Below are 129,156 nucleotides of genomic sequence, written 5' to 3'. Positions count from 1 at the left end.
TTGTTAGTTAAGTTAAGTTGAGTTAAGTTAAGTTAAGTTAAGTTAAGTAAGTTAAAGTAAGTTAAGTTCAGTTACGTTCAAGTAGTAAGTTAAGTTAAGTTAAGTTAAGTTAAGTTAAGTTAAGTTCCGTTAAGTTAAGTTAGACCTAACCTAACCTAACCTAACCTAACCTAACCAACCTAACCTAACCTAACCTAACCTAACCTAACCTAACCTAACCTAACCTAACCTAACCTAACCTAACCTAACCTAACCTAACCTAACCTAACCTAACCTAACCTAACCTAACCTAACCTAACCTAACCTAACCTAACCTAACCTAACCTAACCTAACCTAACCTAACCTAACCTAACCTAACCTAACCTAACCTAACCTAACCTAACCTAACCTAACCTAACCTAACCTAACCTAACCTAACCTAACCTAACCTAACCTAACCTAACCTAACCTAACCTAACCTAACCTAACCTAACCTAACCTAACCTAACCTAACCTAACCTAACCTAACCTAACCTAACCTAACCTAACCTAACCTAACCTAACCTAACCTAACCTAACCTAACCTAACCTAACCTAACCTAACCTAACCTAACCTAACCTAACCTAACCTAACCTAACCTAACCTAACCTAACCTAACCTAACCTAACCTAACCTAACCTAACCTAACCTAACCTAACCTAACCTAACCTAACCTAACCTAACCTAACCTAACCTAACCTAACCTAACCTAACCTAACCTAACCTAACCTAACCTAACCTAACCTAACCTAACCTAACCTAACCTAACCTAACCTAACCTAACCTAACCTAACCTAACCTAACCTAACCTAACCTAACCTAACCTAACCTAACCTAACCTAACCTAACCTAACCTAACCTAACCTAACCTAACCTAACCTAACCTAACCTAACCTAACCTAACCTAACCTAACCTAACCTAACCTAACCTAACCTAACCTAACCTAACCTAACCTAACCTAACCTAACCTAACCTAACCTAACCTAACCTAACCTAACCTAACCTAACCTAACCTAACCTAACCTAACCTAACCTAACCTAACCTAACCTAACCTAACCTAACCTAACCTAACCTAACCTAACCTAACCTAACCTAACCTAACCTAACCTAACCTAACCTAACCTAACCTAACCTAACCTAACCTAACCTAACCTAACCTAACCAGTGGCGACTCAACCGCGGTCCGAAACAGCTGCTTTTCCGCACCGCTCCGCAGTTAAAAATTCGAAAACCCGGTTTTTTCTAACCGTACGGTATCGAGCTATACACCAAAAGTTCGGGCTTCGCGAGACCTACAAGCCAGTGAAAACCGTATCAACCGGACTCATCGGAGTGAGGAGTTATTAGTGAAAAACTGTTTTATAACCTCAAAAGTGCACAGAAAAACGCTTATAACTCCGAAAAGCGATCGAGGACATATTGTTTTTATTGTGCCAAAAGTTGTGCCTAGTGACCCCCCAAGTGCGTGCGAAGTTCCAGAATTTTCCCGTGAAAAACCATCGAGTTATAGCGGGAAAACCGGAAAACCACGTGGCACGTGGTCGGTGATCCAGAGGAGTCCGAGAGGAGCCCGATACGCCGATCGACGGGGACCGCCAAGAGCAGCCAGGGGACACTTCGACCATCGAGATAAGTGGAAAACTTCAGGAGCTATTGACATTTGAATTTTCCCAAATTTGTATCACCTTTATCTCGTAAACAAGATCTGTGACCCCCTAATTTTAAGTTAGTTTTAGATAGCTTTAAGGCCCTAGACCGTAAGTTCCGACTTTCAGAATTTTCCGAGTGAAACTCGCGATTTCGCGCAATTTCCAAGAATTTTCCTCAGGGTGAAAATTTTCGACCCTAATTTGACACGCTCGCGGACTAGAGCTCGCCGAGACGATTCTGGGGATACCAAGCACGACGAAATTGCGTCACGGGGAGCCCGAGAAATCGCGGTTTGAAAATTGCGAGTCCGCCATTTTGAAAAATTCAAACCGCCATAACTCCGGTGATCCTTGACCAAAAGTACTCGTGATTGGTATCTCTGGAGAGCGCTCGGGGAGAGCTAGCGAGTGCTTGCGCCAGATTTGACAAATTTCCCCGGAAAATTTTTGGAAATTCGGGAAATTGTTTCCCGGAAAATTCCAACTTGAATGCAAGCGGCTCACACCGCACATCACAACAGTGAAAGTCCCGCGTTTCTGCGGTGCCTGGGGACGGAGATAATCAATTTTCAAAATTGACTGACAACTTTGACAGCTAAGTGGCAGCCATATTGGCAGCCATCTTGGAATACTTCAAGCTGCGATAACTCCGGCCCTAGTGGTCGTAGAGACGTGGGATTTTCACTGGGAAATTGAGCAGGAGCAGGCGGTACTAACGAGCATTGCACATGGTGGCGGCCATTTTGACCGCCATCTTGAATTTCTAAAAAGTACCGTAACTTCGGCCTGAATAGTCCGATTTCAACGGAACTTTCTTTAAACACGTTGACAGAGCTCTAGGTATCGTTTCCCCCTGGTCAGTTTAGAATCCCGCCATCCCGGGACATCACGGGAACAAAATCCCGGACCAAAATTCGACAGAGTCGGTCAGTGCCTGCTGGACGTGCCTACCTACCCCACCTCCTCTCTGTGTAACAGTACCCCTCCTACCTAAACCTACCCGTGACCCCCCTGACCCCCCCCTGTCCCCCCTCTTGACGTTCCACGCCCTTTACACGTGGAACAAACTCCCACCGGAGACACGCTGTATACACATACAGTAACACATACACATACACACACCAACACACACACACACAAACACACACACATACACACTCACGTACATACTCACAAAACACGCATACTTACACAATACTCACCTCGGAAGCCTATTGCGCCGATACACGGAGACAGCTGCTGGGCAGTACCTGAAAAGGACAAAGTTTTATATTACTAAACGTAAACTAGTATAAGTTAGTTAAGTTAGGACAAGGTAGGAAAAATGGAGAGGACACCTGCCAATAAGACAGGTAACAGGGTTACCAGCCCCACCAGAAGGAGCCCCCGCCCGGGGGTGTCCCCGTCTCCCCCACCGACACTACACCTCCGGCAACAAACAGTTGCCAAAAAAGCCAAGCGAGTGATCGAACCCAGCGAGGGAGGCTTTCACCCCAAGCTGGCTATCTCGCCTCAGAGCCCCCCTAAGACCAGGAGAGAGCAGGCGAACTCCTGGTTCGCCAAGGGTCACGCGGCCCTCTCTGAGTCGCGAAACTTAAGGGGCGACATAAAAGAGAAGCTGAAGGCGGTCCTCAATAATATGATGAGGCTCTACAAGGAGGCGGAGGCGGAGACATCAGCGGGTGTAGGACAGAAAACGGAGAGAGAGGAAACTAGGGGGGTGGAGCAGGCGAGTGGGGACCCTTCCCCGCCCGCCTGTCCCACCTCGATGGAGATTAGGGACCTTCTGACGAAAGTAGAGGAAAATAATAAGATCCTGAAAGAAAATAGAGAGAGGTTGGACCAGCTGGTGGAGAGACCGCAGCAAACCTACGCCAACGTCTTACAAGCGGAAAGCAGCAGGGAACCTGCGACTCTCCATTCGCTGATCGTGACCTCGAAGGACGAAGAGGATACTGGGGAAGAAGTACTGGAGAAAGTCAGAAAAATAGTAGACGCAAAGAATGGATGGGTCAAGATTGAAAGAGTAAGGAAAGCAAGAGACAGGAAAGTAGTGATGGGATGCAAGACGATGGAAGAGCGGCAAAAAATAGTAGATAGGTTTAAGGAAAAGGGCGGTCACCTCGTCGTCGAGGAAGCCAAAAACAAGGATCCGCTCCTGGTGCTGAGGGACGTCCTGACCATCCACAGTGATGAGGAGGTCATGGGCGCCCTTCGGAACCAGAACGCTGGCGTTTTCGGTAACCTCGCCGGCGGGGACGACCGCATGGAAGTTAAGTTTAGGAAAAAGGCGCGAAATCCACACAATGCCCATATTGTGATGCGAGTCTCGCCTGCAATATGGACACGAGCAGTGGCTGCAGGGAGACTGAGAGTCGACTTGCAGAACGTGCGCGTGGAGGACCAGTCGCCGCTGGTGCAGTGCACCCGGTGTCTGGCCTACGGCCATAGCAAGCGCCTCTGCAAGGAGCCCTCCGACCTCTGCAGCCACTGCGGTGGCCCGCACCTGCAGGTTGACTGCCCAGACAAGACAGCCGGGGAACCACCATCCTGCAGGAACTGCACTCGGGCCGGCGCGGCCAACGTCCAGCACAACGCATTCAGCAATGAATGTCCGGTAAGGCGGAAGTGGGACGCGCTAGCTCGAGCAGCTGTAGCATACTGCTAAGGTGGAAACGGGGAACTGGAGAATAAAACTAGGGCAACTAAAGCCACCAGAAAATCGGGGGGGCACAAAAACACTAAACAAAGACACACTACATAACACAGACGAGCACACAAACACACAACCTCAGTGGGCAGTGACTTTCGAGAGACGGGGCGACTTGCCCGAGTACTTAAGTAACCCTAAATGCGAGGGCAAGAAACCCCGCATCCACCGACAAAGCCACACAGACACAAACACACGAAACAACACAGAGTGTCTTCGGTTCATTGTAGGTATGAACCTGAAAACCCATCCCATCCTTAGCACGTGCGTAAGTGTCTGGCCGACGCTGAAGAACGATGTCCATAACATTTGTAAGCCCTGTGTCAACGTAAACATAAAATGTAAAAACAAACTAAGTAGAAATAAGAAAATATGTTTATTAAATATATTGTCAAACATATATTTTAATAGCATAGATGTTAATGTAAGTTAAGATAATTGATAAGAACTGTAAATAAAGAAAAATAGTGTGTAAGTGTGCAAATAGTATTAAGTATAAACAAACCTGTAAATAAATAAAAACCAACCCCCCCCCTCCCACAACCACCTTCCTCCCCCCTCCCCCCACCACCCCAACCTGTGTTGTGTATTGATTAGTATTAAAAGTAGACTAGGTATGAAAGTATGAAAGCGATGAATGAAAGTACGAGAGGCATAAATGATAGAACTGGAATGACAAAGAGGCTCGGAATGTAAGAGAAGAGTAGGCCCATTTTAGGGTAGTCCTATATATTAACATAGAAGTAAGGAATTAGATAGGATAGAATAACAAGGTCCCTGACCTCCATGTTAGGGGTAGCTAGGCGAAAAAAAAAAAAAAAAAAAAAAAAAAAAAAAAAAAAAAAAAAAAACCTAACCTAACCTAACCTAACCTAACCTAACCTAACCTAACCTAACCTAACCTAACCTAACCTTTTTTTTTTTTTTTTTTAACTCGGTTAATGCATGAAATTGCATCCCCAGCGCCCGGGGGAGCGCTGGGGTATGTGGGGCTCTCCGAACCAGAAGGGCTAGGCCTACCCACTAAACCACCGAGGTGTTGCCTCCTCCTCGCCGCATAGTGCCGAGGCCACGGGAACGCTTTTAAGCACACATCCGCGACCCCGACGCGGCCGTCCACGCGTGGACTCCTCCACAGTGTGGGACGACACCCCAACACACGGATGCCGTCCCCCCACTATGCCCCCTTGTGCAATGGCCAGCAAACTCCCCCGAGTTCACCAGCCAGGGGGCCTTCGGAAGCCGGGACAGGCCACGCGCAGATGCGCAGCATGTCCCGGCCGCCGGCGGCGGAAGATGTGTAGGCCGCCGCCACCTCCTCTCCGGCCACTGAGCCCAAGAGCAGCGGTCCGCCCACTCCAGCTGCCCAGCAGCCAAGGCCACTGACCCAAGAGCGGAGCGTCCCACGCTCCGACTCCAGCTGCCCCGTGACCCTAGCCACCGAACCCAAGAGCGGCAGTCCGCCCGCTACTACTCCAGCTGCCCAGCGGCCCCACCACCAGCCGCCATGGGTTAAGAGCCGGGTCCGACCGCCCGACCCCCGGCTCCCCACGGCAGCCCCCCTGTTGCCGCATCACGCGGTGCGGCCCCGCCCAGTCGCGGAGGATAGGGTTTAGCGACCTCCCTTCCCCCGCGACTAGCCTCTCCTAAACCGGCCAGGCTTACGTCGCCTAGGCCCAGCCGGCCGGCCGCTTTGGTCCCCCGGGTTGGTGCGGTACCACCCAGACAGGGAAGCGGCCTCTCCACTGGGTCCCTCTTGGTTCACCGCAACCGAATCCTCGGACTCAAGGTTGCGGCTACTAAGCCCCCCCACCACAGCAAGGTGGAGACCCGTCGGGGGGGAACCTAACCTAACCTAACCTAACCTAACCTAACCTAACCTAACCTAACCTAACCTAACCTAACCTAACCTAACCTAACCTAACCTAACCTAACCTAACCTAACCTAACCTAACCTAACCTAACCTAACCTAACCTAACCTAACCTAACCTAACCTAACCTAACCTAACCTAACCTAACCTAACCTAACCTAACCTAACCTAACCTAACCTAACCTAACCTAACCTAACCTAACCTAACCTAACCTAACCTAACCTAACCTAACCTAACCTAACCTAACCTAACCTAACCTAACCTAACCTAACCTAACCTAACCTAACCTAACCTAACCTAACCTAACCTAACCTAACCTAACCTAACCTAACCTAACCTAACCTAACCTAACCTAACCTAACCTAACCTAACCTAACCTAACCTAACCTAACCTAACCTAACCTAACCTAACCTAACCTAACCTAACCTAACCTAACCTAACCTAACCTAACCTAACCTAACCTAACCTAACCTAACCTAACCTAACCTAACCTAACCTAACCTAACCTAACCTAACCTAACCTAACCTAACCTAACCTAACCTAACCTAACCTAACCTAACCTAACCTAACCTAACCTAACCTAACCTAACCTAACCTAACCTAACCTAACCTAACCTAACCTAACCTAACCTAACCTAACCTAACCTAACCTAACCTAACCTAACCTAACCTAACCTAACCTAACCTAACCTAACCTAACCTAACCTAACCTAACCTAACCTAACCTAACCTAACCTAACCTAACCTAACCTAACCTAACCTAACCAGTGGCGACTCAACCGCGGTCCGAAACAGCTGCTTTTCCGCACCGCTCCGCAGTTAAAAATTCGAAAACCCGGTTTTTTCTCACCGTACGGTATCGAGCTATACACCAAAAGTTCGGGCTTCGCGAGACCTACAAGCCAGTGAAAACCGTTTCAACCGGACACATCGGAGTGAGGAGTTATTAGTGAAAAACTGTTTTATAACCTTAAAAGTGCACAGAAAAACGCTAATAACTCCGAAAAGCGATCGAGGACATATTGTTTTTATTGTGCCAAAAGTTGTGCCTAGTGACCCTCCAAGTGCGTGCGAAGTTCCAGATTTTTCCCGTGAAAAACCATCGAGTTATAGCGGGAAAACCGGAAAACCACGTGGCACGTGGTCGGTGATCCAGAGGAGTCCGAGAGGAGCCCGATACGCCGATCGACGGGGACCGCCGAGAGCAGCCAGGGGACACTTCGAGCATCGAGATAAGTGGAAAACTTCAGGAGATATTGACATTTGAATTTTCCCAAATTTGTATCACCTTTATCTCGTAAACAAGATCTGTGACCCCTTAATTTTAAGTTAGTTTTAGGTAGCTATAAGGCCCTAGACCGTAAGTTCTGAGTTTCAGAATTTTCCGAGTGAAACTCGCGATTTCGCGCAATTTCCAAAAATTTTCCACAGGGTGAAAATTTTCGACCCTGATTTGACACGCTCGCGGACTAGAGCTCGCCGAGACGATTCTAGGGATACCAAGCACGACGAAATTGCGTCACGGGAAGCCCGAGAAATCGCGGTTTGAAAATTGCGAGTCCGCCATCTTGAAAAATTCAGACCGCCATAACTCCGGTGATCCTTGACCAAAAGTAATCGTGATTGGTGTCTCTGGAGAGCGCTCGAGAAGAGCTAGCGAGTGCTTGCGTCAAATTTGACCATTTCCCCCGGAAAATTTTTGGAAATTCGGGAAATTATTTCCCGGAAAATTCCATTTTGAATGCAAGCGGCTTACACCGCACATCACAACAGTGAAAGTCCCGTGTTTCTGCGGTGCCTGGGGACGGAGATAATCAATTTCAAAAATTGACTGACAACTTTGACAGCTAAGTGGCAGCCATATTGGCAGCCATCTTGGAAAACTTCAAGCTACGATAACTCCGGCCTCAGTGGTCGTAGAGACGTGGGATTTTCACTGAAGAACTGAGCAGGAGCAGGCGGTATTAGCGAGCACTACACATGGTGGCGGCCATTTTGACCGCCATCTTGAATTTCTAAAAAGTGCCGTAACTTCGGTCTGGATAGTCCGACTTGAACGGAGCTTTCTTTACAGACCTTGGCGAAGCGCTGGGTACCGTTTTCTTCTGGTCAGCTCAGAATCCCGCCATCCCGGGATAGTACGGGAACAAAATCCCGGACCAAAATTCGACAGAGTCGGTCAGTGCCTGCTGGACGTGCCTACCTACCCCACCTCCTCTCTGTATAACAGTACCCCCCCTACCTAAACCTACCCGTGACCCCCCCGACCCCCCCTGTCCCCCCCCTTGACGTTCCACGCCCTTTACACGTGGAACAAACTCCCACCGGAGACACGCTGTATACACATACAGTAACACATACACATACACACACACCAACACACACACACACACACACACACAAACACACACACATACACACCCACGTACATACACACAAAACACGCATACTTACACAATACTCACCTCGGAAGCCTATTGCGCCGATACACGGAGACAGCTGCTGGGCAGTACCTGAAAAGGACAAAGTTTTATATTACTAAACGTAAACTAGTATAAGTTAGTTAAGTTAGGACAAGGTAGGAAAAATGGAGAGGACACCTGCCAATAAGACAGGTAACAGGGTTACCAGCCCCACCAGAAGGAGCCCCCGCCCGGGGGTGTCCCCGTCTCCCCCACCGACACTACACCTCCGGCAACAAACAGTTGCCAAAAAAGCCAAGCGAGTGATCGAACCCAGCGAGGGAGGCTTTCACCCCAAGCTGGCTATCTCGCCTCAGAGCCCCCCTAAGACCAGGAGAGAGCAGGCGAACTCCTGGTTCGCCAAGGGTCACGCGGCCCTCTCTGAGTCGCGAAACTTAAGGGGCGACATAAAAGAGAAGCTGAAGGCGGTCCTCAATAACATGATGAGGCTCTACAAGGAGGCGGAGGCGGAGACATCAGCGGGTGTAGGACAGAAAACGGAGAGAGAGGAAACTAGGGGGGTGGAGCAGGCGAGTGGGGACCCTTCCCCGCCCGCCTGTCCCACCTCGATGGAGATTAGGGACCTTCTGACGAAAGTAGAGGAAAATAATAAGATCCTGAAAGAAAATAGAGAGAGGTTGGACCAGCTGGTGGAGAGACCGCAGCAAACCTACGCCAACGTCTTACAAGCGGAAAGCAGCAGGGAACCTGCGACTCTCCATTCGCTGATCGTGACCTCGAAGGACGAAGAGGATACTGGGGAAGAAGTACTGGAGAAAGTCAGAAAAATAGTAGATGCAAAGAATGGATGGGTCAAGATTGAAAGAGTAAGGAAAGCAAGAGACAGGAAAGTAGTGATGGGATGCAAGACGATGGAAGAGCGGCAAAAAATAGTAGATAGGTTTAAGGAAAAGGGCGGTCACCTCGTCGTCGAGGAAGCCAAAAACAAGGATCCGCTCCTGGTGCTGAGGGACGTCCTGACCATCCACAGTGATGAGGAGGTCATGGGCGCCCTTCGGAACCAGAACGCTGGCGTTTTCGGTAACCTCGCCGGCGAGGACGACCGCATGGAAGTTAAGTTTAGGAAAAAGGCGCGAAATCCACACAATGCCCATATTGTGATGCGAGTCTCGCCTGCAATATGGACACGAGCAGTGGCTGCAGGGAGACTGAGAGTCGACTTGCAGAACGTGCGCGTGGAGGACCAGTCGCCGCTGGTGCAGTGCACCCGGTGTCTGGCCTACGGCCATAGCAAGCGCCTCTGCAAGGAGCCCTCCGACCTCTGCAGCCACTGCGGTGGCCCGCACCTGAAGATTGACTGCCCAGACAAGACAGCCGGGGAACCACCATCCTGCAGGAACTGCACTCGGGCTGGCGCGGCCAACGTCCAGCACAACGCATTCAGCAATGAATGTCCGGTAAGGCGGAAGTGGGACGCGCTAGCTCGAGCAGCTGTAGCATACTGCTAAGGTGGAAACGGGGAACTGGAGAATAAAACTAGGGCAATTAAAGCCACCAGAAAATCGGGGGGGCACAAAAACACTAAACAAAGACACACTACATAACACAGACGAGCACACAAACACACAATCTCAGTGGGCAGTGACTTTCGTGAGACGGGGCGACTTGCCCGAGTACTTAAGTAACCTTAAATGCAAGGGCAAGAAACCCCGCATCCACCGACAAAGCCACACAGACACAAACACACGAAACAACACAGAATGTCTTCGGTTCATTGTAGGTATGAACCTGAAAACCCATCCCATCCTTAGCACGTGCGTAAGTGTCTGGCCGACGCTGAAGAACGATGTCCATAACATTTGTAAGCCCTGTGTCAACGTAAACATAAAATGTAAAAACAAACGAAGTAGAAATAAGAAAATATGTTTATTAAATATATTGTCAAACATATATTTTAATAGCATAGATGTTAATGTAAGTTAAGATAATTGATAAGAACTGTAAATAAAGAAAAATAGTGTGTAAGTGTGGAAATAGTATTAAGTATAAACAAAACTGTAAATAAATAAAAACCAACCCCCCCCTCCCACCACCACCTTCCTCCCCCCCTCCCCCCACCACCCCAACCTGTGTTGTGTACTGAATAGTATTAAAAGTAGACTAGGTATGAAAGTATGAAAGCGATGAATAAAAGTACGAGAGGCATAAATGATAGAACTGGAATGACAAAGAGGCTCGGAATGTAAGAGAAGAGTAGGCCCATTTAAGGGTAGTCCTATATATTAACATAGAAGTAAGGAATTAGATAGGATAGAATAACAAGGTCCCTGACCTCCATGTTAGGGGTAGCTAGGCGAAAAAAAAAAAAAAAAAAAAAAAAAAAAAAAAAAAAAAAAAAAACCTAACCTAACCTAACCTAACCTAACCTAACCTAACCTAACCTAACCTAACCTAACCTAACCTAACCTAACCTAACCTAACCTTTTTTTTTTTTTTTTTTTTTTTTTTTTTTTGCGTCAGGAAAATGCATTACTGCATGTCCCGCCCCAGGGAGGAAAGCGGGGGTCTGTCGGGCTCTCCCGCCGGCAAGGCGTTCCGGCTAACTTGGGCATACCGACTAAAAACCTGACGGTGTTCCTTCTACAGTCACCATAACGTGGCCAGGACGCGGTACCTCCATTCGGATACTCCGCGTCCCAGCCGGTGACGGCCCGCTTTGGATGCGGGCCCTACTTCGAGCGGGGGCGGACTTGAGGATTGTCCCCCCCTAGCTCTCCACTTCACGGGGGTGCGCCAGGAACACACAGCGCACTCCCCACCTCTCGGACCAACCTAACCTAACCTAACCTAACCTAACCTAACCTAACCTAACCTAACCTAACCTAACCTAACCTAACCTAACCTAACCTAACCTAACCTAACCTAACCTAACCTAACCTAACCTAACCTAACCTAACCTAACCTAACCTAACCTAACCTAACCTAACCTAACCTAACCTAACCTAACCTAACCTAACCTAACCTAACCTAACCTAACCTAACCTAACCTAACCTAACCTAACCTAACCTAACCTAACCTAACCTAACCTAACCTAACCTAACCTAACCTAACCTAACCTAACCGTCCTCACTAGAAACATACAATCATCAGACCTTATCAACACAGACATCTCACAACTACAAACACATGAACTGGACACATACATTCACAAACTCACCACACTCATCCAAAAATCATGCGACCAGGTTCTTCCCCGCCCGGGCAGACGCCCTGACAGACCCCTTTGGTGGAATGAGGAGCTAACCTCTCTAAAAAACGCTGTAATCCGCAACCACCGCCTACTCAGCAAAGCCGCTAAAAACAACCGCCCTGTCGCGGACCTACTTACCGAACGCACTACGCTGAAAGCGGAGTATGCGGAAAAACTGAGCAAAGCTTCCACCGAGAGCTTCAGGGCCTTTTGCTCTGCCCAGGGCAAAGACGACGCGTGGGCCATCACCAACAAAATTATTAAAACCAGACCACCCATACAACCTCCCTCCAACATCGAGATCGCACCAGGTATTTTCACAACCACACCGCTACAAACTGCCAACACATTCCTCAATCAGTTCTACCCTGACGACACCCCCGACTCACCCACTCAACACACCACACGCTCACTCAGCACAAACACCCCCAACACCGCTGATGACCCACCATTCACTACCCAAGAAATCATCGACATACTTAATAACATGAACCCAAACAAATCACCTGGCGAAGATCACCTTACCTCCGACATCTGCCTCCACTTCACGTCCTGTTTCCCTAACATCATTACATCCCTCATGAACCGATGTCTCTCCCTTGGCTTCTTCCCCAAGGCATGGAAACATGCCATTGTTAAGGTCATTCCTAAGCCAGGCAAGGACAACTACTCCACCACCTCATCCTTCAGACCCATAGGCCTCCTCCCCATCTTCGCCAAAACACTTGAAAAACTCATCACTCAGAGACTCACACACCACCTCAACATCACACACGCATCCAATCCACACCAATATGGCTTCAAAACACAGACCTCCACAATACACGCACTTCACAACCTCATCACACGCATACAAAAACACAAAGCAGATGGCGACCACGTTGTCATGGTGTCCTTGGACATCAAGGCCGCCTTCGACAATGCCTGGTGGCCGGCAATTCTCACACGACTCAAAGACACACACTGCCCACGCAACATATTTAACATTCTGAAACACTATCACACAGAGAGATGGGTAACCACACACTATGCAAACATCACTGCCACCAAACAACTCACCCGAGGATGCATCCAAGGTTCAGTTTGCGGCCCTACACTATGGAACCTTTTAATGGACGACCTGTTAAACTCCACACTACCTGAAGGAATTCACCTTCAGGCCTATGCAGATGACGTCACTCTCCTCGCTACACACAAGGACCTCTCTACTCTACAGAATAACATCAACACTGCACTCAATCATATCTCCAAATGGGGGAACTCTGTCAAACTGACGTTCGGACCTCAGAAAACGGAAGCCACAACATTCACTCACAAATCACGGCACATCAACATACACATGGACAACACACAAATACACACCAAAAACACCATCAAACTCTTAGGAGTAATAATCGACAACAAACTCAAATTCACACAACACATCACTCACATCATCACCAAAGCACAAAAAATACACAACAAACTCTCACAATTCATTCGACCCACATGGGGTATTCATTCAGAAAATATCAGCACACTCTACAAAGGGGTCATTGAGCCGATAGTATGTTACGCCGCCTGCATCTGGCAAAACGCCCTCAAATACAAAATGGTGACCAAAAAACTACTGGCTCTACAAAGAGGTTTCGCCCTCAAAATCACACGTGGCTTCCGCACACTAAACACAATTGACGCTATCACACTTGCAGGTCTTACACCACTCCACCTAAAAGCACAAGAGACCGCTACAATAGAACTCACACGCATCACACACATAAGCCCATTCTTACCCACTGACATTACTATGGACACACCCACTCACCCCTCTCAACTCATTCACCCAGCACACAGAATCTCACACACATACCACACAGCCGACAGCCAGGAGGAACTTAACACTACCCTACTATCGCTTTCACACACACACTCACACCACATTTACACAGACGGTAGCAAACATGACAACCGAGTCGGCGCTGCCGTCATCATCCAAACACCAACAAACCGCACCATCACCAAGAAATACTCGCTGCATTCCACCTGCTCAGTGTTCCAGGCTGAGCTACTGGCCCTCTCTAAGGCCTGCCAATGGTTGGCTGACAACCACATTTACACCGCAGCCATAATGTCAGATTCCAGGTCCGCCTTAGATGACATTCGTAACACAGCCAGTACGCACACACTCACCAACCACATACAAACATTTCTCAGCCAAACACACATCAACATCAGCCTTATTTGGGTCAGGGCCCACGGGGACATCCTAGGCAATGAACTGGCTGACATTGCGGCGAAGGAAGCCGCAAATAAACACACCACACCTGCATTTCTCCACTTCCCACTCTCACACACACGTAGACTCGCCAAGGAACACTCACACAGCCAGACCGAAAGCCTGTACACACACAACACCAAGGGCCCCACCCTTAAAACATGGTGCCCAACATTATCACACATCCAAAACATAATTACACACCTAGGACACAACTTCGCACTCACACAAATACTAACAGGACACGGGTATCATAAGGAATACCTCCATAGATTTAAAATAGTAGACAATGACCTCTGCCCTTGCGATAACTCTTCACAACAAAGCATACAACATTTACTCACCACTTGCCCTAAATTCCTCCACACCAGATACACTCACGAACAACTCTCCCAATCATATAACATTGAACCCTATGACCTCTCCGAAGTCCTTAAACAGAAACCCACCATTAGCTCCTTCATGACACACATCACCCGAATCGTCAACAACCTAAAAACATTCAACAACACATAAACACTCACATACACACATACACACACACACACACACATATACACATTACACACTAATATTTTAAATTGTAAAACGTACTCGCCTATGTAACTAATTATAAGCATCTCCAAAATGTTCTTTCTCTACATAAGTACTTATAAGTTTAAATTGTTAATTTTGTCATATTCTGTATCAAATAGCAGAATTGTTTATTCGCGTCTGATCGCAATAAACTCCCTCACGGGGCGGTTTTACCCTCGTGGGGACAACAAAAAAAACCTAACCGTCCTTTACACAGGTCGCTTGTCACACCAACTTGCCGTCGGAATCGCACTTACTTCCTTTTTCAGAAATTATGCTAACATTTCTTTTCATTGTTCAGCTGTCGATGTATTCCGTCTTTTCCATCTATTCCATTCGTTATCATAAGTTACAATACCGATGTGACAAGCGAAAATGAACGACACAAACGAAGTTAATTACATGTTAAACCGACGGCTGGCTGATCACACTTCCTCAGGCTCGTTATCACATCAGCCGAATTACTATCACACCATTGTGGCGTTGTTTGGTCACTCTTAAAAAAAAAAAAAAAAAAAAAAAAAAAAAAAAAAAAAAAAAAAAAAAAATATTAAGAGTGGAATTGTGGTGTACAGTCAATGTAAAGGTGTTATACTTTTGAACGAATGAATGGAACGAATGAATGGAACGAATGAATGAATAGAATGAATAAATGGAATGAATGAATGGAATGAACGAATGGAATGAATGAATGGAATGAATGAATGGAATGAACGAATGGAATGAATGAATGAATGGAATGAACGAATGGAATGAATGAATGGAACGAATGAACGGAACGAATGAATGAATGGAATGAATAAATGGAATGAATGAAAGGAATGAACGAATGAAAGGAATGAACGAATGGAATGAATGAATGAATGGAAAGAATGAAAGAATGAATGAATGAATGGAATGAATGAATGGAATGAACGAATGGTATGAATGAATGGAAGGAATGAATGATCGCGATGAACGGAGTAAATAATAGACTAAAGGAAAAAAAAAAAAAAAAAAAAAAAAAAGAAAAAAAAGGGAGTGTAGATAATTATTATTATTGCACGCATGGATAGTTCGTGATACACGTATGCTAAAATAACATTTAAGGAACATGTGGGACACCCGATTGGAACGAAGTTCCTTTCGTTTGGAGGCATAACAAAATAAAAGACGTTTAGGAGATGAATGATACATGAAATAAGTAAAGGTTATATAAAATTATAATGAACTAGCTGACCCGCGCAACTTCGCTTGCGTCCAATAAGAGAGAATGGGTGAAATTTTTCCCCGTTTTCGTAACATTTTTTACTGGTACTCTGCTCCTTTTGGTCGTAGTAATATAATGTGCGTAGCGTGATGATATAAAATATGTCTTCTTTTCACGAAAAATATATCAAAATTATTTATATCTCCTAATATAACGAAGTCGCGCTAAGGCTTATCCGTCATTAAAACCGTTGCCATGACAACGGAATTTTGTTAATTTAATGTCATTATAATATTGATTACTCGCGACTTATTTCGCCACCTGAATTTTCCCGGGAAATGCGTCATTTTCCCGGGGTAAAAAGTAGCCTATGTCCTTTCTCGGGTATCAAAGTATCTCCATACCAAATTTCATGCAAATTGGTTCAGTAGTTTAGGCGTGATTGAGTAGCAGACAGACAGACAGACAGACAGACAGACAGAGTTACTTTCGCATTTATAATATTAGTATGGATTCTGAAAATAACTAAAACTTCATACACACGACTAAACTTTACGCATACACAGCAGACGCGTGCGTCGCGTGGCTAATCACTGTCGAGGGAGCGAGAGAGAGAGAGAGAAAGAATAAGTCGATTTTTTTACCCTCTCTCCGAGCGATAAGCACTATAGCAAGAGTATCGTGAGGATCTTTCATGACTCTCGCCTTGCCCCCTGAGCCAGCGTGTAACGCGATAATGACACTTGCGAATATAATGAGAGGCGAGTGAGTGAGTGTCGGTCACCACACTCACCATCTTCACCGAGTGACAGTAATTGACAGTATCAAGTTAATGCATTAACATTAAGTGCGTGGTGCAGACGTGTAGACGCCAGAGGCGGTGCAGTACACGCGCACTGACGCGCACTGACGCCGTTAATGTCACGACCACGATTACACGCGCACTGCATCATTAATTTTGTCAATAATCATATTTGCTCTCCCGGTATGATAAAAGAAAAAGGTATAAATTTCATATTTCTCAGTATTTTATTTTTTTATATAAGGACATGTTTCGGAGGCAGCTATTTTTATTATTAATCGTTTGGGGTAAATAAAACATTCCAAACCAATGGGAGCACTTAATCAAATATACTTACGTACCTCTTAGTACGTAATTTATATTTTTCAGGCGCTTCAGGTGAAGAAGGACAAAGCGGTAGTAACGTTACGCAAGTTTATCATGATGCACCATTCGATGAAGAAGTTATAGAGAATCTTGACGATGGAGGTAGGTGACAGTAGGTGTCGGTAACAAACTGGTATTGATGTTGTACGAGATACATTGATTGAGGACGCTGCTTGTTGTATGTTGCATGCTCAGAGCTGCCGGAGGACGTGGAGCGCGCTACCGTGTACGACTACCTGGGCGAGGACTGGCGCCCGCCGCCCCCGGCACACTCCCCTGCCGGTAACAGTATCTACCCGTGATCCCACCCGTCCACCCTGTGCATACCTCCTATACACACGCTACACACACACAATATACACGGTCTGCAACTCTGCACATTATATTACAGTTCTACAACATAGATTGTTAATGACACATTTCGCACACAGATAACATAAAAGCTGGATTATAGCGTGTATATGTGTGCTCGGCAGCGGGCAGCGGCGAGGGCGCAGACGGACGGCGGCGGGTCACCCCTCTCAACTGGCACAGAGCGCCCACGCTGCCTGAACTCATCAATTACCTCAAAGATTTATCTTTTACCTACTATTATTTTCACTTAAAAAGTTACGGCAACTCTTCGAAACGAAATGCGATAATGGTGAGCTTATTTAGTATGCATTGGTGTTTCTCCATGACTGCCAGTGAGAATAGTGGATGGCATCAGTAGAAGGTTGATCGTGCAGGTGGGGTCGATAGTGACGGGCGACAGGAAGCCGCGCATACTGATAGACGGCGGCACCGTGGGCCGGGACCACTCCAGTGTCGTCGCCGTGCTGTTCTTCCTCGAGTCCATCGTGCACAACTTTACACAGCAACCGTTCCACATACAGAACAAGGATTGGTGAGTGCCACTACACGCCGTCACGTGCCACCACCCTCCAGTCCACACCACTCTTTGCACATGTCGCGAGTAATAGCGACTGTAAAAACTAGTTTTGTGTTTTACACTCATGGCATGTGAATCAAGTTGTAGATAGAGACAGAACTGGAAGTGCTCTCACCCGGCCACCGACTAGTAGCGTCGGTAACACTACTAGTACCACTAGCACCGATGAGTGAGGCCGCCTAGTGCCGCTCAGTTGGCAGTCAAGTGAGTCAAGTGAATCTACTGTTGACCAACATTGATACTGGTGGACACTAGTATATACTAGTATCAATGTAGTAGTGGTGTGGCGAGCGGGCCGGCACTACAACAGTAACAACAGTACGCACTACAAGCACTAACGGTAGTCGGTGCGGCAGGTACTTCCTGCCGCTGCTGAACCCCGACGGGTACAACCACAGCCTGCACGTGCAGCGTAACTGGGCCAAGAACAGGCGCAGACTAACTTGGAGATGCTGGGGTATCGATCTCAATAGGAATTTCCCGTAAGTATCAACCGTCGCTAACAGCCGATATTATAGTGCTTTAAATATAGCTTCAATAAAATGCCAGTTCCAAGTACGACTGCTGGCACGACTGTGTCGTGACTAGGGAATGCAATCCCGACTCGAGATCGTCAACTCGAGATCCCTCGCGATCAGAAATATCAATCCCGCGGGATCCCGAGATTTTCGGGATCCCGTCTAGTTAGTAAAAATAATACAATTCGAACGGCTTGTTTAATAATATGTTATATGTGTGTGATAGTGAATGCAATAAATTATTATTTGAAAGAAAATAAAAGCCTTTATTTTTCAATATTACTAACAACGTAACATAATTAACAGGTGTAATAACATGAACATAATCAAAAAAGTAGGTGTAGCTCCAGGAGATCTAAATAAAAAGTAATCAAATGGCATTTTGAAAGTAGCCTCTTAAAATACAAAGTGTATCAATAGTACGAGCTTCTAATCGGCATCTTAAGTCTATTGCAATGTAGCCAGCTGCTGAAAATGCCCTCTCCGACAATCCCGAACGGGATCTCGTCATATTATGCTTCGGGATTGATCCCGAAAAAATACACGGGATCTCGCGAGATCGGGATCCCGCGAGATCGGGATTGCATTCACTAGTCGTGACGTCTAACCAAGTCGACAAATTGTAATGTGTAGTGTGATAACTATTATATTATTTAAATACAGATCCTCACTTAAAATCGAAATAATTTAACACAATCGGCCAACTAGCAATAACTTCTATTTTGATAGAATCTCTTACTTTGCAACCTCTTTACAAGGTGTAAAATTGTAAATCAGATTCATATTTCAAAATTATTATTGAAAGGTAGACTCTCTTTTCCATTGCTTGACTAAATTTCATTGGTAAAAAATAAAGCTCGTCGTGCCCCGTTGATATTAAGATATATTCTATACACTCAAACATCATTTACAACAATAAATTCGTTAAAAATAGATTTAAGAAAAAGGATTAAAAAAACAAAAATCTTCGATCCCATGTGTTTGTATCGATCTTGTACTTAGGTCACTACTTATGTTTTAAGCTTTGACGTATCTGATTGTTTTAGACGCCATTTGGTTTTTTCATCGTAAAGTTTGACATTTTTGACTACTACATTCCAAAGAACGTTTTGAAATCTGCGCTGAAAATATTTTCAATATCGTCGATAGAAAATTGTAAGTGTGCGGAAAATTGGCATTAGGATGTTAACATTTTCGTGCATTGATTTTTTACGACTTTCAACGTGACTTGTAGAACAGTCGTGTCAATATCAACTTATTTCTTATTTTGGCAATGAAGTCAGATCTTTTGAACATTTAAAACGACGATTTGTACAGTTCTATCATGATTATTTTGAAAATCCTGAAGGTCGTCCAAGGTCACCAGTTGTCAAAAATGGATGATGTGCGCAAATTAATAATGAATTTTCGCTTCCTGTGACATCAATAGATGAATACAACCCTATACATTATTTCCACTCTTAGATATAAAATATTAGGTGAGAACATTTCCGTTTAGAAGATTTTTTCTAAACGAACCCAATTTTTTCTACAAGAATTCGCAAAGGTGCTCGCGCTCGTGCTCGATTAGTGCAAACAAATGCTTGAAAAATTCATCGTTTTGCTTCAAAATACACGTATCAATTTGTGATAGAACACAAATCCAGGATCAAGGCCCATGAGCCGAAAAACAAACACCAGTCGACTTTATGGGCGCTTTAAGATGAACCAAATCCAGAAAAAGTTATTCGCGCTTGAAGCACTTCGAAACAAATGGTCCCTTGATTTTTTATAAAAAACTTTGTTACGGCATCGGCACGAAGTGCCTTTAGAAAAATTTAGAATGGTTAATAATTTTTTTAACCAGTTTTTTGGTTGGTTATGCTTTTAAACACCCTGTTTTTGAGGGGTCTTCGGGAAAGGAAAAAAAATATAAAAATAATATTTCGACCGGATATATTTTTTTCTAGATCTTGAATAAGAATACCCGGGAACACGATAAAGTAGTTTTCACTCACATATTTAGCTTCACATATTTTTCATAGTTAGGCTCAAAACATAAGTAGTGGCCCACGTATAATATAATATAATTGTGTTGTTTGTTGCATGACTCCGCTCAACCTGAAGTTCGGGATCCACATTTAATCTGTTGCAGTAAGTCCACTTAATGATAATAAGTATACTACTTAATTATGGTATAACTCACCGTCGTCCAGTGTCGTACGGGGTCGTACGGGGTCGTACGGTGGTATTTGTAAAGGTAATATATTATGTTCTTTTATACAGAGTTACTTGTAAAACACTAAAAACCTCGCAGGACTGGATAGTTAACCTCATAACGAGTGCCTGGATAGAGAACCTCATAAAAGATATATTTTGCAAAACTACTGAACGATTTTCCTTTTTTGTATTTGTCATATTTTTACACCGCCGAACGTATTGACGCAGACGAAGTCGCGGGCAGAAGTTAAGTAAGGACGGTATGACAGCGCTCGCGGGTACTCGCTCTCTTGATAGTAATAATAATACAGCACAATCTGCAGCGCAAGCGTCTGCGTCAATAACATTGAAAATCCGATTGAAAGAATGAATGTGCAGTCGCGAAAACTGTTACCTGGTGTTTCTGTTTCAAGCTACGGAGATTGGTGCAAGGGGAAGTTCTCCATAATGTGTAACCCTCACTACTGCGGCCCTTCACCTTTCTCAGAACCAGAATCCAAAGCGTTCCAAGTGAGTGACTAACAATAACCCACGAGCCTGCCTTCGTGCATCGATTATGCATCGGTCAGATTTTGCTGCATGTATCAAATTTATCAGTTTGATTAAATTGTATTTTCATTAGTAATGCTTCTTTCCGTAATAGATGTCATTAGACCACATTTTTTTAACTGGATAGAGTAAGCCAAGTTCGTTTAATATACAAAAAATATAACTCTCCGCATTTTGTCTTAGAAGGTCCTTAATCTATTAACTTAGTTTGAAATCTGTAAAACGTTTCTTCTGGTGCTAGCCTTATTTAAATCGTAAATAATCGCGAGGAAATGTTCTTGGTGCGGTTTCATTTTCAGTGAGAGTGTAAGACACGAATTATGCTAATAATTAAATACATAACATCCGCGCTATGTATATGTCTGTATAATGTGTATGGTCAGCAATCAGCATAGTAAGTATGTGCTCGTGGTCCGCAGCGCCTCACCGTGGAGTATCATTTCACTGCCTACTTCTGCATACAATCCGGTGGGTTCAAAGTGATCTACCCGACCTCTCCGACCGGCGGCTCCGACCACATGATGCATATGATTTATACACGAACCTTGGCTAACGTAAGTATTACCTATAGCGTGTGCTGTGCGCTGTGTGTGTGCTGTGTGTGTAACGTGCGCGACGTGCGCAGACGCTGTCGATGGTGGGCAACAACAAGTACGGGAACGCGCGCGTGGCGCAGCAGGGCACGGCCATCGGCTACATGTTCCACCACGACGTGCTGCACTCGTACATCATCAAGACGCAGCACACCATCTACCCCGCCGCCGTCGAGGTGCGCGGCTGCCTGCTGCGCTTCGCCTCCATGTTCGCTAGCGTCGATAACAAATGGCATGGATGACCCACGCGGGGCCACGCTCCACTCGTACTATGTACGCTCAATACTCTCACTCGATACACTCATCATAACAAACCATTTTTAACGCACTTCAAAATTGGCGGAGGTTCTCTTTTCGACTTTATTTCTACGAGAGTGAGCCTAACCTATTATCTATTTTATGTCTGCTTCTCAGTGCTCTTAAATAAAAATAGTGTGACAAACAACAAAAGATTTTCCGAGTTTTGAGATGTTTGACGATCGACTTGGACACAAATTCGTCTCGTCATTAAATTTTCAGGAGCATTAACTTCTTTAAGATAGGTAATCACCTCAATCATCATATTCGGAAGGACTCTAGTGAGGAATTCGGTTGCTGGCCCGTCGTGCTGTATAGTGTGATACATACTAATAATCAAATCATGTGAAGGCCAGGTCGATCTATCCATACTAATACTAATATACTAAAACTAATATACGAATACTAATATACTAATACCAATATACTAATACTAATATACTAATTATCCATACTAATATTATAAATGCGAAAGTAACTCTGTCTGTCTGTCTGCCTGTCTGTCTGCTACTCAATCACGCCTAAACTACTGAACCAATTTGCATGAAATTTGATATGGAGATATTTTAAAACCCGAGAAAGGACATAAAAAATGTATTACTTATTTTGATTAATCGACTGGGTATTACGTAGATCTCACAACTTTTTACGGCAGAGAGACTGAGCTGCGAGACTAGGGGTTTTTACAGGATGTTTTTGACGGCATTATCTTAACAGCTAGATAGATATAAATAACTGTGTGAGTATTTAATTTTGATGCTTGGTTTGCTTCACCACGTCGTCCACGCTAAAACTTCAAGTACATAGAAATATGACTAGTTTAGGCAGTGATCTCGACAAATATAATGTACTTAGGTAAAATTATCAATATTATTGTAGGTACTGAGGAGCTGGACATTGGACCCGGTTTATTTTGTTAACTCTGCATCGAATTCGAAATATTTAACAATGGCTTGCCCGCGTGGAATTTCATCTCCTTCGGAGGGAAATTTCCAAAAATCCTCTTTTAGTGCTCCCTCTGTTTACATCCTAAGGAATCTTCACCAACCAAATTTCAACTTTTTACGCTCAGTACTTTCGATTGTGCCTTGTACATCAGTCAGTAAGTCAATGACGGAAGAGTTTTATAATATAACTAGCTGACCCGGCAAACGTTGTTTTGCCATAAAAAATAAAAAAAAGTGTCACTTAGGGCATGAAAAATAGATGTTGGCCGATTCTCAGTCCTACTCAATATGCTTACAAAAATTCATGAGAATCGGTCAAGCCGTTTCGGAGGAGTACGGTAACGAAAACTGTTACGCGAGAATTCATACCCCTAAGTGACAATATATATTTTTTAATTTACATGGCAAAACAACGTTTGCCAGGTCAGCTAGTTAGATATACAAATATGTTTTATTATATAGCATATGGATAAAGCATCTAAGAAAGAGATTTGAGAAGTATTATTTTTGTTGTTGACACAAGCCTTACTTACACGTAATTGTATATAAGGATAAGTTTTATTAACATTATTGACATTTGACAATGGCCGGTGTGGTCGGCATGAAGAGTGCGGACGGCACGCTCGTGGGTGTGATGTGTGGTGAGCAGGCGACCATTAAGGATCTCCTCCTTCTCCGTCATAATAGTCAGGATTATAATTGATTTGCCTTTGGTATTCTAATCTCTTTAAGTACTCCAAGATGTCCATGAAATCAGTCTTGTGTCTCACAGCGGCCTCGTACATCCGCAAGTGCCAGTTGAAGGTGGGTACTGCGTGCCACGACACGCCGTGATCCAGGTACGCATCGTACAACCGGCTGAAGTCACCCACCAGTGTTCTAACCAAGGACATTAAGTAGCCGACGCGGTACTTTATGCTGTTCCTATATTTTTTTCTAAGTAGTTGCACGTAAGGCAGTTTGTATCTAGTTTCATATACAAATTGTTCCATCAGACCCCAAATTCTCTTCTTGGTGCTACCGATCAATGCAGCGTGGCTGACGTACAGCTCGCGCCTGGTGGCGAGCTGGCCCTGGCGGCGCGAGCGGTTGCCCGGCGGCGCGGCGCTGCGCAGCGCGCGCTCGAAGCGGCGCGTCACGGCGGCCAGCTCGTCCTCGGCGCTGTCGAGGCGCGGCACTCTCGTCCTCTGTCTCATTATGTACTCGATGCGGATAAAGTCCCGTTTCCGCTTTATTTGTTCTTCTGTCAGATTTTTCGTTCTGTGCGTCACCGCCCTCAAGGTGTCATATTTGGTGGACGTTTTATCTGTTTCGTAGGGTGTACTGTCGGTACCGTTGAGTGGCTGCGCGCTCGGAGCGAGGGACAGTTGCGCTTCCTTGGAATGTATGCGCTCCATGGTCTGCTTGAGTTTAGCTTTAGCCTGGTAGATGTCAGTGCCTAATATCTGTTCCAGAACGGTGTCTGCGTGTAAGTTGAACAAGCTGTCATAGTGGTGCGTGACGGTCTCGTCGGCCGCCGCTCGCTGCCACGCTGAAACATGCCACTGTGGGTGGGTTACCAGTTCCACGTTTATACTCACATAATGCTTGTTTCCGATGAAGCGTAATACTTACTAAATAATAAAACCCATGTTATGATCTGCCACATCGCACTTAATCGCAAGCAGTTCTAGTTCGTAATTAATTAACAATGTGCGCGGAGTAATAGGACGTTTTATTTCTTTCAATAATTATTTTATTACGTAATAAAAAATATAATTGTTGTCGTCGCCGTGAGTTCCAGCAGATTGTAGAGTGTGATCGTACACGTGTACGAAGCCGCGCGTGTGCCTCTACCCCCACCCTCCCTTGGTTGTTGTAGTGGAAAGTGTAGTAGTGGTCTTGTAGCGCGGCTTCTTCTTGGTCTTCTTAGTTGTAGTTGTTTTGCCGAAGAAGTATTCTCCCCACGATAGTGTAGTGGTCGTGGTGGTCAAAAGCGTGGTTCTGGTACGTTTCGCTTGCGGCACTGCAACATACAACTTCACCTAGTACAACGTTCAGTCGAGATAAACCGTAATTGCGTGAAGTGAAGGTCGACAAGTATCACTTACAGTACATGGGCGGCGGCGTGGGAGTAGTCCTGTTGTCGAACTCAGTGGAGGTCCAGATGTCGTACTCGGGCACCCACATGTTGAGGTCGAGCGGCTCGTAGCCCACGTCCGTCATGTACGAGGGGCCGCGGTACTCCACGTTGCGCATGGTGAAGTCCTCGTAGTCTAGACCTTCGTCCAGCATGTGTCGGTGAGGATCGATCAGTCTCATGTTCAAAATGGTGCCGAACGCCTGCATGTCGAACCCGCACGCGTCCGAGAATATGATGTACACCGTTATGTCGAAAGCCGTCGCTGCCGGTCATAAAACATACGAGCACATAGGTACAATATACATACATAAAATAGTTAATTTGAAAACATAGTAGAGATACAGAAATGAGAGAGAGTAGTGACTCACACTTGTACTTGTAGCAACGCTCGCCGCGCACCACGCGCAGGCAGCGGTGCACGATGCGCATCTCGGAGACGGACGTGGCGTTCGTCAGCTCCATGGTGAGGCACGAGAAACTCGCTTGTTGAAATATTGTCATCTGTCAACAATTGCTTGCACTCATAAACGTGCAGGTCACGTGAGGCGGGCAGGGCGAGGTCGATACAAGTTAGCCTACGTACATTGTAGGTGATCAACTGGAACTGATGGTTGGAGGTGCGCAGGTGGAAGTTCTCTCTGTACAGCAGGTTTTTTCTCTCCGCTCGGTCGCAGTCGCCAAACCTCTGCATGTTCTTTATGCCTCCCGATGCTGAAATATTAACACGTATAGTCTAAGATACACTAATATGAGAGGCAGGAGCCTCACTCATCCAAATTTTGAAAATGAATGTATAAAAAGTATTTAATTTTGAAATTCAATATTAATAGTAAAATCGAGCAATATCGATACAGACTTGGATTAAGTAGGTAGTAAAACCATCATAGTTATGATGTGGGCCACTACGCAGTGATAGTAACTAGCGATTGTTGCAGGTACTTAGGCACTCACAGCGAAGCACATATTTATGTTTGTTTATCCTGGATATGGTGATCCTCTGGAACTTGGCGAGGCTACTCTCAATCCAGGGGTAGTAGGTCATCATGTCCAGGAAGCGCGCCGGAGCTCCGCAGCCCGGGCCGCGCACGCCCAGCCCCAGCTGCCACACAAGTATGTGTATTGTTACGAGCGCGTAGTGTATTGCGTACGTGTGGTGTAGTGATGGGTGGGCACTTGACTCACCAGCTGCCAGCGGCCCCAGAGGTCGCGCACGGCGAGCGCGCTGCCCGCCTCCCACACGCACATGTCTCGTGTGCGCAGCTCCACCACGCACGCCGCATGCGGCGGCCGCATCCTCTTGCTGTACAACTACATTACAACGCAAGTCTGAATCACTGATTGTACGAAGCGTGTATGGAGGGGCAGCGTACTCAGTAAATCGCAATGCAATAATGAACAATTTGGTTCTTGGCATTACTGTCACGAGTCAGGACTTAAAGCTCAGTTCAATGAATAATTGAATTAGAGTAATATTGATTGAAGTACAGTTCGTAAGTGAAGTGGAGCTTACACCTGTAGAGGTGTACTACCTCTCGTACATAATATATGTATTATGTACAATGTACATGTTATTATATGATAAGTATCCGTTATGAGTTATGAGAAACATCAATCTGATGGCAAATTACTCACGTTGGCGTACACGTAAAAATCTCTGCACCACTTCCCTGGTATGTGTGTTACTTTGACCACTTCTTTTTGTAAATTAAATAAATCTGCAAGCAAAATATACGACACAAAACCTTAAGATATTATTATTATTTTAATGTTTGTGATAATAAAGACGAAGGCTCAATTCTCATCTCATCTCAACTATATTTTATTTTTATTATTAGCTTCTGCCCGCGACTTTGTCCGCGTAGAAGTCGAAAATATTCCACGGGATCCCGTACCCGGGATAAATAATATTCTTTGTATTATTTCCAGGGCATATTAAATCTGCGTGCCAAAGGAGAATGGGCACTCCTGGGCGGTCGGCGGCCATTAATGAAAGTAGTGTCAAATTAAAGTAATGATAACTAGGAACAACTTTTACTAAGAACGTTTCGCTGCAATCCTTTCAGGAAACAATATATTGACATGTAAATATAATGGAATTTCATAGAACAAATACAATTATTTCGTGTCTGTAATGCATTTAATGTTGTGTAATAACGTTACATCTTCTTATAACGATTGCAATGCCATCAAAATGAACAATAATCGTAACTCGTATCTATCTATCATATGGTTCACCTAGTTTCAAAGTTGTTCAAGCCGCCCGAATATTATCTTAGTTGACAACAACCGGGACCGACTTTTTAAGTGCCCTCGGAAGCACGGAGAAGCTCAGTTCAAATACCACAATGCGGTCACCCATCTATAGAATGACCGCGCCAACGGTTGCTTAACCAACAGATCGTTTACTGACCAGTGAGCGCAACTGGCTATGAACGCCTCGTTTTTAAGCTGAGCATTCAAGACAGATAAGTCGTCTCAGTGAATATATTATAGAAGAGCAAGATGTTTACTTGTTACGATTATATTTACATGTTATGATTGTTCGAATATTAATAATGTCTACATTTGTATGCAATAATATTAATAGTACTTTTTATTTAATCTCCGAATATAAGCCAAAAATATGTTTTTATACTATTAAAAGTGCTCAAAAACAAAAATGTATTTTGTTCGTCATATAAGTGCGTCGCGGCAATAAAACTTCTACACGGTAATTATAGGACTAAACTACATTATAAAAACAAAAAATCAAGTTTGGCCGCGGATCGCCCAGGCTCCATACTATTTTGCCCATTCTCCTTTAACAGTTTTAGCGTGATTTAATTACCAACATACACCCAAACTTTTGCATTTATAATAATAATACCAAAAATCCGGGACTCCATAGTCCCGAGATGTGGTAAAGACTCACATAATAATAAGTCCGCAGGGCACCTCGAAGCGAGGTGACGGGGAGTAGCGACCCCGCGGTACCTGAGTGCTCCAGGGGGAAGTCACCCTTCCTCATCTCCGGCTTGCCTTAGTTGGCTGGTTGGAGTGAAACTGACGAGGAAGCGGTCCCCCGCCTCTGGCTTGCCTTCATTGGCCGTCCAGAGTGGAGTCGCAAGAGCAGAGCTCCCACTCAGTTCGGAGAACGTAAATGGCTAGTGGGCCAGTGATGCCGGACCCTCAGGGAGCAAGTGATTGGAGTTTAACGTCGAGTGAGGCCTCTCCGTCCTTCAGCCGCTCACGTCCCTGTTGCCCCCTTATCGCTATTAGGGAGGCCCAGTTTGTGAGTTGGCAAGTCTCCGCCTGCCATTTTTACGTGTTATTGACATTGTTATCGGAGGGCGACATAGTCCCCATAGATCCCCCGGTTTCCAGTCCATTAGCATCTCATCCCAATAGCCCAAGTAGTATATACCATTAGTTTTGTCATAGTTCCACTCAATCCGGTGATTGTCCTTCCATTTTATAGTGTGCACAGCGATAATCACCGGATTGTGTAACCATACATTTTTAACCCCCGCGGCCCCGACGCAAAAAGAGGGGTGTTTTAAATTGGACGTGCCTGTGTGTGCGTGTGTGTCCTTTGAGTGAGGTTAGGTGTCAATAATGGCGTCGACTAGGTCACGTTGACAGCGTTTAGTTTCGTTGTCGGGCGGACGAGGGTGTGTGAACGTGTCCGCACGCTTCAACACTCTCGTAGCGAGGTGGGCTATTGAACTCGTCCAGCCCCTCGACCTTGAGGTCACATAACGCGCTGCATCAACTAGCGTTCGATGGGAGACGATCTTTTGGGTTCTTTAGGCGCTTTCTATTTGACGAAGTTGTACCAGGCCGGCGGCGTTGCGTCTGTGTAGGTATGTATACTTATGTAAAAATGTGTTTGTATAAGTTAAATCAAGAGAGTCATCCATTCACGGAGAATCTTAAAACATTTGATAAAAAATGACGTCATTTGAGCAACAAAAGAAAGAAAAAAGAGAACCTCACAAACATGTTTCAGTGTTATCTCGCGTTACAGTAATTTTATGTTATTTGCAAAACTATACAACCAATTGACATACAGTAATTTTTAGGTGTTAGCCTCCTATGTTTGCTAAAATATTAAATATATAGAAATATGGTATTGTTGACTTTTTTGTAGAATTATTTAAGACCAATCAGATTGTCATACATTGTTTTCAGCTTTATACAATTGTACAGACAGTGCATGGAAATAATTATATTTTATGAGGTAAAATTCTCCACATTGCTTGACAGGGATTATAATTCCCGGGCCAATATGCCTTATAGCCTACAACACTCAGGCGTACTACAGCTTCTTAAGTGAAAGAACTTTCAAAATCGGGTCAGTAGTTCCAGAGATTACCTCCTACATACAGACTGATAAACTTACAAATTTTACCTCTTTTTAACATTAGTATAGAGTTTACGTATATATCTTAGTAATTGAAGTCTAGGTGACTGCTCTCCTGCGTTACCGAGTAGCCTGCCGTGTCACATAAACAACGAAAAGCAAACTGAGCACTGAAATAACATAAAATAAAATAAATTTAACCCATTAATGTCCCACTGCTGGGCAAGGGTCTCCTCCCGTAATGAGGGAGGGGTTAGGCCTTGAGTCCACCACGCTGGCCAAGTGCGGGTTGGGGACTTTGCATGCCTTCAATTAATGTATTAAACAAATTTTAGGAATGCAAGGTTTCCTCACGATGTTTTCCTTCACCGTTGGAGCATATGATAATTATTTCTAATACACACATAACTTCGAAAAGTCATTGGTGTGTTGCCTCGGGTTCGAACCTGCGACCACTTGCGTGGGAGGTGTCAATTTATACCACTCGGCTATCACTGCCATTGTTTTTATAAAATAGGCCTCAACTGTTACCGCCTCCACCGACCGTGAGGAGATACTCCCATATTACGAGTATGTTATTAATTTCATTCAACCGACACTGAGCTCGCAGAACACCTGTTATATTATTATCTTTTAGGGGTTCCTCGGCAGGTGCTCCACGCTTCATTTTTGTAATGTCTGTAGAAGTTGCTTGTCATGTTTTTCAACTTTTCCGAGGGTAGTAAATATATATATCACTAATAGTATATAGGGGCTGCTGGGATATATACGGTTTGTCATGTTGATCAACTTTTCCCAGGACAGTTGTGCATATCCATACTAATATTATAAATGCGAAAGTAACTCTGTCTGTCTGTCTGTCTGCTACTCAATCACGCTTAATCTACTGAACCAATTTGCATGAAATTTGGTATGGAGATATTTTGATCACGCTACGACCAAAAGGAGCAGAGTACCAGTAATTAATGTTACAAAAACGGGGAAAATTTTCACCCATTCTCTCTTATTGGACGCAAGCGAAGTTGCGCGGATCAGCTAGTCTCTTATAAGTTAAACTGGCTGCTAGAGTTTCACGTCAACCGTCTTTGATCTGACGACCATGGGGTGGCACCACCAGATCATCATTAAAACAGCGTATAAAGGTCACACGACGTGACGTTAATTAAATACATTACCGGCTCAATACATTGTGATATACTTACCATCCTTTATTTTGATAACATAAAACTCGGGATTCTTTAGTAGGTTCGGTGGCGGACACAACGGTGGAATCTTAACTGGAAGGTGAATGATAAACATAAATGAATGTCAGTCAACAGACTGAATGCAATGTTGTAGAAGACGCGTGCTGGGCGGCGAACGTGACACAGCGGTGTGTGGGTGTTATCACTGCGACATAGTTACCGTCTTTGACGACGTCTCTGAGCTGCACGAGCGCGACGGTGTTGACGGTGTCGTCGTACTCGGGGTGCAGCACGTAGCTGCGCACGCGCCGGCCCGGCCGCGACCAGTCCTCGCCCAGCAGCACGCGCGACTTCGTTCTGCAATGTTCCGCAGTGAGACTGTGCCGTGTGCCTACTGTACAGTGTACAGTGTACTGCCTCACGCCTCGTGCCAACTCGTCTCACCTGAAGTTGATCTTGGGCATCGGCCCGATGTCCGCCGCTGCAGCTAATACGAATTCTTTATGTATGAGAACGACAGTTGTCACTGAGCGCGTGTCGCCGTTCTCGCCCCCTGTCATATATATAATACACAGTAAGTGTCGTCATGTAAGTGTTCATCATGGCGTTATACCGAAGTGTTCACGTACAAAACATACTCGCGGTCTAAGTAGCGGGCAAGCTAGCGATGTCGTGCGCGGCGCGCTCGCGGCAATATCAAACGCGTGAAGATGTTCGTGTGTGTTCACGTCGAACTAGCGGTGGTGGGCGCGATTCACTCGCGACGTCAAGTAAGTTTGAGCTAGTTTGAGCTTGTCGCTAGAAACAAACGCCTGGCGGCCATCGTGAACACAAAATCGCCACGTCCCCGCGCTCGCGACCGCCACCGCGCCCGCGCGTTCCAACGTGAACAAGCACTGATCAGATTTTCATCTATACTTATAATAAATCTGTAGAGAGGTCAATTCTGTGCATTGAATATATTTAAAAAAAAACCAATGGGGGATGTTTAGTAACGGATACTGATACCGAATCTGCAATTTATAATTTTCTTTTCTGTCTGTCTGTCTGTCTGTCTGTCCTCCGTCTGTATGTTACGCTATCACGTAAAAACTACCGGATAGAATGCACTGACATTTGTTATATGCATAGAATAAGTAGTGGAGCAAGTATTGGGATACTTTTTATCGCATAAAATTTCATAGATTTTTAGAAAATTGAATAAAATACGTAGAAATCGTTTGAACCTGCGTTTCCCTAAAGAGACCATAGATGGCATTGCAATTCATTTCATAACATTCGCATATGGTTAACGCGGTGCCTGCCGTATCGATACCTGTTGTTAGCACCAACCAATAGATGGCGTTATGGTCAGCAACACAGCATGTTTTTCCTAATTAATTTATTTTGATTGCTTTATAGTAAAAAAAATACCTTTAAAACAGGCTATACATTTATAAGATTTTCAAACATAAATGTTGTATGATATATTACACAAAAATGTTGGTTTACGTGGTTCCGGTGCGGTCGGGATATCCTAGATGGCAACCGAGTAATTTCGTTTGTTGTCGTTGTTCGCCGCAACTAACAGATGACGTTGTAGTTCGTAACACGTAACCAAATTAATTGGTTGCATTAAGGAAATAAATTGGATAGCTATGAAACAGACTATGTGGTAAGTTTTAAAAAATAAACGACGGATGATATATAAAAAATAATTACGGGTTACGCGGTTTCGGACGTATCAACGCAAGTATACCTACATTATTACGCGTGTGAAGAGCTGCGGCACAGATAGGTCTGTCTGTACCTATAATAATATTCTGAATCCAGACGGGTAAGCAATGGTCAGTCTATAATAAGGTATTATATTTTACACTGTAAATTGGTACGGATACAGACGAGAGCGGAAAAGAAGGTAACCACAGGAAATCAGGCCTGCCTGAGCCTGTGTCACATTGTGTGCTCTTCGGGTCCCTTTCGTAAATAACCATTAGATGACAAAAGAGTTGTTAGCATTTTTATGTGTAGGTGTGTAGGTAGTGCTTCGCAATTCGTGTGCTCAAACGAATAAGCAACAGTACGAAATTCACGCGAGCAGAGCCGCACGGGTCAGCTAGTACAAAATAATTCGATAGGTAGCCGGTTGTCGGTAGTCGAGAGAGGTAGAGAATTGCACTACTGGTCGTTGGATCATATTATTTTAGTCCTACGACATTTGCATACTGCACTTGCACATTTCACATTTCTAGGTAACGCACTTGAAATAGACTAACGTATTAACTTACTTGACTCATTTAAATATGTTGGTTTATGTCAACGTAATAAGTCAATCAATGTTTTTACTATCGTTTCTATACTTCAACTTCTGCCATCTATGTGAAATGAGTGTTTGAGTGTGGTGTGCGCTCACAGTACTGGTAGTAGAGCACGCCGAGCCAGGGGTAGCGCGAGATGCGCACGTCGCCCTCGAGCACCGCCGCCTCGTGGTCCATGCCGCACTCCACCGCCTCCAGCTGCACCGAGCCGCCCGCCAGCACTGCACATCACACGCAACACACGCGTCACACGCATCGCACACGTCGCACACGTCGCACACATGGTCGTCACTACCTCACTACGCATCTACATACCTTTCCATAACATGATGAAGATGAAAAGCATGTCATGTATCGATTACTCCACGCTGGTGATTATTGTAACCATGACACGGCCGCCGTACGCCGCACACTGTAGCACTGTAGGGGTAGTGCAAGTACTCCACGCAGTGCTCGGTGACTCCGTGACTCGGTGCCAAGTGTGCTCACATGCCACCTTCCTGTGTCGCGTGCTGTTTACTTATTTAGAATGTTAGTCATAAACATCCTTGCGACTAATTCATAGCAAACGCCAAATCGTCGGTTCCAAACTTACAAATAGTAAACAAAAATAGCTAAAGACGAAAAAGAAAAGTACACAACATCCTACTCGTATATTTGCTAGTGAGACCAGTGACCACTAGTATATCTAGCTGCTCGTGCAGTGAAATGGGCAACAGCGAAGACTAAACTACTAAACTTGTGTTTAAAACTAACTACGACGTTTAATTATGTATTCAGTTGTTCTAATTAAAAGAGTTCAATAGTCCAAATTATTAGTTTTTTTTATTATTTACACAATATTATCTGCAAGTTCAATTAGTATAAATAGTCGACACACGCATATCTATACTAATATTATGAAGTTGAAGAGTTTGTTTGTTTGTTTGAACGCGCTAATCTCAGGAACTACTGGTCCGATTTGAAAAATTATTTCAGTGTTAGATAGCCCATTTCAAGGAAGGCTATAGGCTATATAACATCACGCTACGGCTATTAGGAGCGGAGTAGCAACGAAAAATGTTACAAAAACGGGGAAAATTATGACCCACTAGCTGACCCGCGCAACGTCGATTGCGTCACATAAGAGAAAATGGGTCATAATTTTCTCAGTTTTTGTAACATTTTTTACTGGTACTCTGCTCCTATTGGTCGAACTGTGTAAGTGGTCCATGCGAGGGCCGCCCGTGCTGGCGCTGGGGCCGGGCGGCGGCGCGGCGTTGCCACCAGCCACCAGTACACTCGCCAGTGTACACACTCACACGTCACACACTGCTCACGTGCTCACCGCAGCTCACCGCAGCTCACCGCAGCTCACCGCAGCTCACCGCAGCTCACCGCAGCTCAGCACAGCTCACCACCGTGCACCGCCGCACTGCTCTCCATGTTGTGAGAAGCTCGGTGGATCATTTTATGTGCTTTTTATTTACTTTGTTCATATTGATGTGATTTTTATTATGTTCCGTTTTCATACTTACAATTTAAATTCAATTATTGTACCTAACTTGTATTTATTTTCAGTGTAAAACGAGTAGTGTACCTATTTCAATGTTCAAGATACGCTCGCGTATCACTAAATTCAGTGCTATGTGAAAATTAGCGATTGACACACATTACAATTAATCGGAATGATATTATCGTTATAAATGTTTTCTTGTTAGCGGTGTGAGTGGTAGCGAACTAACATAATAATATAGAATACAATAAAGATAATGCTAGTACTAGTGTGTATTATGAGTGTGATGTGTGCGACAATATTTGGCGGTTCGTTTCAAATGTCACTGTTGAACCTTTGTTGAGATTTTACAAGTCACCTATCACGTATCTCAACTGACATTTAATTGAAAGCCACTATGCTGTACATTGTTTTCTCTCTTAGAATAGAGTGATTAACACGTTACGTCAAAGCAGCAATGTACTGAATAGTGACCATCAATTTGACACACACTAACTGTGAACTGAGATACGTGATAAGCCCGCTGATGCCACAGCTCATCAAAGCACATCTTAACTCAGTCGCAACAAAACATTTCAAGCATACAAACAAAAAATAAATGAAACGCTTTAATTGCGCACATTGGAGGGCGATGCTGTTTCTTGACTCAGTATTGTTTGTATGATAGTCTCATGAATCGAAATCTAATCATGATTGTCGTAACCTTACCCCACAGTAGGTAGGGTCGGTCCACCGCGTATTACTTGTAAAACCAATTCGACACATTATTATGACTGGCCTCCTGTCTGACGTCACCTCTCTTTGGAAACGTAGGGTACGTTTAATCAATAAAACAGCATCAACAAATCTAGCAATGTTGGAAAATTAGGGCGGCAGCGGCAGTAGAAATGCGGATTTATGGCACAGGAGCGGAAGGGACACTGCAGCCGTGCTTCGAGTAGCTAGAGACTGCAGGGTTCGGATAGGTCGGGATCACACGCCCGCATTCTTCTATTTATGATCGGACCGATTCAAAGGTATAGCACTAACCTTAATCAGATTCAAAACCTGCTAAATGATACAGTCATAGAGCAAAGTAAACGTTGTTGTTTATGATGTGCGTTACATAGAAGCTCGTATAATGGGGTATATTGTTGGCAGGGAGCGGGGGCGAGTCGTCCGAGCGGCGGCAGCGAGCGCTGGAGCACGTCCGCTCGTTCCTCGGCGACGTCCAGCAGCAGCTGCAGCGCGGCCGCCGCCTGCTGCAGCGCGCGCGCGGTGACGCCTCGCTCACTAGTACACACTACTCTCACTGCACTGACACAATATTACTGGAGTTTAAATATTGCTTACGCTGTGTTGATTATCATATTATTGCAGTGGTCGGTGAGCGCGCGCCGCCCGCACTGAACGCTACTCGCAGCGCGGCGACGGCGGCGGCGCGCGACTGGCGCTACTGGCCACAGAGGATGCCGTCCGAAGGTGAGTCGTCCTTATTCACACATGCTCTTATTTTACCTTACATCCATTTCTAGATAGAATAATAATTACCGTTTAGATAAACTGCTATGATAATAAACATTGTGTAAGCTCTGATTACTTTCACAAGTGTTTTACAATAAGTTTGTATCATTGGATAACTCACACGTGGTAATTTGATTTCAAACTGAGCAGAGTTTGAACAAATAACTAATCCATACTTCCATACTTAATATTATAAATGCGAAAGTAACTCTGTCTGTCTGTCTGTCTGTCTGTCTGTCTGCTACTCAATCACGCCTAAACTACTGAACCAATTTGCATGAAATTTGGTGTGGAAATATTTTGATACCCGAGAAAGGACATAGGCTACTTTTTACCCCGGGAAAATGACGCATTTCCCGGGAAAATTCAGGTGGCGAAATAAGTCGCGAGTAATCAATATTATAATGACATTAAATTAACAAAATTCCGTTGTCATGGCAACGGTTTTAATGACGGATAAGCCTTAGCGCGACTTCGTTATATTAGGAGATATAAATAATTTTGATATATTTTTCGTGAAAAGAAGACATATTTTATATCATCACGCTACGACCAATAGGAGCAGAGTAACAGTAAAAAGTGTTATAAAAACGGAAAATTCTGACACATTCTCTCTTATGTGACGCAAGCGAAGTTGCGCGGGTCAGCTAGTAAACCAATATACAACGTGTCCCAAAACTCAACGTCAAAACGAAAACCTGAGCTAGGCCGAGTAGTGTTGGCTCTCAAAAAATAATTTAAAAAAATCTATCTCGTGTAGTTTAAAAATGACAACCATTTTTGTAAAATTGCCACCCTCTGATGAGTTTAGTCTACTGTGGCAACAAATGACTTCTTTTCTAGTTCTTTTTTTATGTGGAGTATTCTTAAGTAACGCTCCTACAAAATTCAATTCATTATTTGCACACAACTTCATTAGAATATCAGAAAATATCCCTTTTATGGCGAATTATGCCGTGTAAATAATTTCATCACTCAACTTTGACAGTCTGTCCTGAAAAATAATTGTACTACGTATTGTCGGCATGTACCTTCAAAAGTTGGCGCATTTAATGAGCTTTCGAAAATGGTATAACACTTACTAAATTACTGCATAGACGATGAGAAAATAAAAAAAATCTTAAGATAGTCGATATTTAACGTATTATTAGTTCGTCATAAAACTTTCTCAAAATTATTCTAATGTCATCTAGGCGTTCTGTGAGGTGTAATTAAAGAGAAGTAATGTTTAATTATTGACGATTAAGAAAAGGTTCATTTAAATAATCATTAGATTTTTAATAATAATTGATCTTTATTTAAACAATCCGAAATACAATAAATGTCACTAACACCATGAATGTAGCGTGACTATCCGTCCCACTCTTAAATTTCTTCGTCGCTTTATGCGACTGCCGCCCATGAGGTTTCGGGTTCGAATCCTGGGACGAGCCAAAAAGTAATTTTAGAGATTTTCTGTTAAAAAAAATCTCAGAGATTGCCCGCAGTTAGGAAGTTGAGGTAAGGGACCTCCGTGCCTCGGAGAGCACGTAAAGCCATCGGTCCTGCGCCTGACCTCTGGTCGTGACGGTTTAGCCGTCCCACCAGACTATGAGAGTGTACCTGTGTATTGTGCACATACTTGGCCACTATAAACAAAAACCTGCACTGTTGGCTGGTTTCAATGAAACTGACCGCCCGCGCCGTATCCGAAATCTACATTAGAATAATTTTGAGAAAGTTTTATGACGAACTAATATTACGTTAAATACCGACTATCTTAAGATTAGTTTTCTTTTCTCATCGTTTATGAAATAATTTAGTAAATGTTATACCATTTTCGAAAGCCTATTAAATGCGCCAACTTTTGAAGGTACATGCCGACAAAGCGTAGTATAATTATTTTTCAGGACAGACTGTCAAAGTTGAGTGATGAAATTATTTACACGGCATAATTTGCCATAAAAGGGATATTTTCTGATATTCTAATGAAGTTGTGTGCAATTAATGAATTGAATTTTGTGGGAGCGTTGCTTAAGAATACTCCACATCAAAAAAAAACTAGAAAAGAAGTCATTTGTTGCCACAGTAGACTAAACTCATCAGAGGGTGGCAATTTTACAAAAATGGTTGTCATTTTTAAATTACACGAGATAGATTTTTTTAAATTATTTTTTGAGAGCCAACACAACTCGGCCTAGCTCAGGTTTTCGTTTTGACGTTGAGTTTTGGGACACGTTGTATAAATAACAACTAGGTTCTGGAATAGGTATAGGAATAATTCAACGAAAACCAAACTACGCATAAAATTTCAGTTAATTCTTACTATTATTTCACGCTTCGTTGCAGTTAAATTTGAATCTTCTACGAAACAAAAATCTATTAGGTACGTGACACATGATAGGTAGTTACCGAACATTTTAATTGTAAAGAAATTTCGAATAAACGAGATATTACGTAGTAACTACTTATTTAGTAATCTGTGATATTACTGATACTAATAAACCAATTTAAATACTCTTGCTCACCTCAGAAACATTTGTCCCGGCTGAGATTTAAACCCACCACACGTGACGCTACGGTTATTGCCCCAAGGCAGGCCCCCGTCACTCGGCCGTACCTACAGCGATAAGTGCCTACAAATTCGCGTGGCGTCGGCGCCACTCCGAGAATCGAGTGTCGACGCTCACGCGTAGAGCTCGTGCGTGCGTTTATTAGAAGTTTTATGAGTAATATTATTATAAAAACGTTTAAAATAGAATGGCAGGTTTAAAGCATTGCACATTTGATTTGATGGATGTTTTTCGAAAAAGAAGGACGAGGGATTGTCATTTTTTTCATTACCTACAGATGAGGAAAGCTAAGTTCAAATTCATTTAAAAACTATAACCTACCTACCACAAAATAATAGTAGGTACTAACTATAATTAGTTATTACCTACCTGTTAGTCCATATTATTGTCGATACTAACAATAATATGGACTCATGTCTGAATTATTAAGGAATTTGATACTTTATAATGGAGAATGTTACTAGGTTTGCCAAATCGCTTTAAATTTTGACACAGTATAGCCTGTGTGTATACATATAAACTAGTTTTTGTTTCAGTCAAAAATACCGAATAGTTTTGATTTTATAAGCATTCAAAGTTTCGAAAAATATCGAGTCCCGCTAACGGCCGCGTGAGTGGTTGTGACGTCATACTACACTTGCGCCGCTCGGGCCGCGTCCCGCTTAGTATTAAGTTGCCAGCCGTTGTTGTTGGTGTAATAACTTGCGCAGTATTTTGTTGTGTTTGCGTCCGCTTATTACATTTATAGTGTAGTAATAGTAAATATTATTCAATTAATAAAGTGGATGAAGGATTTGAAAAAGGGCAATCGGATAATCTACCTAAAATAGATGAAAATAATGGTTGCGCATTATTTATCAACAAATAGAGATTTTGTTGCCTCCGAAATCCTTTTTATTATTAGAAATGCGAAAGTTTGTGAGAATGTATGCATGTATGTATGTACTATTTATTTATTTGTACTATTTACTCCGTACGTTTCGTGCAGTGGTTTAAGCGGTCACCTCGCCGCAATAACCGTAGCGCCGCGTGTGGAGGTTTTGAATCCCATCCGGGACAAATCTTTGTGTGATGAGCACGAGTATCTGTTCTGGTTGTTAATTTATCTATATATTGAGAAGTATATGAGTATGTTTATCAGTCATTTGGTTACCATTGTACAAGCTCTGCTTAGTTTGGAATCAAATGACCGTGTGTGAGTTGTCCAGCAATATTTAATATTTAATTCAATATTTAATGTATGTATATAGGTATGTATGTACATACGTACATATATATATGTACGTATGTATGGATGTTTGTTACTCTTTCACGCAAATGTGATATGTTGATATTTGATATATAGGTAGCTGAAGGCCCAGAATAACACATAGGCTACTTTTTATCCCAGAGTTCCCGAGGGATCGGGATTTACACGGGAAGGGTTTCCATAGAGACGAAATCGCGGGCGGCCTCTAGTATATTATACATATTTGTAATATCTATACTAGAATATTAGAAAGCTGAAGAGTTTGTTTGTTTGAACGTGCTAATCTCAGAAACTATTGGTCCAATTAAAAAAAACTTTCACTGTTAGATAGTCCATTTATCGAGGAAGGCTATAGGCTATATATCATTACGCTACAACCAATAGGAGCAGAGTACCAATAAAAAATGTTACAAAAACGGGGAAAATTTTGACCCATTCTCTCTTATGTGACGCAAGCGAAGTTGCGCGAGTCAGCTAAGTTAGATATTCACGATCACGCATATTATAAAGAAACAATTTTTAATCGAAATAATCGCGTACTTATTGATTTTACATTTTTCCTGCCACTGTAAAATCAATAAATTCGCGATCAATTCGGTGAGAAATGGTTTCATTATAAGATAAAATTAATTATTATTACTTATATACTTACCTACATAAAATTTTATTACATTTAGGCACAACATATGATTTCCTAGTATTTGAATTGAACATTTTTAAAAGTATTTAGGTATAATTTCAACGCACCGAGCGCGCGACCGCAAGCGGACTGTGTGAGCCAGACTGAGCGTAGTGTAGAGTGACGTCACACCGTCCCCGAGAGCAAGCGTCGTGCGGTTACAACTTGTTTTACTTATAAATCGGAAACTAATTGAGATATTGAAGTAATTCTTTCACTAGTATTTTTTATTTTTAACAAAGAATAAGGAATGCTAAAAATCTAAATTTGTTAACATTCTCCATTACGAGAGCAACTTGCAAATGTGACTTTTTGTTTATGGAGATATTTCAACGATTTTGGTATCAAATGAAAGGTCTAAGGCTAAAACTATTTTATCCGTTTGAATGATATAAATCGGTTTACAGGTTTAGGACATATGAAGAATATAAAATAGTAAAAATGTAAACAAACCAAAACAGGTAGCAACGATGCGGTGAGCCGACAACCCTAGCGTCATAGGTAACGCGTTACTCTACGCCAGACAGAGACAGAGTTACGCGTTAAAAGAGAGCGGGAATACTTAGGAGAATATGTCGTCAGGTACGGAGCGCTTAGGTATACGAGCTGAATTAGACTTTATTGCTTAGCAGCAAGAGTCGTTATTTCTATAAATTGTTACGGGAAGTGCGTGTTCTGTACTTTAGTACTTATTATTCTGTGCCCAAGGTGACCATATTAATCAGCGCGCTAATTCAATCAATTTTGAAACTGCGTGTGTGAGTAAAAGACAAGACACTGAATAAATAATCAGAGCTTACATAACATTTATTGTTAAAAACAATTAATAAATAAAAGAGACGCAAGTGAAGCACGCTCAGAAGGCAGCTCAGAACAAATACGTTGCATCAGTAATAAAGTAAACTCATCAATTTGAAAGAGCGATGAATTGATCGTGGATAAAGATCGGGAATGTTGTGTTTGAATATTGAGTAATTGTAACGTTTATATTATGTGTCGTCAGCCGGTGGCGCGACGAGTCCCGCGGCAAGCTCCACGCCGCGCTCGGCGAGCACGAGCTCGCTGGTCACCATCTCAGTGAGCGAGTGGCCCGTCGGCGCCGTGCTCAATTTAAACAGTGAGTGAACTACAGTCTAGCCTAATCCAGACACGTTTTCTTCGCCCTGTGAGTCGGGCTGTGAGCGGCGCGGTGTACTGTACATGGCTGAACTTGGTGTTGTGCAGCCGGCTACACGATCACGGAGTCGACGCCCGCATACCTGGCGCACCTGGAGCGAGAAATGAAGCTGCAGAACGGCGGGCCCTTCACCGTCGGCATCGACGAGCTGCTGGCGCTGGTCATCGACAAGGAAGCCCTCCACCTGCAGTCCGTCGTGGTGGTCACGGAGGACGTCTTTGAGAAGTATCTCTTTTTACTACACGCGTGCACGCGTCATACTTTTCACGACAGTTTCCTTTTAATACATCAGAAGCTATATCGATACTGATCACAAGAAAGCTACTTTCCCCCGAACCTTACAACAAATAAATAATTTTATTATATCATACCTACAGCTTTAATAAATACTCAGACTTATTTTTTAGCGTGAACTCGAGAAACGGCTTGTGGTTTCTGGGCAGTCCTATGTGGGAAATACTGTTTGACATAGTGACATCACTATCAGTAATGACGATGGATTCTATCAAGGGTAACGTTACGCTCTTTGTTTCTAATACTAAACAAACGCTGTGCAAGGAAGACCCTGTCCGACCCGTACATGAGTTATTCTGTATGACGTGCTCAGCGCTACGTGGACATTACACTCGCACTGTGACGATGCGAGCCACATCTAGTGTTTTATTATTATTTTAACAAAATTCAACTTAACTACTCTGCCGTCGTAATCGTAAATGCAGTACTTGCAATTTCGCGGTTTCGAGAAAAACGCGGTTAAATGATTTCTTGTTATCTCTAGTCGTCTGGAAATCAAATGTATTTAAATTTGTAACTAATACGTATATTTTATTACTATGCATTATATATTTTAATTTCAAATATTTAATTTTGGTTTAGGTTATTTATAAAGTTGACTACTGCATTTCAACCTTGTGTTACTAATGGATATTATAGTCTATCACAAAGTGAAATGCAGTATTTGTGCTTATTACTGCATTCATGTCTAGCAAATACTTTTTATTGCATTTTGTGTTAGTAAAAGGAATAGTAAAGTCAAAATAAATACTATTATATACATGCAGTACAAAATATTTTAGACCCTTGAATTTAGGATAGTGTGTAAAAATAAAAAAAAATAAAATTCGAATACTTTTATTTAGAGACCTTCACAAGGTCTAGTAGGCTTTTAATCATATAAACTTATAAAACAATCAACATTCATATAATCAACGTTATGCTTCAAACGGGACTGCTGCTCCCGATTACAAACAAAAACAAATAGGGATCTCAGCTCCCACCTAAAAACTAAAACAATAAAGAACTTAGAGCTAATAATGGCACTTTGTAAGTCTTAAAATGTATTAATTTAAATGCAAGTTCAGTCTTTACTCATCACAATCATCTACATCTAAAATATTAACTAGATCAATTGAATTGTCATTGGTATGCAAGTTTTGCCAAAATGGTAGTCTATTTTCTGGAATAACTCTAGTGAGCGTTGAAATAATTGCAGATTTTCTAGCTTCAGTGATACCCCTAGGACTTGAATTTTGTATGGGATCGGGAATTGAATGAGACTTTATGTGTTTCATTTTTAGGAACCCTATTTCTCGGAGTTCACCATCATGTTCGGTCTTTACAAATAAATTAAAATTATTCCTACGCACCTCGACACTAACAATATCTTTCAAATATATCCGATTTGTGCTCTTTTTCAATTTATGCTGCGATGAATGATCAATATACTTGTAAAAATCAGTAACTTCCATAGGTTTCACTGTTACTTTTCCGGAATTAGCTATTATTTAAATTAGTATTTCGAGTATTATTACTGCATTTTATCCTAGTTCATGTTCATTACTGCATTTATATTAACAAGTAGCGAACAAATTCATGCAAATACTGCATTATTAACTAGTTTTTCATTGATTTCTAAGTATTTTTTTCATTTATTTTTTTACTCAATAGTAAGATACGTGTCTTAAAACGTCATTTCGATAAAAATATCAATTTTGCAAAAATGTCGATTACTGCATTCTTCATTACGACGGCAGTACTGGTAGCTGAATAAGAGGAACTTCCACCTATAAAAATGTTGCATGTTGGACGGTTGGTACAGTTCCGTTGACAATAAATACGTTCTACCGATGAGCTCCGAACGAGTGAACTTCCTAACAATCAGGTAACTGTAGTACTAGTAAGAAGGTACAGTAATACAGTGTCATGTACAGTAATGTACACATTCAGTAAGTGGTGATCGTTGCACGCTAGCCGCGGCGAGGAGCCGCTTGTATCCCCTCGGAGGCAGTTGGCAGGTGTCGCCAGCACGTGGTGGCTGAGCTCGCGGGTGTGACCACTGTCTGACACTGTCAACAGCGTACGCGCGCATACTCCGGCAGCTGGTGCACGGCCGGCACGAGCTGCTGAGCGGCGAGGTCAACCACCTGCTGGACCTGGCGGACAGCCTCGTCACCGACCAAGACGGCGACCGACTGTTCAACGCGCTCACCGAATTCAAAGGATTCCCCACCAACAGTGCGTCAGTCCTTCGACTCGTGCAATTGATCTTACTCAGTCTACTCACCCGACTCGCTCAACTTAACCGCGCACTTTACTTTGAATGATAAAATAAGTACATGAAACTACTACCTACTCAATCATCAAATCAAATATTCTTGAGCCAGGAAGAAGAAATCGCGCGTAACCCTAATAAATAACAATGATTGTGTGTTCAGGCAGCAAAACTAATATAGAAATGTGTCAGGAAGTGTTCGATTCTTTTCGAGTGCCATTCTTCAAAATATCAAAGACGGATCACGGAATAAAGCTCATGTCGCGAGCCAACCGCGCGCTGCACACGCGTTTCCCGCACATCCATCAAATGATCAATGCTGGCAAACGTAGAAGTAAGTATGAATAATGCGAGTACGTATATTGACACATTGCGAATTACTTATTTCATCTTTCTGTTTTCTAATATTATAAATGCGATGGAATGTTTCGATGTTTGCCCAGTTAGTTACTTAATCACACCTCAACTACTCAGCGGATTTTCATTACATTTGGTGCACATCCATACTAATATTATAAATGCGAAAGTAACTCTGTCTGTCTGTCTGTCTGTCTGTCTGTCTGTCTGTCTGTCTGTCTGTCTGTCTGTCTGCTACTCAATCACGTCTAAACTACTGAACCAATTTGCATGAAATTTGGTATGGACATATTTTGATACCCGAGAAAGGACATAGGCTACTTTTTACCCCGGGAAAATGACGCATTTCCCGGGAAAATTCAGAAAATTCAACGAAGTCGCGAAAAGTCAATATTATAATGACATTGAATTAACAAAATTCCGTTGCCATGGCAACTGTTTTAATGGCGGATATGCCTTAGCGCGACTTCGTTATACTAAGAGATGTAACGTGAAAAAAAAGCATATTTTATATCATCACGCTACGACCAATAGGAGCAGAGTAGGTAACAGTAAAAAGTGTTACAAAAACATGGAAAATTCTGACCCATTCTCTCTTATGTGACGCAAGCGAAGTTGCGCGGGTCAGCTAGTAGTTTATAACTTGTTAACGGTTACGACGCTGTTTACGTGGACCAAGTGGTCGCGGTTATAAGCGGTGTGGGGTTACTGAATATGAGGTTTACATCTATCTAAGTGATAGGTAGACTGGATCATAATAACGATACATAACGCGGTACACTCTTTACACTAAAACTAAACGAGCACCAGCTAAGTGAGTGAGACGAGTGAGTCCACTGCCGCAGGCTCGTGCCTCACTGTACATTGTACAACATCATAGTTATTTATACGTTTAAAGCTAAGTTGTCTGCATACGTAGACCGGTTAAAATTAGGTACTATTTACTTATATGTTTTGAGCGAACTAATTAAGGCATTTTCAGGTGCGAACAGACGTACTACAAGTGGTCACGACAACAACGGCAGAAGGTACGACGGGAGCGGTATGACCGCTGATACTGACACTACTGCGGACAGACACGAACACTATGCCGACTACGAACGAGTGTTAAAGAGTCATTTGTATAAGGCTCTCACCATTCAATATTGATATAATAACACGCTGAATACATGACGACTACAATCATTCAATTCATCCCTTTTATTATCATTCACTCTCGCTACAGTCCAACAAGCAGAGCTTAAACTACGGAAGTAGGAAAATTGGACAAAGTGTGCCTTCATGTAGGCCTTCCACTAAGAAAGTATTTTTTTTTATATTCCACCCCTAATGGGGCAAAATAGGGGATGAAAGTTTGTACGGAAGTTCGTCATTTTCGGAAGTTCCTAGAAATTTCCTAGAAGCGTGAAAATTCATATTTGGCTCGTTCATTTGAAATAAATAAATACGTGTTTCAGTGTTTTGAATAATCCTTATTATGGGGTTGAAGTGGAAGGTGGAAGTTTGTTTGAGAGATCGTTTATCTTTGGAGCTGGAAAAGCGAAACGTTAGCCGTGATTAGAACTCGATAACTCGATACGATATTATATCAACGCAGTCATAACTTTCGCAGGTCTTGATTATTTTTTTTTATTTCACTTGTTTATTGGTACTTTACACGAGAACCAATCAAATGTTACATAGATTGGATATTTTTGTAGAGGGTTAACATCAAAGCATTATTTTTTATATTACACAAAAAATAAACATTAATAAAAATTATGACGATTTTTTGGATTTATATTTACATATTATTTTTCAGTTCGGGTAACTTAGCCTTAATATTAATTTATAACATAACATAGGTACTATTGACAACGATATATCATCGATACCTTCTAATTATACTGAGTCATATAACAAAGTATTTTATTATTTTTATATAAGCGTAGGTACATAATAAACCATGAGTAATTATTTTAATTACTATAATGTCAGTTGACTCATTATACTTAGGAAGTAGCAACGTAATATAAGTAAAACAGGTATTTGTGATGTACAGTGGTGGGCGGCGAGCAGGCACACGCACACACCGTCAGAGAGCTCGCACCCTGCTCCAGGCTCGCGCCGCCGCAGCGAGCGCAACCACTCCGTACACTCCGTACAGCTGGTACAGCTCACACGCACGTAACTCACTTCACACCGCTTGAACACTCCACGCAGCCTATGATCAATGATGTCGACTTCATGTTCATCGGCAAGGTGAAACCTGCCAGTGGCACAAATAACAGTTTACGAGTGAACAGCTCTGACACATTTACTGAGTTCATCAAACGACTTATTAATATCCTAAAAAAATATAGCGACACAGATTTACAACAGTTTTTTATTGTTGTTAATAACGAAGTTATAAAATACAACTACGAGGACCGCAAACATAAATTGAAAAGGAATGATAGTCTCGGGAGGTTTCTAGCGAGCAGTCTCAACACCGTACAACGCAAACAGTCAACAACGGTAACAGCGCTAAGACAATGGCTTCAATTAGTAGCTGATGAAATAGAAACAAACACAACGAACAAGCACAATAAACAACAAAGTGGATTATTCGATTACTTTAATACATTGTACAGATATGATTCTAATAGAACATTCGATAAGATCTTACAACACCTCGATAGCTATCGATGGCACACGAGGAACGGAGCAGATCTTACCACCATTGTGACCCAAGGAATAAAAGCTATCATATTTGACCAACACACTAAATTAAATAACAATGCTAGAATAGCTATAGGCTCTAAGGTCAAAGAATATTGGCGATACGTTATAGGATTATTAGAAACGGCGGCTACAAGACATTTGGAGACCGGCAAAATGTCTAATTCAATGCGCAAATCTACTTTGAGAAACTTTAACTTGAAGCCCAGAACAACTCAAGAACGTCAAACGTTGAGGCAAATGTACTCAGAGAGTAATCTTAAATTAAAACACTCAAACATACGATTAACATCGCACGAAATGACTGAAACGAAACATATAAACGTTTATAGTGGAAATGTCCCCGCTCCTATCAGAGACACAAAATATAAGCTCCCCACGCATCGGCACATGTTACTGAACGCTAATGATGCAGCTAACACTCGAGGACACTCGCGACAGGTACTCGTCGATCATCAACAGAGCTCGAAACACTATCCGCGTGCCTACCGACTTGACTCTCATCGAGCTCGAACCACGAAGGTGAAACTGTCACATAAGACTTTGTACCCAAAGTTCGAAAATGAACTTTTAAAGTATCTAACAGCAGGCCAACTTATGTTTAATAGTCGCTACAAAAATAACACACCCGAAACTTATATGAATTTTAAGCCAGAAATCCTAAAAAGCACACATAACAAGTTCATTGAGCTCAAATTGAACAGGCCTTCCGTTCAAAGTATGGTCAAAATAGGTAAGTTTTCAAGAATCACCAAACAGAAGCCTGGCTTGAGAAAACAGACAATAATGTTCCCATCTCTTGTAGAACTTAAAGCAATGCAACAAAACTTACGAAAAAGACTGAAGATATCTGAGAACATAAAGTAAGTAATCCCATATGAACTCTTAATTCACGACATATAAAGTGACGAGAGCCACTAAGAAATCCGACAATGCTAGGGACAGTTCAATGAAAAACATTTAGGATACCGTCCTGATTATTTGCAACTTTAGTGCCGTATTACTTTCTGGAAAGTTAGATAGTTCTTTATGCCTTAGTAGTTAACTTGAACTTTACTTATGTTTCAGAAATTTGGAAAACAATTCAATAGCACAAGACCACGACTCTCAAATATCTAAAATCAATTGTAACAAAACCGTAGATTGGCCTATAAAAAATCCCACATTGAGCCATAGGGAACAGGTTCGTTTAAACACAATAAAGAACACTGACACAATTCCAGCTTTACAACATTACATATCGCTACCTGTAACTATTACAAACAAATATAATAACAGACAAGATATCAAGAACATGTACACTAAGGAACTGCTAACAAAAGAAATTTCAGAAAGAAAAATAACTCCATTTACACAAAGCTCTGATAATATCACACACGGTACACCGGCTGTTAACAAGAGAGTTTTAAAGAGAATTCAGGACTTAGAGAACGATTTGAAACTTGTTAAAAAGCAAATAAAAAATGAAACTGAGATGTTAAAACATTTAGACAGTAAGTTGATACGGGATCTAAAAAACCCGACAAAAACTGCATCCAATACTAATGTTATGAATACATCCATTATTAACACCAATAAAAAGGTCGTAGTACAAAAACATGCATTGAAAGGCAGCACGTTCAGAAATGACATCCGATCATTTAATAGACATACAGGTAAAGAGTACGTAGCAAGTAAGCGCCGTATTGATGCCACTTATGTTCATCAGAAAGTTGTTGTCGAAAACAAGGAATGGAATAAAAAAACGATGCCCAAGTATTTAGAGAATGTACCTCAACACAAAGTAATCTTAAAACGAAGCGAAGATGAAGTGCATAATTTGAGCAGAAGCAGCAATTCATATAAAAATATAAGCTCTAGAAAAAATAATAATATTTCATATAATGCTAGAAGGTACGCTTGGCTCGAAAGTACTTCCACAATACATTTTGAACCAAGTATATTTAAACCGGACAAAGTTGAATATAACAATGACGACATGGAAGCACTTATACAAATTCAGAAACTCAGAGTACCAAATTTTATGTTACGTCATAAAAACTCAGACACTCATATTTACTCGGGCGCGGATTTGATGCCCCCCACAAGAGTCACGCAAAATATTGTCGATCATATTACAGGATACGAACATAAAACGACAGAGAGTAAATCAACAAATACATACACTAAGGTATCTGTTCCTGCTAAACCGTTCAATCCCGGCACACAATCAATTAATTTATACGACCATTATATGGATGGATACGGAAATATAAACGATGCTGGTGATTACGGTTTCGAAACCAAGTCAATTAAAGCTAACGCTAACGACAAAAAGTATATGAAAAGCGATATCAGAGATAGATTTAACAGTGAAGGAGTTCTCATCGATGATGATGACCAACAACAAACGAAAACGACAGGGCAATTCATAACAAATGCGGCTCCGCTAGAGCTAGTCAGTAATGCGACACCAGACCCAAACACAAATACTTATCGCAGACAGAGGTACGACTCACAGGATGACGGAATGTTCTCGGATGTTGATGCTATTCTAAAAGCACCGATTAGTAAAAATAAAACGGATGACAATAACTGAAAGAAAGGCGTGTAGCGTGTATGAGGAAATTGCATATCTAGGTGACATTACGTTGTAGGCTAATAAATTGCGATCAAAATAATAAAATTGTTCCGGTTATCTGTACTACATGTATGTATTTATGTAATTACTAGCTGACCCGCGCAACTTCGCTTGCGTCACATAAGAGAGAATGGGTGAAAAATTTCCCCGTTTTTGTAACATTTTTTACTGGTGCTCTGCTCCTATTGGTCGTAGCGTGATAATATATAGCCTATAACCTTCCTCGATAAATGGAGTATCTAACACTGAAAGAATTTTTCAAATCGGACCAGTAGTTCCTGAGATTAGCGCGTTCAAACAAACAAACATACAAACTCTTCAGCTTTATAATATTAGTATAGATTTACTAGCATATGTAAGTACGTAAACTGGTGATAAACTGTTATAGATGAATGATGTTTAAAACTGGACGTTTTAGACGTGGTTCTGTTACTTACTACTACTACTACTATACATTATACTAACCTGCCTGCCTACTTCTATATAAGCTTAGGACTGATGTGGTTTCAACAGTCTCTGTACTAATACTACTCCGCTACATCGTGAATACAAGTGTCGAGATTTTAATTGTATGCAATGTCCACTGCTTGATGTTGTTAACAAAGTACTTAGTCACCAAACTGCAAAGTGACGTGTATAATAATAACCGTCTGTAATTACAGTAAGTACTAGATACCTCTATATAATGCAAAGTGTGTACAAACTATACAACTACATTACTGACTATGAACATGCAAATTGTTACATACCTAAGTACAATGATAGTTTCGAATCGTTTATATTTCTCGGCTTATACAATACATCTGTGATCACAATGCATTGAAATATTCAGCAGGAGATAGCAGAATATTAACATTTTGCTGTTCATCATGCAGCTGTTCTAGATATCACTTATGTTTTATCTTATCAACTTCTTCGCCCTTGAGATATAATAGAAAAAGGCGTTAAAATGTTCGTTCATCTGTAGGTTAAAAAGAAGTCGTTAAACAGAAGATACTCTTCCTTTTTATCGAAAAAATGTAATATCCTGTTTCTAACGAAACACAATTTGTATAATAATATATATTTTTGATTTGCAATAAAACTTTGAAACAAGATTACTTTACATATGCCTCGCGTGAAACTCAAGTAGGTACATAACTTTCAGTTGCAACTACCTCTTACCGGATATGAAAAGGAAATAAGAAAAATAAATATGTTCTTGACAGTTCAAAATAAAACGCGGCAATGATGTTAGTTATATTATTGATAGTTTGTTTATCAACAGTTGATTGCGTTCACTGCCGCGAGCTAGCGAGGAGAAGTAAGTAGACGCACGCGTCGACAACTATCTCATGTTAGCATTGATTCTGCAAATGCAAATAGTTTCTTTATTTCTAGAACTAGTACAAATCAAAAAAGTTACAGGATAAATGACAGTTGTTCAAACCGTCGTCTCTTATAGTTCGTTTCACGTTTTGAAGTAAGCCGGCGAGTGAATGTTATTTCCAGCATTGCAGAAAGATCCCATAAAGAGTCAGTTGAAACAATCCCTGGACAACATGGACACATTCCTGCGACACGTGCAGCAGAAGCTGGACGACAGCCGCATCCTGCTGAACCACATCGACGACGGCGCCGGCGCCAGCCCGCCCTCCACCCGCGCCTACCCGCGCTCGCTCGACGACCTCATCTCTCCGCACGCGCGTGACACACGTTAGCTACGACTACTTACGACCATCTATCTATCTCTTGCGCTCTGCTCATACTATAACTACTGCGTGTATATTAAAACCCCTTGCAGACGACACCTGTAGAGGGGGGGTTAAGTAATTATTCATAGGTTGGAACCAATCCTCGATCCATTAGGTGCGTTCAATCTACGTAAGTACCATCCGCCAGTGCGTGCAGAATATCGTCATTATAAAATACATAATAATATGCTCTATTCTTTCATTCGTTGTCTAACTCTGATTTGCTGTAGGTACTATGTATGTGTAGAAAGAGCCTTGGCACTTGGCACATACAATGTTATTTTACTATTTCCAGACTCAGGCCCGCCGACGCCAGGCAGGAAATCTGATATAGAAATAAGCAGTGATTTTGTTCGTAGGGATTCCGAAGTACACATGATACACGTGAGCAAGGTTCCCGTTCGTTCTGGTGGAGAACGTAAGTCCTTAGACGTGTAGATATCTAGCGCAGATCCAGATTATTTGTGAATTATTGAATTGTTCTCATGCACGACGTGGTTATTACAGACAGTCTAGTCTCCGCGACCGGCAAGTACTGGTCTAGGAACATGACCACGATTGCTCAGACTGTACAGAGAGCACAGAGCACACGAACTCGTAACAAAGGTACAACACATTTATCCACTACAAGCACTGCTACGTAATTTAGTGTGTATGATATTAATGATATTTAGTATCAAATCCTTCCTCCCGTGTCTGGAGAGTCAGCAATTCTGCATAAAGCTGCGAATTCTATAGAGCAGGTAGTGAAGCTGACATACCGTTAGTTCATGTTTCAGCCGACTAACAGGCCGTGCAGGGGATAGGTACCTACGACATGTTAAAATACTGTCAAATTGGAAACTGTTGTTAAAGTGATACAAACCACACCAGTCCGATGTGGCAGCAGTGACAGTCTAATAGTTCACAAAAAAGTTTAGAAGAACAGTTACGGGGTTTTGACACGGGCCTCTTCATTTATTTAAACACGAAGATACTCGCAATACAAATAATAGCTTTGTCTTGCTTGAGTCCATTTTACAAATTGGATGGGGATCATCATTCTTTTAACTGCGTTCGTGTACAATGACATGTTAGTTCAAGCTGCTCGAACAAAACTAACATGTTGTGGGCGCGACTGCGAGTAAGTGGCTCGGTCGTGTCGACAGTTCGCCATGTGGTGTTTGTATGATCAGATATTAGAAAGGCAACAAGTGCGTGGATGCGGGCGCACGCGACGAGCGCGGCGCAGTGGTCGTGGAGCGAGCCGCGGCTGGAGGACGTGATGCCGGACGCCGCGCCCGACTACCCGCAGGTGTTCCGCCGCGCCCCGAGCCAGGCCCCCACACACCACTGCGACGCCGGCGCAGGTAAGGACGTATGGCGCAGATACAGTAAGCCTTCGTACTGAATGTATCATGTTGCGGTAAGCAGCCTGCGCCTCTTATCGCCAGCCGACGAGGCCTTTCCCTCAGAACTCTGAGGGTGGGCAACACCCGCGCGTCACCGCCACATGTCGAGCCGATGCATGCTCGAGCACATGCACCGCTATATAACTAGTAAGATTGCTTATTTGTATGGATGCCTAGCCTTAGTATATACTCCGTCGTGCCGCTGTTGATGCAAGGCCCAAAGGCTAACTGATAATTGTTCATATTAAGACGAAGCTGATTATTGTTTATACCATAGCAATGCTTTATTCAGCACATAAAGCAGTTGCTGAGATGCACGTTCAAACAAACAAACTCTTCAGTCTTCAGCGTTATTGTTATGCATTAGTCAAAACAAATAAGTACATACATATACATATTATTATAGTATATTGGAGAACAATTCATATACCTACTTAAGTTTTTTTTTTCTACGTTGCAAATGTCTGCACTTTAAAACATTTTTTTACCGACGCGTTATATTAGCAATTAATATAGGTATTGAATCATTATCAATAAATTCATGACAGACTCGAAGCATGCATGTAACGGCAAACGTTTGAACGTGGCCGCGGAGACGACGCTGGCCGGGCAGCGGGCCGGGCAGCGCGGCAGCGAGGCACGAGCGCGACACCTCGCTCACCCACAGACCTTCACCGACTTCCTGCACATGTTATTGAACATATTCAACGACTATGACGACGCTCACTTGATCAAGTTGTTCGCTATCATCAACGACGAGGCCAGGAAGTATCACTACAAAGGGTGCAAATTCCACGAGCTGCTGGACAACTATGATCTCAGAAAATTTATATCTCGTAAACTGACTCAAATGAGAAACTCACGTCCACAGAGTGTCAGGCGTCTACTGTCTCAGATAACAAACAAACTGAACGACACCAGTTACAGTCGTAACGAGAAGAAGATCATCGAGTACCTCAACTCCGTGTACAGGGACGACGCGCGCCACCGCTTCCACGCCGCGCTCACAGACTTCGACAACTACAGACTGAACGCACTGAGCGCCATGAACTCACCCCATGCACTCAACGCTCCGGACAATAATGATCTCCAACAAATCGTGAGGAAGGCGCTGAGATCTATCATTTTCAACTATTACACGCGCTTGAAACATACCGCAAGGTCCGCACTGAAGTCCGTACTTGTTAAATATTGGAGCAATATCGATTTCAAGAACTTAATGGGTCCGATTAAAGCGATTGATGAAGATAAAATAAAATCGTTCCGCCAAATATATAATGCTTCAGTGAAGATGGAACTCGGTAAAGGTGATCAGGAAACTAGTCGTAACGACTTCGTAAACATCGTTAAGAGCGACAAAATGCGACAAAGAACAGTACAATCAAACAGCTCCAAACCATTACACGTGAAAAAACACAAGCGTAACCGTGTAAAGAGTGTTGCTCGTTCTCCTCGCACACGTGGCAGAGGCGGTGGACGTGGCAGACGTGATAGGCATTCACCGATAACATCGACCTGTGCGACTCGGATGCGCCTGAGCTCGACGTCTGCTACAATCGAGCAACCGATGCGAAAGATACGAACAAATAAGCGTGCTGTACTGCGCTCTGGCCTCTCGACACGCACCACGACTAACACCCAGCTGCACAATGTACAAACAATGTGGCCGGAAAAAGAACAAATATTGAGCATGGCGAAGACGCACAAGCCCGGAGACTTGTTCGTGAACGTACAAACCATGGCGCAAGTCACAATAAAAGATGTCAACGCTAAAAAATTGAAGTAAGTAGCTATGTATAGGTAGGTATACCCATACCATAATAACAAAAATATACTGCCGTTGAGCAAGAACATTTAAATATTGCAGATAGGTACCTGGTACCTCTCTAAGCCAATTTTACATCGTAAGAATTCAAAGACCTTATCGTTAAAATGGTTCAATTTTTTTTCACTAATTATAATTAGCTGAACTTGATGAATGAATACGTAGGTATTTAACTGCCATGTAGCTCATGCGTTTATATTCTTGTGTATTTCAGGTACACGATCCATTTTAACAACATTTTTCCAATGCTTGGGTAACAGACACTTGAAAGACCCGAAATGCAGTATAAAACATTCTTGCAGTGACAGTGAACACAGAACACGCACATTGAACACAGCAGTAGAACGTCAGCCTAGAACGTGACGTGTTTCAATTCAGGATACCTATTACTAATGCTATTTGTATAATAGTTTGGTATCTAATAAAAGTTGAAAAACTATGTTGACAAGTATATCTATAATATTACTTTTATGGAACTAACATTCAGGAAAAAACATCCAAAGTTCCTTGTTTCATGCAAATAAAATACTGAAGGTTGTAACATAATCAATATATTGGCAGTACGCGGCACTTGACACAGGGCCGTATCACCAAACTACATAAGGCTAATAAACAGAACTACTCAATGGAAGCCACAGTTGTCACCGGCGGCGGTGGTTAACACACTGCACCCAGTACTTTCATGACGTCACTCTCGCAGCGCAGACATACACTCACTGTTCCACACTTATTTCTCCGCCGAGGGTTGTGGAGTGTCGCGTGTGTCGCGTGTGTCGCGTGTGTCGCGCGTGTCGCCAGCGTCGCCAGCGGCGGCAGAGGCGTCGATGGCGGCGGCGAGCTCGTCGTCGTCGTCGCGCCCGTACAGCTCGGGGTAATGCGACATGCACTCTTGCATCACACTGAACTTCTCGTAACAGTCACTGCCCTTTGGGTCCGCTTCACTGCAATTATTCACATACATGTAGACATCAGTTCGTATGACGCAGTGGTTAACGTGGTCACCTCGCCTCGTCCACAGTTGCGCCGCGTTCGATGGGTTCGAATACCGAATGTTTGCATAAACACAGATTCTCTTAATTAAACAACAAAATTGGTACAGTTAAGAATGTCTGTTCTTAACTGTACCAATTTTGTTTTACACAAGTGGAAGTTAGTGTAGTTTTTAAAGTAAGTAATTTATAAATGTATTTTTAACAGAAAAGTTGATGTATCTGTACTATCTATACTACCTATACATGGATGTTTTTCATCTTGTTAGTAGCATCCCCAAGCCCTATGGCAATAAACTAATCATTTGTGTGACTAGCACAATGCAATGCTACAGTGAAGGAGATTCAAAAGAGCCAAGAAACGCTGGTTCTTAAATCAAACAATACAACTACACTTTCTCTAACAACCATGTGTATAATAATACTGCCATAGAGATATCAAAATCTGATTCTTTCAATATTTAGTATTTTCAAATTGAATCATATTATGTAATTTATCAACATTACTGAAATAATTAATTATTTCACATTCCGTAAGTAAACAGCTAACTGATCAAAAAGACGGCACATCTTGTGTCTAGCAGAGATTGCTCATTATAATAATAATATATGATAGCTGAGCTGAGTTTACCATTCTGTTCAAGTGTACTTTGAATTTACTCCTCTTATAATTCCAAATCTCTCAGGCAAGTGTTGCCTTGCAGTAGTCATATAAACAAGTAAATATTTATAGTGATTTAAATATCATCAGAGTGATATATAATGGTGACAGAAGTTAATACCACTTAAATCCACCATGGATCACTCAGCATACATAGTCATATGATTAGACATTTATTTTTTTTATTGAGAAAGTACATACCTGTAATGAAAACATGAGAAGGCATCTCTGAACTGAGTACCACAGGGTCCAGTGGACATACCCCCGAGGCACGGACAGCCCCAGTTGATGGAGCCATCGGGGAGGATGAGGCCCGGTGCAGGTTCAGGCTCGGGGAGGACTACTTTGCTGGGAGTGGCTAGCTCCTCCTTAGAGGCTACAATAACCACATCTTTGCCGTCAAGGCCAGAGGACAACACTGAACGAGTTTCCATTACTGCAATAATAAATTAATTCTATCAGTGAATCATGAAACAATGTTGAGAGTTGTGACAGTAAGCTACAAATACCATCATAACAGACATTTTTGTAATAATTTAAAAACTGTACTACCTATTAGTATTGTATGTGTGTTTGTCTGTGGATGGATCTAAATTAGCGCGTGCAGCGAGGGCGCGTGCCTGGTGACTCGCAGCTCCGAGGCGCCGAGCGTGAGGGCGGCGCGCAGCTTGCGCAGCTGGGCGGCGGGCACTCGCAGCAGCGCGCGGCGTCCGGCCCTCAGCACGTCCACGGTCAGCTCGCCCGCGCCCGCCTCGCCGAACACTGTCTTAGCCGCCGCCTCGATACTGCGCCGAACTGTCAACCCACTCAACTCCGTACTGCACCTGTAAGGCGACAACAACTCACACATTTTATTTAATTTCTGACTGAACTTTATATTTAAGAAAACAATCTCATGTTCCTTACGTACACCTGCGCTTCAAACCTATGAGAGGTTTTAAGTTCTGCCTCAAAGAAATATAAATATTATGCAATTTATTGCAACGTTCTAGAAGCCAGTTAGAAGATTACACTTACTCGATGTCCAGGTAAAAGTACCGAGAGCTCATTAAAATATATGTAGTACAAGTACAGCAAAAGGTTTGGACTATTGTTATCAGCAATTATCTTTCTGAAGTCTAAGAATGGAAGAAATTGTAAATACTTTACAATATGAGAAATACCAAGTTGAGGTTATTATGTTATGACTTATGACAGCCGACAGGCGTGGTACGTCAATGTCAAATTATAGAAAAGAAAGAATAGGTGAGAATGTTTTTGAACTTACAATAAATTTATTGATTTTCAGTAGTTGTACAATCAAATAATTTATTTGTTTTTTTTTAACACCATAAGGAATAACCATTTAATTTTTTATTAACACACATATCTTCTTTTCGATTTAGCGACACCTAGTGATAAAATGTAGCATTGTCTGTAATATAGGTATGATGATAAGCGGTAGATGGCGTTAGTATGTAGTAATAAACACAAACTGCTTACATTTTAATAATATTACGAACTTCTGGTTTTTGGACTCGATTCGTAATTACAGAATTCAATACTTTTTGTTTACCAAGACAGCTTGATAAATAATTATACCAAATTGTAAAAAGTGATAGCCGAGTGGTATAAGTTGACACCTCCCACGCAAGTGGTCGCAGGTTCGAACCCGAGGCAACACACCAATGACTTTTCGAAGTTATGTGTGTATTAGAAATAATTATCACATGCTCCAACGGTGAAGGAAAACATCGTGAGGAAACCTTGCATGCCTAAAAATTTGTTTAAAACATTTATTGAGGGCATGCAAAGTCCCCAACCCGCACTTGGCCAGCGTGGTGGACTCAAGGCCTAACTCCTCCCTCATTATGGGAGGAGACCCTTGCCCAGCAGTGGGACATTAATGGGTTAAATTTATTTATATATCTGGGGGCACGGCAGTGGCCCCGTAAGTCGAGCACAAAAAAGCGGCACGGCGGCCAGGTCGATCTATTTGTTTTAAACGTAAAATATATTTAATATTGGCATGATAATAACTTATGCAATAACTTAAGACAGAAGGTCCTTTAAGTAGTGATTAAATAGATTAATCGACTTGGTATTATATAGACCTCACAGCTTTTTACGGCAGAGAGACTGAGCTGCGAGACTTGAGGTTTTTTACAGAATGTTTTTGACGGCATTTATTTAAATAGTAAAAAGTTATCCTTCAACTTATAATATATTTTTAATGAATACATAACTAAGTAGGTAGGTACTTACACCGAAAAATTTGTTTTATGTGACTTCAAAACTAGACTAGGTACGCTTCGAAATAGGTAGCCAGGTTTTAATTTACCCGTATTTTTTTGTTTGTTACCCCGTAATCCTTTACACAGGTCTATAAACGTTTCGATGTGATGATTTTTATTCAAAAGGTAGTGCTTCCGATGGTTCCATTTTAATTTGGTTGATTATCGACAGGTAGGTAGAAGTTTTAAGATGCCCTAAAGAATGTGTAATGTATATTTAAGGACAATGATAAAAATATGGTCATGTTTGTTCTGTGATGCTTGCAGTGACATTTTGCTTAGTCGTTTTTTTTGCAAAGATTTTAAGCCGTAACCTATGTAATTGTAATTGGTTCGAAAATAGACCAGTACATGAATGAATATTTTATACGAAATATGATTTTGAACGATTAGCTTGTCGTTATGACTGTGTTAGGTGGTGGTGGATAATCGGTTAGTGTCCATCCGATGCGTCTCTGCGAGGTAAGCCACTGATCGACGGACGAGTAAGACCGCGGTTTTAAATACCGACGAACCTGGCTCGCGGCTCGTTGGTGCTGATCGATTAGCAAGCAAAACAGTCGCAAACATGTCTTGTTCCGAGTCTGAAGCCTTGTGTTATCTCGCCATAGGATATTACGCAGTTATGAAAAAAAAAAGAAAACGCCCTAATGTTTGGGTTAAAAGTTGGATTGAAAAAAGGCAAGCTTTGTCACATACCGATGGCGAGCCGAGTAAAAAATATAGCACGACGACGAGCCGCGAGCCAGGCTCGGCGGTATTTAAAACCGTGATTTTGCAATGATACACCGGCGAGCTTTACCAACGAGCCATAAAACCGCGGTCTTACTCGTCCGTCGATCAGTGGCTGTACACGCCAACACGTTGACGTTGTATAACGAACTGCACTGTGTCAGAGTCGCCTCCAGCTTCGTACACTCGTACAGATATGTCTTCTTTTATTAATTTATTAAAGAAGGTAATTGAGGTGAAAAAAAGCGATAATCATTTAAGGAAATTTCCTATCTGTCGAAAATATCCGAAATCCTAGCGACGTAGATTGTAAAGCAGGCAGGGGTGGAGGGCGGGCACGCAGAGGCGCACTCGGCTCGAGGGCCATTACCAGATGAAAGGGCTCGCCGCTCCTCACGCTACTGCCACTACTGCCACTAGTCGGCACTACTATCACTAGTAGCACTAGTAGCACTAGTAGCCAGCTGTTCCACTTTGTGAGTCGTGACCTATTTATACGCCGCCACCATAACCACGTACCTACAATATCGTCGCGACATTGTGCATTTCAGCTACGGCTAGTGCTTACTATTTTATGGATTCATAAACTTTGAGAACTTACGTAGCTGGAACTTGGCACTCGTGAGGCATGATACGCTGGCACTATATTCCGTAGACAGCCCAACTAGCACACAAGCTGCTTATACAGTCGTTGTACAGCCTGATAGTTGCATAAGAGTCGTTCAAATGCTGTACAATTCTCTATTAGTTGTATACTAGCTATTTAAAAAACCCTTTAACAGCTAGGCGGGACAGTAGCCGTTTAGTAGGAAACTAATGACTTATAGTGATATATGAGCATGTAATTGCATCGCTAGACAGCCTAGGGAAGTATAACTGAGTTAATGGAATCTTCTATAACACCGTTAACTGTATAAGGGGACTTTAGGAGATAAAGGAGTTTAAACAGAGTTATGCGTTGCGCTTATAGCGCTCAAGAGCGTAAATAAGCTTTTTGTAATGCCTTAGGTTCTATAACAGATTTTTTTAGGGCTAGTGTATTACTCATCTATAAAAGAGTTGCGTAGGTATGTAATAGCGCCTTGAGCGTTATATCAGATATTTATATAGCTTCTGTACGGCAAATAGATGTATAAGGTATCATTCTAAACATTTTTACAGCCATGGGGATTACAGAATTATGTTAAGCACCTAAAGCGCTATAACCGAGTAATATACCTTTATACTAAAGCTTAAAATTATTATCATAATATATTTACATAGGTGCAGTGGTGGTTCAGTCTGTCAACTGTTTTTAAAGAATAAATAAAATGAAATAAAATAAAATAAAATAAAATAAAATAAAATAAAATAAAATAAAATAAAATAAAATAAAATAAAATAAAATAAAATAAAATAAAATAAAATAAAATAAAATAAAATAAAATAAAATAAAATAAAATAAAATAAAATAAAATAAAATAAAATAAAATAAAATAAAATAAAATAAAATAAAATAAAATAAAATAAAATAAAATAAAATAAAATAAAATAAAATAAAATAAAATAAAATAAAATAAAATAAAATAAAATAAAATAAAATAAAATAAAATAAAATAAAATAAAATAAAATAAAATAAAATAAAATAAAATAAAATAAAATAAAATAAAATAAAATAAAATAAAATAAAATAAAATAAAATAAAATAAAATAAAATAAAATAAAATAAAATAAAATAAAATAAAATAAAATAAATTTAATATTCAACGACTGACCCCTAAAAGACCCCTAAACGAGTAAAATGCTGGTGTGCGACCAAAACAATTATATTGAAGCACTCCTATGCCACAACTGCAGAAACTTGAGGTCTACAACAGCAAACACTAGAGCCTTTGTACAGCTTAAGGCGATAACCCTAATTAAACTATCTGTAACCCTCAAAGTCTTATTTATGTTCAAAATACAATTTCCAAATCCACATATCTATATAATTTTTGCATTTAAAACTGAATATTTTGTGGGCGCATGAAAATATTGACGATAATATACATATATATTGACAGTAAACTGGAACTCGCACTTTCATATCACGTACACAAAGAAATAAAAGCGATAGACTACTTGTTATTTTCATAATCCAATCCGTAAAAATAAAATGTCTCCTCATTTGTCACTGATGATTCATTTTAATACAATATATTTAGTTTACACCATAATAAACCGACCATATTACTAATTTAGAGCGTTAGCATTTATAACCGTTACACAGTAGCGCTAAAATAAGGTAAAGGTGGTATAATCGCGCTGCAAGAGCTTTTCCGAACGCTCGTGGCGCTAACCACCTCTGTACAACAGCTGGTAAGCGCCACGAAGCTGCGAAAAAGCTCTTGTAGCGCGATTATACCACCTTCATCTTATTTTAGCGCTCCTGTATTACTACTATACTACGTACTATTATAATTACTATTTACGACCACTGTAGATCCAATGTCGAGCTATAAGCTGGATAGTATGGGCCTATTTGACGCTACAAGAGATCTGTAGCCGCTTATAGAACCACTATACTTCTTACTAAGGAGCCTAAGGCGTTATAAAAATCCTTTAACCGGCCATTGTGCAGCTTGTTATAGCGCTTGTGTGCTAGTTGGGAGGTACTTGTTCAAAGTTACTGCCTCAGTGATGTGGTCGGTGGTGTATGCTGTTGTCGCACAAGAGGTCTCGGCACTGGGTCGGGCCAAAAAAATATTTTCTGAGTTCTAAGTCACACACTTCGTCCTGAATGTGCAAAAGAAAATGAAATTTCTCTTACCGTCATTATTTGTTCGGGTGATGTAGTTAGTCCGAAAAGGTTGTTCCTACAAGGAATTGTAGAAATCGCTATTCTCAATCCTTGTTTATAACTCAGCGAACAAAAGAGTTCTGTGTTTATGTAGTGCATTAGTGCTTACTTAGGCTATCTTAGATAGGCTGTCGCGGGCAGCTCCGTCTCGCGCCGGTCATCGCTGCCGCGTGTCGCTCGCAACCCAGTGCCAGCTAATGAAGTATTGAAAACATTCAATAGATCCCGTCCTCGCTCCCTCGGCCGTTTAATGCGGGGCTCCATTGTAATACATAAAGGTGCATCAACATATTTATGAATCCGCCGGTAGTTTGTCTGCGCGCTATTCCCGTCCTCATGTATTCATGTATAGAGCACGACACGACGACGCACGCACCTGTAGTTGTAACTAAATCACTTATTCAATAATTCGTTGAATATAAATCGAGATCGGGCACGCTCCACCCGCCGCCGCCGTCGCCGCGTCGCACACAGCGCTCCTCACGAAAACATCGAACAATCTGGGATGAAGAGAATCAGACAATACGTAGCGAACGTGGCCAGCAGTAACTAACTGAACCTATATTTTAGACTAGAAGAAAAACTATATTACTTATAGTTTCGTGCTGTGGATAATCACAGCATGCAAGAGGCAAGGCAGCTATTTCTATTGAGGACTGAGATGTCTATTGTCTAGTCAGCAGCAGTGAGCACTACGACTCCCGACTTGTAAACTATGGAGTACGCGACAGAGATCCACATTGTACACGCTGAGCCCATGCTCGAGTACTACAGTACAGGGGAGACATATCCCCACCGTGCTAGTGGGAGTTTCGACATATTAATATGATAGTTACAAACTGGGTCATGTCTCTGCGTAATGCGTTGATTAAGTACTAATTGACAATGTGCATGACAATGTAAATAATGAGATAAGTCTACCATTATTACACAGCAGGCGAAACGAATGGAGGGGGCTCGTGACTCAGGGAGGACGTTTCAGCTCTAATTAAAATGTGAATGAAGAATCGCTTCCACTTATAGTTTCGAATGGTCTTAGCGCCACTGTACTTAGCAGTAGACAGTACAGCTATACGACTTATAGCTATACGGATACTCGTCTAGATAGTTATCCACTGTGCTCTTGCCTCCGATGATAATTGTCAGTGTTAGGCAAAACGAGCAATGTATGGGTACGTTTTGGTTAAGCTCGTGTAAGATTGCGTATCGTGGTGCGAAGTCGTACGTGTTCAAGAGTCGGGCAGGCGCTGCGCAAATATTCGTCGTCCGCACGCCGCCGCCGCACGGTGGATCGAAAATCGGCTGTAGAAGACATAGGATCTCGATGTCGTGAATGTTATTTTTTTCGCTGGAAATGACTTCTGCTGATCATTACTGTTATAAAAAATGACATATGAAGTAATTGTATGCACAAATGGAAGAGTTATAATTTTTTTAAGAAAAATTTGTATGGAGCTGACATGAAAAATGAGAATATCTCTGGAATCGCAAGGTTGGCCGTTATATCCTCGCACACTGATATAGTACTATTTATTTGTGAATTTTTGACATACTTTATATCGCGGCATCACTTGCGATTTTTTTTCTAAAAATCGGCAAAATTTTCAAAAAAAAATTTTTGTTTATGATACATTTTAATGCTTAAATGTGACTATAATAAGTGTAATTTACAATATTTTTTATGCTTGGACCAAAACATTCTAAGAAATCACACAATCGTATTACTCCTCCTCGAATGGTGCTCTCTGAACCTCGTATAATCTTTGTTTCGGGCCTCTGAAGCTTCTTCCGAAAGACTTCCAATTGTTACAATAGCATTAACTGCAATTATGTCCCCTCGATTAATCAACAATTTGTGGACGGTTGAAGACATGCAGTAGGTACCCATCGTACAATTCCAAGTATTCTTCAGCGGTTGTTCTAGCGTATTCTTTAAATTTCTGCACGTATTTAAACTCTCCAGATGTGATAGTTCTCAGAATCACAGCAAATCTGCGAATTACGTTTATGACCAGTTTGGTTCCATTAAAGTTGATAGCTGACGGTGATACCGTATGGGTGAATCCAAAACCCTGCTCACCGCCTCTGTATTGCCGTCCAGTCCAGTTTAGTTTTGCGAAATAATCCAAAGAAGTTGTCATAAATGAAAAAACTGTAGTGGATAACAAAATTGAAGCTCTCGTTCCCTCACATTGTCGATGACATGAAATTAGTCCACCAAAAACTCATCCAAGATCGATCAAAGGTTAAGATCATCTTTGAATCAATCTTGGATGAGCTTTTTTCTTGGATGCAATAACTCTTGATGGCCTTCTCCTCTAGCAGACCACTTTTTGAAGTCGAGACGATGCGCTATATGTAGAAGTCATTTCATCACATTAATGCGGACATCACATAAATGTTTATCCGCACACGCCAGAAGAAACGGTTTTTGACGCAATGGCATCTTAGTCATCTAACTTATTCATTTATGTGGGCTTAGCCAAACACAGGTAGCAGGCCGCATTTGACTTCGCTTCAGACAGATATGTACAAATTTTGACACTGTCATCACCAATTGGTGGACTAATTTCATGTCATCGATATATTGAGGGAACGAGAGCTTCAATTTTGTTATCCACTGCAATTTTTTCATTTATGACAACTTCTTTGGATTATTTCGCAAAACTAAACTGGACTGGACTGCAATACAGAGGCGGTGAGCAGGGTTTTGGATTCACCCATAGGGTATCACCGTCAGCTATGAAACTTTAATGGAACCAAACTGGTCATAAATATGCTGGAATCATCTTGACCACTCTTTATGTTTTGCTAATATCTGCTTTGATTAGATGCACCGTCAAATCCCCACTTTGATATTAATATTAATTGTTTATCTTGTCGTTACAAGTTCAGTATTTGGATTATATGAAGACTTAATAACAACCGCTGAAAAATAGTTGGAACTGTACGATGGGTATTGCATATCATCTACCGTCCACAAATTGTTGATAAACGGAGTAAATGCTATTATTGTACCATTTGGAAGTCTTTCGGAAGAAGCTTCAGAGGCCCGAAACAAAGATTATACGAGGTTCAGAGAGCACCATTCGAGGAGGAATAATACGATTGTGTGATTTCTTAGAATGTTTTGGTCTAAGCATAAAAAATATTGTAAATTACACTTATTATAGTCGCATTTAAGCATTAAAATGTATCATAAACAAAAATTTTTTTTTGAAAATTTTGCCGATTTTTAGAAAAAAAATCGCAAGTGATGCCGCCATATAAAGTATGTCCAAAATTCACAAATAAATAGTACTATATCAGTGTGCGAGGATATAACGGCCAACCTTGCGATTCCAGAGATATTCTCATTTTTCATGTCAGCTCCATACAAATTTTTCTTAAAAAAATTATAACTCTTCCATTTGTGCATACAATTACTTCATATGTCATTTTTTATAACAGTAATGATCAGCAGAAGTCATTTCCAGCGAAAAAAATAACATTCACGACATCGAGATCCTATGTCTTCTACAGCCGATTTTCGATCCACAGTGCGCCGCCGCAATTTATTACCAGCGCCGAACACAAGCCCACTGTGCTTACTACTGCATACTGTGCAGTAGTACACATTGTTCTACTCTCAGACCTATATTCGTAAACTACTTACCAAAGTAGCAAACGAGCGAATTCGAGCTAGTTTTGCTCTACTCTAGTCTGCTCACTAGTCACGATCAAACCCATGGATACTTAAAATTCTCACATTGATGAATCAGATTTATATTATCATTAAACCTTATCATGAATACAACCTTCTTCAGCTGACAACTATTTTACTGTCAACATAATCCAGATACGAGTTAGTACACAATACATGCAGCATGAACTCTTCTACCGCTCTGTAATCATTAAAAACGCGAGACATGCGCGTGAGTGAGCCGCGTGTCGATTCGCGGTGAGTCGCGCCGGCTGTAGACGTATTGTAATGCGACGCTCGTAGCGCCGCCAATCGCAGCTACACTCTACGCCGTAGCACTGGCAACGCTTTATCGCGCGGTTCTAATTCAAACGGAAAAAGTATGATTGCCAAACTAAATGGAACCTTATTATTTGAACCAAAAGGTGAAATTGTGATGTAAGTTTAGCTTGCGATAACCAGGTCAGTGGCGTGCGCCCGCATTCTGGTGCGGTGGAAAAGCCTTGAACCACCATGCATAGACAATTAATGAAAATGTCCAAGCGCAGTGACGTCATTTCCTGCGTGGCCTGCCTGCTAGTTAATACAGACACACCTGGGAATCACCGGGTGTTCCTACTACAGTCAACAAACTAGAGCGTGCGAGAGCCTTCAATGTAAAAGAACAGTATGCAGTAAACTAAGTACGCGTCAGTGTAAGCTAATATATCTGTCTGAATGTGTGTGACGTCAGTGACGCGAGTGACGCGAGTGACGCGAGTGACGTGTGCGAGTCTATATTTAATAAGATATAGACGTTAGGTTTTATAGTGACGCCCCACACACTACTAACTAATTCATATCAATCATATCATTTATATATTTTTTTATTACAGGGCTTTGTCGCTGAACGACAATGTCATCATATAAGATCAAGCTAGCATTTATAATAAAAAAAATGTTTATTTCTTTTAGCCTGTCTCCGTGATTTTTCTGGCATTTCTTACATGGAACACAAAGTCGACAATAGTTAACCTTTCCATCGTTATAATCCTTAAAGAAAGTAAAATGTAGAAAAACGGTCAGAAATGATAATAGTCGTCTAATTACAACAAGTCTTCCAAATAAAATACTGTTATTTTAAACTATTCTTGAAACTTGAATGTTTGCTGAGATAGTGGAATCATATCTACGTTTAGATTCAACCGTCATCCTTTGTAATTATATCAATTAGACGGCGCACAAGTTAATGAAGTTATTTATTATATTTATTATCTGTGCCTGTCGGCCCGTCGAGTGTAGAGCACCGGTGACGGTAGAGTGAGGTAGAAGGTAGAGAGCTGTAAAAAGTCGCGCGCAATGAGCGAGGTAATGAATGTACAATCTCTGCGATCTGTACGTTGTAGCGCTAAATATGGAGTAGATGATGAAGCATCATGACTACATGAGCCCCGAGCACACACACACAACAGGCACTCACGCGAACAACCTGACAGTCCTCTGTGTTCTTGTCTTACCCTTAATATTAACAGTATAACTACGTAATGTTTGTAATGTTACATTACATAATATATTATGTAGCTCGATTCTATGATGTGTTTTCTTATAGATCCTACTAATTATAGGCATTTGTATAATATATGTTTATAGATACAGTTAATTAGCGATGTTAACTACAAAATATTTGATCGCAATTCGCAGTGTAATATCGACTTGATTAATAATTCTTAATCAAGGCTTTAGTGAAAAATATTTATGAAAGTACAACAACTTAGAAAGAAAAATTTGACGGACGCGTGCACGACACTGCTCGATCGCGTATGCGAGCACAAGAGGAGGCTCCGGTTACTGTTAGCTCCAGGTATTACGGAAAAAATGGACCTTTCTACGCACCAATAGAGTATATATTACTTTGAGGGTTTGTTGTAATGCGTTTCTTTATCGTAACCACTGATTATCGGGCCATTTTTGAGATGAGTCGTGGAGCGCACGTCTCTCGCTACATTAATCACTTTATCTGTCGTACGCGGAGTGCACTCACACGTACTCACACGTACTCACACGTACTCACACGTACTCACACGCACGCCTTATATTTTTTGTGTGACGTCGTTTTATCTCAGACGTTGAATGCCGCGGTTTACGACGCGACGAATTAGCTATTAGCGTACAGACTATCAATCAAGAAATATTTTTTTCTTACTATTTTTAAGCGTATTAAAGAGGATCGTTGCGCGGATAAGTTGCGCGATCCGAATAAAAATAATAATATATTGTTTAGTTAAGCGGGCATATATGTATTTCTATCTTGGTTCCATAGTTAAAGAGCTGATGACCGATATTTGAAAATCACGAAGAGAACTTAAAGGAAATGTGTGAGTTTTCCTATAAATATAACAAAAATCTAAAAGACCAAATTATAAGGGATTCCAATATGGGAATTATACTAATGCTATTACTTAACAATATGTATGACAAAGCGTAACAACAATTAATTAACAATGTGCCCAAAAAAGAATACGATGTTTTAATTTTTTCAATCATTATTTTATTATGTAATAAAAAATTAAATTGTTTTCCTCTTCGTGAGTTCCAGTAGATTGTTGCGATTGTTGCGAGTGAGTCTGCACGTGTCTGTATGTGTGTTCGTCTACCGCCCTTTCCTCGGGGAGGTAGTGGTGGTAACTGTGGTAGTGGTCTTGTAGCGAGGCTTCTTCTTGGTCTTCTTAGTTGTAGTTGTTTTGCCGAAAAAGAATTCTCCCCACGATAGTGTAGTGGTCGTGGTGGTCAAAAGCGTGGTTCTGGTACGTTTCGCTTGCGGCACTGCAACATACAACTTCACCTAGTACAACGTTCAGTCGAGATAAACCGTAATTGCGTGAAGTGAAGGTCGACAAGTATCACTTACAGTACATGGGCGGCGGCGTGGGAGTAGTCCTGTTGTCGAACTCAGTGGAGGTCCAGATGTCGTACTCGGGCACCCACATGTTGAGGTCGAGCGGCTCGTAGCCCACGTCCGTCATGTACGAGGGGCCGCGGTACTCCACGTTGCGCATGGTGAAGTCCTCGTAGTCTAGACCTTCGTCCAGCATGTGTCGGTGAGGATCGATCAGATTCATGTTGATCTGAGTACCGAACGCCTGCATGTCGAACCCGCATTCGTCCGAAAACATGATGTACACCGTTATGTCGAAAGCCGTCGCTGCCGGTCATAAAACATACAAGCACATACAATATATGTACATACGTGGGAAACTCAGAAAGTTTAGCGAAACTCAAAAAAATTGCTCTACAGTGTAATTTTTTTTTATTTCATCTTTTTAAACATCTCTTTACTTCTGTTAATGCGAAGTTTCGTGCAAGTAAACCATTTTTTGAATTTTTTTTCCTAATACTTCATAGACCCCTTCTCCGCAATCTGTTGGAAGACCACTAGCGTATTTTCAAGCGATGGAAATGTTTTTTTTTAGATGTTTTTTTTTATTTGTGTAGTGAAAACAAGTCACTCGGTACCTTATTAATGCTATCAGAAGAACGAGCACAGATTCCAACTAGTGTGTAGTTCAGGGAGTCACTTGATTCAATGGACAAGCGCGCGGGTAGTAAACCGGCAGTGTGGGGAGTGCCGTACATGATTGTTTGTTGCTGATAGAATTTATTTATTTAGTTCTGGATGGTGTTTGGTACTGTACTCAAGGACTTGAATACTGTTATTATTTTTCTGAACAAACAAATACCATTTACTTTCTTATAGTTAATAAACTAGCGACTAAAGTCTTTCCTTTGCTTCTCGATCGCTTAAACTTTGTGTCATTTGGCTTATTTTGAAACAGTCTAACTATCCACTGGGTTTATGTTTCTAAGCTATATTACTATATTTCAGCCAGTCAACTATCCTAGTGCTTAAAAACGTGCCAAGATGACAATATTGATAATGAATACGAAAGCAAAAATTCCATAGGAAATTAGATATTTACAAAAAAAGCGCAAAAAACCGGTTTTTGTGATCTTGACCTTGAAATTTTATAGTTGCGTACACCCTACCATATGTAGGTTTTGAGACAACTTTAGGGTGTCAATATACAAGTATTTACAGACTTACAGCTGGGTATCTCGAATTCCGAGGTGAACTTACTATAATGACTGGACTATATAACCTGACACTGTCCCATACAAAAAAACTGCTATTCGCAAAACTTTCTGAGTGCCCTAGTACATAATGCCCTAATACAGAAATGAGAGAGAGTAGTGACTCACACTTGTACTTGTAGCAACGCTCGCCGCGCACCACGCGCAGGCAGCGGTGCACGATGCGCATCTCGGAGACGGACGTGGCGTTCGTCAGCTCCATGGTGAGGCACGAGAAACTCGCTTGTTGAAATATTGTCATCTGTCAACAATTGCTTGCACTCATAAACGTGCAGGTCACGTGAGGCGGGCAGGGCGAGGTCGATACAAGTTAGCCTACGTACATTGTAGGTGATCAACTGGAACTGATGGTTGGAGGTGCGCAGGTGGAAGTTCTCTCTGTACAGCAGGTTTTTTCTCTCCGCTCGGTCGCAGTCGCCAAACCTCTGCATGTTCTTTATGCCTCCCGATGCTGAAATATTAACACGTATAGTCTAAGATACACTAATATGAGAGGCAGGAGCCTCACTCATCCAAATTTTGAAAATGAATGTATAAAAAGTATTTAATTTTGAAATTCAATATTAATAGTAAAATCGAGCAATATCGATACAGACTTGGATTAAGTAGGTAGTAAAACCATCATAGTTATGATGTGGGCCACTACGCAGTGATAGTAACTAGCGATTGTTGCAGGTACTTAGGCACTCACAGCGAAGCACATATTTATGTTTGTTTATCCTGGATATGGTGATCCTCTGGAACTTGGCGAGGCTACTCTCAATCCAGGGGTAGTAGGTCATCATGTCCAGGAAGCGCGCCGGAGCTCCGCAGCCCGGGCCGCGCACGCCCAGCCCCAGCTGCCACACAAGTATGTGTATTGTTACGAGCGCGTAGTGTATTGCGTACGTGTGGTGTAGTGATGGGTGGGCACTTGACTCACCAGCTGCCAGCGGCCCCAGAGGTCGCGCACGGCGAGCGCGCTGCCCGCCTCCCACACGCACATGTCTCGTGTGCGCAGCTCCACTACGCACGTCGCATGCGCCGGCCGCATCCTCTTGCTGTACAACTACATTAACATACAGTATTTCAGCAAAGTCTGCTTAAATACCTGCATCCTTTAAGCCAGTGACTCAAACACATTCACGACATTCCACCCATATCGGCATGATAATCGGAATCGCCCATTATGCGGAACATTCAAAGGAGTGAAGAGAACATCCTGCTGCAAACTTCTTGAAGGAATGCAAGGTCGCTAACACACGCATTATTATATAGAAACATATCCGACGATATAATACTCGTAATACGTATAACTCACGTTGGCGTTCACGTAGAAATCTTTGCACAATTTTCCTGGTATATGTGCTACTTTGACCACTTCTTTTTGTAAGTTTAATAAGTCTGGAAGCATAAAATTATTAGACAGTCATTGAAATAATACGACGACTCAACTCGGTTTGTTAGTGTATCATAACTCACTTACAAATATTAATTTACCAACATTTCATCACTTCTTCATAATATAATACTTAAAGGCGCATTCGGTTTAGTCTGAACGACGGTCGGAAGTCGAAAAGTCGGAGAAACAACAATTATTCACAAACACGACGTACTCGACTTAGCGGCGTGTGATTGTGACATTCGTGGGTAAACTTGAACTATATGAGTAGCAATAGGTTCTATATCAATCTTCAGTCTAACCGTATGAATACGAAGAATTATCGCCGCTAGATAACAGAACAGCGCAAATACATTGTGATATACTTACCATCCTTCATTTTGATAACATAAAACTCGGGATTCTTTAGTAGGTTCGGTGGCGGACACAACGGTGGAATCTTAACTGGAAGGTGAATGATAAACATAAATGAATGTCAGTCAACAGTCTGAATGCAATGTTGTAGAAGACGCGTGCTGGGCGACGAATGTGACACAGCGGTGTGTGGGTGTTATCAGTGCGACATAGTTACCGTCTTTGACGACGTCTCTGAGCTGCACGAGCGCGACGGTGTTGACGGTGTCGTCGTACTCGGGGTGCAGCACGTAGCTGCGCACGCGCCGGCCCGGCCGCGACCAGTCCTCGCCCAGCAGCACGCGCGACTTCGTTCTGCAATGTTCCGCAGTGAGACTGTGCCGTGTGCCTACCTGTACAGTGTACAGTGTACAGTGTACTTCCTCACGCCTCGTGCCAACTCGTCTCACCTGAAGTTGATCTTGGGCATCGGCCCGATGTCCGCCGCTGCAGCTAATACGAATTCTTTATGTACGAGAACGACAGTTGTCACTGAGCGCGTGTCGCCTTTCTCGCCCCCTGTTTTACATAATATACACGCAGATTTTACACAGATAGCTACGCGGTTGGACTTTGCATAAGCCCAAATGCGCCGCGCCGCCCTAATCAGCGAGGTGGCTGTACGAAAGAGGAGCCGAGCACGAGCCGAGTGTAAGCCGAGCCGCATACTCGCAGTGGCAATGTGGATGCAGTTCGAGCCCACTGCCATATTATAGCAACGTCCTCGACGTAGTTTTCTGCAGCGTGCTCGCAGCTCGTGATATCAAGACAGGTGCTAATTTGGTCTCAAAAGTTAGGTACTGTGGTCGGCTTAAATTATTTTAAAGGTTTATAGTAATTTTGATCATTTGAGGAGCTCGTGACTTAGTTAAAATCAGCCGTGCTGATCGATCTCTGAAGTTGAGCTATGCGTGCCGAGGTTGTTTTGTGGATGGGTGACCATCTTATATCTACATATCGTGATCCTCCGTGTTTCGGAAGGCACGTTCAATTGTGGGTCCCGGCTGTAATTTTCGAAGATCTTTGACAGTCATTAAGTAGTCAGAAGCTTGAAAGTCTGACAACTAGTCAGATAGGCAGTCGCTCCGTGTAAAACAATGGTATGACTTGTGAGACTGGAAGCCGACTCCAACATAGTTTAGCAAAGACCCAACCTACTAGTAATTTTGACAATACGGTGGTTGTCTACCAGTCAAATCAGCTACTCTTTATGAAATGTCAAAAACACATTTTAGTATACGACATTAGAAATACGACGTAGTGACGTCACTATTTCAGATTTTCGTTGATATCAAATGAATGCCTAATAAAATGTTTCAGTCTGTAATAATTCCAATTTCAACATTATTTACGAAAAAAGCTACATAGCCTGAGCATTTTAGATGAACCTTTTACGAGTACGAGTCTAATAAATGTTCGTTAACCCAGGCCATGCCAGACCAAAATCGGCCAGACCCAACTACCCAATTCGCTAATATGACAGAAGGATGTACCCAAGCTAAGAGGTCGTGAATGCACTTCTTTGTAGGCATATATTATTATATGAGTAATAGCTCTTTGTGCGCTCAAATGAATACACTATGACATGCGAGAGCGCGGCGCCGCTGGGGCCAGCTAGTTCATTCGTAAATTGATTAAATTGTATATAATGCTCTTAATATTTTCATATTTTTATTAAATATGAACAAAGCTATTCGATGGAAATATCATAGTTTGTACGAACAAATGAGTGTTTGAGTGTGGTGTGCGCTCACAGTACTGGTAGTAGAGCACGCCGAGCCAGGGGTAGCGCGAGATGCGCACGTCGCCCTCGAGCACCGCCGCCTCGTGGTCCATGCCGCACTCCACCGCCTCCAGCTGCACCGAGCCGCCCGCCAGCACTGCACATCACACGCAACACACGCGTCACACGCATCGCACACGTCGCACACGTCGCACACATGGTCGTCACTACCTCACTACGCATCTACATACCTTTCCATAACATGATGAAGATGAAAAGCATGTCATGTATCGATTACTCCACGCTGGTGATTATTGTAACCATGACACGGCCGCCGTACGCCGCACACTGTAGCACTGTAGGGGTAGTGCAAGTACTCCACGCAGTGCTCGGTGACTCCGTGACTCGGTGCCAAGTGTGCTCACATGCCACCTTCCTGTGTCGCGTGCTGTTTACTTATTTAGAATGTTAGTCATAAACATCCTTGCGACTAATTCATAGCAAACGCCAAATCGTCGGTTCCAAACTTACAAATAGTAAACAAAAATAGCTAAAGACGAAAAAGAAAAGAACTATATTTGCTAGTGTAATCACTAGTAGCACTAATAGCACTAGTAGATCTAGCAGTAGTAGTAGTACGAACAGTGAAGTCGGCAACAGCGAGGTCTACATTAAACTCGACTAGGCACGATGCATTATTGTGTTAGAACAAACTATATATTAGGTATCTTCTTCGTGTAAAAAAATTAGTATAAAAAGTCGACAAACGCATATAAGAAACAAAAAAGTTTACTTCAGAAAGTTAATGTTGAATGTAGCAAGTAGGACGAATATTCCCGAGAGGTTTTATGATAATGATGTACGAATAATTAGTTTGATTGTCTCAGACACGGCTTAGTATATTAGGTTCGCGCTAGAGGTGTGTGTGCACAGTGACGTCACGGCGACATGTGCGCGACAGATGGCGCGCGCCGGCCGATGGTGGCGTCGCGTCGCGGGAGTCTCGCTCAGGAACTGTGCCTGCCGCTACTGCCGCTACTGCCACTCCTGCCGCTACTGCCGCTACTGCCGATACTGTCACTACTGCCACTGCTGCCACTGCCCGCGTGCGTCTGTACTGTCTGCACGACTACAGCCTGTTACTGTAAGTTCCTAGCTTCCTAGTAACATTGCTCAGAACACTGCACATCTGGTTTAGGTCGCCACGCCGCTACCACTGTATCTAGTTATGCATCCTGCTAGGCCTCTACAAACAATAGCAATAGGTTAGAGAACAATAATCAATGGGTTAGAGTTACGGTGTCAAATGCTAGTTGGTCAATTACTGTAACTTTAACGAGCGCCAAAACTATAACCATTTGATTAACGATTACTTGTTCACTGTTAAGACCATTTATGAATACCATGATTGTATGTATCACGCCATAGCGGATACCACGTGACTAAAACCACATGTATAAAAGCTTTGTCATTTGTACCATAATCCAGTTCTGTTCCTGTAATTGTCTCGGCTTGATGCTCTGCGAGCACACCTTTATTTTAATCAAATAAATATATTTTTTTAAATAAAGTGCTGTCCATTAATTTGACTGGCGCAGTCGGGTCGGATCTTAAGTTCGCGTAAAGTTCGTCGTTCCGTACACAAAAATCGGTACTTCGCGGCAACTAACAGCCTGACTAAGATTCGAAGAACTTACAAATTTCGTCAAATACCGCATCGGGCAGCAGCAGCATCTCGCTAACATCGTTCAAGACAGCAACTCGGCATGGGCAGCAGCAGTTTACTGTGAGTAAATCCTTATTCGCACTGTTTCCATAACCCCGTGTCTATCCTTATATATCTAACTGGACCAAACATCGCTAAGTTGATATATCCACTCGTATTTTCGGTCAAAATCGCGGAATCTACGATTAGTTATAGTTTTCACTTGTATTTTTCGACAAAAATCGCGAAATCTACAATTAGTTATAGTATTTACTTGTATTTTTCGACAAAAATCGCGAAATCTACAATTAGTATAGGAACGTGTCTTTTCGGACAAACATAGCCGAATCTACACTTAGTTTAAGCGTATATATCGGACAAAAATCGCCGAATATACTTTATTAATCTTTTGCCCTAAAAATAATATATATTTGTAAAAATGGCAACAAATGAGCCAACAAATACAATTCAACTTATTCCTAAGGAAATTCAAGCGATTATCCCACGCTTTGATGGCGACGGGAAATTGTTAAACTTATTTATAACTAAATGTGAATATGTAATTAAGTCATTTAGAGGGGAAAACAATCCCGCTCAAGATATCTATTTATATCACTGCATTACCAGCAGATTAATAGGCAAAGCGGCCATATTAATTAGTGAAAGAGAAAATGTGTTCTCATGGGAGGAGTTAAAAAGATTATTTGTACAGCATTTTGGCGATCCACGCACTGAAGCCTGTATTGCCATAGAACTAGAGAATCTTAAGATAAAACAAGGAGAAACGTATATTGAGTTCTGCCATAGAATCCAGAATATAAGATCATCTTTAATATCTAAAGTCAACCTTTTAACTGACGAAGGTATCAAAGCAGCTAAGTATATTATATACAACAATACCGCGTTAAACGTATTCTTATATAACTTACCCGAGGAAATGCTTCGATTCGTAAGATTGAACAAATGCACCTCGCTGGAAAGTGCACTAAGTGTCGTAACAGAAGAGGTCAATTTCCAAACGCAATATCAATCTAAAAATAAATCGAACCATAAACCATTGCAATCTAAACCTATCATACCAACGCCACAAAGTCAATTTAAATTCGGCATAAATAATAATATTCCACAAAACTCTCAGCATAAGACATTCCCTAATCTATTTAATAGAAATAATCCCGTTAATAATCAAATGAGATTCCCTCAGCCTAACAAGTTAGGACAACCTAATCAATTCCGTCACCCGCAACAACAATTGCCTAGAGCAGTTAATAATTATAAACAAAGCGGATTTTTCAAACAAAATCCCAATCATCAATTTAAATTCGGGATACCAAATCAATTAAATCAGAATCGTTTCCCGCAAAATACAACACCTAAGCCTAACACGGACGTCTCCATGCGAACGGCAGTAAAACAAAACAACATAGACGAATATGAGGATTATGAAACATATAATGAATGTATAGATATGGACGATCAGGAAATATACGAAAATTACGTAGAGTCTGAGGAAAATGAGGAAAATTTTACCATAGAAGCCTCACCGGACGATCACCGGAAATAATCAATTTAAACTATTCGCAAGCTCATAGACTACCTCATATCGAAATACCAGAACTAGACGCTATTTTCATGATCGATACTGGCAGTACGCGTTCTTTCATAAATCCGGAAAAAATAAATGAATATTTTCCTTATAATACGTATGAAGAGCCTTTCCAAGTAGTTAGCACACATGGTTGTAGCCAACACACGGAAGTAGCAAATATACCGCTTACGGAAACCTTTCAAACAGATCTTACTCATAAGTTTTTCGTTTATAAAGTTGACAAAGACTATGACGGCCTAATAGGCATAGATTTGCTAAAACAATTAGATGCTAACATTGACATGAAAAACCAAATATTACGAACAAATACCACCGAAATACCAATTCTTTATTATGAACACTTTAAAATAAATATTCCCAGGCGTTCTGAAGTCAAAGTAAAATTACCTACAACAGTAGAGAATGGCGAAGCTATTATCCCATTTACGGAATTCTGTTCAGGCGTTCGAACACCAGACGCAATGATAACATGTAAAGATTTTTATGCAGAAACAATCATACAAAACCTCAATAATAAAGACGTTCTAATAACACTAGAAAAACCATTGTTAGTCCACCCATTAACAGAATCACTTAAAGTAACTACGACAAATCATAACTTGAATTATAGTCAAACAAATTCAATATTAGAAGCTAATTTAAACAAGTTACGTTTAGAACATTTAAATAACGAAGAGAGAACCTGTATTCAAAACCTATGTCTAGAATATAAAGACATATTTTATTGCGAAGAAATCCCCTTGTCTTTTACCAACCAAGTAAAACATAAAATACGCACAAGCAACGAGGACCCTATATACATAAGACCTTATAGACAACCTCCAACAGAAAACGAAGAAATTAGGAAACAAGTACAGAAATTATTAGATAATAATGTAATAACTGAATCTCATTCCCCTTGGAGTGCCCCTGTACATCTTGTCCCTAAAAAATTAGACGCTTCAGGTGAACAAAAATACCGAATGGTAATAGATTACAGACGTTTAAACGAAATTACGGTCGATGATAAGTATCCTCTCCCAAATATTACAGATCTTTTTGACAAATTAGGTAAAGCTACGTATTTTACTACGCTAGATCTTGCTAGTGGCTATCACCAAATAGAAGTAGAGCCTTCTGATAGACAGAAAACAGCCTTTACAACCCAATCTGGTCACTATGAATTTAAAAGAATGCCCTTTGGTTTGAAGACAGCTCCGGCTACATTTCAACGAGCTATGGACAATGTTCTTAAAGGACTACAAGGAATGCATTGTCTAGTCTATTTAGATGACATCCTAGTCTTTTCTAATAGCTTACAAAATCACATAGAAAAGCTCAGAAAAATATTCGACAGACTTAGACAGACAAACTTAAAAGTTACATTAGATAAGTGCGAGTTCTTAAGAAAAGAAGTACTTTACTTAGGACACACTCTTTCTAAAGATGGACTCAAACCAAACCAAGATAAAATTAAAGCAGTTTTAAATTTCCCTATTCCTAAAACTCCCACGGAGATAAAAAGCTTTTTAGGTTTAATAGGCTATTACCGTAAATTCATCAAAGATTTCTCTAAGATCACACAACCTCTCACAAATTGTTTAAAGAAAGGTAGAAAAATCGTACATACTCAGGAATTCGTAAACGCATTCGAAAAATGTAAAGAAATATTAACAAACGCCCCACTTTTACAATTCCCTGATTTTAGTAAACCATTTTTATTGACAACTGACGCATCAAATTACGCAGTAGGAGCAGTATTGTCACAAGGCCCAATTGGTAGCGATAAACCAATAGCATACGCAAGTCGAACATTAAATGACGCCGAAACGCGCTATAGTACTATTGAAAAGGAACTACTTGCAATAGTTTGGGCATGCAAACATTTCAGACCTTATTTATATGGTAAAAAATTCATTATACTTAGTGATCATAGACCTTTAGTTTGGTTACACACGTTTAAAGAACCAGGCAGTCGTTTAACTCGATGGAGATTAAGACTAGATGAGTATGATTATGATATTAAATACAAACCAGGTAAACAAAACGGAAACGCTGACGCACTTTCACGTATTAAAATAAACGCGATTGATAAAGATAATATGTCAACCCAAGTAAATTCCCCCGATACAATAGTTATTTCAGACGATGAGGAAATAAGATCAAGAAAATCGACATATTCTATACCATCTGTTGACAGCCAAACTGTCACAGCATCCGAAAAGGACAACTCAACACTTGCTACAGTACATTCTGAAGAGAATACCGACTCTTCCGACTTACCGATATTAGATGAAGCAATCGATACAAAACCAAACCAAATACTTATATATACATGGAATAGAAATGAACTAACTGTTAAAGATCTATCGCGCGACAAACAGAAAGTATTAGAAGTCCACATGCCAATAGATAATTTAGAGATAATCAAACAATTTCTTAAAGAATACATTAGACCTAAAATCAAACATTTTATTTACTTTGAAGACCATAGACATCGCGAGTCGTTTACAAATATTATAACACAATTGTTTAAAAAGGACTCAATTAAAATATTTGAATGCACTAAGCGTGTAGTTTACGTCGAAGACGAGAATGAACAACGTCAGATTGTATTGAAATACCATAAAGGTAAGACATGTCACAGAGGCATTAAAGAGACAATAGCGCATCTCAAGAGAACTTACTACTGGAATAACCTGCACGAAACAGTCGCAAGCATCATAAATTCATGCGAACCGTGTAAACTCATGAAATACGACAGAAAACCCATTAAACCGGAACTTCAGTTAACTCAAACGCAATCAAAACCTTTCGAAGAGATATTTATAGATATATTTTCAATCGAAAACACTTACTTTTTAACAATTATCGATGCATTCAGTAAATTAGGACAAGCCTTCGAAATCTCAAGCAGAAATACACCGGAAATAATTAGAGCGCTAATTAAATACTTCTCGTTTTACGGAATACCACAACGCATTAGCTCAGATCCCGGAACGGAATTTAATAATAACCTATTGAAGGAAATGTTATCATTCTACAAAATAGACTTACACATAGGAACACCCCATAATCCAAATTCCATGGGTTTAGTTGAAAGATTCCATTCAACAATTACGGAAATATACAGACTAGCTAAATACGAACGGAAGATAACAGACGCAGCATCCGTCATGACTTACGCTATTATCTCATACAACCAATCTATACACTCTTCAACAGGTCTTACACCTTTCGAAATAGTCTTCGGACATACCGAATCATCGGACGCATTTAACGTAGACTTTAATAAACAATATATACAACAATTAGTTCAAGAACACGCGAAACGCACAAAATATTTATATAAATATCTAACTGACAAAATGATCGACTCTAAAACTAAAATAAAGGAAAAACGTGGTGGTGAGACAAAATTCAACATCAAGAAAGGAGATAAAGTTTATGTAAAAGGCGTTAATATTAGGCGCAGTAAAGATAAACCTCGATACCAGAAAGCAACAATTACGGGCGAAATAAATCGCAACACTGTCCCAGTAAAAACTAAAAACAGAGACACTAAGGTCGCTATTAAAGACATAAAACGTCCTTCACAGGTACATCCTGTCAATGATGACACTAATAATCCAAGGCCAGGCCCTTCAACTTCAACCGATTGAAGACAACCCAGGTATACTCCCTGTGAAAGAAGGCCAAGCATCAGTAAGCTTTTATAATTGGGATATAATTAAAATATTAGACTTAGAATTGATTTGCACTAATTTAGACTATAATATTAATAAATATGATGAAATAAAATCATATATGATAGATAAGTTAAATAATATATATAATTTAGATGGTAGTATTATCGACGCCGAGCTCCAAGTTCAATACATTATGAATCTTACGCTAGAAAAGTATAACCAACTTATTCCAAATATTAGAATGAAAAGAGGTTTAATTAACCCGATTGGTTCTATAATTAAAGCAATCACTGGTAACTTAGATAATCAGGATGCCATTAGATATGATCAATTAATAAATAACATCCAAAACAAACAAAATACGATCATAAATAAGGTGACTTTAATATCTAAGATGATTGACACCTTTGTCAATACAACAAATTCCACCAGAAATAATTTCATTATATTAGAAAAAACAATTGAAGAGATTCAGGAAATTCTTAACAGAACACAATATCAAAGGAGCAAGGAACTTATTATAAATACTTTTAATTTACTTATACATAATTTTCAAATTTTATTAATTAGATTAGACGAAGTCGAGACAGCAGTCGCTTTTAGTAAAATAAATATTTTGCATCAATCTTTATTGACTACCAATGAACTGTATAATTTACTAAAGAAAATAGAGAAAACAGATAAAGTTATATTCCCTGTAACTATAGATAATTTAATTAAGATAGAAAATAGTATAGACATTAAAGCATATGTAAAGGGCAAACGATTAACTTTTATCATGTCAGTACCAATGGTTCAGTCGGACACCTATAACTATTTTTCCCTACACCCTTTTCCTATGTATAACCCAAAGCTAAATTTAACTTTCCTTATAACTCCTAAACATTCCTACATCCTTGCGAAGGGATTGAAAACCGTACCATTATCTCAACCTTGTAAGGAGATAGACCAAGGAAAATTCTTATGTCATGAAGATTATATGTCTGTACAAAATGAAGATAAATGCATCGAAGATTTGATGAAATTCTCTACACAAATAACGTCGTGTGCACCAATACCAGTCGAATCTTCCGACGTAAAGATCAAAGCTTTACAACCAGACTCCTGGATAATCTACACCGGAGTTCATACACTGCTAACAGAATATTGTGAAAACGATATAAGCCAACATAACATTATCGGCACATATATCATAACATTGGACAACGATTGTAGAATCGAAGTTGGGAAGATAACGCTGAAGAAACAAACACGTCTTCAGGTAGCATCAGTAATGTTCCGCAGTATGCCGAGCATCCACCTGCCCAACATAGTTCCTCCAAAGGAAACAATGCAGCGCAAGGCGATTAACTTGGATCAAGTAAATATGGAAAACTTGCAGTTTCTTTCCCACGCATTAAAAAGTGAAGTGATAACAAGTGAAAAGCCAATAGACATAGTGAATATACACAGTGTTAGTCTAGGAACTATATTAATCTATGTTATCCTAGTTATAATATTTCTTGTTCTTGTATACCGTTACAGAGGCAAAATTATGTGTAATCAAAATCATCATCCTAAATTTAACAAAAATTTAAATGACGATTTTGAACTTAAGGAGGGAAGAGTTATGCATCCTGCTAGGCCTCTACAAACAATAGCAATAGGTTAGAGAACAATAATCAATGGGTTAGAGTTACGGTGTCAAATGCTAGTTGGTCAATTACTGTAACTTTAACGAGCGCCAAAACTATAACCATTTGATTAACGATTACTTGTTCACTGTTAAGACCATTTATGAATACCATGATTGTATGTATCACGCCATAGCGGATACCACGTGACTAAAACCACATGTATAAAAGCTTTGTCATTTGTACCATAATCCAGTTCTGTTCCTGTAATTGTCTCGGCTTGATGCTCTGCGAGCACACCTTTATTTTAATCAAATAAATATATTTTTTTAAATAAAGTGCTGTCCATTAATTTGACTATCTATAAGTCGTGGATTCGATTCCCACAGAGACCGCGACTCACCGCGTCACAAGAGCAATTCTTAGTGCGGGAGTTGTCTTTTTGAAAAGAAAAAGGAAAGAAGAGTGCTAAGAACTATAATTAACTAACAATGCTGTGGTTTAGTAACAACGTAAGCTCTGCTTGCATACTTAAAGAATAGAGAAACACGATTATATCAATTACACTAATATGTATAGAGGTAGAGCTGTATTCAATAATAATATAATTAGTAAAACCTACTGAATTAACTACCTGACAACCTCTGTGGCGCGGTCGGTAGTGTAAGCGACTGCTGCGCAAGCGGTCACGGGTTCGAATCTTGGGTGAAACCAAAAAACCTTTGCTGAGTTTTTTTGTTAAAGGTCCCTCAGAGATCCCGAAGTTAGGAAGTTGAGGTCGTAGATCTAAGTGCCTCGGAGAGCACTAACCTCATCGCTCTTGCGCCTGATCTCTCACAGGTCGTGTCGGACGTCCCGCTAGGCTATAACATTGAAGGGGTAGCGAGTGTACTTGTGTATTGTACACACACTTGGACACTATAAGTAAAGTCCTCCACCGTTAGCCAGTATAATTTGAAATTGGTAGCAGTTGTAATTCGTCGTCGTAGTTGATAATTGGCTACAACCTTATTATTATTAGTTAGTAAAATCAATAAGACACTTCGTTGATTTGCATGTCACGTGAAAGTGAGGTAGGCGCTGCCGCCGATGTAGCACAGTGTCACAGTGGTCGCCCGCATCGTCAGCCGTCGCCGTGTCCTGCCTCGGTTCGATTCCCGCCTCACTCGTTTACGACCTACATAAAACGTGTCCTCCGAATAGCACTGAATTGTGTTGTGACTTTGTGAGCCAAAATAGCAAAGTTCAAGCGGATAGGTATAAAACAATACGGTCGTATATGATCTGGCCCAAATGCGGAGGTTGTAAAAATTGTCGTAAACGTGAAATTAAAATGAAAGTGAGTGTAATAAAATGTAGCAAACTGATGTATATAAAGGCGAAGGTTCTACCTGTTCCTTCGCTGCCTTCATGGAGTCACATGCACACCTAGGATACACTTAACATATATGTATATAATAATATGTAAGAAGGCTTAAAGGCGAGCGTTAATCGCTACTGCTTGGGGTGCAGACGAACGTAGTAAGTGTTAAGGTAGCGCACGCGTCCACGTCCAGCGCGACGCGCGACGTCGCGTCGCGCTGGACGACGGATCTCTGTGTAGCACGTTAGGTGTAGGAGCCTCACGCGGAGGCGGCAGGCGGCAGGTGGCGCGCCTCCGCGCAATGCGATGAAACCTTGCGATTCTCTCGTGTCCACGCTCACGGTCTCACGGGCCCTATACACTTATGTTTTATACATGTATGAGTGCACTGTGACTGTTACAGTTCCTAAGTACAGTCTAACTCGCACAGTTGTAACACAATTTTAAAGTCACTTTTTTATATTCAAAACAGTTAAGCTTGTTCCAATGAAACTAGCCGCCGCCGCGCCTTGGCCGGATTTCGGTTAGGACATAATATTACAGCCAGCTCGAGGCAGCATTATAATCGCATTAATTCCCTAAAGTAGGCGAAGTCTAAATGAAAACAAACTCCGTACATTAAAAGAGCCACATAGCCCACATATCACACATAGAGTTACAAAGTATCGTAGAAAACTGGGCTACGTCCAACACATACAAAAGTACAGACAGAACCGCGATTAAATAATAGTATAGCGGTGGTATTGCTGGTTATCAGAGATTTATGTAGTTTGGCGGACGCGTGTGAACGGTATCAATGCATATACATACATATAAACTTGCTAGCCTGGCACGCTGGCTGTAAACGTCGAGTAGCGTCATCCCTTGTGTGACACACAGTATTACACATTATGTTACTTTTATCTTACATGACAATTTGAAGTTAGTTTTATTCATATAATCTTAGGACAACGTTGTTCATACTAGCTTATTCTAACTGTACTAACTGAAGCCATATTTATTGAAAATGGTTCAGGTCCTACATTATGTGTTCGATACAATGTCACTGCGGGGTAACACTGACTACTTGCTTCATACTCAAACAAGCTTAAACTTCTTTGTAACATGATTGTCACTTGTTAGGTACCTTATATGCTTGAAGCCTGAAGTTAGAACAAATCTTAAAGGTACCTATGCAAAATCCCCAACTTGCCCTTGGCTGGTGTGGTGGACTCTAATACCTTCGTCTTGCCCAGTAGTGGGACATGTATGGGATGTATCATCATAAGTGACGTTGTTATCGGAAGCAGTTATATCAGATGTATCCATGTATGGAGATGATCGCTTCGTTGTCAGTATGTGATCCATTGCCAAACATTGCACGTGTCACAGCCGGGGCCAATGATTCCGATGCATTACTTCCTAAAATATCCTTGTTGTCTCTACGATCCATCAGGTATGTTCACATATAGTCATATGTGTTTTTTAACGCTTGTTATACCGCGAGGTTTAGGCAGGGGTAAACACATTTTGTCATTGACAATGTTGGTCCATGCTCGTGTCGCCTTCTCGGCTAGACGATATAACCATGCATACATAATATATTATCACGCCTATTATACCCAATGTTGTAGGCAATAGCGTATGAAATATGTTTCGCCTTTAACACTGTCAATGAATCGTAATTTTTTTTAAGTTTAGAATTTTCTATACTTTATAAAGCGAGTGTGTGAGGCTAGTGTGGTGGGGCTGAGCTAGTGTAATAATTTGGTATTGTTAGTATCTGCGAGCGCATTGTGTGCGGTGTGAGTGGTTTGAGTGAGGTCGCGAGATACTGACTGATAGCGTCTCGAGGCTGCAGGCGCGCACTGCGTGGGACGGCACACGACGCGCAGCGCCACTGTAACATATGTATGTAGGTAGCTGTGCACTAATAACAGCCGAATGGCTCTATACCATGTATTGTCGCGACCTATTCTTTATTCTGTAGTATTATTGGTGGCACAAAGTAATACCCGAATCTTTTCTCGCAGTACTTTCGCTCGATCATCTTGACAAGATAAGTTGATTGGCAAATCCTTGTGTTTTTATACAATTCATGAAACATCCCCTAACTATGTTCGTTAACGCGATTGTATGATTTTGATGTGTATGAGTAATCAGATCAATACGATGTGTCGCGCCCCAAGTTCTAGAGCCGATTATTTATTGTCGAATCAGAGGTTTTAAGCGAGTTCAAAGCGATATTGTGATAACAATGGCTTCGGGTACCGGCAGAACTGGTGACCGCGCCTCTCGCCCCCCCCCCTCATCCCCTCGACGCGGCCCGGGGGTGCACACATGTGGAAATGCAATTATATGAATGGGTTTGTGCTGAGAACAGTCGGAATCTTCCGCGCTTATTATAATTGCGCCCCGGGGGCCGGCGGGCGGCGGGCGGCCTGCTCTCCGTACGTGTTGATTGTTTATTGCTCTGTTCCGCACGTGATTTTGCACATTACTGAATGATTTACTTAATTACTTGATGCACATACTTTGGAATCAAACTTGAGCTTGTTTTCAAAGATTTTTATTTCTCTTAATTACACGAAGGCTGAGCCGTGCTGGTCAGCTAGCTATATAAAGAGGTCCCGTGCTAACGCGGCGAGCACGCGGTGCCCGGTGTTCGCCGAGCGAGCGAGCGACGGTAAGTGTTGTGTCAACAACGGTTAAAAGCTTTTGACGAATACTTTTTTGAAAACTAGGCTTTTAGTAAACGTCGCATGTGTGTTTATGCCGTAGTCTGTGTCACGTCGTCGCCACGTCGTCGTCACGTCGTCGTCACGTCGCTCGCACCTAATGTTTGGCGATGACATTAGCGTGCTCGCAACACTGGCCTCACGCTGTCTTGACTCATTCGTAAGTATCGCTCTACACTAAACATGACATCGTACGTAAGGGTCTGTGCACATCAAGTTTTTTCCTATACGGTAGCGCGATTCTGTGCAGTCGGTACTGTCGAGTATCGAAAGTTTGACATTTAGAATGTACTGCCAAAATAATTCCTACGACGGCCGCTAGAGGCGCTGATCAGATTTTCAAACACTATTCTCGATGACATGCCGGTTGACAGTACAGGTTGTGAGGATGCGTCTTCAAACGTTCGTCAGCAAGTTTGTTAAGTCCAACCAAACTACACCACGGCTATGTGTGAAATTGTGTCTACATTTATCTGAATCCTATTTTTTTCAACATTTAGTGATAATGTTTGTCAGTCCGTCAGTGTTTGTCTTAACAAAATGGGTGGCACCGTGCGTTTGAATGTGGAGTAACTATTAGAGCGCTCGTGTTTGCAGTACGCTAAGGAATCGCGAAACTCGCGTTTATCGTCGTTTAGTCGCCAGCCGCTAACACGCCGACACACTTAGCACCCACGAGTACACGACACATACACATTGCATATACACCTCTACTGACACATTGGGATTCAGGCGCGCGATTATTGGTACTTTTACGAGTTGATACACCGTGTATATTAAATAGATACTTTCTCACAAGGCAGGTAACTCCCTGTAGATGTCCATCACCTCCGCAAACTAACAACATTATAAGTAACGGCAACATTGAAATGTTTGAAGTTTACGAGTTTCTGTTTTATCCTGATTGCAGACTGTATTCCATCTCGTGATTCAAATATTGATTTCAACACTGTGCAAGTAGCGCCCGAGGCTAAACCTAGGGTCATTGGAACTTGGGATGTCATTATACATATAAAAGCCAATAATGCCGAGACAATATGAGATGTTTTAACGATTGATGTACAAGGTAGACGTAGTTTCCGTAGTAGTGGTTTGTAACACGATGGCGGCGACGTGGTCGGGTGGTCGGTGTCGAGTCGTGTCGCAGTCGCGCGACGGTCGCCGGTCGCATGTCGCACGCTCTCCTGTCACTGCGCGGTCGCTCCATTATCTCCATTAGCAGATTCTTCTCATGGCTGCAACCTGCTACAATCCCAAGACATACACAAGGAAATTTAGGCCTTATCCGATATAACTACACGGTTTAGTTTTTCGTGGCACAGTTCAGGCGGCACATAGCGTTCCACACGCGGCACTTAAGCGCACACTTTTTGCTCGTCTAATGAAATTCGATACGCTGTTAAGAGACGATTTCTTGATGGGTGTGCGACCATTCTCTCGAGTACTGCGTGACTACTGTTATTAGGCAAATTGTGCCTTATGTCTCTATAAAAAGTAATAGTCTCACTCTAAAGATACTAGATTTAACGTGGGAACATAGACGGTAACCGTAACGACGCAGTTTTATTGATAAACTGCAATCAACGAGAAAAGTTGACCCATGATAGATGTACGCAATACAGCTTATCAATAACGTGTATTTATTCCAGATTTCAACAAATGCAATCGTCACCGACATGAAGTAGCAAGCCGTTGTGAAGGCGTCTTTGAAGTTTGCGAAAAAAGGCGTGAAAACCCACCGAGCCTAGGCGGAAAAACTTGCGCTTCATGGAGACCACGCTCAGCAGTCACATCAGTCCGCCCGCGACGATAACCCAAGTGTCACACTCACACGTTATCAGAATCAGAAGAAGGCATCAATTCAATCAAAAACTCCAAATTTTATCGCGTATAGGTCCCATCAACGCATTAGGCAATGATGTGTACAAGTCATATTAGTTTAAAATTGTTAATCATGATCGGGGTTTAAGTGTTCAAGATACTGCCAGCTGTCGATCCGGGTCAGCGGCCAGAGGCTCACGTCAGCCAGTTTTTCTCCTGCGTGCCTATACTAGGCGGTGGCGGGAGTGTTGAGTGTCTTACACCCACATACCCACATTCGTCAACATACACACAGTGCGTGCTACGACTTCATAATAAAGATGGGTACTGCTCCATCTATACAAGCTCAACGAGTGCCCAGGTACACTTGACTCATGTTAGTTCGCTAAACAGATAGTCAGAGACATGTCACCGTGTTAGCGAAATGGAGTCTTTGGTGTGTAGACACAGATGAATATTTATAATCAGATGGTTTGGATACGGATAATATCCATACTAATATTATAAATGCGAAAGTAACTCTGTCTGTCTGTCTGTCTGTCTGTCTGTCTGTCTGCTACTCAATCACGTCTAAACTACTGAACCAATTTGCATGAAACTTGGTATGGAGATAATTTGATACCCGAGAAAGGACATAGGCTACTTTTTACCCCGGGAAAATGACGCATTTCCCGGGAAAATTCAGAAAATTCAACGAAGTCGCGAAAAATCAATATTATAATGACATTTAATTAACAAAATTCCGTAACCATGGCAACTGTTTTAATGGCGGATATGTTTTAGCGCGACTTCGTTATACTAATGCTGGGGCTACATTAGCGAGCGAAGATTCGTATAGTGTTGGCGCGACAAAAACATCGTGTTCGGGTATGGGCGATGTTCTTGTCTACATTAAGGCGGGCGAAGATTCGTGTCGAGTTGACGCGATGCATCGTGCCTTGTGCTGTTCTTTATTTAACACTTTTTCGTTACTCCACTCCATAGTGTAAAAAATTAAATGCACGTCCGTCTCGCTTCAAAGTCTGGACGACACTGAATTGACGTAGATGTAGCCACCTAAGCGAATATTGGCGCGACAAATCCCTTTGATTCGCGCCAGTTTACCGACAGCTCCTCGATACTACATCGTCTTCGCCCGAATACCACGCGATGACACGATGAACCCGGCCACATTCATCGCGTTAACACGAATATTCGCCATAGCCCGCTAATGTAGCCCCAGCATAAGAGATATAAATAATTTTGAGAATATTTTTGGTGAAAAAAAAGCATATTTTATATCATCACGCTACGACCAATAGGAGCAGAGTAGGTAACAGTAAAAAGTGTTACAAAAACATGGAAAATTCTGACCCATTCTCTCTTAAGTGACGCAAGCGAAGTTGCGCGGGTCAGCTAGTAATTCATATTTGTGCGGCGATACCTGTCCCCTCGGCTTTCGCCATTTTCTGAATAAATATTTTTAGTATTTTCGGACGACGTCTTTAAGATGGTTAGGCCTTCTGATATCTGATGCACGGACTGTCACCGTCACATCGAGCTCGGGGATATTCGTGGTGCCGCCATGCCGTGGACGGAGCATAAGTGAGTAGCGACCACTTAGCAACGTGTGTATCATTCACACCTACAGCGTACAGTCACACTTGACACACGTTACACAAATCAACAAGTTTTCGTTGGCAGATCTTTATTTAGACATCCTAATAGTAATCGTAAACAGTTTTATATTAATGGATGTAAAAATATAAATGTTATTTTAACACATTCCCAAACCGACGATTGCCGAATCTTACCAATTTGATAGTTATCACGTGTACACAGAAATTACGTCGTTTGCCATTAAGTTGTCTATTCCTTGTAGTTGAGGACGATTACCGTGTACTGAATTACTGAGCATGTATCCTAACTACAGGCTACAGGCAGGGACGAAGCGCTTTACCTGACCTGAATAAAACCCGAGACCTCGTGTCCGGCAATCGCACACACAACCGCTGGGAGCGTAAAGCAGTGAGTTTAATAAGAGTTTGAGTAGAGGAGATTATGACATTGTCGTTAATTGAGCGTCGTAGTCGATGAGCCGAAACATTTCACACACATACTACTACATACAATATACACTTAACTAAGTAACATGTCGGATCACTTCACTATCACAGTGAACAATGTCCAGTGAAGCGAGACGCGTGCTCACTGCTCAGTTCGCGACAAGTGACGCCGAGAGATCACCAAACATCACTAACTACACATTAACATAACTAAGCTGAGAGAAATCACTCGGTAACAAACAATTAGTGTTTAAAATTAAACGGAAGCCTAAGAAAGTTTTGTAGCGCGCCATTGAGCCATGCTCATATGGATTAAATAAAATATCATTTGAGTATACTTTTAATCTATACTAATCTATACTAATATTATAAAGCTGAAGAGTTTGTTTGTTTGAACGCGCTAATCTCAGGAACTACTGGTCCAATTTGAAAAATTCTTTCAGTGTTAGATAGTCCACTTATCGAGGAAGGTTATAGGCTATATATCATCACGCTACTACCAATAGGATCAGAGTACCAGTGAAAAATGTTACAAAAACGGGGAACATTTTTAACGCCTATGTAACGCAAGCGAAGTTGCGCGGGTCAGCTAGTATGTTATATTCTCAAAGCAAAGTAAGTTCAGAGTAATAATCGATCAGTTTCAGCGCTAGAGTGGTGTATGTGTGAAACAGTTGGCTCGGCGCGTCATTTGATCCACGATATCGATTGCGCACTATATTCACACACCCAGCACAATACAAAGTACGTATAAAACTAGCATGCCATACTACCGCAACCGTCCATTAGTTAAGAGATTGTAAAGGACATGTATTATTAATATTACAAAGTGGAAGAAAACTAAAGACTATGGTAGGACAATGGAAGAAAAATTAAGGACTATGATTGATATGAAGACCAGAAAGTCATTTTACAGAATGTAAAATATACCTCGATTCAGTAAAAGGAGACACGCTTATTCTGTACACCATCTGATGCAGCGAGCTCTAATCTTTGCGCCATTCATCGCAAAACCATCGGCGCGATCAAGTGTTCATCTAAGTTCCCAGTAGCACACAATAGAGTCGCTGCGAACGCAATAATCCGTCGCAGCTGGGCCGATGCGATTACCGGCGCGACTGGCGGCGCGGCGCGGGCGGGCGGCGTCAGCGGCGCGACCGGCGACTGCGACTAATTTGTCGCGCTGTCGTCAGACACGCGGCCCTATATAGACATCCCCTGGATTCATTCAATAAGCAAATCATAGCCATTATGCAAAAAAAATAATAATAAGTTATAACAGGTTGAAATGCATTAATGCTTCCGAAATAAAAGATTAGAATTTTATAATTGTGTTTATAAAATCGACACAATTTTAAAATCAACTTATAGAAATGACAAATTGACAACTACATATTATTATGTAGCGGAACAGTATTTTTTGTCTAAACGATGAGGCGTTTAGGACGTCAGTTATAATTATATCAAGCTGAACATTACTATAAAGAATACTCAGTAATAAATATTCAACAATAATATTACTTACTGCTATTAAAATGTGCATCACGAAGCTATGCTAGGGCTGCCGCTTTTAAGCTTCAATTTAAGTTCCAACTTGTAACATAGACACATAGACTTGGTGAAGTGGGAAGGTGGCAGCCCTGGCGGTGTGGCAGGAAGCAGGTGCGCTCGTTCTTTGAGTCGAGATTAAAATGTAAACGCAAACATAACTAGCATTGAAACAGAATTAAAAACCTGTAGTGTGTATTAAATACATATCAACGAGGGGCTTTTAAAACATTGTAACGATGGAATGTGCTCTATATTGTTTATTGTTGAAACTTATGACATATATTATCCAATGTTATACAGGAATTGAAAGAAAAACACGTTTGGCGCAGTGGATAACGTTTTCACGCCGTATTAACCATAGCGCCGTGTGTGGTGGGTTCGAATCCCATCAGGGACAAATATTTATAGGACGAGCACGAGTCTGTTCTACGCCTGGAGGGCAATTTATGTATTTAGAAGTGTGTTTTCTAAGTATGTTGGTCAGTTATCTGGTTATATCGTTTCGACATAGGATATACCGGCCTCTGGTAATTCGCTCAGTGGTTTTAGACTATAAAGTGAATAGACAAACAGACAGATCGACTTCATCTTAATATACTTATGTAGTGAAAGAGTAAGATTACTTATTTCATTCTTTCACGATAAAAGTTTTGAACCGAGTTGGAGACATTTTTTCAGAGCCTAATTCAACTACAATATCTGTTTCACAATTGGACGTTATTGTTTAAGAGCTAAACCTTTGTGCTTTGTCTCGTCTAAGAACCTATTAACCATGTTTTACATCACTTAAATTCGTAAGTTTTAAGTGCCTTCCAGCGTGTGTTCGTCGGCAGTGTATAGTTGTAGACAGTGTAGTGAGTGAGTACGAGTTATTGCCTCTACACTGCTCTACAGTGTTGGCAGATAGAGCTCGTTTATTTCGTTACATTTTCTAGATGGAGGCCGAGCGAGCGCGATGGTGGCGCCGCGCGGCGATGCTCGGGGGAAACTAAATCAGTGCAACAAAACCGCAAACTCTATCACTATACAATATACATAGTATGTACATTGCTGTGTCCACATAGGACCAACCAGAACCAAACACGAACTGCTGACAGTGAGTTATAATTAACGAAACATTAAGAGCGTAGTTTATCTCCTTGTACGTTGTTACTGACCATAATAGCTTCTTGCATCTTTTACTGACAGTAATTTATTGTCCCATGCTCTTAACATTTGAGTTATTGAGCAACATCACAGCCTTTTAGCCCAAAACTACTGAACAGAAATTCCACACGCAAGTGTTGTGAAGCCAGTTTGTGTACAAATACTGCAGGACTCGTCTGAACAGCTACAGCATGTAGCTGGACACGACTAGGCGCGGCGGGACGCGGCTGGACGCGGCTGGACGCGGCTGGACACAGTTGCACGTCGCTGCACACTGTCAGACTCAACTAGACACGGCACGTTGAAACTAGACGCGGCTGAACGTCGCTGGCGACGGTTGGACGTGACTGGACACGGCTGAAGGAAAACCGCAACAAATAGGTAGGCAGCATGTTATTGTTTCGACCACAAATACCGCTAATCACCGGCCGCTAATTAACAATACATACAACATACATATACGTTATGTAATGTTCACTCGCATGTGTTTCAATCGATACATTTAAAATATCATGGCATAGTTTTCGTGTTTCATGGCGTGGAGTTATTGGTGTGTTGTCTAAGTTCAAAACCCTTGGCCACTTGCGTGTGAGACAATTGCTTTAACCACTTACCCCCGGTTTTTGAGATATGTTTAACGGTAGTTTATCTATTCAAACTTGTTTTTTTATGTGACTTTAAACGCTATTGAATAGATAAACTACCGCTAAATATACCTCAGAAACCGGGGGTTAGTGGTGGTACTAACAAATACTACTAACATAAGATCCAAGAATAATTCGATATTGCTATGTAAGGTACAGTCACGAGTGTGAATAAATAAAGTATACTTAAATGGTGCGGTCATGTGAATGCTGACGAATTGACGCGAGACACTTACGAACGTAATAATGACTACGAAGATAGATAGAGACCATGCGACCTTATAATGCTGATATAATGAGCGACGTTACGAGTCAAAGCTTAGACATAAAGACCGTAGCACATAGAGGAGAGGTTCACCTATCCCATAGGCCAAAAAGACAGCCACGCGACGTGACGGTGTGAATAAAATTGACAAAATTGTACTTAATAAGCTGTGTAATACTTTTCCAGAACTGATGAATTTGGACGCATGATGTATCCAGAGTACGATCAGCCGAATCAGCCGTAAGTCTACGAAGGCTTTTATATATTACTGACAAATTCACACAAAATATAATTTGCAAATCTCATAATCCTCTTTTGATAAATGTCAGTAATTGCTGTTCGTGCCAATCTTGTTCGGATGCTGGCCGACACTTCTACAATCTCCAAGGTTTAAGACTACTAGACGTTTATATAAATATAACTCACTGTATTAAATGTACTTGCGTAGTGTTCGTAGTCGTAGTTATTCGTAGCGAGGAAATTAAAACATTCTGTGCAAGTCGTTAAACGTGGACCTTCGCTACAGTTCACTTCAGTGCTATCTAAATGTTCAAGTTTGTACCACAATACACGTTTCACTACGATCTATTACTTTCAGATAACTTCCATTGCGTGTTTTCTTGAAACGGTCTCGTACTCGTTACAAGTTGTCTCGTCGATGAAATTGTAAAGGTAATGTTGTGTCGTGATGGGTAAGAGTTGCGTGGATAAGTAAGATTTAGTGGTTAATTGTATCGCGGCAGTTGTAGCCAGTAAACAGACTGATTGTATACAATGTCTGTGCTTTCATACTTAACTAGGGGAAACGTCTGGCGTTCACTGCTTCAGACAACCATTTATAATCACGACAATGGGAATGAATAGGTACACTCGTTGATTCACCAACCTATGTATTTATTGCCATCATATTTTCATCTTAGAGTATACATATAAGGTGGTTTTCCACAGGAAATCAGGGCATCTGATGAAATTATTGTGCGGGAACTACTCACTTTTATGTGTCTTTAAAATACGTTTAAGCAAAGTAATAGTTCTGGGCTTTATATACGAAAACTAATTGTAAGTTCAGTGAATATGTCGTTAACGATCAAATTCTAAGTAGGTCCTCGGTGTATGAGGCAATCAAAGCCGGTAATGAACCGGCGAGCCGTGCGGTGGCGTGCGTGCGAGTGTCGCGCGTCATCTCCCGAACATGTCGTGTTTGTACAGTTGAGCACACTCGCTTCAATACGCCACTGATTGCCGACACTCCCCGCCGCACCCCACCGCACCCCGCCGCTCCCCACTCCCGTTCAACTGTTTATTTTCATTACAATACCTTTCGTTATTTTTATTTGTCAAGTTTGAAATTTCTATTTGAGTGTGCCGTAACTGCGTGGACGGTTGTAGCAGATTAAGTACCGAGGGGGCGATACGTGCTTCATAAGTAGGTACTTACACAGTAAAAAACACACAGCAAATGCGTGATTAGGATACTGTATAGGTCCCTTTATTGTTACATTTGTTACACTTTTAAATAAATACACATTTTGCACTAAATGTAAGTGTAGTACTAATACGTTTATACATTATTGTAATGACTTTTGCTTTCGACTGTACTACCACCTCTACGTGGACAAAATGGGGGCCAATTTGGGGGGACTTTTGTTATCAAGTCGGTTTCAACAAATTGTATTTAGAAATGATCTGTACATCCAGAAATTCCAAAAACGGTAAACGATGTCTTGGTAAAGTAACCCTCGGCTTGGATGTACCATAGATGGGTGGCTGTTTGATGTTATTTGAGCTGAGCGTGTCGTTCTTCGAATGGCAGAGTAAAGTTGGTCCCGGTTGTTGTCACTCAACATAACAGTCGTTAATCCATACGTCTTTGGTGTGGCTTTACGACTGTTATGTTAAGTGACAAGAAACCTTGATCAACAACTTTGACTCTAGATAATCGTTGGTTTATATGGAATCACGAGATTGTATGGTATGCCACGATCTTTGGCCTGTATTCATCTATTGCGGATGAATAAGTTTTTGAACACTGTAGTACATACTTTAAACCTATTTGTGGTTTTGTACCAACACAGTAAAGTCAAATGCTTGCGTGAAGTTCGCACCGGTTGGTTCTGCGTGGAAGGTCAAAAGTTCCACTGATCTAACTGCTTTTGTTCGTAGTTTCGTGTATCGCAATAATCACCATTAATCAACTCCCATGCTTGTCATAATTATTATCTCGATGTAGGTATTAGAGATGTGTACAACGATTGTGTCGTGGGTCGCGTTATTAATGTTATTCCTCGCTTAAATGGTAGTGAAATCTTATGCATTGCCTGATTATAATAACTTATTTAGAAATAAGAGGTGAGATTAAAGCTCAGAGCCGATATCATAATTGTATAACAAAATCGCTTTACAAGTTATTCAAGTTAGCATAAGAAAACAGAACAAAATAAACGCTAGTATGTTCAGTGAGATGTAAAGCCATTACCTACTAATGTTGAACTCTTTTATAATAGAGCGTAGTTAAATGCTGAGTAATCATTGCCTTGCGGTCCTATTATGATCGAAGGACTTAATCCATAACGTGGCGCCTCACCGTGCGTGGCGAATGAGCTCGCCACTATGTGAGCCGACGTCACTAGCAGCACCACCCGGCTCGCCTTCATGCCATCCACCAAAGTATTACTTTACATACTTGTAACTTGAAACTAAGACGCGATCACTTCGAGAGCACAAACATGCTCACAATACTGTGCCTGCCTCCCTCCGTCTCCCGCTGGATATGACGCAGATCACACAGCTTGTTGTGAGCTGGCACAATAGCAGCGTTAGCACAATAACGTGTTTGTTTAGTGAGAGCGTGGCGATAATCACGGACCGTTTTGCGTGCAAGCCGTTCCGACTGTTCCGAGCACGTACTCAGGAACACATTCATAACTACGCCGCGCTCGATAAGGGCCTCGATAAAAATACGTGTAAACTGCACGCGGCCAGCCCTCGCTCCGAACGACTATGCGTTTTCACTATCGTAAAAATAAATTAGGCGAATTAAATTGTGACATGTTTGTTCCCGCGGGCCGCTCTGTGTTCATGTAAATATGTGTGCGTCCGCGCGGCTGGCGGCCTGCGGATGTGCGGCATTAAGCGCCGCTCCCGTGTCATTACGAGCCCCGGCCGTGCCGCGCCGCGCCGCGCCGCTCTCGCCTCTATGTGGACGGCGTACAGCCTGCGCCGCTCGCTGCTCGGGCGTGGCGCGCGTGCGGTTACACTCGCCTGCGGTTTGATGCCGAATATGCGTTTAAAAGTAGACAGGAACCCCCGCTATGAAATTTTAGAGAGAAACTTCAGTATTACTATAATTTAAAGCGCACCGAACTGTGGCCGTATTCCTCTCGACTCGAGTCTGGCCGCAACAAAGCGACGGCGACGGGGCGTAGGCACTCGGGACGCGCATTAAAAGGGCTTATTGTTTGCAATCTGCTTTACGGAGCGAGTTTGCGTTCAACCTTTGAAAAACACTCCTCGCTCTCGTAACCTGGGAATAAGACGCCTACCCATTGTATACGTACATTACGTACAGCACACTGTCATTTATTAAGTACTTCAGCGAAACATAATAGGATTTTCTTAGCAAGTTTCGTACACAACAGTATATGTTATAGTATACGAGTAGGTAGAGGCACGTAGAGAGCGTCGAATGCTTGCGTTATTTCACAGCGAAGTCGCCGAGTGCACAGAGTGTACAGAATGCTCAAACATTTATATTATTAACATTCCCGCCGGTGTGTCCTCATATTCGAGTTTAAAAACATAGCGTCGGTCGCGGTCGTGGCGCGCCTCGAATTTAATCAAAAGAAACGCAAAGCGAGCACACGCACAGGTAAGCAGAACTCATCAGTTTGCATACACATTACCATATCAATCTGCATAAATAATATCTCACCGTCTAGCTGATGTTGTTATTGCGAGTTCGGTGGCGACGCCGCATGCGCCACACAACCTCGACTCACTCCTACTACTCGAGCACTCGTACCACTCGATCAGTCTCTCTACAAATAAAGCTATGTGCTAATTACATATTTTTAACATTAAACAGCGCCAGAGTTATCGCGCTGGTAGAGTCAATATTGAACAAGTTTGGTGCGGCGAGGCAATTTGCACCTCTCAGCTCCGACGTGATCGTAAAAGGTGCTTGTAAACGTAGCGTGTGACGAGTGACGAGGGGCTGCGAGGGGCTGCGATGGGCTGCGAGGAGGTACTGCCTACTATGTATAGGAGAGCGACAGATTTAGCAATCTAGCCGCCGCGCGAGTTCCACGAATACTTCCTCGGAATAGTGGCACGAACAATCCGGAGATAAGAAGGCGCGCGCCGGGCCCGAGCCGGGGCCGAGCCGGGGACGAGCCGGGGCCGAGTGGGGGCCGGCTGCTCGGCGACGTACGGCGACGTTGCACAAAAGCGCTCCACAGTTTGGGGATATTAGTGCGCATAATTGTATGTAGGTCGAGCTCAAAGGAGAGTCGGTTGTGCTCGGCGCGTCGCCATTGTGTGGAAGGACGCCTCTTATGGACGGAGCGTGAAATGAATAGTTTATGCGAGCGAGGAGCGCATAACCCATTATAAATGGTGTATTTAAAGCCGAAGCCTTTCTTGTACATATTTGAATGTGAAAGGACATTAACGAATTCTAACGTGCTCGGATGTTATAGCGGTTATCTCGACCCATTTACATTCGTACGTAAAGCATAATCCGTACATAGACGGTAAAATATGAGCGAGCGAGTGGAGCTCGAGCGGCGTACCTGCCTCCAACTATAATCTCATCTAAATAACTCAGCCCGCACTAGATGATAGATTACACGGAGTACGAACTTCGGCCTGCACCCTGCCCCCCGCCCCGCCGCGGGCCCGCCCTCTCCGCCGCCTACCCTCACTTATAAAAGAGACCTGCCGATATAACAGAATCTTATTACGTTAGATACGCTGAATACTCCTCGGGCGACGGTTTCAGCGAATCGAATCGCAAGCGATTGGCTTATGTCTAATATCTACAGATTATATTATTATTAAAATGTTGCGGAGGACTTGTTATTATATAAGTAAACTAGCTGACCCGCGCAACTTCGCTTGCGTCACCTAAGAGAATGGGTCAAAATTTTCCCCGTTTTTGTAACATTTTTCGTTGCTACTCCGCTCCTAATGACCGTAGTGTGATGTTATATAGCCTATAGCCTTCCTCGATAAATGGGCTATCTAACACTGAAAGAATTTTTCAAATCGGACCAGTAGTTCCTGAGATTAGCGCGTTCAAACAAACAAACAAACAAACAAACAAACAAACAAACTCTTCAGCTTTATTATATTAGTATAGATGAGCGTTGGTCGTATGCAGTAAATCTGTAGAGGATTGACGCGGCTTATCCGTCCCTGTGGTACTAGTTACGACAAAGTAGTTGACACTAATGGCTACCGTGAATAATTACGTAACATCAACTATGGATACCGTTTAATAATGATGTGAAATAGCAACCACTTGGGTGGCACCGCGGCTGGATTATTAGTATATATCAGTTATTACATTACAAATGGATGAAAATGTGATGTGATTCCAATGAAATTATTCGTTCATAATCACAACATAGTTTACAGTTGGCGTCACATTATACACTCGTATCCTAGTCTGAACATAAATTCAGAACGGAATGAATTGTAGCAAGAGATGGAATTTTCATGGAATGTGCGTTGTATTGTAGTGGAGCCCGAGGACAGGTCGTGTGATGTCGATGTGGTGGAGCGATGAGCAGTGAGCGGTGCAGGCACGAGGGGTTATCGGCGGCGGGTCCAGCCCCCGACCGGGTTTATTGTCCCGATGCTCCGCTACACACAGGGTTGCCGGCATTGCATTGTATTGCGATGCTAACAGCATTCACTATTATTCCTTCTCTAGGTTTTTTTTATCGTAAAATCGGTCATTGCTTTGAGTTTACTTTGGTTACAAATTACTTTTTTTTATGTGGTTAGTGGTCAACTAGCGTAGGCGTGTTTAAATAACTTTTCTTTTGACGATTGTTTTCGCAAACATTACGATCGTTTGAAATAGATTGTACCACTTGCTTCGGTGCCTCTTACCCATAATAATACTTTAAATGCGAAAGTCTGTCTGTTGCTCTTTCACGACTAAGCTGCTGAACCGATTGTAACGAAATTTTTCATGGAGATATTGTAAGATTTAGAAGAGTTACTTTAAGAAAGAAGAAATCAAGCACGGCACTTATTTTAAGTTTTTATTTCCAAAAAAAAGCCTTAGGGAGTAGGAATGCGAGCTGAACCGCGCATGGTAGCTAGTTTGTCATTAACGCGGTAGCAGTAGTTTTCCCAGGAGACATATTTTTATTATTTTGCCAAAAACGGATAGTGTACCAGTATGATATGATAATACTCACGGCATTCTAGATTTCTACTGATTCGGTAGAGACACGCTACGAATAAAATTGAACTGAGTTAGAAAGAAGGCGCATTTGTTAATTGTTTTCTTCTACTGTTCAAGTACGAAGGCGATTTAATGAACACTGACAACTGTCTGAGCTGGCGACGATGACGTTCATCACAAAACAAACAACCTTCATAAAACTGTTTGTGCACTCATGTTAATCTCATTAATGAAACAATTAACACTATAAGCTACCTCACTTTCGTCGGTCGAATTCCAATACAATGGAGTTGTATTCGAACTTTTATCGAAATAGTACTTACTTGATGTTACCACCTAACGCTTGTACAAACGTTGTTTTTTAAGTAAAACTAATTATATTGTTTCATAAAGATTGTAATCATTCGAAAACTGCGTTTGACCATGAGCTACTTGCAATGAAAGATACCAATCAATCTTTGCTTGTAATACAAAGCTGAAGATTTTATTTCAACTTGTCTCATGACTTATTGGATTGAATTTTTAAAAACTTGCCATTACATTTAAGAGAGTCGCAGCAATAAAAAACGTTGGGAATACTACAGTGCACTCGCACGAAGCGGGGAGCCGCAAGATCGATACAAGCTCGAATCTGACACGACTGAAATCAAATTCGAGTTTCGGTAGTTAGCCTGCTGGTCGTCTAGCAAAGAACGCCGCCATCAAGGTGACGCGGCTTCTTTCAAAGTAAGTATTTAGTACAGTTTCGTTGCGGAAGAAGGAAGTATTATTGGAACAAAACGTTGTCGTCCGGCACTGAGAAATAACTGAGATTCTTCGAAGACTATCTCCATTAATATTTTTCACTAGTGTGATCCTAAAATTATAACATTTGCAATTATCTCGGTCATCGGAGGTGTGTGACAAACGTCTGCGCGGCTGTTACTTGATGGCTTGTTAGTTTTGATAGCTTTCACGTGTCTTTACTAGATAGACGATAGAAACTATTATAGTGAATAGTGGAGGATGCGAACAAACAACGGTAGAGTTATTTTAGTATAGATATTAATGTTTTGCATACTGGGCATATTTGCATATTCTTATATTCCCTTCAGTTTAAGTATCAATTAGCTTATCAGATAAAATTAAAGTAGGTAGCTGTTTTGAAACAATAACTGTCACTTTAACTATCGAAATGGCAATCCTACATTTATCCGTAAGCGTTTATTCTTGGCCATTTATATGCCTTCGTAGATACAATATTTGTCATTGTATTTACAGAGTATAGTGTACGTCTACGTGTTGGTTACCGGTGTATCTGTGTGTGTGTGAGTAGTCCGCACCCACCCATACAAGTTCCTCGACACAAAAGGATGTCAGATAACATCTCTATAGAGAAAGATGATTGTAGCGCGAGGTATGTGCGCCGCGCGTCGCCGCCCGCGGTCACTGCGGATTATTGCACATTACCGCTTATTTACTCGGCCTCCCTGCAGATTACGGCCGAGTGCCGAGTGCAGAGAACCGACCGAATGTGCACAATAGGCTGTGCACACTCACAGACACAATGGTGACCAACCATTCAAACTTTCCTTTATTCTTTGTTGTTGAAGTTCTTGAGAGAACTACAGAATATAAACCTTCGTCATTTATTTCTACAGTAACCCCCACGTAACTTTTGTACTTACGTCTAATATAGTTCTCCCTGCCTGCCTACAGTTACATTAACTTACAAACTACTAGGTCTATGTCGTTAACTGCGATGCTTCTACGAATCTCCTCGTTCCGGATCGTATCTTTTGAACTGTAAACATAAAAAAGTTTTTGTAAATAGTTTCATGTCAGTAGTGAGAGTTCCACACACAGCTTCCTCTTACATTGTTGTGCCCCTGAGCGCGCGGGGCGACAGGTGGCGGGGGGCGGGGTCGGCACATGGCTCGTGTTGCCGTCGCTCGTCGCCGCTCGCCAAACACGCCGCCCGTATGTCAGTCTCCGCTGAACTTCCTTTACAGCGCATAAAAAACGTACACACATAAACATAGTGCGCGAAACGCTCGTAGTTCCCACACCGCATGGCGCCTGGCGGGTGTTGCCGAGATAATAAACAGACGGTAACGCTCCGAGTCTCCGAGTGCAGCACTGTGTCGCCGTTAATTACACTTTTACGAACGATTAACCTCTCAGATAAACTCGCCTACGTAAACACGAGCCGGCGATTTGAACAGAATCGTTGGACTGGTGTCGCGTGATGATAAATCGATCGGAAACTTCCCGCCCTGAGGAGTAGTGAGCGTAGGGGTAAGGTGAGGCGACTCGAGGCGACAGATATATCAGGTGATCGCTGAGAGCCAGCGCTGCGGCCGCGGAGATTACTCGCGGGACGACGCCATTAGCGCCACAATCCACGCTCAGATTCATATCTATGTGACGCTGATAAAAAGCGCTCGCGGCTCCGACCAGCTGAAATATCGCAGCCATCAGTCGTCGTTACGTCACAGCGTTGTTACGTGTCCCCCGCGGCCCCGCGCCGCACTCCGCTCGACTCCAATGTCGCGCCGTTGTGCAAATCGACCCTCGCTTTTTGCCGATAGCTTTCCATCGTCGACCTCGCCGATGGTATGCCGACCGAATCGATTGTCACTTTGCGCTTTTTATCGATCAGAAACGAGTAAAAAGCGACGAATCGACCGACCGACGACGCCGATGATTCGGCCGATTTGGTTAAAAAATCGAGGCTGAATGCGCGAGGGGAGGGTAATGGCCGGCAAAAAAGCTATCAGGGAAGTGGTCCGATGTAACTACGAGCGATCGTGCGTGTCGGAGCCGTGGAAGCCGCACCACCGCCGCAGCCTCACACACGTACAGTGTGTGTACAGAGTTGTACAGTGTCGTACAGAACGTACAGCGAGGGCAGGAGACGGCAGGAGGCGCGGGGCCGCGTGCGCAATCTACCACGTTATCTGCACTCGAACGCGAGCGCGCCGATGTTTGCACAGTTGAACGACATTCACAAACACTCGTATCTTAACCGTTTCGTTCCGTTGCTGTTTTATCGTCGAGTTTCTTTGATATTTAAATATGTTATGCTCTAAAAACGAGTGGCTGTATTCATCGTACCCTCGATCTGTAACACTTCACGGCTCATCGGTCCCGGGAGAACGATTCGTTGCGCTCGCAATTCCATCGCCCGTCGACATCGCGTCGATAGAGCTCTGCCCCGATACGAGCGAGTATTGGACGACGCGTTTATAACGGACATGCCGTGAATGAAAACGAGGCATTCGTTTACGTCGGTGTACAATTTGTTAAAGAGTTGCGCTGTAGGGAACGAGCCAGCGCCTCCATTGAGTCGGCAGTTTGCATAGCAATTAGTGTTTAGCGCTGAGTGTGCACTCCACTGGTCCGATATGATGGTGTGCTGGCGTTGATGGGGAAAGGTCGGCCGTTACCTAATAAATTAATGGACGATACTCGCTCGTTCACTGCGGCCGCGGTCGATGCAGTTTGCATTCTAAAGCACTATGCAACCTTTGGTTATGTTCCACATAATTCCCGGGAGTTTATTGGAACTATTTCGTAATAAAAGGCTGCGGGTTTCGCTATATGCACATTATCGTATTTCACGTATCTGTAGCGGGGTGGACGGCGGGCGGCGCACCGGGCGCACCGTGCCCCGGGCGCGGCGCGGCGCGGCGCGGGCGCGGTGTCGGCCACAGAACGCATTCTTCCCGAGGTGTGAGGGCGTGCTCTCTGTTCTGCCACGTCACACTTTAATTTCCATACTTCAAAGACGTTTTAATTTCATGGCGAGTTGTTTGAGCCGCGCCCCGGGGCTGCTCGCGGGTGCGAGGGAGTCGCCTAGCGGGAGGGAGACGGAGCGCGCTAAATGTCTTAAGTGCCGGAGTGGCGGCACGTAGCGCGCGGAAATTGCATGATCTTTGCCGCGGACGTCACAACTGGTGCCTAATCAAGGGGAGATAAAAAGTTCAGTTTCATGCTGCTTTCTTTAGTTAAAACTGTATTTATACTGTGTAGCATGTTATATTAGTACTAGCTGACTCGCGCAACTTCGCCTGCGTCACGTAAGAGAGAATGGGTCAAAATTTTCCCCGTTTTTGTAACTTTTTTTACTGGTACTCTGCTCCTATTAGTCGTAGCGTGTTGATATATAGCCTATATTCCTCGATATATGGACTGTCTAACACTGACAGAACTTTCCGAATCGGACCAGTAGTTACTGAGATAAGTGCGTTCAGACAGACAAACTCTTCAGCTTTATAATATTAGTATGGAGTACGTCCATTGTTGAATACGTAAGATCGCATCTTTATCGTAATCGTTGCTCTACTCCAAAATCCACATCTTGTCAGAGATTCCCCGTCTCGGTATCATACTGCAGCAAAAACAACATGGGACTCTTGTGGGAGTACACAATGTACTGAATGTACTGAACGATCTGATTGGATAACTGGCAGAGATTTGCTACAAACGTCGCACAGACACGTTGAGACAGTTAAGAAGCGATTTGTTTCAACGTTCAATTACGATGAATCACGTTAACGCGAGACTGAACGTAATCGTTCCACGACCCCACCACGCAATACTAATATCAAAATTGATTTATTTGTAACATCTCGTGAGAAAACCTTTCGTGCTGGAAAGTTATTGAATTAGTTCTTGAAGAAATACAAAGTCACTTGCCCACAATTGGCTAGGTGGTGGGCTACACACGGCTTATTATGGCTTATATTTATTTTCGAACAAGTCAGTTACTTTATTTGTAGGTCATAGCTTCCCAATATTTTATGGATTACCACACTCTTTACAAGCAAGAAAACAAATTTCAATATACCCCCCCCCCCCTATCTACTTAATAGTTATACCTTTTTTTTATTTACGTACATTTAATTGATCTAAGAATATGGTAACAATAACATTTTGGCATGCACCATTGGACCATTAAGAGGATGTTCCGTAATCCCTGGTACCTGGCAGTAGATGAGCGACTGTGTGCTGGAGCAGGTGCTGGCAGACTGCCACAGCACTTATACTAGTTACTCATCGTCGAGGCGCTGCAGGTGCCAGCTCTGAGGTACGGATTATGAGCGCATGACCTCTGGAACGAATGTGTGGAAATATCATTCTTTTAAAGTGCAGTTTAATTACGGAGAATGATGGGCTTCGCTCTGATATTCATCACACAGTAATATTTAGTACCCGAAGTTTCAGTGAAATTTATGAATTAATGATAAGATCCTTTGATTTTTTATAGGTATGGTTGAGTTTTGTATTTAAAGTGACGTACCATAACTATTATTGAAAGTTTTTGAACCAGAAAGTTTTAAACAAATGCAAGTTCTGCCCAATTTTCTATTCGCGCTAATATTCTCTACAAATCAACTGAAAATAACACTGAAAGCTATAATCCCTCTAACAGCGGGGCCATATATTATAACATGGGGTATTAGTAGATCACAGTAGTATCTTTTATCTCATATGATAGTAACTGTAGCAAGTGGACGCAGATAACAGATCAAACGAGAGGCCGACAGCTTCCGCGACACTCCTCTGAACAGACACACTCTGTGAAGCGACTGCTCCGGATGTCTCACATACACACACACACACACATACACACACGTAAGTTATGTGTGTCGTATTGAACAACGAGTTAGTTTTGTCAAGTTTGCGGATGTTTCACAGTTACAGCTTTGTTGGTTTGTATCAAACTGCCTGCTCTACCCTTCATCCTGTACAAACTTTCAAAGTGATCATTCGTTTTACAGACGACTTTCATTCTTTTGAACACCTGCTTCAGTTTTTCTTTAAAATTTACGAAACATAATTAACAAAACAATGAGATAAGATTTTTAAAATAAGTGATGTATAAGTACAACTGATTAACACAGTTCTAATCATCAGACAATTGAGGGGTGGTCAACTTGTTTTGTCACGGTAGATAAAGGCGTGTTGGGAGCATCTTCCAGGTCGCGGTACTCGTGGTTGTTAATTCACCACGCGATGGTAAAATTCCTCGACTGTTTGCCTCCAAACGCTACACGCCTGCCCTGAACAAACATCACAGGTAAATACACCTAATTGTACCACAACTCACATCAACCTTATCACCACCCAGCAAGGTTCAAATTAGCAAACTTATCGTTATCAAATAACATTGTACGAGAGTTAACTTGAATTCGTGTCCGAGTTGTTAGGGACTCGAAAACTGACTACGTCTGTATTTGCGTAGTAAGCGTCTCTTTCAATTTGTTCTTTATACATTGACGTGTACATGCGGCTGGTATTTTTGTTATATAGGTTCGGTGTATCAATGTATGTTGTGTTACGTGGTTATGGTGGTATGTGCGCGGTGGTCGGGAGACGCGCCCCGGTTGGTCTCGCATTAAGCAAGTATCGAGTGTCTCAGGGGAGGTCGGTGTTTATTCACTATTCTCGTCGTTGTTCAGACGTCTGACGTCAAAACTCTATTGTGACAATATTTATTCTGGGACATCATTTGAGCGGCGACACGACATCGACACAAAAAATGTTCACTTGTCTCTGTTAGAGTGTTATGTAAAACGTTCCTTTTGAAGTAACTCATTTATATACGTCGTGGACAGATCTAAAAATATAAATATTATGTTGTAACAGACCTTTTCATGGAATGGTTAAATCATGACTAATGTAGGGAAAAGCTATGTAACTGGTCAGATTGATAAACAATCAACGTTTGAGGATGTAAACAGCAACTCACGAGTCACGACTATAACCTGAAGTGGTCAAACTATAGAAAAGATATAACACTATCCGTAGCTAAGGTCGTAGGCATTATGCGTGCTCATTATTACTGTTATTAAAAAATGTACTTTAACTTTTAGTCACAGTATTAAAGCAGGTCGTAGCATTTGCCGTATATAATAAAATTACATAATAATATGCCACGCATGTAACATATTATATATCTGCTGCAGCTAACTCCTATATTCTGAAAACTGTTACAGTCATAGGACATTTAGATGTGTATAATTACAGCGTGTTGGTAAATGTAGCGAGGACGATAACGAGAGAGGAGGGGAATATAAGCATCAAGTACCTACTCAGACATTGTTGACTTCGTATTGACAAATAAATAAGTTGAAAAACATCTGTACTCTCGCACTGAAAATTGTTTTTCGTAGAGACTTTACAAACATACAGATAACGGACACAAAGTATGTTTTATATAGAAATAACTATTATGTACATCATACAAATTTTTGTTTCAGATGGGAATCGTACCCAAGACCATCCATTTGCCCACATACTGCTGCGGCGTAAAAACCTCTATGCTACGGCTAAGTTATGAAAGGTGCATTTTCGTTCATATTAGAACAATAAAGAGTATACGTATACTGTCTAAAGTAGGGGAACATCTCTTATACATACAAGTACATCAAGATCCGGGAAATAGGATCCTAGTCCTTTGTGAGTTTGTCCTGAGAAGCTTAGCCAGGGGCTCTCAACCTATACTCCGTAGAGTTCTTATAGTAAAGTGTGCCGCTACAGTGTGCCCTGTGAAGTAAATCCAACTAACTATTTTCTTTTTATAGATATGAAACTTAAATTGTTTTTCGTAATTCCACATTAAGAACGAATCTTTGTTTTACATTAAATGTGTTTAATTGAAACACACATATTTCAAACAAATCTTTGTGGATACTGATTAATCACGGCATCGAAAATAGCACACCACTTTAAAATTATTGGTAGTTCACGATTCTGCAATCATTTATATTCTTGGAAAACATTATTCAATTGGTAGCCACGAATTCATCATTTAATACAAAATGGTCGCCAAAAGGTTGGTAGTTCCTGATCTAAGCTATGAACAACGTGCCCTAGTTGCTAGTGACGTAGGGACGGTGCTCGCGCTACAGACGCGTCGACGCGTGACGTCCGAGCGCGTCTCAATCAGACCGCTATTCATGAGACTGGACGCGACACGGACGCGACGCCAGCTACCACAATACCACTACAGCTGGCTCTACTATGGTAGGTGTAGATGGACTAATACATATACATAAATGGTTTGGATACCTCATACACGGTCATCTGATTCCAAACGAAACGGGCTTGTTCTGTGGTTACTTTATCTATGTGTTTATCCAGGCTATAAACTATCTGTCTATCCATCAAAATCCGTAGAGCAGCTTTGGCGTGACTGAGTAACAATTATCCATCCAAACATGCAAATTTTCGTATTTATACAAACATAAGTTACTATATTATACTCAGGCCATTGCAAACATGAGATCGACATCATACCATTTGATTGGACCCCCTCGCTCTCCTTTTTACTTTGTCACATTCCTATTATCCGAATCTCTCAATCAATTACGTACACATTGTCACATAACAGTAATTCTTTACACTGTGACGTAGTCATCATGCTAAAGCACTCGTTAAATATGCCCCAGTGACGTGCACAGTGCATTGTACTACAGTACATTGTACAGTGTATAGAGTGTACAGTGAGTAACGCTGACAACAGATTGAAATATTCGCTGTGCAGCGATAATGTTGTTATTCTCAGTACAAATATTTGTGGCAGTATTCACGGAATGGCTCCACAACTCTACAGTACTGCGCCGCTGATGCTTTGAGCCTCAATGTTGAATGCACTGCATTTTATCGACAGCTCTACATTCTATTGTTTTCATTTCTGTGTTAACAGGCCTACTATGTTTCTTTTATCCGACGGCAACTATTTTGTGCCTAAAATAGTCTAAAGGTTTTAAGATATAAATATCAAACACATTTCTGTCTGCGTACCCATAGAAAGCAATGCGTGTAAGCATCAAAATTCGTTCGGTAGTTTTGGCGTGTCTAAGTAACAAACATCCATACAAACATCCAAACGTAGGTACGATTTTCAAGTTTTACAACAACACAGGAATCTGTGAGCAGTGTACAAAAAGTTAATTGTTCGTTTATTGGTACCATTCGTAAGGTGTGGTATAAATTAGGGAGGTGCTATGAACACAATTTATGAGTTTATTTCAAACTGCTCCCGCGCATCGCACACACACACACACACATCTTGCAACGCACACAACACGTGTGAGTATTCAGAAGTCTTAATAATGGGAATCGATCTTTAAAATAACTTTTAACTAATTACATACATATATGGTGAGGTAGCTTTGAGAGAATGCTCAACTTAGATTATACTTTTGTTAGTTCTTTAACGTTCAAGACTGCATTATTAATGGTTAGTTCAATTACCAAAAGATATAACGAAAGGCTTTGCTTTTTCCCGTATCGATTGTAGCCATACAATCAAAAATAAATAGACTGCATGTTGCGTGCACGTCAATCTCTATTACTTACAGTTCCATGAACTGATCAATCGATGTCTGTTCTACGAATTACTGGATAAAACCAATTCTAACGTATCTGTTACTTTATATGAACCAATGTATTTGGAATCAGAGATCATATGTTATTATTGAGCCTAATAAAATTCTGTGTCCCTAAAGACCTAGACCATTGGACATTCGTATCTATTCAGCCTTCCACACGCGACTTTGCCACGATCCTTACAAACTTCCCTTGCTTTATTCAATCGGCAAAACTATCGCGTAAGTTAGGGTTGCCATCTCTAAAATTTGGAAAACCGGACAAGACGCGTGAAAACTCCGGATTTTAGAGTCTGAAAGCCGGACATGTCAACAAGAAGAGCAACCGCGACGGGAGGAGTGGGGAACGGTGAATCGGTTGATCGTGGTATGCGAGCATAGTGCGTGTCTCGCGGGCGGTCCAAGTTTTTTTTATTTATTATTTTTTTAAAACCCGGTCTTCAAATAAAGCCTTCCCCGGACGCTCCCCGGATGCCCTCTAAACTAGGACAAATCCGGGGAAACCCGGACGGATGGCAACCGTAAGTGAAACGAGTGCAAAACTAAGGAATAGGTATATAATAGTATATCTTAATGTGTACATTTATTATCTACAGTCCATACGTTTACAAACGTGCTAATATCTCCGAGGTCCGGGTTAATAGTACTTAATCATTCTAATCTGATATTAATGGCACATTATTTATGTCTTACATGTATATGCTATAACCATAACACACTGGCGCAGTACGAATATGGATCAACAATCTCTATTATCAGAAGTGAGAATCTGACATACAAGTTCTCATTACCAAACATGGGTCAAGTGGCAGATCCCGGGATAATAATCTCTGATTTCCATGCCATCTCATCTTTCTGTCTGTCTGGGCTTATCCTAGGAATAGCTAAATTGATTTTGATAGGATTTTGACTAGATGATAGACTAGGTTGTGTAGCCACAAATAGGCAATTTAACACAGATAATTAGTGCGTGTCAAGGCTCTTTACAAAGTTGTCGGACTATACTTTGTAGCACATAGCTACATTGTAAGGAGTGTACCGGAACATCGCAATGCGGTATCACAGGCGGAATGCCTCGATCTGATGGCTCTTACATACTTGTATGGACATAGTATATACTGCTTGAAACTCGACAGCTCTGCCACGTTAGCTTAGTTATATGACTTATATGTGTGATGTTACGAACGTTTGTTTTCACATTTTTCATACTTTAGTGCGATTTTCTGCTATCGTGCTAGCCGATCGTTCGAATATATTACGTTGAACACAATAGTTTTTTATTTTATACTAGCTGACCCGTGCGGCTCCGCTCGCGTGAATTTCGTACTGTTGCTTATTCGTTTGAGCACGCGAATTGCGAAGCACTCGATACACATAAAAATGCTAACAACTCTTTTGTCATCTAATGGTTATATACGAAAGGGACCCGAAGGGCACACAATGTGACACAGGCTCAGGCAGGCCTGATTTCCTGTGGTTACCTTCTTTTCCGCTCTCGTCTGTATCCGTACCAGTTTACAGTGTAAAATATAATACCTTATTATAGATTCTGAATCCAGACGGGTAAGCAATGCTTACCCGTCTGGATTCAGAATATTATAATAGGTACAGACAGACCTATCTGCGCCGGAGCTCTTCACACGCGTAATAATGTTTACTTGCGATGATACGTCCGAAACCGCGTAACCCGTAATTATTTTTTATATATCATCCGTTGTTTATTTTTTAAAACTTACCACGTAGTCTGTTTCATAGCTATACAATTTATTTCCTTAATGCAACCAATTAATTTGGTTATGTGTTTCGAACAACAACGCCATCTGTTAGTTGCGGCGAACAACAAACGAAATTACTCGGTTGCCATCTAGGATATCCCGACCGCACCGGACCCACGTAAACCAACATTTTTGTGTAATATATCATACAACATTTATGTTTAAAAATCTTATAAATGTATAGCATGTTTCAAAGGTATTTTTTTACAATAAAGCCATCAAAACAAATTAATTAGAAAAAACATGCTTTGTTGCGAGCTATAACGCCATCTATTGGTTGGTGCGAACAACAGGTATCGATACGGCAGGCGCCGCGTTAACTTTATGCGAATGTTGTGAAATGAATTGTAACGCCATCTATGGTCTCTATAGGGAAACGCAGGTTCAAACGATTTCTACGTATATTTTTCAATTTTCTAATTTTTTTTGAAATTTTATGCTATAAAAAGTATCCTAGGAACTGCTCCACTACTTAATCTATGCATATACCAAATTTCAGTGCATTCTATCCGGTAGTTTTTACGTGATAGCGTCACATACAGACGGAGGACAGACAGACAGACAGACAGAAAAGAAAATTATAAATTGCAGATTCGGTATCAGTATCCGTTACTAAACATCCCCCATTGGTTTTTTTTTAAATATATTCAATGTACAGAATTGACCTCTCTACAGATTTATTATAAGTAAGATTAGCGCTGATCCATTTTTACCGACCTCGAAAAGAAGGGCAGCTACAATTCGCCTGTTTTTTTTCTTTAACTGCTTTTAATTGTTACTAGGTGGATTTTCATAACTCTTTATTTTTATAGGAGGTGTGCTTCCTCTAGCAAAGTGGAGTAGGCAGTGCATCTTAGTATTATAAGCAGTGTCCGTTTTTTAAATATCCCTTGCAATTGTGTAACTTTGTATGCATTGATGATATGGTCATGTCATTGTTTGTATCATGGTGGTAGGAATGTGCGAATGAATAAATTGCCGATAGCCAATAGTGGTAGAAATCGGAGCTGCGGTTCACGCCAGAAACCACAATGAAGGTCTTTAGTATGTAATTTGCACGTATGACGAGGCGACATTACCATAAGTGTTCTAGATGGAAGGTTCATGGTATCGCGCACGATCTGCAGTTGCGCCACAATCGCAACACTTCTCTCATGCGGGCTGTAAGGCTCTGTTACACTGACAGCTACGTACTACTAATATAACGCCTGATATACCCAAAGATGTAGACATGTTTAAAATACACAAATGGGTCGTGATTTGCAATGTTGGTCCTAGTAAAATATTTAATAATAGAGAATGTATTGTTTTCAGCATTAAATGTTCTACAAACAAGGGCATAACGCTGCTCTGGATGGTACATTCCCAATCTCTATAGAACCAACATCGTACTCGATGGTGTCGTGAGGAGTCCACAGTTGTACTTACATTACGAGCGCACGTTCCTCGGAGGAACTCACCGCTCCAACGACCGCAGAACGTGATGAAAACATAAATGCATATTGCCTGCTGTTAGCTTCTGACACCGCAACACTCTACACTAACGTTTAGGGTTCCGTACTCAAAGGGAAAAAGTGTCGTGTTAGACCTATGATAACTTTAATATAGCAGGTTACGATCAGTGGAGTAGTGGCCTAAGCATCGGTAGTAAAAAAGCGCTCATCGCGTACAATGTAGGTAATGATCGAGCAGACGCGACACACTTGACGCGACGTCGTCATGTCGTCATGTCGTCATGTCGCCAGGTGACTGGCAACCTCATGTACTACACAGCACAGGTATTGTCAACCCGCTCGCTGGGTCGCTTATTCTAATAGGTAAAAGAATACTTTGTAATTTGTAACATAATATCACTTAAAGGTACACCTTTACTTACACCTTCCATTCTCTAAACAATAAACCAGCGTTTTGCCTCTAATAACTCGGTCCTATATAATAAATAAGTGGCAATCTTATTGCCACTTATATACCAGTAATAAAAGGAACGTAATCTAACTCCCGACTGCTATTAAAGCCCAATAAATACATAAACTTATTAACACTTGCTCAAGAAGAAATTTATCAAGAAATGCATTATCTTATCCTATCAATATTATAAGTAGAATGGTATGTATAACTACTAAACGGATTTTTATTCAATTTGGTATAGAGACAGTTTTTAGCCTGGATTTAACATAGACGATGTCGCGAGCAGATCCTAGTTATAATAATAAATAAAGTGAAACAGTTAATTACAACGGGTTGGGAAGTATAATTAACGTCTACAATATATTGTTCGTATTATATGGAGGTGCGTAATTTGTCTTTTATCTGATCTTTGCGTTGTGTCCTACTGGAAGACTCGTTGTGTAACATAGTTAGGTTATTGGACATTGTATTTACCCATATGTGACAAACGGACATACGGACCGCGGAGTTTTAGTAATAGGGGCCAGCTTTTTACCCTTTCTGCACGGAACCTTCAAAACAAGAGATGCAGGAGATGATTACGGGTGACGGGACGCGGTGACTATAATAAATATGTATTACACTAAGTTAGTGAAATGTTTAAGCACGCGCCAAATAACTTTGTGTTGCTGGGGCCGCAGTAGACGTATGTTGAGCGTCTCTGCTGGTGACACGAGTGACATGTAACGTCGTTAAGTATGGCGGGTAATTTCACGTGTCGCGTGCAATGACTGCCTCTGTGGCGCAGTGGTTTAGGTCGCCACGCCGATACCACTGCAACGGGAGGTCGTGGGTTCGATTCCCACACGGGACAATTATTTGTGCGATCCACAAATAATTGTTTCGGGTCTGGTTGTGCTTTGTGTCCGTTGTTTGTATGTTTGTAAAAGTCCCCGCGACACAAGAGCAATTCTTAGTGCGGGAGTTGTCTTTTCAAAAACAAAAAAAAAAAAACAAAAAATGAGTACATAGTACATACATGTGATACATGTCATGCTCTCATGTGAACAGTCGCCGAGCTCCTAGACACTAGTCGACATATCTACAAACACGCTCGAAGTAAATCGTGTCTGTTAATATCTTGCACGATATTTTTCTAGGCCTGCTGTCAAAATCAAAACAATTATTAAATTAGGTCATAAACGTAGACAACGATGCAAAGTGAATTTACCGCCAGTTCGGAGGGTAGAGCCAATGAGAAGAGCTGGTAAGACACCACTGGCTACTTTCATTAATGTCGATTATTTCTATGCATCGAACCGAGCTGTATTCTGAAAGAACATTCCATTACGGAAATGATTATTTTGCTGTGAAAATCATAGAAGTGAAAAGCATTTCAGAATCCAAATAGTAAAGTCGCGTTTATTCTCATCTACATTGCGATTTATACAATGCAAATTGAGTCACTAGTCATTTTACGACGCATGCTTCGTCACAAAAAAATATCACCATCATGTGGGCTTGTAGCATAAAAAAAAAGGTTGACTATTATATTTTTCCATTAGCGAAGGAACTTCACAGTATGCGCATGATAATGTAGATACCTTACAGTAAAGGGGCGTGCACACAGGCGAGAGGCGGGCCCTGACACGCATCTCTGATACCCGAGCTGCTGATTAAAGTGATGTGCGTTTAATCACGCGGAAGTTGGCGCTCGGGCGACGTCGGGCGTCGTCGGGCGATGTCGGGCGATGTCGGGGACGGTGTCAGGTAGCGCGCTCTCATCTGTCACTGTCAGTTTACGGGAACGTCGCACTTTGTACAAGCGGGATGCGACAACCGCCATCCGTAATATTTATCAAATAAAATATGACTATTTTCAGCTTTCTCGCTGTTAAAATGAAAAAGTTTATGTGCGTGCTGCTTATAAGAGAGTAATAAGAGGTATATGTTCGATTAACACTTGTATGCTATTAGGTTTTCAGATGCCATTACCCTCATTGCACTAATCGTAAACCCTCTACTTACTCTAACATTTTACCGTGATGGTAAACCATCTAAACTATTCGGAAATAAATCAACAACAATCTAAAGTCGAGTGATTAATATTTTCTTAGTGATTACTTTGTTATTGGTACGATTAAGTAATACAATAGTGGTATAAATAAGCGTAATATTTATGTTTATGAACGGATGCGAAGTGAACGCAGCGCGGCGCAATGGAAGTGGAGCGAGAATAAATAAACACTTGTAGACAGCCGCTCACATTGTTTCCTTGCTAAGTAAATAGACGTACTAGCCGGCTACTGTGCACTGTACATTATATACCGGATCGAGACGATTTAGGCGAACAGGACCCTACCCTATATATATAATATATGCATAGAAGTAGATTTCAAAAATAATATTTCGTAATTCTCCGTCGTCATCAGTGTCAATTTACCGCTATCATGTTCACGAACAGGAAATTCGAATGCCATATCAATAGCCAGCGAATTGATTTCGTAATTAATGGTAGTGTGAGAGTTCCCTTACAGCGTTGTAGTGCGTGTGTAGTGTGAAGTGTTGCCATACGTCATGTTAATGTATCAGTAACGCGAGTGTAATGTATGCGAGCGTTCAATCAGCGCGGAGCGGCGCGGCAGCGGGGTGGCGCGCGGCGGCGTGGGGCTGCGATGACCACTGATAAAGGGTTAGCGAGCAGACGCCGGTGTCGCGCCGCGCCGTCGCTAATGAGGCCGCGCCCCATTAACATTTACACTTAAACCAGCTTCATTATCTCACGAGAGAATGCGCCACATTGTACTGCTGTTCACATAAAACAAAAGCTAGAAAGTAGATTTCAATTAATTCCACGCTACAGCTATTTTAATTCGACGGCTAAGGAAACGAGTAAAAAGTTCAAAACGAACGGTTAATCCGCCTCTCGAGCGTCCGTCAGAGGATTGTGAGAGATATCGCCGGCTGAAATATCGCGAGTGTCCCGGACCGGCTAGAAACGCTGAGCTCACAAAAAGTAGTCCCGTCGCTGCACGATGGTTCCGCGCCACCGCGCTAACTCCGCGCCAACACCGCGCCACCACCGCGCCACCACCGAGCGCCGCCCGACTATCGATACTTGTCCGATCGAGTTTTTGCGCCGACACGAACGATCAGTCAGTGTGACAGCGGTGCCTCGACCCAATTAATACTTACTCTTAATTATCTCCGGGAGGCGTTTTTGCGTCGACGTGTCAGGTGTCGCCGGTGTCGGCCGCTCGCCCCGCTCGTGCTTAACGGATTATAAATCTGAGATCTCGAATCGAATCTCATTACTGTCAGAGCGAGCCGTATCGGAGGGTCGGCTTGCATAATTCCAGGTGGAATTCACTGAGACGCGCCAATTTAGTTAACACGTAGGGTGAGTAGCGCCGCGCTGCAGTGTGGTGCAGTGTGGAGCAGTGTGGAGCTCGTTATTAGGTGGAAGCCCCGCGCCGCCGGTAATCCGCGTTACAGTTCATTTACGTTCCATTCCGAGGCACATGTCACATTCATTAGAGGCGCGGCCTAGACTCCGCCGCAGCCATATTTAGAGAAGCCGGACGCGGCCGGGAGCGGTCGTCGCAAAAACTAAATCCGAACAGAACAGAGAGGTCATTTAATTTGTACTCGAGTGCCGTACTCGTCCGTGACGTCCGCGCCACGCCTGCCAGTCTGCCACCCACACGCCTCTACACTCTGACAAGTTTCACTTCTGTTTCTTACACTATTGTTAGGACGATTACAATAGCCGACCTGTCGAACCTTTGTCAATGTGATATTAAGGACCGACTGTATACTTACTATAACTAACCTTCGTATAATCATCTATTCACAATATGGTTCCTGGAACGAAATAATTTGCTATTTTTGTTCTACAGCCCTTATGTATAACGGCTCACGTTCTCTTACAAGAGCGCGGTCCATACATCATCAATCACACTAAACTGATCGATGGTCGGTGAAAATCTCGTATGCGTGAAGTGCTAAGCGAACAATTATTCTTGGACGAAGGAGGCATACTAATATCCTGGTGTCGGGATAATGGAGTCGGGAATGAACCCGCACCCCACGGCCCTTTGTGTTGCGTTTAGCTGACGATCAATTGAGCACGTTCTTATGTATATAACATGACATAACTGTAACGTTAGGTACTGGAACCACTGTTGTTATGTGTTGAACATAAACATGACCACTCTGCGATATTGGAGCGCTTTCACGAGTCGATGTGTGATTTGTGGTGAGGTCTACCTAATGTTGACCTGTAAAGAAAAGTAACTCGCAACGTAGCTTTTATCTACATATTTTGCCATTGGCAGGTATGTTAGAAAAAAAGGAACTAACCTTCTAAAGTACGTATTTCGTTTCGTCATAATACAGGATGTACAAAGCGAAAATTAATGAAGAGAGGTTCAGCAATGAAAACAGAACAAAGAGACACTTTTGGTTTTAATTATTACATGTTCTATGAGTGTGTGTGTGAGAGGGAGAGCGGGGTGTTTGTATGTGTGACTAATTGTAGCAGATTTCCACAACAATTAATTGTACGGGTAACGCTGGTGTGTGCGCTGGGATTATATCTGTGGCGCGGTAGAGGCACGCCTCGTGTGTTGTATCTCCGGGAACACTATTATCTATTTCCCGGGATCGCGTGTTCCGGGAATGCTCGCTCTGATCCTGAGCTCAGTTTTTTGCCCCCGGCGTGTCGTCCCTCGCCCGGCCCGCGCCCCCCGGCCGCCCCGCGCGCTCCCCTCGTGCCAGCGAGGACGTGACGCAGTGATTAAGTGGCTCCGGCGCTATCTCTCACCGATACCTATCGGCCATTCGGCTCCTATCGCCACATGAGACGCGACAGATATTTATACGTGTACTCGTAACGTGAACTGAACGACATATCGGATACCTACTTTGAATTTTAAATAAACGAATAAACCTTAACGTAAAACAAATTCTTGGCAATAGCAGAGCGTAAACAGTTTGTTACCCGGATCTCGAATACTTTGTACATTGAGTTCGTGAAATAAAGTACTTACATAGTAATGTTGCAAGAGTTTCGCTGTAGGTAATGGAGTAAATCGCTTGTATTCCGTGTCTAAATGGAGGGCCGCGGTAGAAAACCGCAAGGTACGGAGTTTCAAAAACAAGTAGATGTATAATTTCCCAGCTGGCGGTGAGTTGCGGCGCGTCGTGGCGTAATACAAACAAAATAATACATTCGTTTTGTAATTCGATAGCGATTTGTCATACGAATGTAGTTGCCATGAATGTCGTGCTCGGGTACAGCCGCGTATATATTTGTGACAAACTTAGGTATCTATACTAAAGGAATTTATGATCGTAATACATATACCAATTTTATGAAATGTTTAACACGTCGACCATAGTGAATAGATAAAACGTACATAACTTTTAACGAAAATCTAAGTATAAGAGGCAATAAAGATTATAAGTAGTTTATACAATCGCCGCGGGCATTCACAACATTATGACGGCATTTCAAAAGTTAAAGCACGCATGCATGCAAGCCTTAGTCGCGCTTCAGTCTAGCTTTTCTCGAACTGCGAGTACGTACAGTTATTGCTAATTTCCATTAAAGTGGACTCAGCAATTTTGGCCAATATACACTGGTCGTCATGATGAATACATCGCTATATGGCACGAAGTGTGTGTATTCGTAACTTCACACCATATGGTGCAGTGTGTCTGTGTCTGTCGGTGACGCACGCTCTGATACGCTCGTAAATCGACAGCACGACCCTCATCGACACGCCGCTGGTACACTAATGTGTTCGGCCCATTCGTCCCACTCGTCCCACTCGGTCCACTCGGCCCACAATAACAAATATGGAGCAGTGGGTCAGGCCTCGCTCGCAAGATAAGGAGCATCTAACGACTTTTTGAAAGGCTTTTATAGTCATAGTTGTGCGTAAGTGTCAATAAGTCAGACGGAACTAGTGACGCTGCGCTAAACGACTCGCTATGCTACGTACTGTTTATTTTTGCATTTATACTCGTATGTGAAAACTTAGCGTGAAAAACTTTCGGTACCGTCATGTCACCTTCGTAGATGGTTGTCTAAAACTGTACTAATATCATAAATGTGAAAGTGTGTTTGTATGTCTACCTTTCACATCAAAACGGCTGAACCAATTTTGGTAAAGTCATAAACAAGTTAAGTTCAAAATTTGTTCTTCTGGTAATACATTTAATTAAATTTTCGTAATTATATTTTTGAATTAACGAGGATCGGCTCATATTCCTTATTAAAATATACCCGCTGTATTAACGTGATAATTTATGTAAAGCTTGGTAAAAATACAGTTTGATAAATGAGGGAGGAGCTCAATAAAGCTGTAAGGCAATAAATATTGATGCGTGCAGCTCCACTCGATCACTTCGTATTAACACGATACAGGGGACTTCGTACGAGGACATATACAGTCCCTTTTAATATGGAAATTGTATTAAGCTTTTTTAACCTATTTTGCTATTCACGTCACGGCGGGTATTCGACTATTAAGTAATGGGTCTTTTCACTCACATAACGGTCACATTAAAAAAACGCGTAAAAACATCCTCTAAACTAACTCCTAGCAAGCAATGGTACTGAAGCATTGGTTTGTAGTGTCTTCAATAAAAATGGAGATATCAAAACCTTTGCCCAAGTAACGCTCAGCTAAATAGATACTGATGTTAAGAATTACTTTTGAAACTCAACTGGCTTGGTAGTCCGGCCGATACTGTACTCGACTGTTCATCAAGAGGTCTCGGTTTCGATTCCCGGGTAGGGCAAAGTTGTAAATGGCAATAAGCTTGCCCCGTTAGTGTATTTCCTACACCTCTGCTTACACTTTGTAAGATAAGAGGCCTGATAAAACAAAGGAAATCTATACTAATATTATAAAGCTGAAGAGTTTGTTTGTTTGTTTGTTTGTTTGAACGCGCTAATCTCAGGAACTACTGGTCCGATTTTAAAAAATTCTTTCACTATTAGATAGCCCATTCATCGAGGAAGGTTATAGGCTATATATCATCACGCTACGGCCATTAAGAGCAGAGTAGTAACGAAAAATGTTACAAAAACGGGGAAAATTATGACCCATTCTCTCTTACGTGACGCAAGCGAAGTTGCGCGGGTCAGCTAGTATTATCTAAGACGATAAACCTTTGATACAGACAGACGGTTGAAACATCTAAATCCTTAGTAAGTTGGGCTCGGCATCGCTAACAAGTAAATAGTGGGGCGAGAGTCGTGTGTGTATGTTTTCATTAGGACGGGCGCGCGGGCCCCTGTCGCCTCCTTGCGCGACGCCGGCCGCACAAACATACATCCTCACTAATGCTATTAAAGGACCTGCTGCGAACGGCTATCTGATATTAAAGATTCCTTCACATCCATTATGTAGACGATATTTTTCCTCTTTAAACTGTAGAGAGAGACAGGTAGTTTACGACCATGGTGAACTGAATGACCGATTGGCTTGAATTCTGGAGACGGGCAGTGTTCGGTAATACTTTTTCGTCTACGCGAATGTCGTCAATTCCTTGAGCTTTCACTGATATCAAAACATCAAAACTTGTATGAAATGTGAACGCTTGGCCGCTTTTGGTCCTTTTCATTGTACGACATAGGGATAATGGTAGCAACATTCGACAGTACCCATGAGAAGTGTAAGTGTAGGCAGAGAGGTTAGATAGAAATACACCAACGTTTCATTATTTGTATATTTATAATCCTTAACATGTATAACAGGGGGCGAGCCTACAGCCATTTAAACTCCGGGCTACCTTTGAGAAATTTTAGTGAATAGTACACAGTCCGACCACGAATACGAACCCGAGACCTCATGGTCTGCATCGGGGTATATTACCGGTGAGCGAAATGTTTCAAAATATATTTAAAGCGTACGTGAGCGCTTGAACGCATATTCACGTAAGTACCTGGATACCTCGGTTCCTTGAGTACCTGAGACCTCGAGTAAAGTGAATTTATTAGCAGCGCGTAGCAGCCCTCGCCTCGGGACTAATCGATCAGTCATTGGACACGCCAGTCACGGTTAGGGTTGCCTACTAATCAAAGCCGGCACTTTTTCAACGGTTTTTATGCATCCTGAGCAAAGTGTACAAGGGATTGTAATTTTACCGTTTTATTGTATTAAGTAAAACATTTTGGTCACGAGTTGAGGGTCTTACGGTATGGTAAGTCGGCACCTTAGTGTTAAATTTGTTATGCCGCATGCCGTTCGAAAACCTTTGATGGTTTCACGATAGTTATGTTAGTATATAGTAAGACAATATTATATTAAAAGAGGAAAAGAAATGGATTTTACCATTACAATAAAGCAAATTATCGTGAAACTAACGCTTAAGATTTTTTTAAACAAATTGATTCATATTTTGATATATAAACAATTTACTTACTGTTACACACGTTGCGCACGCACATCGTCCAGTACAGCTTTGATTACAAGTGCCTACAATGCACTTGTTATTGCCAATGTCACGATGTGTATTGCTCCCATGACGAGAGAAATTTCGATTTTGGGGTCGGGATAAGTAAAGTTATTGACATCTTTTATAATTTTCTTGATTATTATCATTAGTACCCCAGAACCTAGTAACCTGCCCGGTATATGGACATAGGCTCGCCCCCTTTTACATGGAACTTACACAAAAAAAGCGTAACGTTTGTGTATTTCTTACACCTCTGCTGACACCTTCATATAAATATAACGAGCGTGATGTTAATTATGTATGTAGTTTTTAACACAATCCTGGTACATAGTAGGCAAGCTGGTCGTGGCGTCGTTATCGGAGGTCGTCAGATGCGATCTGTCGGTTCATTAGTTGACTTAATTAAGCGGCTGCGAGCGGAGCCGGTGGGCGGCGACGCTATACTTGGATACCGATGCCGATCATACAAATATCTTAATTATAACTTTATTTTTCTTGCAATTTTATAAATTACGTTACTTAGTTAACTTTCGTATCCCTCTTAAAACATTTTCATGTAAAATGTCACCGAGACCAGACCTAACAGCTTGCGCTGTCCAAAAGTAATACGAATCAGATGTCAAGTTACTGTACAGACATACACAACCCTAAATCTTTAAGCCCTTATTTTACACCTAAAGTCGCTACGAAATACTCTGTCTAAGGTGTATCGTGCAGAGTTTGTAAACTTTCAAGTATTTCGCTGTGATTATTATTTTAGCATAAGTCATTATGATATGTATACAGTAATTTCAGAGGTCACCACCTACATAAAAACAAACGCAAGTGATACTATTTTCTAAATAGGATCATTGCATCGTATTTGGCCTGTATCTGCATTTAGAGCACTTTCCATTTCAAGTGGCTCGGTAACGAGAGAGTGAGACGCAAATAGCCGCGGTCAGAAGCTAATAGCCACTCTGTGATTGTAATTAGTTAGAATTGGAACACGATGCAAATACAGAGTGTTGTTTAGATTATGTATTGAAATACTGTGCGCCCGCGACTTCGTCCGCGTGGAAGTATTTCTCCGTAATAAATAAAATTATGCTATGATCCAGAGCTAGGCAATTTTTTACGACTGTGGTTTATCGACAATAGTAGTTAATGAAAAAATATTTATGAAAAACTGCTCAGCGCCCCTAACGTATTTCGCAAAAATTACTTCTTGGAATAACGTAGCGTTCACTAAGCTATAGTGCCGACTGTTCACAAATTATATTCTTGTGCTTTATAGAAATATATTCACACTATTCACCGTTTTTTGTGTGTGGGCCGTAATGAGCTTTCATTTTAAGCTGGCTTCGTCTCTACATTGCAATTGCTCCTACTGTATAGATGATATTTTTAAGTAAAACACAGAAAAATGCGCATAAAGATATACAATAATTATTATTCTCTAATTCAGCTGTCTAGGTGGTCCCGAGACAGCTGTGCGAATACTAATCATGAATTATTAGGCTTTACACTCGGAGTAAGAAAATGTTAATGAGCTTAAAAAAATATTTATAATTCATCTATATACAACAAGAAAAGCATATCGCAGTATCATCGTAAATATTATAATCCATACTATCCATACTAATATTATAAATGCGAAAGTAACTCTGTCTGTCTGTCTGTCTGTCTGTCTGTCTGCTACTCAATCACGCCTAAACTACTGAACCAATTTGCATGAAATTTGGTATGGAGATAGTTTGATACCCGAGAAAGGACATAGGCTACTTTTTACCCCGGGAAAATGACGCATTTCCCGGGAAAATTCAGGTTTCGCCACCGAAGTCACGAATAATCAATACTGTAATGACATTGAATTAACAAAATTCCGTTGTCATGGCAACAGTTTTAATGGCAGATATGCTTTAGCGCGAGTTATATGAGATAAAAATAATTTTGAGAATATTTTTCGTGAAAAAAAGCATATTTTGTTGTTAAGGAATAATTAAGCTTTGTATTAGTAAAAAAAAATCATTCACGCGCACTAGTATTACATATGATAAGTTCACGTGATCCGCAGCTTGACTGGCCCCGCCTCTGGTTTTGAATACAGTAGGTAAAGTGCCGCCAGAAGCCCTGAGACTTAAGCAACTTCGACATAAGGTTGGTTTCTAACAATAACAAACTGTTTGAAGTCGTCTTGTTTACGTGCTTGGCAACATTACACTCTTACTACTGTTATAAAACTTCTCGTGCCTTTGATTGGTTGTTGGTTCTTCTTCTACGCGAAAACGGCTTAACCGATTTGGATGAAATGGCAAGATAAAAGGTTTTTTTTTTCAGAATGAACCCTTAGCCCACCGCGGACAGAGCAAAGCGGATCAACTAGTCGAGTTTTAAATAAATGCAAAGTCCCGTCACACATTTCGTCTCACGGTCGATTAAGTCTTCACATTTACAGTTGCTTCACCTTTTTACAAGAGTTTTTTGCAGAAATAAGTGTAGAATATAAGTGGAGTTGATCTCAAACACAATTACGAGACATCCTGTTCAATTTCCGTTCGTTTGTGTCGGCACCCGGCGCCGATACCATTTCATAAAGTACTCAGTAAGAGTGGAAAGTATCGCAGATTTAAGTGTACTGTGTTATATTCTTTGTATGATCGTGTTACATACAGGTGACAACACAAGGTGGAAGGAAATCTCGATATTTTTTCTTTCGTAGTCAGCTTTTGTTACACCTAGGTGTTTATTTAACCTAAATTAAATGTGTTTGCTGCTGGCGTCTTAGTTAAGGACGAGCGGGACTAGCCTATAAGACCTGAATGGTGGCTGATGTTCAAGAATCGTAAACAACGATTCAATTTATATCCTGATTTAATTTGTATAACGCCAAGAACTCTGATACTAATACATGTACTTACACGTACTGTGTAAGGCGTAACTCTTACTCAATAATAGCTTACCGACTTTGTGTTACTGAAGACCAACCATTGCTATAAGTCACCTATAGCTCGAGTTGGCTGGTATACAGAGGTATATTTGAGTTTTATTATAACTGATTAATATAATTTCTTATACTTTAAAGTCGACGATGCAACAATATCATTAAAAAAACTTGTTATACCATTCCTAGTTAGTCTCACACGACAATGAGTGGCACGTTCTGCGAGTGACGGGTGACAACTACATAAATTATTTACATTCACACAACACGCGGGTGCGCTAAAAACTAGCGCATGAGTTGTTTTCACGACATCTCTAATGAGCCTTGTTGTGACCTCTCATTCACACACTTACAACTAGAATGACTTATGTTGTACCTTTTTGAATGTATCATAAGCCATTCTTCCACTGAAGATAGTGTTCTTCGAATAAATTGCCCCTGAAAAATTATGAGACTTTTTAAACAACTCTCTCAGAGCCATTCTAAAACTACATGCACAAAATACAGAGACAATTTAGCATGAAACTCTCTAAAAGACTGCAGTCAAATAGACGTTTTTTTTTATTTCGAGGTTAGACTCGAAACCCCTATCATCAGATCATATCGATAGTGGTAAAACGCCATTTAAACACTTCTGAATAGCAGTTAGCTTTTAGACATTTTGACAGTCGCTTTCATACATTAACTGTCATCTTATCTTGCAAATAAGTTATCTGACACTTATTTCAAAAATATAAAACTAAAATCATAAACATCTTAATAATATAAGTAATATTAGAATTATTATTTATCTCCATTAATTGTACGTTATGTCGTTTTTCCAGTGCAGGTGTGATGTGCTATAAGGACACGTCGCGTCTCCGAGGTCAAGGTCGCGACCTCGCACTCCTCCGCGCGGGAGGTCACCAATTTAACAATTCCAAATATAGTTTTCCTCAATGCTATTTAAACAATAGGAATATTAGGTGTCAAATAACATAAGTATATTTACGTGGTAAATAAATTAATACAATACTTATGGTATTTACCTACTATAATACCACGAATCTGGTTGTTTGTGAACCTAATGGCTTCTGTATTTTTTCCATCATAATTACTTATTTAGACTCGTTGGAATTAATGCGACTGAAAAGTGCAATTAATCTTTTCATAACTGTCTTATTGGCGGGATTCCGCAAAATGACACGATTGCCTTAGAAGTTAAATACATTTTCAAGCAGCAAAATATTCCTGTGAATTATTTAAATGGTCATATTTAACTTAAAACTATAAACGGTTTGGTACTTTTGACAAGAAAATATTATCGCATAAACAAAGTCACGGGTAGCAGCTTGCTGGTTCAATTCTAGAGTAATGTTCGTAGAACATTAACACGTTTAATATTCTCGGCATATATTTAATTGAGTATTTCCTTTTTCGCAGGCATTATGGATGATGTCTTAATACATGGCATGCCAGCGGCGTGACCAGGTGCCTGCACTTACAAGCGACACGGAATAATTGCTAGGTGTTGATCAGTAAAAAATATTACCATTATTTTGTAAAGACGTGCAAGAAATATTGAAAATACGATCACAAATAAAAATTCGAGACAAAGATTATCTATTGATTAATAAAGCAAAGAGAGTTGTAAACTTGTAACGTCCATTTTAAAATATTTATCTCTTCAAACGTTTGCAAACCACGCATCGTAATCTTAGGTCCAGCTGCTGCTGTAAAATAATTAATACGTAATATCAGAAGTCATGAACAGCACCAGAAAAGTGACAAAGCGTAAAGCAGTTCCTTTTTCCATTTTTTTGACTTTGTATACCTAAATTATTTATTTTTTTCATTTAGTTTAAGTACTGAAGCCGAAGGTGCTGACAGAAGAAGCCCTAAATAAATAACAGGCACACAATCGTACCCATTCTCAAACAAAAAGGAGTTGAATAACACAATCTTTTAAGTCTTCAAAAGTTCCAACTACCTATATTTAAATCATATTTAAGACGTAAAGTTATTCCCAGTGTCTGCGTCATGCTCGTAATATCCCAAGTTATTTGTAAGAGCTTCTAAATATAATTGTTACGTAAATAAACTTTTATCGGCGGAGTTTTCCTTGAAGCGATATTAATCAAGTTAATCTAAGTACGCGGTGGAATTCTACGTGCCGCTGTAATTATCCTCTAAGTAGGGAATCCTTACAAGCTATGAATCGTATTACGTCTATAAAAAGAAAATCTTTTACTCAGGGATGATTAGATATAACGGTATTAAATGAATTCCGAGGTCTATACAGTAGCATATTAAATGTTCGGTCATATCACAAGGTACCTTGATCTATTAGCCGGGTAAATTTTACTTTAAAGTAGGGATTGTTTTCTTCAGTGCTTCAGGCGACTGAAACTTCCACGTGCTGAGAAAAGGCTTTGACTTGCAAAGGTACACGAGGTGATACCTACTATTAGAGCTCCGTTTCTAATAACAGAACTATAGAAGTGCGTATTAGTACCTATTAACGAATACTTGGTTTCTTTCATACCTCATTACAACTTGACTGCAGATGTCCAAAAAAAACTCCAAATTCAATAGTGGAAGTGAATTTTGGAAATGGAATTCAATCCCGTTTGAAAAAATCTGACGGTGTCCTGTTTTAACATGAGATTAAAGACGTTGGTGGCGCACTTGACACATCTAAGCCTCTCTTCACAGAAACGTAGCGATAAAAAGAAAAGCTTACTTGGTTGGTGTGTTTTATTTGTGGCCCACAATCCTGTCTGCGAGCTAAGTTCCAAATACGTAGGGTTTGACAGGCGGCGCTCGGGTGCCCGCCGCGCTGCTATTAAGCACTTTCTGAGTCGTTTCTAACCGGATTAGTGTCAGCGACGGAGCGAACCACTCCATGACTTACTATGTATGTGTATAAGTATTGAAGTATTATAAAGATGTTCAGATTATATTTTTAATGCAGCTGGCCGGTATAAAAATTGTATAAAAACAGTTTTATGTTAAAGCAGAGAAAAGAAGTTAGTAAGGATTGTAGTAATTTACGTTATTTATCTTTTTATGCCTAAACGAATATGCAGTCATACTGCAGATATACACGTATATTTAGTACGGTGTTGTGTATGACGGAGTTCCTCACAAATCTGAAATGTACTGAGGTGTTCAATCAAAGCGAGTGGCATCGGTCAGGGTTATTAGGTAATTTATTTCTACTCGTTATCAATTCAGGCGTCTAAAGGTTTATTTTTAAAGTACTCGAGCAACTTTCACGAACAAAACAAGAGATAGATAGCTGCAACACTACTACTGATCTGATCATCAAAATGCCTTCATATAAAGTAATGTCATCTATATTGCGTTCATGTTAAATGAGATGGCACATGAGCGATGTTTTTATGAAGTTATGAGGAATGTGACAGAGATGCAACATTTTACATGCATTCTGCAATGATGTACCTATTTTATAAACCTACACTCAAAAGCAAAAATAAGTACTATTAAAGTGAAAATATCAATTTAACTGCTGCCATTCAATCAGCCTAGCTTTTCTTCCAACTGTGTAAAACTAGGCTGAAGAATTAGCAACAATTTTACTTTATGCAATTTAGATATTGCTATTATTCAGCATTCAATATACGGTGACCGTAAAATTACTTTGAATTTCATAAACATCAGTAAATTTTAACACACATTAAATCATAATACTGTCATTGAAACTGTAACAGTATGAACATATTTTTGCACGTAACTGTACTTACGTTATGAACGTACATATTGCCTGATGTCGGTGCGATGCAGAGAATGTCTCGTGCAAACACGGAATTCTAGATGATTTATCTCGTCAATTTGTAACGCAATATTAATAGCACATTCTGGACATTGCAGAGAGGCTCGTCTGATTCTGCCGTTCAATAAATTCACAAGAAAAGTATAAAATTATATGTGACGATTAGTTTTGACCACAAAATGACTGGCACGTAATGAGTATTTTATGGATTACAAAGAAAATTGTTTTGTGTGGGAATCGAATCTATGACCAAACGACAACGAACACAAACGCCTTATGAATAACGTATGATATTAACGTCTGGAATTTTCAGAAGCACGCAGTAATTACACGATTGCTTTAAAAAACTGCTGTAGAATGAACTACTGGGACTTTGCTTCCGACATAATTGCTTAACAGACAAATTAATGCGACAAAACTAGTTTTACTAATGTTGTGTATATTGACAAAATTTGGCTTAAAGCTATGATCAACATCGCCATCAAACTAAACTAAAAACAAAACGTTGGCTCTTATTCTTTAAGCTTTGCGAGGGACGTCCTTACTCTATTTCAGAAAACGCACATTCTTACAAATATATTGCTTATTATTGTCTCATTAACAGTTATCTTTACGCTACAGTGAATTCTGTAGCCAGTAGTACACAAATAAACAGAGAGGTAACCGGCCA

The 129,156-nt window shown here is 41.5% G+C and overlaps 8 protein-coding genes across 18 annotated transcripts; 4 read left to right on the top strand and 4 right to left on the bottom strand.

The window, feature by feature from the left end:
- The first annotated feature begins 16,947 nt into the window (after positions 1-16,947).
- On the top strand, positions 16,948-23,356 carry LOC142980855 (zinc carboxypeptidase A 1-like). 3 transcript variants are annotated; one of them, XM_076126413.1, is made up of 11 exons: positions 16,948-17,038; positions 17,121-17,219; positions 17,313-17,399; positions 17,594-17,760; positions 17,846-18,003; positions 18,405-18,530; positions 20,673-20,699; positions 21,179-21,275; positions 21,734-21,868; positions 21,940-22,180; positions 23,084-23,182. In XM_076126413.1, the coding sequence occupies exons 1-10, from the start codon at positions 16,999-17,001 to the stop codon at positions 22,147-22,149; spliced, it is 1,146 nt and encodes a 381-aa protein (XP_075982528.1). In that variant the 5' UTR covers positions 16,948-16,998; the 3' UTR covers positions 22,150-22,180; positions 23,084-23,182. The 3 variants fall into 3 exon arrangements, with proteins under 3 accessions (XP_075982528.1, XP_075982526.1, XP_075982527.1); XM_076126411.1 differs by lacking the exon at positions 21,940-22,180 and having other exon boundaries at positions 23,084-23,356; XM_076126412.1 differs by lacking the exon at positions 23,084-23,182 and having other exon boundaries at positions 16,949-17,038; positions 21,940-22,360.
- A 450-nt stretch (positions 23,357-23,806) lies between these two features.
- On the bottom strand, positions 23,807-24,847 carry LOC142980857 (uncharacterized). Its single transcript, XM_076126416.1, has 2 exons — positions 24,766-24,847; positions 23,807-24,682 (listed from the first exon to the last, which is right to left on the bottom strand). The coding sequence occupies exons 1-2, from the start codon at positions 24,797-24,799 to the stop codon at positions 23,808-23,810; spliced, it is 909 nt and encodes a 302-aa protein (XP_075982531.1). The 5' UTR covers positions 24,800-24,847; the 3' UTR covers position 23,807.
- Positions 24,848-24,980: 133 nt separating this feature from the next.
- LOC142980854 (uncharacterized) lies at positions 24,981-34,525 on the bottom strand. 6 transcript variants are annotated; one of them, XM_076126407.1, is made up of 13 exons: positions 34,424-34,525; positions 33,412-33,596; positions 33,192-33,317; positions 31,244-31,352; positions 31,020-31,156; positions 30,818-30,892; positions 26,906-26,988; positions 26,456-26,581; positions 26,225-26,372; positions 25,857-25,984; positions 25,642-25,774; positions 25,242-25,535; positions 24,981-25,156 (listed from the first exon to the last, which is right to left on the bottom strand). In XM_076126407.1, exons 2-13 carry the CDS (start codon positions 33,440-33,442, stop codon positions 24,984-24,986), a joined length of 1,563 nt encoding a protein of 520 aa, XP_075982522.1. In that variant the 5' UTR covers positions 33,443-33,596; positions 34,424-34,525; the 3' UTR covers positions 24,981-24,983. The 6 variants fall into 6 exon arrangements, with proteins under 6 accessions (XP_075982522.1, XP_075982521.1, XP_075982520.1 ...); XM_076126406.1 differs by having other exon boundaries at positions 33,412-33,608; positions 34,424-34,515; XM_076126405.1 differs by having other exon boundaries at positions 33,412-33,608; positions 34,398-34,514.
- A 132-nt stretch (positions 34,526-34,657) lies between these two features.
- On the top strand, positions 34,658-46,753 carry LOC142980856 (uncharacterized). 3 transcript variants are annotated; one of them, XR_012959910.1, is made up of 10 exons: positions 34,658-34,899; positions 35,732-35,866; positions 35,951-36,052; positions 41,578-41,691; positions 41,799-41,976; positions 42,159-42,262; positions 44,107-44,265; positions 44,466-44,636; positions 45,642-46,465; positions 46,701-46,753. XR_012959910.1 is itself a non-coding variant. In XM_076126414.1 (9 exons), the coding sequence occupies exons 1-9, from the start codon at positions 34,848-34,850 to the stop codon at positions 45,806-45,808; spliced, it is 1,182 nt and encodes a 393-aa protein (XP_075982529.1). In that variant the 5' UTR covers positions 34,658-34,847; the 3' UTR covers positions 45,809-46,595. The 3 variants fall into 3 exon arrangements, 2 of the variants coding, with proteins under 2 accessions (XP_075982529.1, XP_075982530.1); XM_076126414.1 differs by lacking the exon at positions 46,701-46,753 and having other exon boundaries at positions 45,642-46,595; XM_076126415.1 differs by lacking the exon at positions 46,701-46,753 and having other exon boundaries at positions 34,679-34,800; positions 45,642-46,595.
- Positions 46,754-50,733: 3,980 nt separating this feature from the next.
- LOC142981293 (uncharacterized) lies at positions 50,734-54,134 on the top strand. The gene is made up of 7 exons (XM_076127090.1): positions 50,734-51,282; positions 51,471-51,674; positions 52,008-52,130; positions 52,220-52,318; positions 52,888-53,061; positions 53,652-54,032; positions 54,076-54,134. Exons 1-7 carry the CDS (start codon positions 51,207-51,209, stop codon positions 54,132-54,134), a joined length of 1,116 nt encoding a protein of 371 aa, XP_075983205.1. The 5' UTR covers positions 50,734-51,206.
- On the top strand, positions 54,127-55,434 carry LOC142980858 (uncharacterized). Its single transcript, XM_076126418.1, has 2 exons — positions 54,127-54,885; positions 55,143-55,434. The coding sequence occupies exons 1-2, from the start codon at positions 54,149-54,151 to the stop codon at positions 55,183-55,185; spliced, it is 780 nt and encodes a 259-aa protein (XP_075982533.1). The 5' UTR covers positions 54,127-54,148; the 3' UTR covers positions 55,186-55,434.
- A 29-nt stretch (positions 55,435-55,463) lies between these two features.
- LOC142980859 (mitochondrial intermembrane space import and assembly protein 40-B) lies at positions 55,464-57,785 on the bottom strand. 2 transcript variants are annotated; one of them, XM_076126419.1, is made up of 3 exons: positions 57,131-57,270; positions 56,780-57,014; positions 55,464-55,869 (listed from the first exon to the last, which is right to left on the bottom strand). In XM_076126419.1, the coding sequence occupies exons 2-3, from the start codon at positions 57,010-57,012 to the stop codon at positions 55,656-55,658; spliced, it is 447 nt and encodes a 148-aa protein (XP_075982534.1). In that variant the 5' UTR covers positions 57,013-57,014; positions 57,131-57,270; the 3' UTR covers positions 55,464-55,655. The 2 variants fall into 2 exon arrangements, with proteins under 2 accessions (XP_075982534.1, XP_075982535.1); XM_076126420.1 differs by lacking the exon at positions 55,464-55,869 and adding an exon at positions 57,596-57,785 and having other exon boundaries at positions 56,877-57,014; positions 57,131-57,402.
- Positions 57,786-68,602: 10,817 nt separating this feature from the next.
- LOC142981292 (uncharacterized) lies at positions 68,603-73,973 on the bottom strand. Its single transcript, XM_076127088.1, has 12 exons — positions 73,961-73,973; positions 73,741-73,866; positions 72,397-72,505; positions 72,165-72,301; positions 71,963-72,037; positions 71,513-71,595; positions 71,135-71,260; positions 70,904-71,051; positions 70,536-70,663; positions 70,321-70,453; positions 68,972-69,265; positions 68,603-68,886 (listed from the first exon to the last, which is right to left on the bottom strand). The coding sequence occupies exons 1-12, from the start codon at positions 73,971-73,973 to the stop codon at positions 68,714-68,716; spliced, it is 1,545 nt and encodes a 514-aa protein (XP_075983203.1). The 3' UTR covers positions 68,603-68,713.
- Positions 73,974-129,156: the final 55,183 nt, after the last annotated feature.

Source organism: Anticarsia gemmatalis, chromosome 19, assembly GCF_050436995.1.
Source record: "Anticarsia gemmatalis isolate Benzon Research Colony breed Stoneville strain chromosome 19, ilAntGemm2 primary, whole genome shotgun sequence".
In the NCBI taxonomy this organism is placed as follows: Eukaryota; Metazoa; Arthropoda; class Insecta; order Lepidoptera; family Erebidae; genus Anticarsia; species Anticarsia gemmatalis.
Note: the sequence above shows the minus strand (reverse complement) of the source record. Positions and strands in the feature narration are given on the sequence as shown.

Coding starts and splice junctions, on each gene's coding strand:
- LOC142980855 (XM_076126411.1), top strand. CDS start 16,999: ATGTTTCGGAGGCAGCTATTTTTATTATTAATCGTTTGGG. Junction 17,039..17,120: donor TTTATTATTAATCGTTTGGG/GTAAATAAAACA, acceptor TATATTTTTCAG/GCGCTTCAGGTGAAGAAGGA. Junction 21,869..23,083: donor ATACACGAACCTTGGCTAAC/GTAAGTATTACC, acceptor ATATTATTGTAG/GTACTGAGGAGCTGGACATT.
- LOC142980858 (XM_076126418.1), top strand. CDS start 54,149: ATGAACTCACCCCATGCACTCAACGCTCCGGACAATAATGATCTCCAA. Junction 54,886..55,142: donor GTCAACGCTAAAAAATTGAA/GTAAGTAGCTAT, acceptor TGTGTATTTCAG/GTACACGATCCATTTTAACA.
- LOC142980859 (XM_076126419.1), bottom strand. CDS start 57,012: ATGGAAACTCGTTCAGTGTTGTCCTCTGGCCTTGACGGCAAAGATGTG. Junction 55,870..56,779: donor TTCTCATGTTTTCATTACAG/GTATGTACTTTC, acceptor GAATAATTGCAG/TGAAGCGGACCCAAAGGGCA.
- LOC142981293 (XM_076127090.1), top strand. CDS start 51,207: ATGATGTTAGTTATATTATTGATAGTTTGTTTATCAACAGTTGATTGC. Junction 52,319..52,887: donor CACACGAACTCGTAACAAAG/GTACAACACATT, acceptor TTGTATGATCAG/ATATTAGAAAGGCAACAAGT. Junction 53,062..53,651: donor CCACTGCGACGCCGGCGCAG/GTAAGGACGTAT, acceptor AATTCATGACAG/ACTCGAAGCATGCATGTAAC.
- LOC142980854 (XM_076126407.1), bottom strand. CDS start 33,442: ATGCTTTTCATCTTCATCATGTTATGGAAAG. Junction 31,157..31,243: donor ATGCCCAAGATCAACTTCAG/GTGAGACGAGTT, acceptor GGAACATTGCAG/AACGAAGTCGCGCGTGCTGC. Junction 25,536..25,641: donor GCGTTGCTACAAGTACAAGT/GTGAGTCACTAC, acceptor TATGACCGGCAG/CGACGGCTTTCGACATAACG.
- LOC142981292 (XM_076127088.1), bottom strand. Junction 71,052..71,134: donor TCTGGGGCCGCTGGCAGCTG/GTGAGTCAAGTG, acceptor CTTGTGTGGCAG/CTGGGGCTGGGCGTGCGCGG. Junction 68,887..68,971: donor CACGCCGCCGCCCATGTACT/GTAAGTGATACT, acceptor TGTATGTTGCAG/TGCCGCAAGCGAAACGTACC.
- LOC142980857 (XM_076126416.1), bottom strand. CDS start 24,799: ATGTGGCAGATCATAACATGGGTTTTATTATTTA. Junction 24,683..24,765: donor AACATGGGTTTTATTATTTA/GTAAGTATTACG, acceptor GGCATGTTTCAG/CGTGGCAGCGAGCGGCGGCC.
- LOC142980856 (XM_076126414.1), top strand. CDS start 34,848: ATGCTAGTACTAGTGTGTATTATGAGTGTGATGTGTGCGACAATATTT. Junction 41,977..42,158: donor ACGGAGGACGTCTTTGAGAA/GTATCTCTTTTT, acceptor CTTATTTTTTAG/CGTGAACTCGAGAAACGGCT. Junction 44,637..45,641: donor CAATGCTGGCAAACGTAGAA/GTAAGTATGAAT, acceptor AGGCATTTTCAG/GTGCGAACAGACGTACTACA.